At 39.9% G+C, this 121,896-nt stretch overlaps 1 protein-coding gene across 5 annotated transcripts; it reads left to right on the forward strand.

Annotated features, from left to right (window-relative positions):
- Window positions 1-40,887: 40,887 nt before the first annotated feature.
- On the forward strand, window positions 40,888-121,333 carry cdin1 (CDAN1 interacting nuclease 1). 5 transcript variants are annotated; one of them, XM_058091413.1, is made up of 13 exons: window positions 40,888-41,046; window positions 41,255-41,373; window positions 56,016-56,061; window positions 58,006-58,070; window positions 59,805-59,865; window positions 63,552-63,624; window positions 77,144-77,223; window positions 77,432-77,481; window positions 78,623-78,690; window positions 80,921-80,986; window positions 81,865-81,970; window positions 106,655-106,736; window positions 119,656-121,333. In XM_058091413.1, exons 2-13 carry the CDS (start codon window positions 41,273-41,275, stop codon window positions 119,800-119,802), a joined length of 945 nt encoding a protein of 314 aa, XP_057947396.1. In that variant the 5' UTR covers window positions 40,888-41,046; window positions 41,255-41,272; the 3' UTR covers window positions 119,803-121,333. The 5 variants fall into 5 exon arrangements, with proteins under 5 accessions (XP_057947396.1, XP_057947395.1, XP_057947397.1 ...); XM_058091412.1 differs by having other exon boundaries at window positions 40,908-41,067; XM_058091414.1 differs by lacking the exon at window positions 106,655-106,736 and having other exon boundaries at window positions 40,908-41,067; window positions 119,656-121,323.
- Window positions 121,334-121,896: the final 563 nt, after the last annotated feature.

The following is a 121,896-nucleotide window of genomic DNA, read 5'->3' on the forward strand; positions in this document are numbered from 1 at the left end:
TACCACCCCCCCCATTCTGTATTTTCTATATGATGTCTCTACATAAATAAAGGACAGCGGGTCATACAGTAAGTCGGGACAATAATAGCCCAAAGCCTGCTGAGTGACTTACAATGGCGCACTGTTCCCCTCACAGCTACAAGTCTCAACAGTCTCCTCTCTGTGGGTCAAAGTGTTACATGGCACAAGCCCAAACACGGGCCTCCAGTAAATAAAGAGTGCTTAGAGACCAACTGTGGGGGGACACTGTTTGGATAGGCCCGAGTCTAAGAAATGTTGAATGCATGTGCAGCAATAATTCTCTGACATGTTGGCTCTTTATCATGCTGTGTGTCTGCTGGGGTCCGCTGGGGGGAGGGCACAAGCAATGCTAACATTTGAATGACCTGTAGCATCATGCCAGCTTATTTGCTGAAGAAAAGAAATAAGATTATTTTGAGATGTGTAGCAAAGCCTTTTAATTATTATTATTTATATATATAATATATATAAATAATATATATATATAAATTATATATATATATATATATATTATATAATATATATATATATATATATTATATAATATATATATATATATATATTATATATAAATAATATAAATAAATATAAATATAAATAATATATATATATATATAATATATATATATATAATATATATATATATATATATATATATATATATATATATATATATATATATATATTATATAAATAATAATAATTAAAAGGCTTTGCTACACATCTCAAAATAATCTTATTTCTTTTCTTCAGCAAATAAGCTGGCATGATGCTACAGGTCATTCAAATGTTAGTAAAATATAAATAATTATATTTATATAAGTATATAAGCATATACTTTATAAGGGTGGGCTTGTCTAGTGCTAGAGGCTGATTAGAGGTGGTATCACATTCATGTTTTTTTTCGTCATGAGTGCCTCTTCTCTCAAGAGTGGAGCAAACCACTGAGGTAGATGAATGGATCATATTAGTATCATATGATATCAGTGTGTTAGTGAGACTTCAAATCATACCATACTCCACAGAGCAGCAAGCTCAAGTATGTCTACAGTTTGGAATTATTTACAGGTTTCACCTTCGAATTATAAATATACAATTTGCTCTTTGTTCATAATATGGCTGCACCTAAATTGTAGCACTGACTACTACCAATCACAGGGCATGTTTTTGGAATGTGGGAGGAAACCGGAGTACCCGGAGAAAACCCACAGATGCACGGGGAGAACATGCAAACTCCACACAGAGATGACCGATGGTGGAATCGAACCCTGGTCTCCTAGCTGTGAGGTCTGCGCGCTAACCACTCGACCACCGTGCCACCCTTACCAACCACAAACAACCTATAATGTTTCTTCAACTTTTACTGACAATACCTATAAAACACAGCAAGCATTTCCTGTTCCTGTTTCCTGTGCGTACATCTGGTGTTGGTTCATTTTAATTTATTTTATCACTTTTTTTAACCAGTGCTTAACTTCCTTTTATGTGTAATCATGGAACTGAATTGAATTGAACCATGGAATTTACTGACTGACCTGTTTTTTTTATATTTGTATGAAAAAAGTCATTTTCATTATTCTATATGGGTAAAAGCCTGCAAGCAATGAAAATACCTTCATAATTCATCAAAATGGGCCATTTTGTTCTGAAAGTTGACCAGCATCAGAGAACTTTATTTGGAGGTTCAGCAATGATTCAATGGTATGGAGAATGTCTCCAGTATCGTTAACTGCGTAGGGAGGTGTTCTTAGGGCCTTGGGGGCTGATCTATTCCTGGCATGAGCCCCAGGCATCGAGAGTGCAGATACATCTCCCCTTCCTTCAAAATATGAGTTTGCTGAATAGACACAAGTCTATCACTCATTGTTGAAAGACTCATTAGGGCTGCAAGGACAAGAGGAAAAAGATGGAGGAGTCTGCGGATGGAGTTTGTCTTTGGCTTTGTGTGGGTTTGAGACGGGAGACAACCATCAAAGGCAAAGCAAGAGGAGGTAGGAAATGATGTAAAAGCTGTAAAAGAAAAAAAAAACGCTGCTACTGATGCTTATTTTCATTACGCTCGCCACTAAAAATGGATCCAAGTCTGAGAGCCCCCCTCTCCCTGAAAGGTTGAAAGGCTGATGCTTTGGAAGTGACCCCGGTCCTGCAAATAGGCCCCCCCTTGTCTGTCTTTCCTAAATGTCATTGTTTGAGTTCCACCTGGAATATAGATAGCTCCTACGGGGTCAGCATCCCTGGAGACGGATATAGCCCCTCGTGTCCATATCTACAGAGGAAAGGAAATACTAAACAACTCTACACATGCATCGATATTTCTGCCTGCCGATGTTTGGAGTGTTTCCTGGCTGACTGAGATCCTGCAGACCCAGGAAGTGCAGGCCAAAAAGCCGCACGGCCAGCTAGATCTCTCTTTTCTCTCAAGTGTCCCTTGACATATAAAAATATCAAGAAAGGGAGGATGAGCAGAGACAAACAAATGGAGATGGAGGAGATAGGCTCTGAAGCAGCAGTTTGCATGGATCAAACTGTCACTTTATGTGCTGTGTCTCCATAAACAGCTGGAAGCAGACAGGCCCAGTGAGGGAGGGGGTAGGGGCAGAGTTGCTGGTCCTCCCTCGTGAGACCAGGGGCTAGGTAAAGTACTATCCCAGAACCCTGAACCTGCAGCGACACTAAAGGAGGAGACGCAGCACTTCCACTTCTCATTAACAAGCCTCACTCAAAATGATTTAAGCCTCGTGATAAATGTGTGGAAAGACACTTGTGTCGAGTGTAACATTCATTCTCTTGTGGTCCGGCAATTCTGTTAGAATATTTCGAACAGAGATCTGGAAAAATAGCAAAGCTGTAGCAGTATGTAACAGCATTCATTCAAGTGGGCCTTTCATACAGAATACAGAGAAAGATGGCTATTACCAGAACTGTAACAACGTGTATTAGGACCAGATAAACTGGAAAAACAATCTGGCAACTTTTACTTCTAATGCAATTATACAACTGTAAAACAGGTACCTGGGGAGACAGAGTCTTCTCCATCGCTGCCCCCACCGTCGGGAACTCTTTGCCCCATTCACTTTGTGCTTGCCCTGACCTTCCCAGTTTCAAAAAACAACTAAAAACCCACCTCTTTAAATCTGTTTTTAATAGTATCTAACTCTTTTCATTTTTTAACTGTGTATTAACCAATCAATGTTGTATTTTCATGTATCTTTTACACTGTTTACTTGCTTTTATTCAACTCCATTCTTCTGTAAAGTGTCTTTGAGTATTTTGAAAAGCGCTATACAAATAAAATGTATTATTATTATTAAGTGAATATCTTTGCTTTTATTGGTCCACCACTTGCCCCATGGAATGGGGGTAAATGCACGGAACACTAACTAAAGCCATGGTGTCAAATGAAAAGAAGACGTAACAGATGCATAGTCCTCCACTTCTGGTCTTGCCGGTTTCAGACGCTGTTCTATCACCCCGAGTTACTGGACTGCACATTAGCAAGGAAATTGGTCAGTAAGGAGAGTAAGTGTGACATTAACGTAAGTTTATCTTATGTTCTTCCGCGCCATCCTCCCCGTTGTTTGCATTCTCTACCATGCTTGCTAGCACTGTGTGTGTAGACTCCAGTGTAGACTCCTGTGTAGACTCTGGTACTCTGGATAGCTCAGGGACGAGTCGAAGAGCAGTGATAAAAACATTGGTGCTGCAAAATACAATATCCAAAAGCTATTGTCTGGTTTAAACCCAAATTCACATCAAGCATGAATTGTATCTGGTTTGAATTCAATGTAGATGTTAAACCAGACTATGAGAGTATGAATATGAGCAAAACAATAACCACAACATTTCTAATTTGGATGAAATGCTGGACTGCTCTGTGTTAGAGCCACAATATTCTTGCATGAGTATAGGTCTTCTGTTAAACACACATAGAAGTTTCAATCATTAACACAAAGGAGGCTTAAGGGGGACCTATTATGCTTTTTCCACTTTTCTGAACTATAAATGTAGTTAGAATGTTGTATTCTCGTGTTAAACGATGCCAAATTTCGAGATAATGAGGTTTGCCCATTTAGAAGTGAGCCCTGAAAGAAGTTTGGGATGGCTCAAAACTCCGGGTTTGAAAAGGCGTAGTAAAACCCTTCCTTTGTGATGTCACAGAGGGGTGGACTTACTTATATGGTTTACAGTTAGGAAGCACTTTGGGGCATGTGACCAATCACAGTGGAGTGGGCATGCCACAGGAAATACAGCTGGAATAGGCGCAGATTCTGGAAAATCTAAAAAGTTTTCTGTGTGCGTTATTGTGTGTAGCTGCTCTATAGGAGACCACAACTAAATACAAAGGGTAGGAAAATGAGGTGCCCTTTATTGTGCGTCAAAATGGGCAATTTACAACAAAAACAGATGTGAAAATGAATGCTTAGCAGTGGGTTACCCCCGTGTAAGCAATGTGGTACAATCTTGAGCACGTGACATTTTCATATGATTCAACTGCGAGATTGATAGTCCAATCACACTCCACAGAATTGAATCATGGAATATTCTAAGACATCCCTAACAGATTCCACTTTGTCTTTTTTTTTAATAAATACATAGAGACATACATTGAAACATTTTCAGTGTGCAACAACACACAAACACAAAGTGCTGTGTTACAGTGTATAGCATGTAATCTAAAACAGCTCCAAGGCTTGGATTGCTCCATGCCCTGAGGCCTTGCTAAACGCTTCTCCCACAGCTATAAAAGCCCCTGAGAAGGCGGTATGATGGAGACATCCATCCTGGAGCATACCTATACCTGCAGCAAATGGCTTGCATGCCGCACAAAGACCTCACCTGTCCATTAGGAGCCCTACATATCCGGGTATGCGAGTGTGTATGTGTGTGTGTGTGTGCGCAGTGTAGGGGAAGATGAGATGTGTTTGTGGTCCTTCTGATGCATGCTTCCATTCCATCTGATCCATCTATCCAGAAAATGAACAACCCACTTCCTGTTGTGGTGTCTTTTCGCAACACACCCCCTCTTTCAATTCTCTTTCTGTTTTTTTTTCCCCATTACCCACACTCTTTATTTCATAATTTCTTCCAGTCCTAATGTCTGACAGTTCCCTGCAGCCTCACACTGTGCCAGGGACACAACCTGGAGGCCCCCATCGTCCCTTCGGAATGTCATTAATCCCGACATTCCTGTCTCTGTCTAATGTGAGAGCACAAGACAGAGCATGATGTTTCTGTCATTAAAGAAAGTGTTACATTTTAACTACTTTTACACTGTCTGCCATGGATAGGACTTGGAATGGGATCACTCGTTTTCAAACGTATTCAATCCCGCCCTCTTCCTGTATCACCAATACGCACAAACTGCTTAACTGACTCTGTACTCTTGCTGCTGTGCAATACAAATTTCCCCACTGAGGGACGAATAAAGGCATATCTTAATCTTAATCTTAATCTTAAAAAGGTGACATGAGCTTCTTTGAGACTGACAAATCTCATTCAGTTCAATCAGTAATCGTGAGATGTTAGATTTGTGTTGGATTACTGTTAGAGGCATAGCACATAATTATTTTGAAACTGTTTTCAAAAGTATATATTTTCCGTTCAATATTTCATGCCACTTTTTGAGCTTTGGTGAAGTTTAAAAGTATTCAAAGGTGACCTACTATGCTCATTTGCGGCGCTTTGTATTGAAATGTGGACTCCTATAGAGCAGCTACACTTCATAACCTGCACAGAAAGCTTTCTAGATCTTCCAGAATTTGTACCTCTTCCTGCAGTGCTTCCTGCTTCCGAACCAAACTCTTTCTCTTTCTGCTTTACCTTTCAGGGATCGCCACAGCAAATCAATCTCCTTCATCCAACCCTGTCTCTCTCACACCAACTACCCTCATGTCCTCCTTCACTACATCCATAAACCTCATCTTTGGTCTTCCTCTACGCCTCTAAACGCATCCTTCTACCAATATATTCACTATCTCTCCTATGGACATGTCCCAACCATCTCAGTCTGGCCTCTTTGACTTTATCTCCAAGGCCTGTAACATGTAATGTCCCTCTGATATACTCCTTCCTGATCCTATCCATCCTGGTCACTCCCAATGATCATTTCAGCATCCTCATCTCTGCTACCTGACTCCTGTCTTTTCCTCATTGGCACTGTCTCTACACCAAACATGGCTGGTATCACCACAGAATTGTATTCCGACCCAAACGATCTGTTTAATTTACTGTTTCCCATGTGATTGGTCATACTCCCGAGAGGTTGTGAGGAATTCTGGATACATAGATCCATGTTTACTGAGTGCAGGCATGGAAGGCATATATCTGCAGCCCATATAAGGAAGTGCTGATGGCATTGTTAGAGAAAAAAATCAAAAAAACTGAGCATGCAGAGCCATCCAAAACCTCTTTTAGGGCTCACTTCCAAATGCACAAACTTCCTTATCTGACGCCTTGGCATCATTTAAGGAGAATACAACATTGTAACAACATTTATACATCAGAAAAGTGGAAAAAGCAGAATAGGTCCCATTTAATATTATTTTATTTGTAGTAATGATGTTTTAATTTATTTAATTACATTCAAGTTATTTAATTGACATAGTTAATTTACATAGTTATTTAAAGATATTTTAAATTATATATTGGCTGATTTATTTATTATGCTGGAACACATTGAACATCAACAAAAAATCAATGTGTTATGTTTGACAAACGTATAAATTGTAAATATCATCGTCATCGCCCTCCTTTAAGTTTAAATGCCTCATCACTATCGTTCTGTGATCCAAACCAAATTAGGAAATAAAAGCCTTTATGCACACCACAAAACTGCAACTCAATTAGACCTTTTAACCGAACCGCGGCAAATAAATCACTTTTGCTGATCAATGTCTTCAATAATTAAAAGCCGGGCAATAGCTTTATTTTTTTCCTGTTTGGCTGCTGTCAATACGGCTGAAATTTATTTATCTGTGCTTGTGTAGGAAGTCAATTTTTACAGCCGTTTTCGATTTCCAACTGCCAAAGCAAATAATTTGAATGCGGCAGGCAGCAAGGGGAGGGAATGGACCTCTCTGCTATGGATGGGGGTGTCTTTACAGATTTGTTTTGTTTTGTAAGCAGACTTAATCAATATCTGAATTTATTCTGTAGCCTGATTCCCGGTATACCAAGAAATGTTGCTTTTCAGAGAAAAAAAAAATCCCGCTTTCACACAGAGATCTGCTAAACTAACGACAGTGGAACTTTGGTTAGAGTCATTCATTTGTTCCAGAAGGTCTGACTCTAACCAAAACCAATGTTAAATAAATCCACTAAAAATCTAAATCCAATTAAATCCAAAAATGTTTTGATGGTTTTACGATTGTAGTTTGACACTCCAAATTAGTTTCACTGAAAACAGGATTCTTGACGTGACTTTTCCAAAAGACTTGATGTGGCAGCAAGTTGAACACAGACACCTCCTTCCTGTTTTGCCATGAATTATTTATCGAATTCAATCGTGTCTGTCACATGAATAACCCAAACTGGAGCCAAAGAAAATTCCGAGTGCAGCATTTTGATAAAGAAAGTGAGAAATACTCTTGATGTCAACGAATAACTTGACAAAACACTATGGTGGTGTCGTCATCATAGGAACAGTCATATCTTCAATCACGGTAAAAGTAACCTTAAACCAGTACTTTATCCTTTTATTAATACTTATTTTATGCTTTTAAAAGTATAAAAACATGTTTTGTGATATCATTTTTGAGAGTCACCCTTTGATGACATCATGGAAGGTCAACAGAGCTGATTTCCAGTTCCTGTTTCCATTGAAAGTGAAAAATGTGCAAATTTTGAAGTGCGATTGTCATGTTGTTGAAGTTTATACAAAACAGCAAAATGTGGAGGAAAGGCAACGGCGAAAAAAGTCATCCCTCGCAAGCACATATTTTTTCATTATTAATTCATTCCAAAAGGTCAGACAAAAAAAAAAAAAAAAGTTTTAATCTGTTCCAGACACCCCCCAAAAAAAACATTGTCACAAAGGACTATAGATGGAACTGGCTATAATATTGCATATTTATATGAAAATGGTGTTTAATATACACCATCCCTGTCCTTCTTAAAAAAATACATCTAAATCATCTAAAAACATTTTAGGAAAGTTTCGTGAAGACAAAAGGATGTCTCATGCATCCTCTAGACAAGATCGTATATCATTAGTTGCTCCTAACCTCAGGCTATTTACTATAGTTTGCGCTGATGAAATATCTTGCTTTCCATCGGCAACCCTTGGCCTCTTTGTAAGGTAATTTCCCTGCCTGAGAAAGTAGCACCAAGAGGATAAATGATACTTGATGTCTTGTAGGGCAACAAAGACAAACATCTACAAAACGTGAGATCTGAAAACGAGACCCTGTCGAATCTCTCTGCTTTATGCAAAGTCCTCGGAACGTATCGTACCTGAAACAGTGGCGAACAAACAATCACAGCTAGCCGAAATAAATAATGAAGCTGTCATCCAATGGGAGTGCACGAAGGAGAACATAAATCAGACACAATGCGGCAACTCTCCCAGCACGGGTTCCTCCTGGGAACTACGAGACTTAGATCCTGGACTCTCTCACACTGCTATGTAAATCATACCTGCCCTACGAAGACCCCTACAGCAGACCCCGGTAATACCCCTCCAGACACAAGTCGCAGCCCGCCCCCCCGCCCCCCGCTCAACTGTTAATTCAACCCAGAAATGGTTATAGCCACAGCGCCCGTGGCACCGAGGGAAGTCTCAGAGGAAGCGCTCTAAAGCTCCAGACCTCTAACCTCCCAGCTCCTATGCTGCAGAACAACAAAGTTACGTACTGGGTCTGGAGTCATGGTTGATGCAGGGGTCTATGGCCTTGTTTCCACAACAGTACCTTTTTAAACACCCTTCCCTTGGGGTATCAAACATAGTTATACAATATGATATGGTGCTATCCATTGATTGGCTGATAGAAAACTGAATAGAAGTCCTTATCACCTTTGTCACTGCCAATGAAAACTAGCATTTTCCCTGCTTTTTTCCTGTGTCCTTATGTATGAACGATACCAACAATTAGTGGGGAGGACATTGGTCATTTGTAGAACTCCACCAATATGGATTTTTTTTGGTGCCGATGCCAATTATTATAGTATTAGGAAATAAAACACTGATCTAAAATGTATATAATCACTATAATCAAATGCATTTTTACATTAAAAATCCTGCTTTTCATGGCTTAAATATAGCTTAAAAGGAGCATTTTACTATTTTCAAATACTTATGTTTCATCATTATCAGAAATAAACTAAAATAAAATAAATCATAAATATAATTGGCTGGCCACCAGTCCAGGGTGTACCAGGCTCCAGCACCCCCCGCGACCCTCGTAAGGAAAAGCAGTAGAAAATGAAATGAAAATAACAACTCATCCAATGAATTGGTTGCAATTTCAAAATTTCAAAAAAATAATTGTAAAATATAATAAAACAAAGCTAAAAGTGTATAAAGCATAAAGAAAAAAGTGCAAATAATTAATACAAAATTATTATCAAGGAAAGCTATTATCAAGGAAGTCCCCAATTAAAATGAAAAAAATGAGATGATCACATAAGAAATCCAAAAATGTCGACCAGTCCAGGGTGTACCCCGCCTCTCCCCCGAAGACAGCTGGGATAGGCTCCAGCACCCCAGCGACCCTCGTGAGGAAAAAGCGGTAAAAAATGAATGAATGAATGAAAACAATGGCGCTTCAGGTTGTGCAGGGGTGTCAAGTGCTCGCAGGCTATGTGGAGATGTTGCAGGGGGAATCCTTCATGACCGAAGGCACTTGTCTGTGTGATAACGACAATGCTGCAGTTCACAATGCCTGCCGAACAAAGGACTTCTTCCAGAGGACTAGCCACACTCTTCTGGACCATCCTGTGTGTACGTCTGATCTAAATCCAGTTGAGAACATTTGGAGATGGATGGTACGGGAATTTTATTAAAAAATGGACATTAGATGCCCTGTGGAGCAACATTTCCACTAACCTCTTGAAGACACTAGCATCAACTCGATGTCCACCACAACTTGGCGGGTAGTGAGTTACAGATGGACCAATATTCTTGTGGAAAGTGTCTGACACCCCAAACCTTCATTATTGCCAAGTAGAAACGCCCCCTTGATGATATTACATTTTTGGTTTTGAATTTATCGGTTTATCCTGTGAGGTCATATTTGATCCTTGCAGGAAAATCATTGGACGTTAAGAAGAGGGGTGGGGGGGGGGGGCTTGATGGAACGCAGCCATCGACTTGACCCCGTGGCCGTGTGAGGGAGGAAGGCCGGAGACAGGTAGATATATGGCTGGTTTGTTATTGTTGAATTCCAGATCCTGTGATTATCTCTCCACTCTCAAGCATTCTAGAGTTCTTTAATCCGGGGATTCTTGAGACCGAGTTCACTTGCAGGAGCTGACGTCGCATCCCGCTCACCTCTGAGTGACCCCCCCCCCCCCCCCCCCCCACCCGTGGACCCCATGTGCATACACACAGGCAACAGGATTCCCGTGTTTGAGAAAAAAAAAAAAGCGCTGCACAGATTCCAGAGCTAGCGTCAGGTTTCATTTTAATGTCCGTTTGCATGCAGATGAGGGACTCGGGGGTTAATGTGGAGGGGTGTGGGGTTCAAGGGAGTGCCGGTGGTCGCCTCTGCTGGTGGTTTGTCACTCATTGCTAGCCATGAGCTGGTTGATGAGAAGCAGCGTCTTTTACTGCCACCAAATCCAAAACACTTTTAGCAATGGCGACAGACCACACCAACAAAAAAAAAAAATTAGATCCTCTTGATAGCAAAGAGTTCTGGACAAAAGGAATCAAGTTTCTGCGCCTTGCGCCAAACGAGAGGCGGCTGATTGAAACCAGATAAGGTTCAAATGGAACCGTTAGGTCCAGTAATGAGATTCCCTGAGTGTATGTTTGGATTAGGTGATTACAGACCTTCCCTTCCTCCTCACCGTCACTCACACATGCACGCCGACACGCATACACACACGGTAAGCGTTGAGGATATCATGAGGATGAAAGTTCAAGGAAATTATAAAACGCATAACTCTGTCTCTGTCTCGCTTCCTGTGCTGGTGCACAGAACAAAAGGAAAATGGGTTATGACAACACGCAGCTGGCAGAGCCTAAACAATGGTCCAGCTGGCTCTTTTTGGGATACCATGCACCTTCTTGCAGCCCGTCCACTCGCTAGGAAAAGCACGGCCGAGATGAATTGAAGAGAACAAGTCGGTAACAGATGATTTCAAACAGAAACGGCTGCCATTCAGCAAGTTTCAGGAGGCAAAACGTGTGATTTATTCAGTCATAATAAGGTATTTAACCAATCACGTACACAAAGCTGCAAAAGCTATATTCTCAACTTTTTTTGGTGTCCCTGCCTGACAAGTACTTTTTATCTCACTATAGATGCAGATGTCATCGTTTTGTGTCGTTGTGTGAAATCGCATAAAGTAGCGGTAATTTCCCCTTGTGGGAATTTCTCTTATGAATGGTATAATCAGACAAATGCAGGCTCTTCTGTCGCCTCTTTGGGAAATAAGTCCCGATATTTATGAAGCTGTTTGCCTTTAAAGGTTGTACCAGAGTAGTAACAGAGGCGGGATATGTAATTTATTCTGCAATAGGGGTTGTTGTCGTTATATTGAAGGCAACTGTGTCTCTCTAACAAGTATTTAATTAGTTCTTACACTATCAAATAGTGGGATGTTATGTTTCTGTGTGAAAATGCACACAATTGCGACAAGACCATGATATGCCACCATTTGTGGGATATGTGTGTGAAAGAGGCTGACGAAAGCGCAGCTACGATCATGAAGCTTAATGGATGTGTGTGCATTTCATACAGAAAACAGAACTGGGATATGTAATTTATTCTGCAATAGGGTTTGTTGTCGTTATATTGAAGGCAACTGTGTCTCCCTAACAAGTATTTAATTAGTTCTTACACCATCAGATAGTGGGATATTATGTTTCTGTGTGAAAATGCACACAGTTGTGACAAGACCACGATATGCCACCATTTGTGGGATATGTGTGTGACAGAGGCTGACGAAAGCGCAGCTACGATCATGAAGCTTAATGGATGTGTGTGCATTTCATACAGAAAACAGAAAACTGGAACTGTGTGTGCTTTCACACAGTGACACGAAATACTGAATCAGATAATAAGATGCATGATGACGTCAGCACCAGTAGGAAAATTTAGGAAAATTGAGTCTAATGGACACACTGTATCCCCTATCCTACCTCCAAAATTGGAAAACAGCCGGGTCAACTTCCTCATCCCCCTTTTTCCATGATAGAACAACACAGGAAAAAAAAGACATATTTTTAAGGCAATGTGAAAGGGTTCGAGGCTACACCAAGCAGGAAGTCGTAGATAAACAAAGCCTTGCTAGTATACTTCTGAGTGCTCCTCTGCAAATGTGTTGACATACGCTAAAGGTCTGTAGGCTTAAGTGTGACAAAAAAGAGGCAAAAAAAAATGGCGCATAATTAGGTGATCCTTTTCCATTTTGTTCAACGGCTGGGACGACGCTGTCAGACAGGCTTGCAGCAGCTCACTTCAATAACGGCGTGTTGTTTCTTTTGAGAAGTTTGTCACAGTGACAGCGTCACCAGAGGTTTTTGACATCACCTGTCACCGCCCGAGATCTGGGCCGCCTCTGTCGCTGTCACTCCTTATCTGCACTCATTTCTTAAGTTTTGCGCTCGCAAAATACTCAAAAAACCTATATTATCATACCCAAGCTCTGCGGGAGGAAGGGGGGGAATATGAAAGGCGGAAATAATCTCTCCGTCTTTATCTGGGAGCTATCCTTCAGCAATGTATTCAGTGCTCGATTTTTTTTTTAGAGGATATTAATGTTTTGATTGTCATCTTTTTTTTTCAGTAAAAGTTCTTCTTTCAATGCTACTCTAAATTATTCAGTTTTACCTCGGGTTAAATGGCAATGTCACAAAAGAGCGTGTATAAAATTATTAAATACAACACACAATAGTTGGAGGTGTGCGGGGGCGGCTTACACGCACGTTTAATTGCATTACAAGACAAACACTTAGCGGCATAATATGGAATCACAGCAGTACGATTTCACAGTGCTTCCACAAAAACACACACAGAGAGTTCCTGGCATGCGTTTTGGCATATCCATCACAACAATGCTCCTATCTGCAAGGTGCAGGGTAACCTGATTTAAGGGCAGCTCATTGGATTTGTGGGTGGGACTAAGAAGGAGTGCAAAGGGAAAACAAAAGGCGAGGATTAATCAGGACGCCGTGGCGTGACAGCGCCTACAAAGGTGGCCATGAAAACGCTTGCTTGACGAGAGAATGATTGCAGGATGCGCAAGTAACCGCCTGCCACCGGCGATGTTCTTCCTCCAAGTCAACTTGTCAGGTGTAATCATTTTGTTAAGCTTAATGTTTTATGCAAATGCACTTGGGGAGAGTTTTGTCAAGGGGGGTGGTGATGGCGGTTGTGTTTTTTTTCTTCCAATTCCTCTGTTGTGTGATGCCTGTGCAGGGATATATTGTGGTTTAATATGTGTGGTATTGTTTTTTTTTATGGAAAATATTTGCATTCTTCTGAACCCCGGCCTGTGTTGCCCTGATTATTTCCTGTGTGCATCCGCGTGTTTTCTGGTGAAGATCACACAGCTCTTGTCACATGACCCACAAAGGGGAAAGGATGAAAGGATCAGGAGCAGAACTTCAATAAGTTGCTGCTGCGTCTTGGGTCTAAGATGCCATATATTGACACAAAAATCTACGTATTGGCATGCTATTATGACATTATTATGACACATATTGTGCGCTTTACAATGCAGACTGTGTCTTTGTTTGTGCAAGCTAAGTCTACTACTCATTCATTCATTTTCTATACCGCTTATCCTCACGAGGGTCATGGGCATGCTGGAGCATCTCTGTGTGGAGTTTGCATGTTCTCCCCGTGTGTGTGTGTGGATTTTCTCCTGGTACTCCGGTTTCCTCCCACATTCCAAAAACATGCTAGGTTAATTGGCGACTCCAAATTGTCCATAGGTATGAATGTGAGTGTGAATGGTTGTTTGTCTATATGTGCCCTGTGATTTTCTGGCGACCAGTCCAGATTGTACCCCGCTTCTCACTCGAAGACAGCTAGGATAGGCTCCAGCATGCACGTAACCTCATGAGGATAAGCGGTACAAAAAATGGATGGATGGAAATACAATTGTTGGAGTTAATTGGGTGCAGCCATGTTACAATCAGCAAATTTCCGCAAAGTAGAAATCAATAGTAATAAACAAAATACTTTAGCATTAAAAAAGGTGCAGTATTTTTAGTAGTATTGTATTTTCATACGGTGGTCTAGGGGTTAGCGCGCAGACCTCACAGCTAGGAGACCAGGGTTCAATCCCACCCTCAGGCATCTCTGTGTGGAGTTTGCATGTTCTCCCCGTGCATGTGTGGGTTTTCTCCGGGTACTCCGGTTTCCTCCCACATTCCAAAAACATGCTAGGTTAATTGGCGATTCCAAATTGTCCATAGGTATGAATGTGAGTGTGAATGGTTGTTTGTCTATATGTGCCCTGTGATTGGCTGGTGACCAGTCCAGGGTGTACCCCGCCTCACGCCCGAAGACAGCTGGGATAGGCTCCAGCACCCCCCGCGACCCTCGTGAGGAAAAGCGGTAGAAAATGAATGAATGAATGAATGTATTTTCATAATTCGATCATACCCTGTCTAAGTCTGTGTTAGTGTGCACTATTCTTTAGCCGAGATAGTTATCCATCCACGTCACAGGTGTGGTATATTTGATGCTGCAGCAATGGGTTTGCATAACCAATAAATTTCTGCACAAACTCTTAGGTTAGGGGCGGCACGGCGGTTCAATTCCACCCTCAGCCATCTCTGTGTAGAATTTGCATGTTCTCCCCGTGCATGCGTGGGTTTTCTCCCGGTACTCCAGTTTCCTCCCACATTCCAAAAACATGCTAGGTTAATTGGCGACTCCAAATCGTCCATAGGTATGAATGTGAGTGTGAATGGTTGTTTGTCTATATGTGCCCTGTGATTGGCTGGCCACCAGTCCAGGGTGTACCCCGCCTCTGGCCCAAAGACAGCTGGGATAGGCTCCAGCACCCCCTCGTGAGGAAACAGTGGTAGAAAATGAATGAATGAATGAACTCTTAGGTTGTTATGGACAATGATCACGGGTGCATTTTATTGGTGGCATCTTGAATGCACAGATACCATGGTGAGATCCTGAGGCCTTTTCATCCACAACCATCACCTCATGTTGCAGCATAATAATGCACGGCCCCATGTTGCACATTTATTGGCCGGTTGAACCAGCCTGGTCCTGGATCAGTGTCACTCAATGATCATGTTAGGGATGGCCTGGATTGGCATATACCAGTGTTACCCAGCCTTTTTGGACATATGGAGCAGCGAGTACATTATAGACATCCACAACATCAACTTCAATCCGTTTTCTATGCTGCTTATCACTCACTCGGGCCGAAGTTTAATTTAAACAGTTATTACGATTGCTACAGGCTTGTAATCTTTGGGACAAATAAATAAGAAGCAGCCAGTTTGTCAAATTCCAATCAAAGCACAAAGGTGCGTAAAGCACTTTTCAATCAGCGTGCACTGGAAGAATGAACCCGCTCCACATGCAGCTGTGTAAAAAAAAAAAAAACAGTGCGGGAAGCTTTAAAGGTGATAAAAGAAAAAAAAAAGCAAGGCAGCAAATATCATCTTGAAGATAAGACGCCACCCTGCTTTCCACAGGCCACATCCGTTTTTATTGCATCTGGCAGCGAATTAAGGCCCGTGTGGAATATAAAGGACTATTGAAAATGAAACCCCGGGCAAAGACTGCATTCAGCCTGACTGCTTTCTTCCCTCAGCGTCGACATTAGACTTTGATTCTCACACGTGGTCCTCTGATGACGATGATAAAAAATGATATAGCTCAATAAAAGTACAAAAAGGCGCCGGTTCATAAAGAGGACCTGAGGGCCATGTTAGGTTCGGTCCGTGCCGATGCATTTCTCTTCCCTCTGCTGGCTTTTAGACATGATTACCTTGGATATTTATGGTTGAAACTGTATATATGGATATATGGATATATATTAGAAATGAAAATTCCATCAAAACTGATAATGATATTTACGCTTATAATGAGGAAACACGCAAAACTGCCAATAATATGATCTGGAAAAAATGTGAGGGTGACCATAGACCAAGAAACAGAGAATGTATCCTGCTTTTTGTCCCAAAAGTCAGCTAGCAACCCTAGTGAGGATCAGAAAATGAATGAATGTGTTGACTTGACGGTGAGTTACCACATTTATTCAAGGAACCGTTGAGTCCTTGTAGTCTAATTGGTGTCAGGTCAAAACCTACTAGGCAACTTCCTGATATTGTTTGGGGTTTTTTTGTTTGCTTTTTTTATAGCAACTTTAAAATAAAGTATCATCCGTATCTTTAATGAGCTTTAAAATGTTGGTTGTGCTACTAAAGCTTGTGCTGTGAAACTCATTCTTGCTAGGCTTGCCGTAATGTTGTTTACAATGAAGTCATAGGTGGTATAAATGGTGGGTGAGCAGTTTATTATGGCTTACCGCTATTAAAAGATTGGATCTTTTGTGCATTATACTTGTTAATGGTCATAGAGACATGCTTTTCTTTACACTTTTCATTCATTCATTTTCTACCGCTTTTTCCACACGAGGGTCGCGGGGGGTGCTGGAGCCTATCCCAGCTGTCTTGGGCGCCAGTCGCCAATCACAGGGTACATATAGACAAACAACCATTCACACTCACATTCATACCTATGGACGATTTGGAGTCGCTAATTAACCTAGAATGTTTTTTGGAATGTGGGAGGAAACTGGAGTACCCGGAGAAAACCCACGCATGCACGGGGAGAACATGCAAACTCCACACAGAGATAGCCAAGGGTGGAATTGAACCCTGGTCTCCTAGCTGTGAGGTCTGCACACCAACCACTCGATCGCCGTGCCGCCCCTTTACACTTTTCATGCACGCCAAATCATTATTCATCTTTCCACCTAACCTGTGTTAGAATATCCCTGTTGTGAATTCAACCAATAACTTACCAATATATTAGTCTTCTGGGTAAAAAAAAATCCTATTTTCCCCTTTTTTCCTCTGGCAAACTCCCAATAAACAACACGCACGGACAAACACACCACAAGTTCCTTTCACTGTCACGCTGCGGCGTACTCAGGGTTAATGTTCATTCTTTTTGCCGGCTGGTTCTAATGTTCGTGCAACCATAAGTAAACAATGAATCAACTGTAGTTTCTCATAAATGCTGCAAAGTATGTGGAGTCGATTTGAAATGTGGCCAAATAAGAGTTTATGTTCGCTTGTGTTAAGTATAAAGCAAAGCAAATGAGAACGAATGCACCAGGCTTCGATATGATTGCGACAATAAACAGCATCCATGCAGATTTGTTAAATTGGCATAGAGGATTTTTCTCATTAGAATATTACCTCTGGCCCCCCAACAGCAAATCTGGCCCCATTACGATGACCTTCAGTGCTTCAGTGCTCATTACACACGGCTGCAATGCTCCATGGCCGTGATGAGGGGATTGGTGTGCGCTACAATATGAAATTTTATCAAGAAGGGTCCAGGCTTCAATTATGAGGACCTTTTTTGAAAAGTTCACTTCTATTATCCCCTGCTGCTATCACTGGTAATGACATTGCGGACCATAATGGCTCCCCCTGTAAGTTAATATCGTATATGAAACTGGATATCAGCAGCCACAGAGCGCACAGTGTGTGTGTGTGTGTGTGTGTGTGTGTGATTGTGTGTTGTGTCTACATGTACGGCGACATAAGCAGGCTCGTCCCTTCGCTGCATTGTGTTGATATTACAAGTCATTCATCATTTCATCCTGACACCTGCATGAAATAAAACACACAGTAATTAATTTCGTTAGACGTGGCGAGCGTGATGGAGGAGAGAGTGATGATGATGAAGAGGCGGGAAAGGGGGATTACACGGGCAAGACGATGGAGCTTCAAAATTAAGAGAGAATTTATGATTGTTTGTCGTGTCATCTGGAGATTTGTCCTTGCCGATTTTATCGTAGGAGGAGGGACTTTAGCATTAATGTACTCGCCACTTCACTGTATCAGGGTTAAAAAATATATTAATCAATAAACCATGCATGGTTGAACCTGGTCTAGTTTTAGTAAGCCAATTTAAGCAAATGTTATGTATTGTATGCCTAAATTAAGCATTTTCAAAGCATAAAAAGGCTAATTTAACTAAAATGCAGATATAAGACATGACGATATAAGACACTGTGATGATATGTGGAGTTCTACGCTGGTCACTGGATGCCAGTAATGTTACTCTAATGTTGGCTGAGACACACAAGCACCAGACTTGTTTGCCGGGGCTACTATTGCAAGTTTAATTATTTGATCATGTGGAATGATAAAGTATGATATTTATGATATAGAATTATATGGTATGATATATTATGCTGTACGGAATGATAAGGTATCTTAAGTATGCATATATGTATGGTATTGTACTGTATAGTATGTTATTTTACTGTATGACATGGTAGGCTATACATTTAATTCAAAAATCAAAAGTCACAAACACAGCATATAATGGATTGCACCACATAATAGAAGGCTGCACAGGTACACAGTTTTTTTGTGTGCGAGAGATCATTACTCCACTGCAAACCTGCCTCAACACCTGTCAGTTGCGGGCTTCACATCAGTCAGCTGCACGGCGCCACGCTCTGGATGCTCTAACGGCGCCGCCGACAGCGAAGACAGATGCTCACGCTGTGGAAAGTACGGAATTAAAAGGCAGGGAGCTGATAAATTGACAGCAGGCGCCTCGGGACAGACGATGCAGACGATGGAATGATCAACCTGGCTTGGAAGGTGAAGCGCCGGGCCGCAGAGAAGAGGCTTGTGGGTGAGATGTTTGGCTATGGAACAGGAGGACGCGTGATTGCAATCTTCTCGGCATTTTATTTTTTTTTAACTGTATGAATGTGTTTTTTTCTGGTATGATGGAAGATGTTGTACAACCCAATGCTTATGTTGCTCTTTTTGATGTACAAAAATAAAACAATAACATAATTCCAAATCAAGCTGGTTCAAATAGTACATTTCTACAAATCAACACAATTACAGATTTTGTGTATTTTAAATTATTATTTAAAATTTTATTTTTAATTAAAATTGCCACTGTGTTTTCTCTGAAATGGGTTCTGGCATAAAACAGTAAGAAATAATTTGCAGGAAATCCTTGTTGATAAATGTTAATGTATGTTATTTGTGTTTGGTTTTGGGTTTTTTGTCATGAAAATTATTTTTTTAACTTCAAAAAATGTCAAAAATCATACATATTTTTTTATTTTTTATTTTAAATTGTGACACTTTTGTAATGGGTTCCCTAAAAGGAAATTATTCTCAAATTTTATTGGAATGATACTACATGTACAGTAAATCCTACATTAAGGTGGACTATGTTCCAGTATTTCTGTGAGTGCGATTCCATCATAACCGTGGACATGTTTTGCTGAAAAAAATATTGCCATTATGACACATATTTTTTTCTTAAAAAGTTATTCTGTTAATGATCAGAAAATGGAAGACTGGAAGACACAACTTAAACATTTTGAATGTTGTTTTTTTACTATAACAGCGAGTGCATTACTGCAATATTCTCAGCTTTAGCACCTTTGTATGACTTACACATACCATCTATCAGGTTGCGCCTGTGGTTAGCGCTCCACATAACACCAGCACATATGTGATGAATTTTAAGTGGCTGCTACCAGCACATTACTGTAACTAATTTCCTAAAAGACCTACAATTTCTCAGCAGCATAAGCAAGGATGTTGTGGTCTTTCTGCAGGGGCCTTTGGACCTCCCCGTTCCCTTTGCTTCCCCTTTTAAACAGTGTTAAAACGCTGCCCTCCAACCCACTGCCCTGCTGCTCACCCCGGCACAGGTGTTTCCCATTGCCAGTCACCGCCCCCCCCCCCCCTCCCTCATCCCAACACCAACATTGGTTTATTGGGGAGCAAGTTTGGGCTCCGTTTGAGGGACTGACGGGGACCATCATGGGCTGTGTTTGTCTGCACGCATAAAAACGGCATGCATCACTCGCCGGGTCTCTAGGGACGACACATGCTTTTAACGTTAGTTTGTCCCCGTGGAGTTAAAAAGAATCCGGGAGACGGTTGCTGGAAAGAGCAGAGATCTGGACAAATGGGGGAACGCCATAAAAAAAAAAAAAATCACCAACATGTAATTGTGTTTTGCTTTTTCTTGATGTCAATACAGAAAGGTACCAACAATAGCAGAGCTGCATAGTATGGACTGGAGATGCTCATATGACATTTTTACCAATATCCAATATACTGATATTGGCCAGCACTTCATCACCAATACTTGAACCGATATATATGAACCGATACCAATACTGGCAGCCTGTCAGGTGACATCTTGTTTAAGGAATTAACACATTATGCTTGTTTCACTGTGATGCCAAATTAAAAACAAATACTACCACAATATGCAGTGTAAGTTATGCAAGCAGTGCCATATTTACCTTCAACAAAATACCAGTGGTGGGAGCAAGTCAGTGTTTTGTAAGTCTCAAGTCTTTAATCCCAAGTCTGAAATCAAGTTTCAAGTCAGAGTCCTTACAAGTCATAAGTACTATTAAGTGTTAACCAGATAAAATACCGTGACCTCAGAATTTTGCGAATGGAAATTAAATTATCCTCGGTACCATGTTGGCATATCACTGCCACGCTCACAGAAATGTAATCCACACCCTCGTTGTTTCTTCTTACACCTGATTGGACGTTAATAGATGCATTCAATGAGGCAGATTCTTTGGGAAAAAATTTGGGGAAAAAAATCAGATTAACGTCCGAGTTATTGATGTCAAAGTCCAACTGGAGTTACAAGTGTTTGATGATATCGTCAATTTGTCATCAACATAGTCATCAAAATTGTAACTCAAGTCTGACTCGAGTCCAAGTCACGTGAATCGAGTCAACCCTTATTTTATTACATGCCATCTGCTGATATCATTATTGGATATAATCGATATACTGTATCGGTAAATGGTCACAGCTCCATGTACAAAGCATAATGCATGAAGTTGATCTGCCTCTCTGTTGACTTCCTCAAAAGCTGCACTGACGTCTCATCAGTAAATTTCGAGTAGTTTAGCTTTATGATACAGTGGTTAACACTTGTGTAAAAATGATGAACACCTTGACCCTCCTTTCTCATATGTCATCAAATGTTCATTATCTTACTATTATTTTAGCATTGTTGCAGCGGGTAACCTATTTTTACAGTTGTATGACATTAGTTGAATGATACACATTGTTACCGCAGTGACAGTTTGACTGTGGAACAGATTATTGAAATTCCCACAGGTTTGAAATATGAACAAAGAGGAGCTTGACCAGCGTCCCGGAACAGATTGAGTCCAGCCTTCAAGGTTCCGCTGAGCTCGTATCCAAATTCAGTGATCACGCTGTTACCATACCTGAGTTAATGAGGCCGCCACGCATGTAGTCATCTTTGATAATTCAATTTGAGTGCACCCCCGAGGTGGAGCAATCTTTATTTCATCAGCTCAAAGCAGTTGATTTCATTAAAATGTCGACTTGTCCATCAGTAAGAACCTGTTCCTTTTGAGATAAGCGGGCGGGAATTCATCATAATTGCAAATGTTTGCCCGTAATGTAAAGAGCTTGTGGGGTCTAGTATTCTTTTGACATGAAAAGGCTTGTCACGCATACAAATCAGAACAACTGACAGTAATTCCCATGCGTGGATGAGGAGACATTGGAGAGTTGCTCGGACCTCAACTTAGCATAGGGAGATTCAATATAATTTGTCCTGTTTCCTTAAAAAAAAAACAAAAAAAAAACATGTCAAGACTTTTGACGAATGTATGGCTTTAAAATGACTTGGGTCCTCCTCCAGTAGTGACTCCTAATTCTCCCCCTGTGCACGTTCGCATCCACATGACACATCATGAACACGTGTGCACACCCACACACATGTCGTGTCGTCGGGGGATGGAGGGGACAGACTGACAACGTCTGTCGGGTAATTCGAGCCATCATGATTGACTTTATGATCACTTTAAAAGTGCCAACTGGTCTTTATGCTTTCAAGAGATGCCAAAAGTTTCCCAGCACAAAAGTGGAAGATGTGGAGATATCCTACGACTTTGGAAACCCGCCTCCCCCCTCTCAACCTTCCTCCCTCTTTGACGCTTTTAATGGTATTAAATTATGGGCCTGCACCGACGACTGTCTAGGTTTAAAACATTATAAGTTGACATGAGTGACATGGGCCATTTTCCTCCTCCGACATTAGAGCTTGGATGTGGCCTCAGCGGCAGACACAAGTTGTCACTTCCTCTTGTCATGTTCTGATATATACATTGACAAAGTCTGGGGCTGATACTTATACCGCATAGTTATAAATCACAAACATGCTTGCTGAAAACAACAACATGAACATTTCAAACCGAGCGGTTGAATAGTGGGCTTGTACTGATATGACTTTAAGACTCAGTGTCATAAAAAAAAAAACAAAAAAAAACATTGAGTTTAAAATTTGGATGGCTCGAGTGCTGAATAGAGTTGCACCGATTTGACGATTGACGTCAACGTCCTCATATATCATGGGGTCAGATAATGAGGTTTGTGCATTTGGAAGTCAGTCAGTTTTGGATGGGCCTTTGTGGGCTGCAGATTGCCTGCATTCAGTAAATGTAGACCTCCATATTTGTGCACTTGGTAGTGTGACCAGTGGAGTGGCCATACCTAGAGGAGGGCCTAAAATGAATGTTTGGGTCGGAAGAAGGCAGTCCATGGAAACACTGCAGAAAGAGGTGCAGAATATGGATGATCTAGAAAGCTTTTTGTGCCGTGATCGTGTGTAGCTGTTCTATAGGAGTCCACAACTCAATACAAAGCACCGAAAACCAGCACAATAAGTCCCCTTTAAGTATCAATTTTGATATTTTGAGTTGAGAATCGATTTTACAGCATAACGATCTGGAAACGAACCCTTCAAAATGTTTCAAGTTAACAAAATTATCCGGGGGTCAAGACTCAAAATTTGATACATGTAAACTGTTTTATGTTTATCATTCTAACAGCACACCTGGAATTATTTATCCGTAAAAGTGTCATACATTCTGTCCCTTTTTTTCAGGAGCACTTTAAACATCAGACTCCATCAAATAACTAAATAGAATTTTTTTTTTTTTTTTTTACGATAAAATACAATTCAACTATTAAAGAACATCCCTGACTACGACATGACTCTGACTACTTGAGTCATGTTGCCAGCTTGTATGTTACAGGTTTAAATACTTTGGTAGCAACTGGCGGGCCGGATTTGTGGGCTGCATGTGGCCCCTGGGCCGTAGTTTGCCCACCCGTGGTAAAGAGGAATGGCTTTGATCTGAAATTGTGAACATAAAAAAAGAAGAAATTGGACTGGTGAACGGAAAATGACTGGAAAAAACTGAATTCAAAAAGATTGAGTGACTGGTTGAGTGCTGGAAATGATTTGTGCAGATTTGACCTTTAGTCACAGCTCCTTCAAACGTCTTGGGTCAATAGAAACATCTAAAATCAATAGAGATGTGGTTTGACAAAGATAAATAATCCCTCAAGGTTTGAAAAAGAGCGACTGTTATAGTAGCTGAGAGCATAATTCTACCTTTTTTAACCTTCCTGAAACACATTTGCTCAAATCATGTTATATTCAAAATCAGGTTTTAAAGTCACCATTAAAAGTTAAAAATAACATCAAGTTTATAAATGCAACTGGTCGAGGTCCAAATGGAAAATGTAGTAGAGCTCTGATAATAACCCTGGTCATGGCGCACTGAGGCCAAATTCAGCGTAGTAAGACAAATACGCGGTGTCTTGGCTGAAAGCCTCGCTATCTTCCTATGACGAGGTTGCTGCGGGACAGGATGTAAAGTGGCCTGTCAACCGACCGCCAGAGCGCAGTTCAATCCCCCTAATTGCATCCTTGAACGAGACACCTTATGGTCCTCACACACACACACACACACAAACCAGATCGTAAATGGAAGCAGAAGAGTGAATGGTACCTCTCATTCATACTGCCAGCATCTACAGATGATCTATTTACTGTAGTACGTCCTGTCCTGAGAGGACAATATGTGTATTCTTTGAATAGGCTACTTCTGTCATAGATCCACATGTAACGCGCTATCGTTTGTGTATTGTGTTACTGTTGTAGCAGGCATGAAAAATAAGAGTGGACAACCCAGGAAACCTCTGCTGTCTACACTGAACCTCATTAGGGACATTGACGGATGAGCCATCGCCGCCGCCGCCACCACCTCAGTCAAGGAAGGCTCTGGGTGTTGTTAACGTTTGTGTGTTTATAAACTGACATTTAATTACAGGTGGAGCATGCTTCCCTAAACATTACAGCATGCAGTTATGATCTAGTCTTGATGTGGAAGAAATATGACATGCATACATTTACAATACGGTGAGAAAAATATTAGTGAATATTCATGTTAAATATTTCTGACAAAAATTGAATTCAAGAGTCTTATACTTCCAAAGCCTATTCTGAATAAAATGATAGTAATAATAGAGAGAGGTGAAGCTATCTACATTTTTTAAAATTAAATGACATTAACAAAAATGTTGCATAGCTTTTTCAGTTTAATCAGTCAACAGTTTGTCTTTGCTTTAATGCAAACTTTCACCTTCTCATACAGGTTAAAACTATTGCTAGTTATTCATAGTGTGTTGAGTAAATCAATAATATTTTAATGTGTTGAGAAATGGGGTAAAATTGAATGCACTACTACTAGGCGCTGTTGAAGATTCCGTTTCAGGACATTAGCTATTGAAAGGACAACAGGACTATGGGAAGTTGATCTACATTCACGAAAGTCGGTTCAGAACATTCAATTTAAATGTATTCATTGATTGATTTTTTCCCATAGTCTGTCAAATTGGTGGAAGCAGTCCATTAAGAACATATGCAGGAACAGGAACAGCTGATTTTTTTTTTCCTCTTGTGATCTTTATAGAGGGACCACTCACTTCCTTTCCCTTTAACACACCCCTCTGTAGTTGTGTATGGGATTTACGGCTGATAGTTTACTTTTATACCAGAGGAGGTCATACGATATGATATTTTCTGCTTCCCAAAATGGCTGCGGCCAAACGCCCAGACGTATAAAACACACTCTTGACAGCGATACATCTCGAGTGATGACACCGCTCTGAAACAATCTCGATATTGCCTTTCCTGGCCATAAACAAAAACCTGACCACAGTTCTCTGTCCTGATGGCAGATATATGTGTGTGTGTGTGTGTGTGTGTGTGTATGTTGGAGGATGGAGGGAAGGAAAAAGAAGAAGGAGAGAAATATGCAGATTGAAACTGGTTTATCCTCGGTGGCAAACCGAGTGGGTAAATGGGTTTGCTCGTGGGAGAAAAAAGGCTGTTAGCTACACAACTGTGAAGAGGTGAAAAGGCAGAGAGGAAGGGATGTGAACGGACAGACAAAACGGGATGCAGCAGACTTTGGGGATCTCTGGCAGGTGCTTCATCATCTGCTAAGGCATTGTGGATCCGCATGTAAACAGTCATTGGACTCTCCGGGGAGTAACCTTCTCCATAACTAGCACAGGTATAAATCTGCCTCTTAGCCACTAAATTAGACACATTCTTGAGAGAGACACACTCTGCAAGTGCAGTTTCAACCTTAGGGGAACAAAAACAGGAGAAACAAAAATGACGCCAATCCACCGGTTGGCGCAGGAATAAGTTTGAGGCCTCTGTGAATTTGACCCCAAAGTGTTTTTACAAGCAAAGCTATGTTGTGAATAGGGATTTATTTTCTCACCACCCGCCTCAACAGGCTGTCATTGCATCATGCCCGAGCACCTGACAAGGCGCAAAGACGAAGGCTAAAAGTCCAAGGTCTGCGCACCGTCACCTCTCCGCAATGTTTATCCTTAATTACGACTCTGAAAACAGTAACCTACCCAAGTGCTTTTTTCTGTTTCCAACTGTAATTTTTCTAACCTACGGTGTGGAGAAACAGTGTGACAACACATAACACTCGTATTGTTTTAACCCTTAGACCAGGGGTCTCAAACTCAATTTACCTGGGGGCCACTGGAGCTAGGGTCTGGGCAAGGCTGGGCCGCATCAGGTTTTCCAAAAAAAAAAAAAAACGCATATATTTTCTACAATAAAAGCTCTGATAAAACATTCCACTGTTCTCAAATATCTTAATTTTTATTTTTTTAATAAAGAAAAACAATCAATCAGTAATAAATGAATATAATAATAATAATAAAACGGCAAATAATAAAAACTCAAGAAACCACATATAGTTGGTGGGTAGACTAATTATTTTTTTTCAGATTAAAATGAACAAAGCATTATTAGAGCCCTGTAGACATGACAAAACACGACTATAGTCACATTTATACTCTTTTTATTTACAACATATTGCGCAACTGCAGGTGTCTTGAGACACATGCTAACTCGCGAACTAGAGAGCTAGCGACCTAAACGGTAGTCAAGTTATTTCCTTTAAACTTAAATAGCCAAAAACTTACCACTTCCACACGGATAGGGAGGATATTAACAGTTATTTAACCTTTAACATGAACATTAATCAAACGTAATAATTTTTTCTGGGTACATGATACCATACAGCATCCCTATCAAACTTGCGCGGGCCGCACTAACATTAAACTTTCATATCAAGGCGGGGGCCTCAAACTAGTTTGGCCCGTGGGCCACGTGTTTGGGATCCCTGCCTTAGACCATTTGGAAGGATGACTGCTGCGTTGTAGCCAAAAGCAGGAATCAAGTCCAGGACTCAGGCATGTATCGCCCAGGTCTAGACCAAATCAAGACTAAAAGTAAGGCAATTTGAGACTGAGCCATGACTGAGATTAACGTTGATGAGGAAAAAGTCAAGACTAAAGTTGCTGTGTCATGAACAAGAACTGGGGGGTTGATACCAAGCAAGACTAAGGCAATTTGAGAGAGTTAAGACCAAGAATCAAGTATGTAGAGACCAAGTCAAGACCAAGAACCAGGCCGGTACACACAATACCAAGAACCGGTTTGGGCGAGACCTAGCCACACCAAGACCAAGCCTTGTATGATAACATAAAACGGGACAGATCTCAAGTATTACAATACAACTTAAGCTGATTGTTTTAAGACAAAGTGTTTTTAATGCTGCATATTTACACGGCCTATCTTCAAGCTCTTCAATGTTATCAGCTGCTCACAATCGTTCACAGGTTCCGAGGTCAAATTTGTCACCCAAAGGCCTGCAAACATTGCTCATGTGGTAAGAAGACGCTAATCTGTGAAACATTCATTCTGTATTTGCTAAAAAGTTGCAACACACAAAACCTGACACTGCTTTAAACACGTTTTCACAAAAGCAGGTTAATGTCCGGTTCTTTGATAATGGAACAATGCCACAGAAGTAGCCCAAAAATTATTAATCATAATAATTTTTCCATTTTTATCTTTCTGTAAAACATTCTCCTAAAATCCCCACAATAACATAATTTCTAATGCAGGGCAAAATAAAGCTCCATATTGTTTGCAAAGTCAAACAATGGATTTGTATCATTTCTAATCACTCGATAATGATAATGACAGTACATACTAAATCACTCAAACCATAATAATCAAAACTTGATGTAATAAATATGACAAACAATCCAGTGGCTACCTTCTTAATGGATAATTGATCTCCACCCAAAGAGACTAATGAATGTGTGTGGTTTGGCTTTGCTCCCTTTGAGTGATAGCCCTCCTTTCCTCCAGAAGCCGTCCCAATGGTGGCGGGACACTGGAAGCGGAGGTGCCATCCTCTATAAGCTGTCTAATTGCTCCTCTGACATGACTGACTTGACGGTGTGTGTCCGTGCACTGCCACTGGAGGGTGACCCTTTTAGCCTGCTGTTTATTAGCGTGGTTCCAGGTTATCGCACCAATTAGGGCTTGGGATAACTGTGATCAGGAGATGAGCGAAGCTGGACGGATAAAAATGCATACTATTAGCAATGTTGGGGGGAACCAGAAGTCCATTGCAAATGTTTGAAAAAATTCACATCTTGCTAAAAAAAAAAAAAAAAAAAAAAAGAATGATTTACAAGGGAAAGGGAAACTACAGACAATTCTAGAAAATTAACATTCTGTAACAAGGTTGGTATGTTTTTAACAATGTTTCTTCACTACAAGGAAATATGAAGTCCTTTGCCAATGCTCAAGAAGTTCAGGTGTGGCTCCTAAATATTCTGGAAAATTCAACATTGCGAAATGAGCTGTGAGTACTTTAAACAATGTTTTTATCCACAAGGAAATGTTTAAAAAAATGTTATAGAAAATTAAAGCTTTAGAAATGAGGAGTGCAATGTTTTGTAGCAAATGGGAGATACTTTGCAAACACTATAAAAACACCCCCCAAAAATGTATACATCTCGAAAATTTGAGATTTTGAAATTAGGTATGTTTGCTGTTAAATTAAAATGTTGCTTTTTTTCTACTGAAAAAAAATGCAAAAAATACTTTAAAACAATTCAATGAGGAATGTGCATTTTTAATGTCTAATGTCTTTTTACATAAAGAAAAGGATGTCCTTTGAAAGTGTTCAAGAAATTTCAAGAAAAAGTCAAAATGAAATGTGTAATTTTAACAGTAGGTTATAGCAATGGGGAAATGTTCTGCAAAATTCAAGCTTTAGGAGAAATAAGGTTTGTATTTGTACAATGTCTTCCTGCATTGCAAATTTTTCAGAAATTTTGAGTGTTTTTACTCAAGAAAGTTCAAGATTGCCTAAAAAGCTTGAAAAAAACTTCAAGATTAAGACTTGAGGATAGTGTACTTTTAATATTGGGTTATTTAGCTATGAGAAAATGTTCTAGAAAACTCTGAGAGGTGAGTGTATACTTTTTCTAATGTCTTCTGAACTACGGAGAAACAAGACATGAAAACAGGAGGTCCTTTGCAAGCGTGCTACTATAATGATATTCTAGAAAAATTCAAGATTCAAAATGAGGTTTGTGTGTGTGTGTGTGTGTGTACTTCAAGCAACGTGTTTTTTAGCTTCATGGAAAATCTTCTGGACAATTCAAGATCCAGTGGACTTTTTAAAAAATGTGTTTTATAGCTAAAGGAAAGACGCGAGTCCTGCTGGCAATATTCTTGAACATTCAAGACCGAAAAAATTAGCTGAATTATGATTTAGTTTTTAAAGTGTCATTTTACATTTAAGAGGAACCAATTTTTTTTTACCCTACATTGTACATGTGACAAATAAAGTACATAAAAATGGTGTGTAAGTTTAACAATGTTATTTAGCGATGGGTTTTTTTTTAGGTTTTTTAGTAATATACGAATCAAATGTTATATATTTTACACTGTTTGCTGTGCATTTTATACACGTCTGCATGATACCAAGTTAGCTGTGACTCTGCTTCTTCCTACTCATTTTCAGTCATGTTGAATTGTTAAGCATATTTGAAACAAAATAAATTTGTATATATAAATCCCCTATTATGAGTTAAACTAAAAAAGTGTGACAAAGTGTCAAGGGTATTTACACACTTGTGTTGGGTTTGTCCAAACAATCATACTTGCATTTTAGCACCATTATGCACACCCTCCGTTTCCACAGGCGCTGATAACATTCTCACAGCAGTTTCGGTGCAGCACTCCGGCCAAACAATACCTTATTGACACGGGCCCTTTTGGACTCACAATAGCCACAAAACATCAGGGTTCCTGTTTTTGTTGACTCTGTTTGAGGCCACCATTGAGGCAAAGCCACTGTGGACACAGGCCATGCATAATGGGAGCTCTGTGTCATACAATACAACAAATCAAGCCTTTAAATGTTTGAGCATGATAAGGCAAAGGGAGGAGGTAGTTGCAAGGGGGGGGGGGGGGGGTGTCAACGGCAGGTGAAGTTGAAGAAAATGCGGGGCTTGGGGTGGAATAGTGCTGTCAAGCACCACTAGGGGCCAGTAGTAAGTCACGGAAGGAAGCAGCAGTGATTGTGTCTGTGCATATACGCGTGTGTGCTGCAAAGCATGAACAAAAGACTCGCTTTGTTGCAGATAATAAAAGAATTCCAAAATAGCTCCTTGACTGCTTTGGAGAGGATCTTGATGATGCCACATAATGTATAGGAACAACTCCAGATTTACATAATCACATGTAATGTACGCCAGCCAACAAACAAAATGATGGGGATGAAGGTTCTCCGCTTTCCTCTCCCCTATGGACTTTATATGCACACTAAAAGTACATTTAGTCTCACAAAAAGACAACATTTGCACATTGTGCGAGAAAATGTACTTCTCAGGTAAATGAGAAGCATAAATTGTAGGTAGAAGCTCCGATTGTGATGATTTACTGCTTTAATTAGGGTGTTTTTGCAGGTGATTCTACACTGACAGCAGTTAAAAATAATTTCTATCATCGTCTTTGAGCATACAAAATACGCTGTGTTCCTTTAAGCACAGCTCAGCCTGCTTCTTAAGCATCACTACTTATGGGTGCAGTCGTCCCTTTTGTGTGCTAAAAAGGGGAACCATTTGTTTGTTAACTGGTTAAACCAGTAAGTTAAATTCTTCGGAATGGAGCAAAGTGGTTCCCCGTTGCCATGGTAACCCAATATGTACATTCAAAACAAGGCACCGGCCGCCTCTTCTTCCTCCAGCAATTAAAAGCAGAACAATAACAGTATTCGCCAATGACAGCGGCGTTTGTACAGTAGTTATGCCCTTCGTTAGTTCCACAATGTTTCCTCATGAATTAGTTAAGTCTGTTAATTGCACATTTATTACGCTCAAGGCCATGGAGAGTTGCACTAAATGGCTCAGGAATAAAACACAAATAGGGAACCATGAAAAATAAATTAAGCTTTTTAAGATTAAAGCTTAACCTAGTGTGGCAAAGGTGGTTTTTTTTAAACATTATTTTACATATAGTCAGAGTCCAATAAAAAGCACCCACATCCAATTTTGTAGTGATTATCCAAAATCATTTTCTGATTTTTTTTTTCAAATCAAATCACAAGATCAAATTCCAGGGAAGGGATATTATTATTATTTTTTTGATATTATATAGGGAATTATTTTCTTTAGTTTTTTTTTTTTTGAAGAAAGATAAAAAAAATAATAATCTCTGACCTCCTGTCAACAATTGAATACAATAAATTGTAGATGATATAAAAAGCTAAAAATGTATTCCTGAAAAATTGTGGATACATTTTTCCAAATTTGTAAAATATTTTGTATTTTTTCACCATATTTCACATACTATTATTTGAATGAATCCATAAAAAAATAGGGGTTTTGTTTTTGTCTCCAAAATGGTTTCATCCAAAATTGGAGACTAGTTTTTTCCCTGGTCCCACAAAAATAGAATGCAAGTAAATTGCAGATGACAAGGAAGAATCAAAATCTGTTTTCCAAAAGCCCCAAAGAACATTTTTAGGATACGGTAGAAAAGAAAAGCAGTGTTTTTCCCCGGGATAACATATTTTGTTCTATAAATTTATATATATATATATATATATATATATATATATATATATATATATATATATATATATATATATATATATATATATATATATATATATATATATATATATATATATATATATATATATATATATATATATATAAAATAATTGTGTTTTACACCCAAAATAAAGTATACAGATTTACAAATGCAATTTGACCAAACTTACAGCAATCAATCTTCCAACATTTGCTTCAGTGCCTACTGTGATCCACTTAGTAATGATCATATTATTCTGGGAAAAGAAATTGGGCAAAACTAAAAAGTGATCCGGCAGCGTAATCCCTTTGTGTTTACACTTTATCATCGTCTATTGTGATCTGTGGAGTGTTTCATTATGGAGTGACTTTTGAGTGACACAGGCCCCGGCTGTCACAGCCATGTGCGGAGGGCTCTCATTTTCCAGCAGCCACCACAATAATGAGTGTCGTGGCGCATGTAGACCTGTGCTATTTGTGTTATTGTTGCAGGGGAAGAGGGGTGTCACACGCACACGGGGCACTCTGACGTTTGCTTTGCTATCAGCAGGAGTGCACAAATACAAACACATTTGCCTGAGTTATTGACCTTTATCTCCCCACTTTCCTGACAGCCATCTCCACATATTGACAATACAAACACGTGGAATGACAATAACCTTTCATTCACGGAGCTCTCTCTTCTTGTCTGGCTCCTCGCTCTTTTGCAGTTTGTTTAAATAAAACCAAACACCAGCATCTTTCTTTCCCTCCAAAATCCGGGGGTAATATCATTAGCCTGCTATTCAGACGAGTTAAGCATTCCCACTAGTTTTGACACACTAATATTATAAAAGCGTGGGTGTTGGTGTCCTATTTGTGTTGATTTTGTCATACATCTTGCATGAAGTCAATAAGTGTGTCTTTATGATATTCTGACAGATGTGGTCACTGCAGTAAAACACACACACATAATAGGGGAGAGATGGAGTGTTCATTTTGTAAATTGTTACTGTTGCAATTAAATATTAACCATGTATACACACAGCATTTGCATTTCTGGTTAAAAGTCAAGCAGGATAAGGAATAATTTTAGTGAATGCAAGCCTGAATCCATAAAGGGAATAATTTACTGCATCTCAATACAGCGTTGAATAACAATGGTCATAAAAACCACTAGTATTCCACTAATGATTCTCCTCCAAGGATTTATTGTGTTTTCTAGCGTCATAAAATACGCCGCATCTGTGCGTCCTCCCCGTCTGCAGGTACACTTCCGAGGCCCGAAATTCAATTCTTAAACATTCTGGACCGGTGTTTGGTGACCATGGTTAATCATGGAGAAACAAAGACATCAAACAATATTTGATAATGAGAAAAATGCCTCCAGGATATTGGGCGGGGGGATGGAAGTGGGTGGGTGGAAGTGGTGATGGAGAAAGAGGGGGGGTCACAGCGTGAGTAGCTACACTCTAAAAAATAATTCAGAGTATCTTTTGACACCACTTGATTTAATACATAAATGCAATGTAAAAAATGTAATTCATTGATTTAGATAAACTTTCTAAGTTGCTAACTTTATTTTTTAAGTTATGTTCAAATAATAATGTTGGCTATTACATGAACTTAATTTAGCATGTCATATACACTCAAATTTTATTGTTGGTAAGCTTAAAACAAAATTCAAGTTGCCATGACTTAATAAAATTAGCTTGGTAACATAATTTTTCTCAACATTAACCTTTCCATTTTAAGTTCCATCTCCTACAAGGAGCAGGAGACTGAAGCAACATTTCATGGTGAGTAAAATGTATTTCTATTTGTTCTACTGAAGTGATGGCTTTAAATTAGTCACAGTAGACTTTCATTGAGATAAGTAAAACTTAGCTTGTTTAAAGATGTGACTGCTAGCTTGTATAGCACTGTTACCACATGTTAGTTGTATTCTTCCCCTGAGCTAGTTTAGCCGTGTAACTGCTACCTACAGCAACTGTTACCCAAGTGCCACAGCCACATTTACAGACAGATTTAAGGTCAAATGTAAACCATCAAAGACAATACATCCATTTTCTTTTCCTTTTAAAGGACAACCAAGAGTTCGAGACAGCCTTGAAAGTCACATGATGAAAATCGCCATTGTTGGAGACAGGTCTACCTCTGGATCAGAACACTGGGGAACAGCAATTGTTGTGGAAGGAACCAAATGTTTGGTTAGTATTGGTTAGCTAGTTAGTATTATGCTGTAAAGTATGTTCAACCTTCATGACAGTTGTGACAGTGGACAAAAACGGTATTAGTTAAAAAATCTGTTCATATTTTAGCCCAAAGTTAATTTATTGAACTGAAGATGCAACAAAAAAGGAGACTGTTTCTCATATATTTACATATATATATATCACACTCACATATTTTAGCCCAAAGAGAATGTTTTTTAGTTTGTTTTCAAATGGCTGATGCGGGCTTAGTTAGGATTATACTTATGTTACTATGCAGCTTTCAGTCTTTTGCAGTTTGTCTCTTGCCATAACATTGGACGAGTTGTCTTTTGCTGTTATATATCTATGAAGACTTTGTATGTGGTTATTTTGAGCTGCTCACACAAACATACATAAGAATTACAAACTTTTGTCACAGAGGAGCAGTTGAAATGTAAGATTGTTTTCTTACTTTCTTTTTGCAACGCTCGCGTTCAAAATAAAAATATGCAGCTAATTGCACAAAAGCAGTGGTTGAACTGTCTTTCTTGAAAGTACAAAAAATACCAAAAAGAAAAAATGAAGTATATATATATATATATATATATATATATATATATATATATATATATATATATATATATATATATATATATATATATATATATATATATATATATATATATATATATATATATATATTAAGTTACTGCTACTTAAAAAGCTGTGTGCATTGTTATTATAATTAAGTAGACAACAAATTAAACTACTTTGAATAAAATTATTAAGTCAGTTAACTCAACATATTTTTTTGAGTTACGAACTTAAAAACTTGTCCCTATGACAACAATTATTCAGTAAGCATTACTTAAAATAAGCTTTGAGTGAAGAGGAAAAGCTATTTCATGCAATGCAATATTGTTTGTTGGTTCAAAGCAATTTCAAATTAAGTTGTCATAACTAAGAAAGACTAATGGAAACTGTTGCGTTGATTTTTTTTGTTGAGGCTAAACATTTTTTTTTTGAGTGTAGGTAGTCTAGACCACTGTGTCTGTGTGTGCGCGTGTGTGGCACACACATTAACTATCTATGGCACACTCAGTCACCTCTTATGGAGTTAAAAAGCCATTAAAGCATTGCCTCTTTCTTAAAGTTCATGATGAGATAATTACAATTCAAGATTGGAGAGCCAGCGGTGAGATTAGCTGCTGCACAGCACTGCAACTCAATTATGTTTTGGGGTAAAATGGATTTTTGTGGAAGGGCAAAAAAAAAAAATTATCCCAGTGATTCCAAATTTCCAGAAATAAATTAGTAATATTATATATTACCTTTCGTACACGTGCATTACATTTATTATATTTAAAACAATACATTTACAACAGTAATTCAGCTTCTTCCTACTCCTTTTCAGACATGCTGAATTTTACAAAGGGTAATCATATTACGATATATGATTCTATACCGTATGATGCACATTATATAGTCGAAACACTGTGGCATGGTAAATATAACAGTAATTTTTGTTGGTAAAATTGATATTTGTGGAAAAATCACCAAAAAAAAATCCCATAATTACTAACATAATTTATTATATGTCATATAAACTCAGCTTCTCTGTCCTCCTTTTTGAACACACCGGATTGTGAAAAGTGACCCATTTGTAGATAACATGATGCACATTAAACAGTGTATATTCAAAGTATTCCGGTATTCAATTTAACAATGTAATAATAGAGTAGTAATACTGTAATAAAACAAAATTGCTATGAGCACAATACAGAACAGTGAGGGGCGTGAGCTTCTGCCTGAGGGACAGAAATCCGTTCTCCGCTCTCCTTTTGTGGCAGCGTTATTGTGTTATCTTGATTGACATGGCGCTAACAGTCCGGGCCGAATGGAGGCAGATCCAAAGACACGGGCCAAACGGCAGCATGTGAAGCCGCCTCGGTCATGCAAATCGGGCCCGGCCAGCCCCATTGACTATGATTAATGAGCTGGGGCTGAAGCCTTTGTTTCCGCACGCTGCCATTTAAGGGTGAAATACAATCCCCCAAAATATTATCAATCCCTTATTAATCCGGTGAATTCGCTCGTGCCGACGTTTTATTTTTTTGCACGTGCCTCAGGAGCATTGGGCACAATTGCATTTAATTACTTGTCTGCTAATTAGATTCATTAAAAGGATAATAAAATAAATGAAGGATGCTCGGTGGAAAGCTCGAGTGAAACACGTGTCTTGTCTTGCTGTGATGTTAAAATATGGATGTGGGATTTTCGGAGGCAGTCATGCTGTTCGGATGCACGAATCCGATACCATGCTAATACTACAGGCATTTCCTGACTCTGACTTCCCTCGTGTTTAAACTGTGATTTTTTTTTTTTGGAGCTGAGATTCCAGACTCCCTGAAGATTCGAGAGCAATTTTGTGGTGCGGTGCAGTGAAGTCATCTCTGGGGGTGAAAAAAAAAATTAAACATTATGACAGTAATGCTGACAATAGAGTGAAACCAAATCCGCTCTATGCATGGTAAGCAACGCCACTGGATGTGGAAAGGAGAGACTAATGGGCAAGGCGTGGAAGATCTTACAATATCCTTCAGATGTGTGTGATGAGTAGAGGAAATTACACCGGCAAGCAAATCATCAATCATTATATTCGGCGGGAGATGCTGTCAATTTCTGGAGCGTTTATTCTTCGGCACAGACACTTCCGCGAGGGGAAAATGTAAATATTGTGCAGCTATATAAGCACCATTAGCGGCACCTTGCTTAGCACTACAATGGCAGTGGAAAAGGGATCAGTGTAGCCCCTCTCAGATATCACAGGGAGACATCCTTTGTAAATTCACCTCCCACTGTGAGCAAGCTTCACAGCTGGTTAACAGCACTGTGTGCACCGCTGTGCTGTTTGCAATGCAGCCTCCAAACTCCAGTCCATTTCACACAGCCACATTTTCGTCCTGTCACTGTTCTGCATAAAGGGCCCAGATACAGAATGGAAGGCAAAGGAGAGCAATAACAGAGACAGAACCCTGTCTGTGTGCAATGGTATTCAGTAATGTCCTGTTGTGTTGGAAGCAATTTCCGCTTTCCGACAAGCATCCCGATGAACCGGGTTCTGTAGTACAGTCAAAAGTATGATGTGGTTTTCTGGAATCTGTGTTAGCCCATCTTGTTTGCATGGATACAGGCCATCAATTAAATGCTGCGCTGACTGGTAATGAGTGTTACAGACATCAAACAATCAGAGGACGTAGAAACTGAATTCTCGTTGGACAAAAAAAATGTATATACACGTACAACAAGCAGTGCAGCCAACGGATATACAGATGTCTGTTGGTACATTGTGGTTTGACCTAACATCGCTCACTCTTTTGCAGTTTTTCAAAAATTAATGAATTAATAAATGATGGCTACTGACGACTACGGCCTATTATTCCATTCCATTCTCCTGCGCTTATCTGGGTCCAGCTCACAGGGCATTCCACCCATTTCCGACTGAGAACCATGGCCTCTGATTTGGAGGTGTTGAGTCTCATCCGAGAAGATTTAGTGCATTGAACCCCTTCTCTCCAGCACCCTGGAATAGACTTTCCCAAAGTGGCTGAAAAGTGTGATTCCCCCTATAGCTGCAACACATCCTCTAAAAAATCCTTCTTAAAAAGGGGGACCACACTCCGGGCCGCCAATCCAAAAGGTACTGTTCCAGTGCTTTGAGGAATTCAGGGCGAAACTTTGCCACTGAGGACCACTTTGACAACCCCAATACCCCAGCCACTGTGATGGAACTGTCCAAGTACATATCCTCTGCTTGCTCTATGGAAGGTATGTATGTCAGCGGGATTGAGAAGGACTTCAAAGTATTCCTAACACCGTCTGACTACATCCTCAGTCGAGGTCAGCAGGCCACACGTTTTACAGTGCGGACTAGGCACTGCTTCCCCTTTCTCAGGCGCCGGATGGATTACCAGAACCTCTTCGAGGTCGACCAAAAGTTGTGCTCAATGGCCACACCAAACTCCTCCCACACCCGAGTTTTTGCCTCGACCGCTGCCAAAGCCACGTGCCGCTTGGCCTGACGGTACCGGTCAGGAGTCCCACAAGCCATATGACCATATGATATTATTAGTGAATAGGCCGTGAAATACCACCTTATCCTGGTGGAGTGATCCTAAGAGCTATGTTGTCTGAGGCTAACATGCAAAGGCAAACAGGTCCTAGGTGACGGGTCAGACCTAGAGTGATTCAGAAGACCCATAAGAGGAGATACCACACCTCGCCCGGATGTGAAATACCGGGGCCTCACCCTGAAACCAGGCCCGGGGGAGGGGCTTACACGTCGGACCAAGCCCGAAGAAGCCATACAGGATCTCTCTCTCTAGACACACCATTTGCGGTGGAGGGCATACGGGTCCTGTGCAATGCGTTTTAGGAAGTGGTCATATCTGGTACGGCCTATTATTAGTCAAAAAATACTTCAAGACAAGACATGTACCTTTTTGGTCACTAGGCATCAGTAATGTCACATTACTATATTACTATTACTATACTATATTACCATATTAATATTACATTAGATGTCATTACCTTCACAGTGCATGGTGTCTTCTTTTTCTTAATTTATTTCAGACATGCATACTATGCTACATTAATGTATCTCACATATACACTTACAATACAATACACTTACAATATCTATTTATATACTTACTTATATATACACACATATACACACACACACATATACATATATATTACATACATATATATGTATATATACATACATACACAACACCTCATTACTACACGTCGCCCATGTTATCTCCATTTGAAACCCTTTATTAACTTCAGAATGAAAAACTGAAGTGACATCTTCCCAACAAAATGCTACCCCTTTGAGAGCCATCATAGTTCACTGACTCCCCAACCCCGTCTGTGATTTTTATCTTTTTATGCCATCACATTACACTGATCCTTTTATACCTATTACACACACGGATCCCCAGCAAAGCCACCCCCCACCCCCTTGATCCTCTGATACCTATAGCTGAGGCGCTCCTCCTGCCCCTGACCTCGGCCCCTTTGTAGCAATCAGACCAGACTTCCTCAGAGGCCCTGATCTTATCAGGGCTATATACCAATCCTACTACATAGCTTCCTTTTGTCACCGAGCCCTTTCAGACTCACGGACTGTGCCGATGAACACACGCGGCCCGAGACCTCAGCTCATCTCAAGTCATCATACTACACTGGCCAACAACAATGGGCTTTATTTCCAACACAGCACGGGTCAGATTGAGGCTTTCTGCTCATCAATACATTGTTGAATCACAATGAGAGGAACCTGGGATGGAGTTGTCAAATGCACATTTGGACTCCGTCATCAACATTTCAGTTATGGGAAAATGTATGGGTTCATGCAAGTGGGAAAAAAACCTACATGATATTCATTATCTCTGCAAAATAAACACACATGTCAGATGCATTCGGAATCTCCCTGCGTTAATGTGTTAAGGGATGATAGTCTCCTTCACATACAGATTAGGGGTGTGAATCTGTACTGCACTGAGGACGATTCGGTACACTGCCAGCGATACGATACTTTAACGATACATGGAATTTTCTGGCGATACGATGCGATACAATTCATCCTCTTCACGATATATAAGCAAATAAGCAAAGGGAAAAATTGAATTCCTTTTTAATGGGGTCTGTATGTCGAGCTGCCGTTGGACGGCTTCTTAATGCGTCATTCTTTTCAAATGACGGACATTTTTTTCGTGCTTTCCGTCGTTCTTTCAGAATCCATATTGTTTCCAAACATACCATTTAAACATTGCGGGTGGGTTAAATATAGAAACTTCCTCGCTGCTGCTGCTTGCGTGCGAACGTCCACGCTGTTTTACTAGTAGTTGTATGTGCCTTATGGCTTCTGTCCGTATTCAATAAAAAATGCGAAATAATGATGGTGCATTCTTTGCACCCGGGGAACAGCATATGGGGTGAAGTCGAACATTAATAAAACGGCACTTGCATCGCATTTTACCAATACCCCATGAAGATGTCAGCTGATTTCCAGGATGTCCCCCAGTTCCACGTCAGTGCCTTTTTATACAGAACAGTGATATATGAAAACAAACCTGCTTGCACAGCCTGTATGTAAAGGTGCCTATGAGCTGCAGCGGCAAGAGTTTAGGAGTGCTAAGAGACTAATTGTCATTAAAATTTAAATGATGCCATTATAACATACTGATCCATTGGGGGACATTTGTCAAATTACATCTTAACTTATAAGTGTTAGGGGACACTATAGCTGCATTAGTCAAAAGTTTTACTGTGCTTGTTTTATCCATGTAAAGGCTTTTCTTTAACAGAACTGCTTGAAAACACATCACTGCATTTACATATTAACATCAAGAGCATCGATGTACTTACCTTTCTTTTTTCCCATGTGAAGGTAAAGTTGATGGAGATCATGGTTTAAAAAAGAGACCACTGCAAGGTGAAAGGACACAGCATAATCATGAATTATGATTTAAATGCACCATACATTTCATTCACAATACCTTGAATGGTGATGCTGATACAAAACATTGTCATGCACTTCAAATGTGACATTGTTCACCATTGAAGAGACAAAACAAACAAGAGACAATGGACTAACCCACATTTGTAGCGATTATTTTAGTTTAAACATTTAAACAAACACACACACACACGATGGGCGGCTTCAGAGTGGAGTGGTGTGCCTTTACTCAGCCCGAACGCCTTCGTCTCCACCTCCTCACTTTTAGTCGACTAGCAGCTGACGGAGGCGTTTACTGTCTTTTTTATCTTTTTTATCTTTGGTCTTATGGTAGCTGACCTGTGTTACATTGCAGTCCACATTAACTAATGTTATCATTTCGACTGGATGTATCGCTTACATTTTATGAGGCGTGACTGTGAGCCTCGTTGCCGGGTTCTGCCCCCTTATGTCAATAAGAGCCAATCATACGACCGTATACTCAATTCACTGCGGATTCGACCAATCAAGGCGCACGTCACGAACGGGTCATCACTTCAACTTCCTAGCGGGAAGCGGAAGAACAAGGAGCTGCATGGAATAACGCCGACTCAATGGTAAACAACCACCTTAACAAGGTATTTAATGTTCTGTAATCGTATGCAATTGCCTTAAACATGCATTAGAGAGCAATCGATTATTTGAACTAGGTGTTTTACTGCACAATGGGAATATAATGTGTCGCGTTTGCCACATTGCAGTACTCAACATAACGACGACAGTCAGCTGTTTTGGCAGGCACCATAACTTCCTTTTTGTATGCAGTATATGCAGTAAAAGAAGATGAGACTCTCCCGAGCTGAATACAAGGAGATAGTGAGATGGACAGAGCAACTGAGACCAACACGCCAGTGTATGAAGATGCTCAAGGAAAGATTTTCAAAGTAAGACACAAGAGCTTTATCGTCTTTTATTGTGACAGGACATCTATACAGTATGCATTGCTTGTTAATGCGAATTGCATTGTATTATACTGTTATTGCCTTTTTTAGCTATGAACTCCTTTTGGTGTTATACAAAGCAGCTCTTCACTATCAATATACGTATGTTTATGGAATAGAATTGCGTCGCCATCATCATTGTTAAATACAGTATGTATGATTCTTGGTTTTGTGGCCATTAATTCCTCCTTTCAGTAATCATCCTCTCCAAAATGAGGCAGTGTATTTTGCCATGCAGCGCTTGCACATCCAGAAATCGAAGAGAGAGGTTAATGGTTGTGTTTGCCTTTCTCCTTGACACTGAGGGCCCTTACTTTATTGAACGGAACACGTGTAATCCCCCAAAGGCTACCAGGACACTGCCGCTGATCCCATGGAGGTCACTTACAAAGTCGCATGTATTCAGAGCTTCCCACCTCCATTGTTCCCTAATCACCAATCGAGAGGAAAGTATAGCAAGTCCCCAAAGGGGATGCAGGGAATCTAAACTGAGGCTGGGTTGTCACTGTCAGCATTCTACTACAGAGCATTGGGGCCATACTGTAAAGAATAAAAATTGAGAAATTATGTGCACAAAGTCATAATGTTGCCAAAATAACATCATAATAATTCATATAATACTATACTGACTTTATTCTCATAATAGTGTGACATTTTATGACATTTATTCTGAAAATTTTCCAGATTTATTCATGTAAAATGACTATGCTATAAAATTTTTACTTAATTCATGTAAACTTACCAGTTTATTTGTCATAATATTGCAATATTCTAATATTAACTGTATGACTGTTGGAAAAATTATTATGGCAGTAAATCACTTTCCCGTAATGTGACTTTTACATAACGTTTTTGTTCTTGTAATAATTGAACTTCTTTTAATTAATGACTTTCTTTCTTTCTTTCCTTCTTTTACTAGTCTGACTTTCATTCATTTATCCTCACGAGGGTTGCAGGGGTGCTGGAGCCTATCCCAGCTGTCTTCGGGTGAGAGGCGGGGCACACCCTGGACTGGTGGCCAGCCAATCACAGGGCACATATAGACAAACAACCATTCACACTCACATTCATACCTATGGACAATTTGGAGTCACCAATTAACCTAGCATGTTTTTGGAATGTGGTAGGAAACCGGAGTACCCGGAGAAAACAGAGGGTGGAATTGAACTTGGGTCTCCTAGCTGTGAGGCCTGTGCGCTAACCACTAGGTCGCCGTGCAGTCCACTATTCTGACTTAATTTTTTATGGTTTTCTAACTTTTTTCTTGTTAACTGACATGATTTTCCTGATTTTATTATTGTACAATTTGGACATTATTCTTGTAATATTTTGATTTTTGTTTTTTTTTTAATTGTCCAAATATTCAAACTTCATTCTTGTAATAATCAGACAATATTTTAACATATATTTCTTTACTTTGTTCTCATAAACCCAGTAAGATTTTTTGTACTGATTTTATTCACGGAAAATTATTACTACGGTAATTCATAAAATAAAATCAGCATCCTGCAAGCTTTGTTTTGGTACGTCATATGTATTTTGAACCCCCTGCATGTTTTTGGTTCTCTTGACCAAATGTACTTTGATGCCATTTTCCCCTAAAAAAAAAAAAAAAAAAAGAAAATGGTACTGGTGAGTGTAATAATTAAAGCAAAACACGGGGAACATTTTCCTTCCAATAATTCTGCACAATCTCAGCCTCCCTCCCTGAGGTGCTGGCTCTTCTGTTTAGTCTTGCCGGCTATTGTTATTATTGCGTTCAGCATAACCAATCTTGGTGAGGCCGGTGCTCTTTACAATCCCCGAGTCTCCTCACTGGGCCTGACAGGCAGGCGCGGCAGCAGTGTTTTCACAGCCTGCGAAATTATTCTGCTTGTCCAATCAGCTGAGCTGGACTCTGGAGGGTTAGTGATTGGACTGGCAGGAAATCAGGCTCTTAAGACATAACATATCGACTAGGCCATCCATCATCTCTTAGCATGCGCTCGGGCACGCCAGTCAGCCACCCTCCCTCATTCTCCATACCCCCTCAAGTCCCTCCGGACTGTGTGGGAGCCCTGCCACTGCGTAAATATTGGCCGGGGTGGCCATGGCTGGAGCATTGGTTTGCTTTGGACCTTTACTGACAGAGCGAAGAGCGTATTTTTGTCAGAATTTCATTATTAATACTTTAAAATTGCAGTACGTGAGATTTGCATGAACCACAATGTGGTATAAATATAACAAGGTTACTGTATTGTAACAGTGCAGCATCTGTTAAAATAATAGGACAGATGATGTGAAATAAACTTTTATAATCCTAAATTTGTTTTATTGGCAATGTTTTTATTTGAGTATTGGTATTGACCCAAAATTTGGCTGCATCCCAAAGATATAAAGACATTTTATTGTGCAGTATGTTATACTGTAATTCAGACATCTTGGTGAATGAAGGCCAAGTCACTCCTGGTAAAACTTTTATTGACTTGCTGACAGCAAATCATATTGGGGTATTATCATTTTATTACAGTGAAACCTCCAATGTTCATTTGTTCTCCGCTTTGTATGCTTGTGGAAACAGTGTTTCTCAATAGGAAGCTGTAATATCTACACCAGGGGTGTCCAAACGTTTTCCACAGAGGGCCACATAGTGACGAATGAAAGGATGCAAGGGCTTCTTTGATATTTTGTAAACCAATACATGTAGATATTCTAAGAAGTTATATATATTTAAATACACACACTCTTAAGCAAAATCGTAAGATCAGTTGAACAATTTTATATATTGTATTTACATTTTGCACTGTTGGATCTTAATGGGGAGCTAATATGGTTGTTCCACTTCTGATCTAGATGTAGTTAGAATGTTGTATTCTCATATTAAATGATGGCAGCATTTCAGATAATGAGATTTGAGCCCAGAAAGAAGTTTGGGATGGCTCAAAACTGATGGGATGGCTCTGTTTCTCCTTATTTGGGTGTGGCTGTAAGCCAGATAAACCCTCATGCCCTCCCCCGAGCTCTGCTTCCACCAACCTTTGCTACCCCGTTTATGAAACAAGCTCAGGCAGAAGTTATTGTATTTGGTGATTCTCAGCAAGAGAAGAATATTTTCATCCGTCAACTGCATTTCACACGGGAGTGTTTTTGTGTGTGAAATATATGCAAAACTGCTACTGTATCCAGAAACAGAGCGCTCTTGCCGGGAAATGTGTGCGTCCGCACGGTGCCCTCACATCCGATTTCTGAGCTCCATCGCAGCAATGGTGTCTCTGACAAAGTGTGTCCGACAATGAGCGCTATCCTTCGGGCAGGCGGGGTTTCCACACATACGGCTTCTCCGGTGCTACGTTACCACTCTAAATTCATACAAGGTAAGTCAAGGGTCTCCAGCCAGTAGATCATGAGATGCCAGTAGCGCCCAAACACTTTTCAATTAACTCTCTTCATTTAGTATTATCAACTCTCGCTATTATAGAAAGTGGGGTTTGTTGAAATGATGAGTCCTATGCTAAAAGTATTTTGTTTACTTTTTTTTTTTTTTTACCTTTACTGAATGAGGGACCTGAATCACAGACGTTTGTTACAAAAGCCAAACAATATTGTTGTTGTCATAAAAAAAGTACATCACAGGCTGGAACTCGTTTGTGGGCCAAATGTGCTGGACAGTTGTGTTCCACAATAGCAAGCAATGAATAATACATTGGGCCATTTTATAATCATTGCCTTTCGATTTGGGACACAAAATGGGGACGATTCAAACTTGGGACAAAGTGCAAGTAAGAGACAATTTCAAGGTAATTTCCACGGAGGGTCTGTCATTCTCTCTGGTGGACTATAAGTGGAGGTGGGTGGAGAGTGGGAGGATCCCCCAGACGGACTGTGCAGACCCCTTCATCTGTAACGGCTGCATAACACAGATGTTGGGAGTCATCTGTCAGCCTGGCTCTTCTCTTTTTCCGGGTCTGGGCTGCTGCTTGGCGAGGGGTGGGAGTTGAAGCATTGGACACGGTGCTGTCACAATGGAGACACATGCAAATACCATGCCCCCTCTGTGGTGTCCTGCCCAAGTATCTAGCAGACCAGAGCAAGGGAGGCATGTGACATCAGTCCTATTAGGTCCTTCTCTCGCCGTGCATTAGAATTGGAAATGATGGGCTGCTCTCTGAGGTCTTGCTTGGCTTCCCCAGGGTCCAGAGGGGGACCTCAGTTCTCCATCCTTTTGTATAAAAAGGGAGGGGAGGTGAGGTCTCTCTGTCCTTCTGTGGTCTGTTATGAATAGATGTGGATGTAATGATCACCCCCCTGCCCCCAAATTTAAAATATCATTCAGCCCACTCGTCATATGTCGTTCATTGGGTGGTGTGCAGATGCTACTGTTTTGGGAAGTGCTTATAAAGTTTAGTGTGACACATCTCCTCCTGTCTCCTTCCTTCCCTCCATTACTTTCACACACAGCTCCCTTGTGATGAAGGCTTTTTTTTTTTTTCGACTCGGGGCCCTTAATGTGTCGTTTTCATTGGCACCAAGGCGGGTTGCAATATGGTGCCGCGGCTCGCTCGGGGAATATGAATGTTGATTAAGCATGCGTTCAGCCTTTTGAAATTCAGAGGCAAGTGTCAGAATAATGGATGTTGAGCAAATGTCAAGCATTTGTTAATTTCTCAGTTATTGGGGGTTTATCTAGCATGATCTTTTGGAGGCAACGCAAAGGGCAGGCTTGTTGTGGCATGTGCCATTGATATGGTGATTTCTCGGGCTCCAGACACTTTGTTTTTGACGGCTCAAGACGAAGCAGAGGGACTTGCTCATTGATTATTTATTGTACCTCTTGTGTGTGTGTTTTCTTTACTCAGTGCTTAACCAGCATGTAATGCCTTTTTACACATTCATCTAACTTCTTGACTGTATATAGCCTAAATATGTTTTCTTGCATTTTTTTACCATTCATGCTCTATAGTGTACTGAAAGTACAGATTTCAATAACATACAGTGGATATTTTTTTGGAAATTAATAAAATTAATTGATTTCTCAAAGTTTTATTATGATTTTGTTATACATCCCTTATTTCTGTATTTTTGTTTATTAGTATATTGTATTATTAGTATATTATAATTATTACTGCATCATTATATAAAGCTCAGAATATTAGACATCACTATTAATTAGTTAATTTTGAAAACAAAAAATATGTTTGAATGTTTATTTGAAGGTATTTCCCAACTTTTTTAATAAATTCTTGAGAAAACAATTTGACCCTTTTGAAACTATTCAAGACTAGGTATTTTGTGAATTGCAGTGTTTCCTGCAATCTATTTGTGGCAATGACGGTGGACGGAATTGTCAAATTTGCATAATTGGCCATAACATGCTTAAAAAAAGTTGGGGGAAAAAACGTGAAGCAAAAAAAATGTTGAGAACAACGGCCATGGTCAAACCTTAGTTTTTATGATGGCAATTTGCATATACACCAGAATGTTATGAAAAGAGACGAGATCAATGATAATTAATTCCAAAGCAAACAAAAAAAAACATTTCCACTGCATTTCAGCCCTGCAACAAAAGGACCACCTGCCATCATGTTAGTGATTCTGTGGTTAACATACAGTTGGTTACAAGCACAAAGGCTGGAGATGACTCTGTCATCCTGATTGAGAGAGAATTACAAAGGGGGGTGGCGCTTGAAATATTTGTCTTTCCTCTGTTAATCTATGGTTACCTGTAAGTACACTTGTGCAGTTATCATAGCTTAGCACAAAAAGGGCTTAAGGGCTTCGGGAAAAGGATATTGCAAGGATGCAACCTAAACCACCCAATTTTTCAGATCATTCAAGTGGACCTATTATGCAAATTTTTTGTGCTTAGTATTAATTTGTGGACTCCTTTAGAGCAGATGCACATGATAACTTGCACAGAAAGGTTTCTAGATCTTGTAGATTCTGTACCTCTTTCTGGAGTGTTTTCATGGACTTCCTGCTTCTGACCCAAACGGTATTTTAATTTACCATCCTTGGTCTTCCTTGAGCTACGCCCACTCTGCTGTGATTGGTCACGATCCCAAGTGCTGCCAAGGATACGTAGGTCCACGCTTACTGACTGCAGGCAATCTGCAGTCCATATAAGGAAGTCCGGATTGCATTGATGTCAGTAAACTTGATGTTAGAAAAAAAACTTGTGCAGAGCCATCTTTCAGGGCCACTTCCAAATGCATAAACCTTCTGCGTGTTGATATAATTTATCATGAGAATGCAACAGTTATAGTGCATAAAGTGGAAAAAGCATACTGTAAAAGGTCATCTTTAAAACTTCAATGAGAGGGGTTTAATTGTTGTGAAAAAAGGTTTCACGCCGCCCAAGAAAGTCCAGCAAACATCTGGACTGTCTCAGAAAGTCGATTTACTGTAGCTTCGGGACTGGGGATTCATCATTGTAGCGCTCGCTCGGGAATGGTCATCGGCAGGCGTGAGTGCACTTGTTTGCACAGTGAAGCAAAGACTTTTTGGAAGATGGCCTTGTGTCAAGAAGGGCGTGTAGAAACCACTCCTCTCCAGGAAAAATATCAGGGACAGACCGTTATTCTGCAAAAGATACAGATATTGGACTCCTGGAGATTGGGATGAAACAATTTTCTCTTATGAATCCCCTCTGTCATCCAAACAGCAATGCCATCTAAAATCATTTGCATGAAGGTATGCCTGCTATGATGATCAATCAATAAATACTTACAATAAATAAAAACATGCTCAATAATTGTGCCGGCCTCGATATATCGACAAGTGCATGTGTGTGTTTTTTCCTCCTCTTTCTACCAAACAGGATGGATGAAAAGAGGGTTCACTCTCATCTGTTTCAACACCTGGGTGTGTTGGTTCTACAGTGGAATGAACAGAGTCAGTGAACCCTCTTTTTGGTCATTCAGTCTCTGTGTCTGAGTGGGGAGAGGCGGGGCGGTTTGTGAATGTACACAGAGTGGTGCATAGAGTGCTACACAATTTTCTTGTGTTGCTTCTTTTTTTTTCTCGAGTGCTTTCAGATGAGGGCGGGCCGACAGCGGCACTTGCTGCTGGTTGAGAAGAGCAACTGGTGCATTCATTTCTGTCTCTAAAACACTCTTCACTCACAAGTCATCTAACTGATAATGGATCGTTATGGCAGTTAACATAGTTGTTAGTGTTGGTTTAGCCATATTGTACTGAGCTGCTAAAGATGTGCATACGGTCTTCCTTGCCACAGTAGTGCCATATCGTTATAAAGTAATTTTTTTTGTTCTATGGTTAGCATCACACTTTCCCCTGTTTGCCATTTGTGGTACAAATTCTAAATAGTAAACCTTAAACATGTTAACAAATAAATTACAAAAAAACATGGAAATTACTGTATTTTGAAGTCAGGAAGTGATCTCTACATCTCTTGTGAGAGATCCCGAGTACCCTCCGGTGTGTTATGACACATTTATCATATAATTCATGCGTAAATGAATGAAAGGATGAATGAAGCACAGGCCGAGAGGAGCAATATCAAAATAAGTGAAAGCTGTGCTGAGTTTACAGCTTCACGTCAGGCCGAGGGATTCATGAATAATAGATTCAATCAATTACTTGATTAGGAAGCAGAGGAATGACGACTTCCTTTTCATATTATGCAATGTTGTCCAAGTACATTCGATAGATTGCATTGCCTTTTCAGCTCATCAAGCTAAAAACACTGAGCTAAGCAGCCCTCTTAAGTAAAGTATTGGTTGTAAACCATTTTATAAGGACACTTTTTAGGGTAGAAACTGTCTTTGTGAGGTTATTGGATAGAATTTGATGTACAGTAAGTGCGTGTTGATAGAAAATAAGCTTTCAGACAGTATGAGCTGATTGTAAAAGTGTTGCATTAGCATTGTCCTTCATCTCGGTTCAGTGCTTGTTTTTACCGTACAATGCACTGTACAATGAGTTTGAATTCTTTTTTGTTTTGTTTGAACACTGATTAGTGTGTAGTGTTTGTAGTGTTTCATGTATATTACATCACTTTAAGTAGTTTTTGCAGGTCAATATTGCCAGTGAGTTGAATATTTTATTTTATGTATTACTCAATCAAAGGAGTTTTCAGTAGAATATTTCATTTGTTAAAATATTTGATAGTTGGAGCCCTAAAAAAAAATCAGCATCAAAATAATGGGTCGTAATCCAGCTAAAACTCAACTGTGAACCCCCGGCGTCATGACCAGTCAGCACATCCGGAACACATTTATTGCAACATATACATGAGCAAAAGTTTTATTTACTTGTATGTCTTAACTACTATACTATCAATACTAGACTATACCTAGTATATGGAATAATACTAGAGTAAAGGTGACTATAGGGGTGTTATTTTATGTCTAGAGGGCTCTAATAATGGTAATAACCTTATTTAGAAGGTCATAAACCGATTTTCTATGTTCTCACAAAAGTATTCTGTTGATAAAGAGGGAATCTTACTTGTCAGGTGTGGAACTAATTAGCTGCACTAAACAATGGATCACTGTATATATGTGTTTTACCTCCTCTACTCACATGATATCACTTAACGCACAATGAAAAAAACTATATAACTCCACGGTTGTTTTCAAAGTATGTGCTGAGAAACAGATGTTAGCATTTTGGCTATCAGCGTGGGTAATTAGTGGCATTTGCATATCTAGCTGTGCGCCTTTTGATAGAATATGGACATGTGGCAGTGTTTTGCATACTGTTGTTGTTCATGAGTGAAGTTCTTATATATGAATTTTAGCTGTTGTCCTTATTGTTTAGCTTCATCGTCAGTGATGGAGAAAAGTCAAAGATGTTGTTCTGTCTAAATTATCATGCCCTGAAGTGTCGCATCAAGCATGCAGATCCACCAAATGGTACCACGGCACCATATGATCCTCATGTCATTAGCCAGGTGGCTTTCATTACCTAAATTACCGCTATTGTTTATAATTAATTATTTGTCGATTGGAAGATTGTGAATTTAACTGATCTTCTCAAATCCTCCCCCATCCCATATTAATTGGGTTGAAGGGCTGTATTCAGCCTCTCTTGCTTTTGTATTCCACATTCTTTGATGCTCATTTAACAACAAAAAAAGACAGTTCTATACTTAGTTTAATTTGTCACATTCCTAAGCAGTGGATTGCCAAACTTAACTGAGCTTGAAGCAGCGACCAGACAGGCAAACCAGCCGAATGACAAAGTGGAAGGCACTAATTATTTTTAATCTCATCGGTTGCTTGACTATTTTGGGGTGCATATTATTGCCCTCCCCCGTCTTGCATTGTAGGAGGAAGATAATTAGGTTGAAAGTGAAGGATTCCTTAGCCACTCTACTGTTTCCCAGCCTTCTGTTTTCTCATGTTCTAAATGATGAGTGCATCAGAAGAGTGAATGTAATTTTAATTCCAGCCAAGGTCAAATAAAAGATGTGTTTTCATGCAGAAATGCATGTTGTTTGATTGAGTGACTCAGCAAATCTGAACCAAGACATAGACCTCATTCATTCATTTTCTATGCCGCGTAATCCTCACTAGGGTGATGGGGGGTATGCTCGTATTCCAGTTGACTTTGGGCGAGAGGCGGGGTACACCCTGGACTGGTCACCAGCCAATCACAGGGCACATATAGACAAACAACCATTCACATAGACATAGTAGCTATCGACAATTTATAGTTTTTTTTAATAATATTTTTTTAGGAAACCGGAATGTATTTTGAAGCTTCCACTGATTGATCAGCTCCAATTTTCTTTTTTCGTTTTTTCTCGTTAATACGAGGTAAATCATTAAGTAGACGTCCAGCCATTTTTGGTGAATGTACACTTTTTGGTCATAGGCTCAAACCAGATCTGCAGTGTAACCAATAGTGCTAGTTTTTAAAATTTGAAAAATAAAAGCATCAAGGATCTGATATTTAGTAGTTTGGACATAAATTTTCTAAATTTTTTCGTTTCTTTATGAGAGAAAAATCCTCATGTGTGGTTAAAACAACAACTTTGTGTTCTTTCACAGGTATTGTTCAGCGTGTTTCAACAAAGTAAGATTGGAACATTCAAAGTGTATACTATCAGTCATTTTTTAAAAAAATGCCAAAATTGGAATCTGCAAGTTGGGATTTGTAAAGATTGGTAATTTTTGGTCATTTGTAGGGTGTAAAAATAAGACACTGTTGCAGTAATGACACATTTTTGGTTTGTAAATACACATGGCTTAATGTGTCAAATGTCCTTTGTGCCAATAGATGGTAGCAACATGAGGAATGGATGTTGACAGTAGCTTAAAAAAGGCAGAAGTGCCAATGGTTGGTGTTCCTTTTCACTTCTGATGTCCTGGTGTTAACATTGACAAATTAACATGTTAACATTGTAAGTGCCACAAAAAGCCAAAGGAAAAAAAAAAAAGCTCCTTAGTCCAAAAGTTTTGTGATTTTTCGATGCATGTTTTCTGGAATATGCTGGTGGAATTGCTCAACCTCAGGGGTTTTGCTGTATAATAAAGCAAAATTTACAAGCAGTTGATTTTTGCTAAATACAAGGATGAAGAGTCTTGAACCAGTCATGATGTGCTATATATATCACTATATTGAAAAAAAAAAACAACCTTAAACTGTATTATGGAAAGCAGGAAGTGAACAAATGTAACAGTTACTGATTGTAAAAGTACCAGATGGAGGGGTAGGATTTAATAAGCTTTGCTTCTTCCTACTCCTTTTGAACATGTGGAACTGTGAACTGATTATGGAATGCACTCAATTGTATTCTGATGCATGTTCAAATGAAATTAAACCATTACCATTACCAACATTTTTTATTTTGGAATTGCAGCTGCTACCATGTAAGGTTGCTTTGGCTCCATATTTTAATACCTAGCAAGCTTACTGTGCCCAGGGGAGTTAGTGATACATTAATTTTCAAAGAATTCACTTCTAAAGCACTACGAATGTAAAAGGGGGTATTGTGGCGTAAAGCTGAAAAGACACCATTAAACCCAAACTGTTCTTGGTTTGCGTCCAGATCTGGCCACTAATCTCATCATATTGCTGCTTTTTGTATTCAGTACAGTACATCTTTCAGAGCACACCTTTTGTTGCTCACTAGTACACGACGGTGCTGCTTTTGTCTCGTTTTGATCACATTACAAAATGCACTGACTCAAAAAGTAAAAACAAAGCTCCAGAAGAGCTTAGTGCTTTTGAAGCAGATATATTTTCTTAGATATTAAGGGCAGTTTATGTCCCTTTAAAGTTAACAGGGTAAAGATTTAGCAATTAGGCCGTAATCATGCTCATTATGGAGTAATCCATTTAAAACCTAACAGATGTCTGTTCCAGCGGGGGGATCCCGATGGTCCCATGCCAACAATAAGGCTGTAATGTTGTTGAAATGCTCAGGTGCAAGGTTGAAGTGTGGAAGACATTTTTCCACCCCTTCCCCTCCCTTAAGTGTCCACATGTTGACAGTTGACCATTTAATGCCCACCTCCCCCCCGTTAATTGTGGTAGCCCCCTTCGTCCCCAAGCATCATTGTAAATTAATGCTGAAGCAGCAATGCTTTTTTTTCTCTGTGTCCTCAATGTTTCTCTCCTTTTGTCTTTGACTCTAAACTTTTTAGCCTTTCTTTGAATGATTCCTCTCGCATGGGCTTGAAGTGATCTGAATGGGAATGTGCAGTTTTTCCTGACGGGACATTTCAAAGAGCTAACTACATCTGCAGTCCGTCCAAATCATGACATGAGATGAAAGGCATGTATTAATGTAATGGTCAGTTTTAAGAATAAAACAATCTACTGTGTTCCCTTGCTACATTGCGCTTCATCTTTCACGGATTCACTACCTCGTTATTTTAACAGTGCATGAACTTTGATTTTGACTTTGCATTGTATTCTGTGTCCTTGTCGTGTATTTAGAGCAATCTATCTGCGTTTTCTTGTATGACCCATGTTAGTGTATTTACTACTGCAACAAGTAGAGGGGAATTGAAGTTGAAGACATGTCCAGTTCTTGTCTATGTGTAACCAGCTATAACAGTCTTGATTGGGTTAGGGAGAACCCACCCATTGTGTTTTTGTTCTGATTAGCTGCGGATCAAGTCTCCTTCGTGTCATTATTGAATACTGTAAATGAATCTTCAGTTCATGGAAGACAAGGAGGAGTAAAACACTACAACAGGAAAAAAAATATGTTTTATCAAGGTTACAAAAACGCTACAGCTGAATGGTGCAGGGACGATTTACTGTGTCCAAGAGATTGATCATTAAAATTACAACAAAATTTGTATTTTGAGAGTGGTGAAACAAGAGAGGACTGTGAGAAAAGCGTATAAAGTGGTGGGTGTTTTTACAGTCTTTAAACATACTATATAATAACATATATAATAATTGTAAACAAATAAGGTTGTCTACTTCACGGTTTCTACTTATTGCGGGCTATTTTGGGAACCTATCCCCTGCGGTAGAAGGAACAATGGATGTAATATTGTCAGATCTGTCCTGTAGCTCAGGGCTTCTCAACTGGCGTCAGCCTGGGACCCGGACTTTCCTATAGGTTGCGACAAATTTAAGCCAAATGCAGAAAAAACACATTTTGTACATGGACTAAGCAAAAGAGTGTAATTTCAGAATAATTGAAATCAGAATAATGACAACAAACAGTACATTCCATAATTTATGTACGAGATACACATCTATTTTCTGAGTCTGGAAAAAGTATGGAATTATGAAATGTCAGATTTGTAGGAACCGTGATATCAATTTACCATCCCTGGTAATAAATCAACCACACAAAGTCCATTTTGGAGTTCAGCTTCACCCACTCAGCAGGTAAAAGGTAAAAGGAGGCCACAATGGCTATAAATAAACATTAATATAAATGGAGGCACAAAAGCAGAGGATCCAGTTTCTTTTCCTCCTATTGCATATGTTTCCTGCAATATGCAAAGAGGATACATTTATCCCTTATTTCACTGCACTGCATTTTTCCTAGGTTGGTTGTGTTTGACATTGACTGGAGCCTGGGATGAATGTAGCTTATGGTTGGCAACCTTAAGGAATGGACGGACTCCTGGGAGCGACTGCCTCCTGCAGTGAATGTTTCCATTTTCAAAGCCTATCAGTTGCTGTGGGGGCGCTTCACATGTGCCCGTCTTAAAAGTGAGGCCCTCCTGTGACTACTGTTCAAACGTGCAGAACAGGGGTTTTACACGTCTACGCAAAATGACAGTCCACAAAGCAGTACATTTTTGGAGCTTAACCATGTTGGACATCCTCTGTGATTCACGACATGCGTTGAGTGTTGCACGAGTGGTCAAAACACTGCTATGGTGACCATAGAGGTAATGTACAAAAAAATAAATAAATGAAAATATGGAATTAGCCACAACCGCAGGAGAATGTGCTGAAGGAAATACACTTCTTTCTCTTTCACCTTTCCTCTTCAGGGGTCACCACAGCAAATCAACCGCTTCCATCCAACCCTGTCTTCTGCATATTCATTCATTCATTTTCTACCGCTTTTCCTCACGAGGGTCGCGGGGGTGCTGGAGCCTATCCCAGCTGTCTTCGGGCGAGAGGCGGGGTACACCCTGGACTGGTCGCCAGCCAATCACAGGGCACATATAGACAAACAACCATTCAAGCAAAACCCACGCAAGCACGGGGAGAACATGCAATTGAACCCTCGTCTCCTAGCTGTGAGGCCTGCACGCCAACCACTCGACCATCGTGCCGCCCGTCTTTTGCATATGTCTCTCTCAAACCAACTATCCTCATGTCCTCCTTCACTACATCCATAAACCTCCTCTTTGGTCGTCCTCTACGCCTCCTACCTGGCAGCTCTAAACGCAGCATCCTTCTACCAATATATTCACTATCTCTCCTCTGGACATGTCCCAACCATCTCAGTCTAGCCTCTCTGACTTTATCTCCAATGCCTCTCACATGTAATGTCCCTCTGATGTACTCGTTCCTGATCCTATCCATCCTGGTCACTCCCAATGAGGACCTCAGCATCCTCATTTCTGCTACCTCCAGTTCTTCTTCCTGTGTTTTCCTCAATGGCACTGTCTCTCCACCAAACAACATGGCTGCTCTCACCACAGTTTTGTGTACCTTTTGTATACACGTCTAATTTAGTAAAAAGCAGCAATATTCAATATCCCGCTGTAAATGATGATAATGAGAGTTTGCATGAGAGACGAGGAAGACTATGACAAGTGGATCAGACATTTTGATGAGCTTGTAAGGGAAAACTACAGTTGCCCCCCCCCCCACAGTTTGAAAACCACTGATGTAGAAGTACACAGGTATTACATAGAACCTTTTTCTCCACAGTTCCACTACATGTATCAAAGAAAAATAGAATGCATGAGCAAGTAGTATTAAACCTTCTCATATCTCACTCAACCCCCCCCCCCCCCCCCCCCATCTCCATTGTCAGAGGTGATCATCTGGAACAACTTTGCCACACTTGTTTTCATGTTCTTTTAGATTACAGGGCATCTGGCCCCGCCGCTTTGAAGCCTCCCCCCACCCCCATCCCCTCTGTTCCTTTGTCTATGTGCAATGCTCTTTGGTAATTAACTTTGTCCTTCTTTTATTTGTTCCAGTCACTCGCAGTCCACTCTTCTGAGCATCTTCTCCCTGGAGTACCAGGTTAGAACTTTTCTTCCTTTGTGAGCCTTGACAGGTGCCTAATTGAATGATGAATGTCCCTTTATTTCTTTGTAATTGAACTGCCAGCTCTCTGATTGGTTTGGAGGATGCCCCTCAAACGCCCACCCGCTCTTCCTCACGTTGAAGGCACTTGCCTGCCCGAGTCTCGGTGGATGGCTGCCAAGCCTCCCCATCCATCTGTCTAATAACATCTAGCCCCTGCTTATTTGGTGGACCTGTAATAAATTATGCTAAACCATTATTATTCTGACAATAATAATTTCCTCGTCTAGTGCGGCTGCGTGTGCTAAATGTTTGCTGACTCGCACTGTCACTGCCGCTTTCCACGCTTGACAGCCGATGATGATAAATGGCCGCCGCCGCCAGTGGCAGAAGGCAGCACAGGCAGAAAATGGAGTCATTTATCATCCGCCTGACAGGTGTCAGTCACCCTGGCTGTCCCTGTGGAATTGCATTTTTTTTTTTAATGTGTGTAGCAGTTTTTAAATAAGTTGATTTTTATAAACACTGCTCTTCCTCTCTTAACCCTTGTCATCCTCATCACTGAGGAGATTGCATGGAAATGTCAGCTTGTGGAATAGAGTCATTGTTGTGATATTAAGAGATGGGAGAGGAAAGTGCGTGTGTGTGGGGGGGGGGGGGGGTACAGAGCAGTCTTGGCACACTTTGATCCTCCCACCCCTCCTCCAGGAAACTTATTGAAAATAAATCACTGTGACCTAAGATCTCCCGTGCTCCTTCAGAATTCGCAGCATGTAAGCGACGCCAAGACTCAACATGTCGGCCTGTTCTTTATTTACAGGGACGTAAAACACTGCAATCCTTAACTCATTCAATCCCTGTCATTTTTCAATAGACATCAGTTTCGGTACCGGCCATTTTTGACGATTTTGACTGATTTTTCAAGGTACACGGAATATTGTTCTTAGGCTATATAAACATGGTATATACCAAAAGAATGACTAGACTGGCATCTTTCATTAGAAAATAAGTTTCTACCTTTTTCTGTTCTTTAGTAATCAACATAGCTAAGTTTCATCAAAATATCTCAACAAAAAAGGGAGAAAAACAGTTTTTTGCGAAAAGATACATTCTAAGCATAATGGAAGCAATGAGGAGTTGTATTGTTTTCCTTTGTATTTATTTATTTAAACCACAAACACACTCATAATGCACGGCGGTCTAGTGGTTAGCGCTCAGACCTCACAGCTAGGAGACCAGGGTTCAATTCCACCCTCGGCCATCTCTGTGTGGAGTTTGCATGTTCTCCCCGTGCATGCGTGGATTTTCTCTGGGTACTCCGGTTTCCTCCCACATTCCAAAAACATGCTAGGTTAATTGGCGACTCCAAATTGTCCATAGGTATGAATGTGAGTGTGAATGGTTGTTTGTCTATATGTGCCTTGTGATTGGCTGGTGACCAGTCCAGGGTGTACCCCGCCTCTTGCCCAAAGACAGCTGGGATAGGCTCCAGCACCCCGCGACCCTCGTGAGGAAAAAGCGGTAGAAAATGAATGAATGAATGAATGAACACACTCATAATAAAGTGGTCGACAAATCGCGGTTCCTACATTTTCACCTTCCTCACCCAAAGGCTGACACGTACAACTTTCTTTGGCTCCATTTTTGGTTAACTTGCAGCCGTGATAAATAAGAAAAGCAGAGACTTGTTGCGTAACTGTAACTACAGCCAGCCGCAGACGGAATTGACTTTGGTTTCATGTCTCCATATATTAGCAAGCTAATAGACAAGAACGTTTTATGATTTAAAAAGTCCAACTTCAGCAAGTTGGACTCATGCAGTGTATTAATAACACCACAAGACGCACACCATATTGCATGCAAACATTAGTAACGTTAATTGTACCAGTAATAGTAATTTTTTTTTCCTTTTAAAGACAATACTGTTTTTTCTCATGACAGAAACGGACCAAGAGGACAATCTCAAGGCACCATGCACCTGATGTCATTGAAAGCCACTACGAAAGGTACTGCACTCTGCTTTATGTTATTACTCTGCTTTCTGTACTGTAAGATGCAATGCAGTTGGCTGCTCGATTACTAATTACATTCAAAGTAATACTGTGTTGTTATAATCTTTTAGACACTGGCAAACCATTAAAGGGGACCTATGATGCTTTTTCTTTTTTTTTTAGCCTTTCAGTGAGCCCTGAAACGAGTTGGGTATGGCTCGAAACCCCCGGATTCAGAGGGCGTTGTAAAACCGGATAAAGGCGAGCTTCTGTATATGGTTGTGCGCTGTAGGAGAGATACGCTCTCTGCCCTCTCCCAAGCTCTGCTTCTGTGTTTACAGTGTTAGCAGTGGCTCCCAGGAAGTGTTTCTTCCGGTGTAAGGGAACGCTACATTTGTTTACAATTCTGAACGACGCAAATATCAGGCACAAGTGATTGGAGTTCCTGATTCCCTACCAGCAAAATACAACGATTTTAATTTGTCAACGGCATTTTACACTGGTCTGTCTTGTGAACATGGGCCAATTTGCAGCTGGACTAGCCACCAAACTTCTCACTCTTAGGAGAGTCAGAACAGCAAGCAGTTAGTAGCAATTTATTAATGTCCTAACTGTGTTTATTTTGTGTAAATAGTGGACCAAAAGCGGTTGTCTGTGTGGCATTGTAGAGTGTGGATACAGGGAGTAGGGTTGCTAAAAGCCATTTCTCATCATAAACAGTGTCATTTTTAAACACTGGTAGTCCTGCAAAAAACATGTCATGACCACATTACGCTAAAACTACTCTTTTGCTTTGACACTGTTAGCACATTTACCTGCTAATGACGCAGCATCAGGAGCAACGGACAGCGTTCAGTATCTTGCCCAAGTAAACTTTGACATGATCGCAGCAGGACAGAGAATCAAACCCACAACCTTCAGGTTGGGAGACAACTCCTCAACTGAGCCACGCCACCCCACATCTTACCACAGAGTTACCATTGACTTACCATTGGGAGACATCTTGAAGTAAGCTCTTTTCGTGAGAAACTTCGGAATGTCTAGTGTCTATTTCCCAAATGAATTCAAGATCCAAAATATATGTCTGTCTGTTAAAAGCGGATATTTTATTTTATTTTTATTTATTTGTATTTTTTAAAGTGGATATTTTAAAGAGATAATTATCCACTCCCGTAACGTTAATCAACTCCTATGAAGTTTAGCAGGTAGCGGCACAACACCGGAAGTCATCCTAAGCACTTAAGTGTGACCAACTACAGCGGCGTGGGCGTGCCTGGAGGCGGGCCTTGGGTGGAATAGATGAAAACAGACCATTTTCGCTGGAAGCACAAAATCCAAAGAAATACAGCTGGAATAGGTGCAGATTGTGGAAGTTCTAGAAAGCTTTGTGTGTTGGTTATTGTGTGTAGCTGCTCTATAGGAGTCCACGACTCGATATAAAGGGCCAACAAATTAGCGTAATAGGTCCCCTTTAGAAGTTCAGTTTCAGCCGTGGAGGGAAAACAGCCTTTTTTGGGCGGCAGGGGTTACCTAACTAATGAACCATCCTATTCATGCGTGACTCTGAAGGAAATTTGAAGCCCTCCAAGCAGCGTTGCTCTAACCACACAGAGCTTGCCATATGCCACCCAGGCCAAAGTCATCAGGGACATTAGCATGTCTCGGCTAGCCCTCTAAAGCCGTCTTGTGTCTGCCTTTGTGGCCCATTTGTTGTCACAGCTTTTGTTCTTCTTTTTTGTCGTAATGAAGGTATCTGAGCGAGGCCAAGGCACATCCCTCTGCTCCCGTCTTGCTGGAGCTGGCCAATGAGGTAATGGTTTAACCCCAACCACCACCCACCCCCCACCCCATCATCCCCTTTCATTGATGTCCTTTTGTATCAATGCCTATATAGAAGTTGGCAGCAGTTTTTGATTTTCTCTCTTGTCTGTTAGTCATTATCAAAATTGGTGAAATGGTCCGCTCCATTATCAATTATTTAATGTAATTAACTCTCACCTCCATCAAGCAGATGTGAAAATACTTTGTGTGTGTTTTTATCGAGCAATTTGCCCCAAATTGCAGCCCGGGCAAAGTTGCCGCAAACTGCAGACAGGTGAGGGAGGGAAGGGTTCAACTGTTAATTCCTTCTTCTATCACTTCATTACTTCTTTAATTTGACATGATGTCGTAAAGGTTGCGTGTTAAGGTAACTCAAGGGTACCAATTATGACAATTATGTGAGCAAGCTTTGTACAAAAATATAATGTAGGATTTGAGTTTTTGCTCCCATTTTTCATGGGCTGAACTCAAAGATGTAAAACTTATTGTATGTACACAAAAGTCCGATCTCGCTCAATTGTTGTCACCAATCTGTCTAAAACAGACATTCATTATGCAGATGCAAAAAGAAGGAGACAGATGTCAACTGGGTGGTTCTTAATGTCTTTTTTTTTTTAAATAAAAAGATACTACGCAATACGAGAGCTGCAATTATTAATTCATTCATTCATTTTCTTTCGCTTATCCTCACTATCGTTGCGGGGGGTGCTGGAGCCTATCCCAGCTGTCTTCAGGCGAGAGGCGGGGTACACCCTGGACTAGTGGCCAGCCAATCACAGGGCACATATAGACAAACAACCATTCACACTCACATTCATACCTATGGACAATTTGGAGTCACCAATTAACCTAGCATGTTTTTGGAATGTGGGAGGAAACCGGAGTACCCGGAGAAAACCCACACATGCACGGGGAGAACATGCAAACTGGGTTTGGGTGGAGAGGGTGGAGAGCTGCAATTAATCCAATTAATCCAAACAACTATTTTTTAAATGATAATGATTTTTTCTTTAGTTATTCGTGAAAGCATAGTGTTTGTGTTTGGTTCATATTGATTTGGTCTATCTATGGCCGTACAGATTACTCGATTAATTAAAACAACAAGCTTCAGATTAGGGGCGAGAAGTGGTTCGCATGTTGACCACACAGTCAGGTGATCGGAAAGACCTAGGTTTGAATCTTCACTTGAGCATGTGGAGTTTGCATGTAATCCCCGGGGTACTCCGGCTTCCTCCCACATTCCAAAAACATGTTAGGTTAATTGCTCCAGCATACCCCTGCAACCCTAATGAATGAAAAATGAAGGAAAGCTTCACATTAATGAAGTAAAAACATAATGTTAGTTGCAGCCCTACATGATACTGTTACATCTCATGACTTATCTGTCTTCTGAAATGTGTAAATGTTGTTTTGCAATCCATCCCGGAAATGTTCTTGGTTCTGTGCACATCACATCACATCACAGTTTTTTTTTATGAGAAAAAAAAAGTTTACATGAAAAAGCACTATATCTACTTGCACCATGGATATGATAGGAGAAAACATTTTTTACTTCCTCAACTCGTGGAACTGTTAGCTTCTGCTCCAGAAAATATAACTTCCTGCTTCTAAACCTGAAGGATCATGGGAAATGACCAGGCATTATTCCCATCTCTGAATTAATCAAACATCCAATTGAAATCAGCTTTTAACAGACAACCGTTCACAAGAGAAATGACGACACGACACAACCGTGTTCTCTTGTCTCTGTTTGGGAACACTTGGCCTTCCCAGTGAAGGACAAGTGGATAAGGTCAAAAGCGGTAGAATTCAAGAACAGGACTATTCAATATTATTTATCGAGTTTGAAAAGCCAGATGCTCCTGTATTTATCGGTCATTTCTCTGCCTTGCCATCCTGTCATTTCCGTCTTATTTTGCCCATTTAAACGCATGCATTAGAATTTTTATGGCGGGGCTTATGCCAGTCAAGTGTTTCTTAATCTAAAATCAGAGGAGTTCACATGCATCGGTGGCGCCTCAAAGCTAACTGTCATTATTCATTCGCTATTTAATTGACACAAGATTTTTTTTCGCCCCTCTTTTAAAAGACTGAATCCAGCTCAGAGATAACCGTCTATGAACCATTTAACTGTCATTTTAATATGCTACTTAACATTTAAACCAAGCACTCATGGTCTCTCAGACCACTAATTGATGTAGTTCCATCCCTTTATGAGACAATATATCTCCAATGGAAAGAAATGATTAACAATGATGAAAACTGCTACCAGAGCCTTTTCGCCCCGAGATGTCTCCCATGAATATTGCCGTTTTATGCCTAATATAGACTTTTTATGTAAAGGTCATTTAAACATACAGGCTTTAGAACGGATGCCAATACTTTAACGTATAAGCCCCACTCTCCAGATGTGAGGAACAATGAAATCGGATCAGAAAGCTGATGAAGAGTAATTATATTCAGCAGAACAAAGGACGTCCTGTGACTCCTCAGTGGTGTGATCTTTATCCACCGTCGGACTCGGGACCGGTAATGGACTGGTGATTAATATGAAAATTATGGAGGTGCGAGTACCTGAACTAATCAGGTGGTCCTTTTATTCAGGCGGGGGGGAATCTTAGTGATTTTTGCCATTTTTCATGTGTCAGCTCTGGGATGCTAGTTACCAGAAACCTGCCAACCTCGTGGCTATGTAAAGGTGTTAATGGAGGGGAGTCTAATCAGCACAGAGAGGAAAAAGACCTGGAAGAGACAAAAGAGAGTGGAAATGCAATGCTAAGTCTCATTTATTGAAGGTGATGACAATTACACCTGATTTTAAAAGGACAAAATAGTAAGACAGGCTGAGAAGTGGGTTTGTTTTTAGATCATTTTTATTCAGTTTACAAATTAATCGTGATTAATCATCATTTGCTATGTCTGATATCCATTTCACTGTATTTTATAAACAGAAAGACATGTAAAAATGAGAGAATTATAAACATATAACCTACTGCATGATGCACATGAGTTAATTACTCGGAAGATGTTAACATAATTAATTTAAAAAATTGGTTACTGCCGTTGATGCATTATTTTGACAGCGCTAATATTTTTTCATTGCAAGAGAATAGTTCATAAAGGGTGACAAAAGTCTTTAAAGTCGGGGTTTTCCGATCATGCCACCAATCATTTTCATCAATTTCATCATCATCAATTTTTGCTTCCACACTGCAGAATTAACACGCATTCACAAGCAATGCCAGCTGACATTGCATCATCTAGTTATTATTTATGATTGTATATCAGAACATTAATGGTATTTGGTCTGGTCATAAATGTTGACAATAATATCGTTTAGCGTCAATTTGTGGGACAATAAACATTTCGATTCTTTGCTCTGTGACGCAATTAAATAAAAAAAGATCGCTTGTCTCATCCTATTATTTATTGTCCGTCCGTCCATCCATTTTCTGTACCGCTTAGTACATTTCTTACTCAGTACTTTTAAAATCCTGTCTCATCTCGCTCTCGAATTTGTGAGTTGGTTGTATCCTGACTCCCCTAGTAATGACCTTTGGCTCTGATCGATAAAGCAGTTTTCTTTACATTGATTTAAGCTAGTGGTTAGCGAGATGTAATGGATAATTTTAAATGGATAATTTTGATTTAATCACGTTTTTTGTCCTGTTACAGGTGGATTTGTCTCCTGCGCTGATGGCTCGCATCATCCTAGACAGGTTCCTTCAGCATCTGGAGGGTGGAATGCGTGAGTAACACATTTGTATTTGCCTCATTCTCTTCTCCATCAGTCTTAATTGCAGTCGTTTGTCTTTGGAATCCTCCCCTGTTCCTGTCTCCACTTTTCCAGTTTACTTCTATTTTCCCTTTCCTGTTCAATCCAAATGAGCAACAGACTACTTCTAGTAGGTTTGACAATTGAGCGGTAGGAGGACCGCCGCCCCTCAACTGCTATTTGGATCAATGTAAGCTCACCTCATCAGTGTTATTTATAACATTTCGGTCCTTCCCCCTTCATCCCTGCTTGCATCCGTCTACCATACCTTCTCCTCCTGCATCCTCTCTATAACCTTCCACTGAGGAAATTGAGTTGGCCAAAAGTGACAAAAAAATCTAACTGTTCCGAGGTACTACTGATGGATGAGCTGCTGGGGAAGTCAACTCCAGATTCTAATATTTTTGTTGAAATTGTCAAAGATATTGTCCAGATATATTTAGAAATTCACTCTGCAAAACATAATGTCAACATGATATTTAATTAATTAGATTTAGAAAGAGAATGCGTACTAATACATACATTAAGTATGCATCACCGTGATTCCAATAGACCTCCAGTATGCAGAAGCCTGTGTGTCTGCACTCTTGCTTTGAGATGACCAGAGAAGATGTGCTTGCGATTTAATCATGAAAGAGATGAAAGCGGATGTGTGTTATTTTCAAATTCACCACAGCACGGCCATTTGTCAATGTCAAAATGTGATTGCTTTGGACCTACAGCAGCGTTATCCAGTGCTTGTCAAAATACAAGTCGGTGCAGCTTGTAGAGCTGGTCATTCATTCAGGAAGATGCACACACGGTCACAGATAATATTACATTGCTTCCCTCTATCTCTATACAGTATAAACACCATTTGACATTGTTCATCATACTTACAGTAAGTGTCATATTTGCATCTGCAATGTAGGAAATAACTTCAAATAACTGCCAAATACAGTGGTGTGAATGGTAATATGGTAATGGTAATGGTTTTATTTCATTTGAACATGCATCAGATTACAATTGAGTGCATCCCATAATCAGTTCACAGTTCCACATGTCCAAAAGGAGTAGGAAGAAGCAAAGCTTATCAAATCCTTTCGTTGGCAATTTCACTACTGTGTTTTTGTGCAATGACAATAAAGGAAGTCTATCTATCTATCTATCCATCTGGTACTTTTACAATCAGTAACTGTTACATTTGTTCACTTCCTGCTTTCCATAATACAGTTTAAGGTTTTTTTTTGTTTTTTTTAATAATGCACCTCGTACCGAAGTACAAGGTGATATGAGCATCCAATGCCATAATGGGTACCATAGTAAGTGTCAATATAGTGATATATATAGCACATCATGACTGGTTCAAGACTCTTCATCCTTGTATTTAGCAAACATCAACTGCTTGTATTGTTTCTTGAATTGGCTCATCGTTGTGCATTGTTTGATTTCCTTACTCAATCTATTCCATAGTTTGATTCCACATACTGAAATGCTATCACTTTTTAACGTAGTCCTAGCATATAAGTGTTTCAAATTTAGTTCTTCCCTGAGATAGCCCCTTCCTTGATTCATTATTCTTTGACATGTTTGTCACACTTAAATGTTTCAGACCAAACAACTGAACCCAAAATCCATTATTAAGATCCAAAGCTACATGGACCTGTATGAAAAAGTGATTGCCCCCTAAAGCTAATAACTGGTTGGGCCACCCTTAGCAGCAACAACTGCAATCAGGTGTTTGCGATAACTTGCAATGAGTCTCTTACAGCGCTGTGGAGGAATTTTGGCCCACTCTTCTCCAGAATGAAGCATCGTTGTAAGGTCATGCCACATCATCTCAACATCTCTTGAATGAGTTGTCACTGCGCTCAAAGGTTCACCACGTTCTGTGTTTTGGCATGTAATGATCTTACTGTGGTTTGCCGGAATCCCATAGCTTTAGAAATGACTTTATAACCTGTTCCAGACTGGTGTAGCTTAATTAACAGTTACTTTTCCCACACAGGTCCATGTTGTTTTGGATTTTTTTACTCTCTTAATCATACAAAGTTTCATTTAATAACATTCATTCATTCATTCATTCATTTTCTACCGCTTTTCCTCACAAGGGTCGCGGGGGTGCTGGAGCCTATCCCAGCTGTCTTCGGGCGAGAGGCGGGGCACACCCTGGACTGGTCACCAGCCAATCACAGGGCACATATAGACAAACAACCATTCACACTCACATTCATACCTATGGACAATTTGGAGTCGCCAATTAACCTAGCATGTTTTTGGAATGTGGGAGGAAACCGGAGTACCCGGAGAAAACCCACGCATGCACGGGGAGAACATGCAAACTCCACACAGAGATGGCCGAGGGTGGAATTGAACCCTGGTCTCCTAGCTGTGAGGTCTGCGCGCTAACCACTCATCCGCCGTGCCACCCATTTAATAACATAATTTAATGTTTTATGATTTGAAACATTTAAGTGTGTCAAACATGCCAAAATAATTTAAATCAGGAAGGGGGCGAAGATTTGTGTCTGAATCAGTACTATTCTTCTTCTTCAGTCATAATTGTGGATTTTGATGCATTGGCAGGACAGAAACGTGTTTTGTCGGCACACTTTGTCTTTACTATAGACTTGACAGGACAGTGAGATGAGTATCTGTTTTGCTTCTTTAGTTATTATGGTTGACTTAGATTAATTGACAGGACAGAGAACTTTGCGTCTGTTTTGTAGCTACACTTCTTTCATTATTATTGTTCACTTAGCTCGGTTTTGTCGCTCTTCATTACAATCACGTATTACACCTATTTCATCCCTACACTTCTTCTTTTGTTATCATAGCTGACTGAGACAGGGCAAGGGGAAAGCTCTGTTTTGCTGGAGCATCTCTGCAGCCTCCTCATGACCTCATGGACTCTTGCAAATGAATTGTTCCCCATGCCGGCCACCTCAGCTACCTCCCCGTGTGTATATTAGACACTGGTGATGTTTTTCCATTATGAAACAATGCCAAGATAATTTTCTTTGCTGGCAATTAGCTAACAGGCTGCTTTAGAGCCATCGGCAGACATATTTTTCATGCTCGTCCTTCAGTCCCAGACTGGTTCTTTGGGCTTGCAAAAGGAGGCCAGCAAAGATCAATCGACTTGAGTATAAGGGACATTACCCCGCAACTGGGTTAGTGGCTCGGCTTTGCGTTTCACTGTCGTTTTTTTTAATTCCCTCTCTTCACCTTTGCATTTAAGAGACACGGAAATGGTGCCTTTGGGAGTGTGGAATATGTGTACAATCACCAGCGCTGGATCGATACAGGCTTTCAAATTGTTTTCTGCGCCTACCTTGTTTTGTTTTGCTCTCTCCCTCCCTCCTTCCTTCCTCTAACCTCACCATGGCTACAGCTGCGACTCGATCCCTCCACCCCGATCCCACTCCCCTGCTTTTTTCAGTAAGTATTGCCAAGAGCATTAGCCATGCAGAATAGAATATTATTTATTTGTGGTGCTTGTAAATAAATCAACGCATTCAAATATATGATATTATAGTATATTGAATATCATATCAACAAGCATAATGCTCCTCGCCTCGTGAAAACTGTGTTGCCAGTTGGGATCGAAAGGTTGTAAGAGAACTTTAAAGCTGTTTTATATGTACTATTTGACAATTCCAAGGTAAGAAATGTCCAATGCTGGAGTATTAGGAAACCAGCATGTATAGCAAGACTGCTAAATAAAGACAATAGACTGGTTTACTGGCGTTAATCATATCTAAAGTCAATGTTTTTTATATTGAATGGTTGAGTCTGCAATTAGCAGCTAGTAGGTGGCTGTAAGTAACTACTTTTACTATGACGTACTGTATACCACCCTGAGTATAGCGCTAGATGTCTATACCACAACATTAACCGCATATAAAAGAGATGACACCTGTAAAGCTGAAGTTTAGGCTGAGGAAGCATCACTATTTTACGGTGGTTGAGAAGTGCAAACTCATTAACAAAAAGGAAAACAAAGTTAAACCACCCAAATATGGAATTTACCAAATCAAACCTTTAAGTGGTAACGTTTGGACCAGTCGATTGATTGGTTGGTACAATCGTCTCCAATTCAACTCCCAAACAAAAGTCGGCTTGAGTTTTGGCCCCAAGTGTGATTGAGTTTGAGACCCTGTTATGCAGTATTTATATTTATTTACATTTTATATTGTAGTGGTTAGGCCACACAGCTAGGAGACTGGATTCTATTCCCCTCTCCGGCATGTTGCATGTTCTCCCCGTGCGTGCATGGGTTTTCTCCGGGTACTCTGGTTTCCTCCCACATTCCAAAAACATGCTAGGTTAATTGGTGACTCCAAATTGTCCATAGGTATGAATGTGAGTGTGAATGGTTGTTTGTCTATATGTGCCCTGTGATTGGCTCGCCTAATGAGGATAAGCGGTATAGAAAATGGATGGATGGATTATTGAAATTAAATATTATATAATGCATTTAAAAAACTAATTTAATGTATCTATTCATATAAAAATGCAGTAATTAATATTATGGTAAAATTGCAAACTATTGAGTACAATAAAAGCCCAAATAGATTTAATATAAAAAATATAATGAATAAAATCATATAAAACTATACTGTATGTCATTATCACTGTGGCATCGTCATATACATGCACACGGGGGAGCTACGACACACCCACCCACCATTTTGCTATGCTTCAATCTCTCCTCCTTGACAGCAGCCAATGTGCATCCAGATTTAGACATACTTTTTTTTTGAGGAGGAGGAGGCAATTTTGCTAGCTATTTGACCTTTTCCATTTTCCCAAGGCCCAGCTCCGGATTAGATTGCCGCTCCGTGTTTTGTAACCGTGTGATTCGAGCGCCCTCAAGATTTATTGTCGCATTCCTTTACAGAAGCCCAGGTTATAAATGTCCCATGTTTGATGTTAACACTGCGAGAATGTTAGAAGGCTCCTTTTGATCTATTCATAATATGCTTCAGCTTTTTGCAGATCGCACATGTTGATGGCTAGCTATGGCATTTTGTTCTATTTGGTGAAACTTGGAGTCCACTGTCATTGCGGAGCTTCTTGCTCACCTCGCATAAAGGCAGAAGTGTGTGTGTGTGTGTACACAAATAATGAGAGCAGCAGCAGCAGCATTTCATTAGCAGGAAGGCAGGGAATAAGGAGGCAAGATGAGTGATTCTTTGCAAGTGTGCATGCAAGCGAGGGAGGGGGCAAATGGGAGGCGAGCAGCACCGTGGCACTTCACTTGACAAGTATACTAATTACTCCTTTTCAGGAGAGAAGCTCCAGCCAGCCTCTGCCGCAGTCTAATGGCCTGACCTACGTAGCCTCTCGCTATGGCACAGCTCTGCCAGATCTACAACTGCAATTCTTTTACACACACACACACACACACACACACACACGGACATTGGAATGTAAAGTCTCATCTCAGCGCTTTCAGGGAGAGTCAGGTGGAAGCAGATCAGTTCTGCCCCAGTAACCTCTACAGGGACCGAGCTCCTCCTGCACCTCGTATCATCAGCTTGCACCTTCACATGGGTCTAAAAGTATTTGGACAAGGACAATTTGTCATTCTTTACAGTATACACCAGCACTATAGATTTATACTCAAGCTACCAAGGTGTAATGGAAGTGGAGATTTAATTAACATTAGCTTTTAATTTATTACAATTATTTAATTAGTTAAATAATAAATCATTCATTTTCTATCGCTTATCCTCACAAGGCTCGCGGGGGATGCTGGAGCCTATCCCAGCTGTTTTCGGGCGTGAGGCGGGGTACACCCTGGACTGGTCGCCAGCCAATCACAGGGCACATATAGACAAACAACCATTCACACTCACATTCATACCTATGGACAATTTGGAGTGGCCAATTAACCTAGCATGTTTTTGGAATGTGGGAGGAAACCGGAGTACCCGGAGAAACACAGCTCCAGATTAACTGAAAATGTCAATCAAGCTATAAGATGCATACATGTCTGAAAATGTATTTACCCAACATTAGTTAGTTAGATGATTAATTAGTTAGACCCTGTACATACTGAGCTTGTTACTGTGTGGACCACATGTGCTCTGATTTTGTACTGTATATTATTTTAAAATAAAATAACTGCCTTACAACAGATTACAACATTTACATTAAATTCAAGAAACCGTGAATGTTTTTTTTTTTTTTAATTTTTTCTGCTTCCACTGGATTGAGAGTGACTGACTTGGCCATGACTTCAAAAAGACTACCTGTTTGTATAGACCAGGGGTCTCAAACTCAATTTACTTCGGGGCCACTGGAGCTCGGGTCTGGGTGAGACTGGGCCGCATCAGGTTTTCCAAAAAAAAAAAACATTTATTAAAAACAAAAAAAATTAAAAAACTTTGCTTTAGTTCCAATTTTCTACAAGAAAAGCTCTGATAAAACATTCCACTGTTCTCAAATATCTTACTTTTTATTTTTCTACACAAAATAAGATGAAAAATAAATAAAGAAATCAAGAATAAAGAAAATCAATCAGTAATAATTAAATAAAATAATAATAATAATAATAATAATAATAATAATAATAATAATAATAATAATAATAAAAAAACGGCAAATAATAAAAACTTAAGAAACCACATATAGTTGGTGGGTAGACAAATAATTTTTTTCAGATTAAAGTGAACAAAGCATTATTAGAGCCCTGTAGACATGACAAAACACGACTATAGTCACATTTATACTCTTTTTATTTACAACATATTGCGCAACTGCAGGGTCTTGAGACACATGCTAACTCGCAAACTAGAGAGCTAGCGACCTAAACGGTAGCCTTCAAGTTATTTCCTTTAAACTTAAATAGCCAAAAACTTACCACTTCCACACGGATAGGGAGGATAACTATTAACAGATATTTAACCTTTAACATGAACATTAATCAAAGGTAATAATTTTTTCTGGGTACATGATACCATACAGCATCCATATCAAACTTGCGCGGGCCGCACTAACATTAAACTTTCATATCAAGGCGGGGGCCTCAAACTAGTGTCCTGCGGGCCACATTTGGCCCGTGGGCCGCGTGTTTAAGACCCCTGGTATAGACCGACACCGGAAGTTAAAAGTAAGGAAGTTAAAAACTATTTTAAATGTCCCACGGTTTCAGCCTTTTTCCATCCTTTTCACCCCTCCCTCCATTTTTGGGGAGTAGACATTTAAAAGGAGTAAATTGGAAAATCAAATGAGGGTTCTCTGCAGCCGCAGAGATTTGCGGAGCTGTCGTCCAGCGTTGGGGAGCCTCATCCATCACGTCCCACAAGTAGTCAATTCCTCTAGTATCTGTAAATGTTTTCAGATATTAGCCAATTTATATGCTCCGAGATTCATCATGGAAAATCAGCTTTAGCGGCGCACATTATCAGGACCTGTCTCTGCTTTCGCTCCATGAAGTTTGATGAACGAGTGTACCCCCCCACTTGCACAGTTCAGTGGCTCGGGTTGCGTGGGGAGTGTGTAGTGTAGTGTAGCATAAAGGGGGGTGGTGGGTTATGTTGAGGAAATGGCTAAATGCCCCCACCCCGCGCCCTCCCCAAACACAGACACACAAATGTGTTTGTGGATGAAGTGGGTTTTTTAATTAATAAACAAACTTGCAGAGGAGCTCATCAGTGTCAGGGGCAATAACAATCATCATCCGTTATTGTTTATTACGGACCTCCCTCAACAAATGTTGCTATCTAATGAGCTTTTTCCGCATTTTTGATAATGACTTTTCCATCTTATAGTAGAGAAACAGGAAAAAGTGACACAAGTAAGCAATAATAAATCAGTTGAGCTCATCTTCTTTTGAATATACGAACACAGGCTCGTGATTTGTTTACCCCGACTGTTTTCTTTAGCAAATCCCAGTGGAGGCGTAGCGTCGTGTTTGTTATTTTCCACCCTCTCTGTTCAGATGCTGACGCTGTGATACAGCGCCTTAGTCACAATTTATACCAACGCGGGACAATTACAGTAAATTTGGTGAATGTTTACAAGCGGCGAGGACGCGCTTGCGGGGCTTTGTTCTCTGTGTCTGCTCTTCTTCAGATTGTGCTTTTTATATTCTTGTATTTTATGTATGTCGTTTTTGTGTGTATGCAAGACGCTGGTATGTGCGTGGAGATGAGCTCAGCGTGTCATAGAGGAGCCACGCAAGGTGGGGGCGTCTTTAATGTATGCTGATGTCGGGATGCTCTGGGACGATGCAAGAGATGCTGTTTGTTATTTACTGCTGTGTTTGTGCACAGCAGCGAAACCTAGCCGGGCCTGCAAAAAGGTATTACAACGTGTGATGAATGAGCATTAGGGTAAATTCATTTTAAAAGCATGGTGATTTATTAGCGGTCCCGGCCTTCGATTTTCAACACGTCAATGCTTGGCTGAAATTCCACAATGTCAGCGCCAAGGTCATGTCTTTATGGCTATTTTTAACCCCGCTGCTGCAGAAAATAGCAGGGGAAGTGGACCCTTGGTGTGATTAGTCACCACAAGTACAATAAAAAAAACACAAGAGACAAAAGGGAGAGGGAAAGTAGTCTAATCAGAAGGTCAGAATATTATACGAATCGGCTATGAGTTTGATGCAATGCAGCCCTGCACCACTGCAAAGCACAATAACAAACATATTGTTACAATGAGACAGATTTGGATGCAACTATATGTTGTATCCATTTTTAATGTCATGGCCGGCTGGTTGGTATATGTTTTGAAATGCTGCTGAACAATAAGGGTGTCAAAAGATTTAAACGTCACAAGAATTATCATTCAGAAAAACTCTCTTCTTATAATAAATTAATAAGTCATTAATTTAACCATCAATGAAAATAAACTCGTATATATTGCCATGCACATGGGTGTCTGTTTTTCTCATCTCTGTGCATTCATTCAGCAAATAGATCATATACGTCAAACTTGGGCTCGGGGCATGCACTGCTATTTCATCCAGCCTGCAGAACTGTTTGGAAAATAGCCTCGGGTTGGCCCACCTCACCGGCCTTATCAAACAAAGTGCTTACAGCAATTTGCGCAATTAAACAATTTGTCCGGAATAAACTACTCCTCTGGCATTTTAAAAGTGGAAACAATATTGTATATAGCACAGACGTCACAAACATCCTTAATAAGGGTGCCAGATCAATTTAACTGTACATGTCTAAAAACGGCAGCATATTTAAGTTTTGCAGAATCTGCCACAGCTGCAAACACTTCCGGGTTACACTTCTCACGGATTGTGGTGTTTTGTGTTGATATAAAACGTTGTAGCAAGAGGTGCCTGACCAACAATAACATCATTATGCTGGTTTGGTTAAAAAAAACAAGAAGGTGTTAAGGTGTTTACTACATTCAATTTGCAGAAATATACAAGTGTTAAATATTCCCGGATAAATAATAAGAAAGATACATAGTTAGGGACTGAGTGAGTGAGTAATGTCCAGATAGGCCCACGACCTGAAGTAGGCTTTGAGTTTGGCACCCCCGATCTACATGCTTGATAGAGCTTTGGCAAACAGAGTGAGACCTCTTCTTTGTCATACATTGACTTTGTTTCTGTGGGGACCACAGCCAAGCTTGTTCTGAGTGGAAGCTGCTCTGGTAAAGACCTGTATGGTATTGGCCACCGTGTTGCAGCTCACTTTCAGGGTGTTGGCAATCTTCTATAGCCTATACAACGTCTTTATGTAGAGCAATAATTTTTTGTTTCACAACTTCAGAGAATTATTTGCCATGTGATGCCGTGTTGAACTTTCTGTCATGAGTATGAAAAAGTTTGAGGGTGATAACACCAAATTTAACAAACCTACTCTCCAGTCATACCTTAGACCAGGGGTCTCAAACTCAATTTACCTGGGGGCCACTGGAGCTAGGGTCTGGGCAAGGCTGGGCCGCATCAGCCCCCCCCCGCCCCCCAAAAAAAAACGCATTTATTAAAAACAGAAAAATATACAAACTTTTTCAGTGATTTGGTTCCGATTTTCTACAATAAAAGCTCTGATAAAACATTCCACTGTTTTCAAATATCTTAATTTTTATTTTATTTTTAAAATAAGATGAAAAATAAACAAACAAATCAAGAATAAAGAAAATCAATCAATCAGTAATAAATAAATATAGTAATAATAATAAAACGGCAAATAATAAAAACTTAAGAAACCACATATAGTTGGTGGGTAGACAAATTATTTTTTTCAGATTAAAATGAACAAAGCATTATTAGAGCCCTGTAGACATGACAAAACACAACTATAGTCACATTTATACTCTTATTGTTTACAACATATTGCGCAACTGCAGGGTCTTGAGACACATGCTAACTCGCAAACTAGAGAGCTAGCGACCTAAACGGTAGCCTCCAAGTTATTTCCTTTAAAATTAAATAGCCAAAAACTTACCACTTCCACACGGATAGGGAGGATAACTATACTCACACTAGTCATGTGAGTATTACAGTATGTTGACCAGTGTTGGGCACGTTACTTTAAAAAAGTAATTAGTTATAGTTATTAGTTACTTCTCCAAATAAGTAACTGAGTTACTCCACTACAAAAGTAACTAGTTACCCGTAAAAGTAACTATTTCATTACTCGCCCCTGCTATCCGCCCACCCTAGTCATGTGAGTATTACAGTATGTTGACCAGTGTTGGGCACGTTATTTAAAAAAGTAATTAGTTATAGTTATTAGTTACTTCTCCAAAAATGTAACTGAGTTACTGAGTTACTCCACTACAAAAGTAACTAGTTACCAGTAAAAGGAACTATTTCATTACTCGCCCCTGCTATCCGCCCACCCAAGTTCTCTGATTGGCTGAAGACGTAATCTTAGCCAATCCTCATCGCTTATGTGCTCTAAACACCCGCCCACCAAAGTTCTGTGATTGGCTGAAGACGCAATCTTACTAAACCTTAGCCAATCCTCATTGCTTATGTAGTTATCCCCCCCCCCCCCCCCCCCCCCGTCACTCTGCAGCACTCTCACTGCGCTGCAGTTATGAAGTCGGTGATATATTTTTAGGTGGCTTCAGTAACATGCAGTAACAGGGTGCAGAAAATGGTAACGCCGTTATGCTGACAGTAAGAGTAATTAGTTAGATTACGCGTTACTGAAAAAAGTATTCCCATCACTGATGCTGACCAACAACAGCATGGCCGCTCAGTCCTAACGCCAGCGGAATCTATGCCAGACTTTTGGCAATATAGTACATGCTGACACACATCGAAGCCCATTTCCGACTGCGAGGAGTAACGCAGGATGTGATAAAAAAATTTCCATGTGGTGGCCACGCTCCAATTTTACCTTGAAACTGGTAAACACTCATTTTAGTCTGACAGAATTCTGGTCTGGGATGGACATACGAGCCAAAGAGCATGTGTGGCTCGGGAGCAGCATCTTGACTACCCCTGGTTTAGTGCAAGAACAGTGTTTTTGTGTTGTTACGTGAGAGCAAATTGTGGTGGTGGTCAACCTCCAATTATGAGTGCTAGTGAGACAAGAGGTTTAATGGCTGCCGTTTGCCTTCAGGGAGGTTTAATACACATGACTGTTTTGCAGGAGCAGCGTCAAATCTATAAAAGGACCATTACGAAGAAGGTGGGGTAAAAAAAAATCAATCAAAATGCCATTAAAGTGGAATAAGTTGCCAATATTGCTGATGTGTTTGTGGCTCCTTTGATTTTCCTTCAGATTATTAGGCACAGTCGAGTGGTGACTTTGTTAAGGAAAACCAGTGTTGTCCGGGAGTAATGTGTCTCCCGGCTTCATAAAGTTTGCTGCCTCATATTTCCTGGCTTTATTGATTATCCATTATCATTTGTCATGAGGTGTCCTAACTCAAGGGGAAATTACAACCTTCTTTTCCTGCTCAGGAGTGTGGTATGGATCTGCTGAGGGGGGGAAAAACCTGGGAGAGAAATGAGCAAAGAAATAAAGCCTGTGCTTGGCAGTTGTGAGAGGGAGTGTGGGGTTATAGGCTGGAGGGAGAATGTGGCTAAAACAGAGAAGGTAGCACAAATAAAAGAGGTGTCAGCGAGGATGGAAGCGCTTTAGGCTGCGTCCCTCTTCCACCGTTCTTCTTTGGTGTAAGCTCAGGTGGACGGGAGATCAACACGTCCTCTTTGTGACAGCAAAGCCTGTAAAAGAGCAACACCTAGGCTTTAAAATGCTCCTTTTTAAACGTCTCTTTGAATTTCAGAACCTTTATGAGCCACATCATATATACATATATTGTGTTCATAGTTTTGGGATGAGCCGGGGATTCTCGACAGTATTGTTACAGGCGCCACCCATGCTTGAAATGTGAATTGAAACATTCCTTGTATTGTCTGTAATGTCTGTCAAGAGCATGCGTGTATATCACTAAAACGGTTGGCCGCTACCATTCCCTGACACAATGTTACAATCCATTTAATCCAAATCTTTTTAAGAAATGATTTAAGTATTTTTTTCCCCACAGCGCCATTGTACCTCCATCCAGCAGGCTTTTCTTTCTGATTTATCATGTTAGTAGAACAAGAATGGGGATGAGGGATGCAGAGCAGCCAGCGTTTGGAGCATAGATAAACTACATACAGCTCCTGTGCTCTGGACTGAAACATTTATCTACAGAAAATCCGTATAGACGCCAAGCGGACATTTTTAATGGAGTCAGTCGAGCAACCATGCAGTCTTATTCAGTATTCTGTCTGTTTTTCTTTATTTTATTGATATAAATTACAGCATGGATAGAACTGGTAGGGTGAAGGCCATATTTGTTGATGATGAGATGGCCTTTATTCTTGTCACTTAAACGGTACAAGCGAAATTGTGTAATCATCCGTCCATACATATGCAACATACTATGCAGTGAGACAAGGGGTGACAGGACAGGATGATTTGGCGATTAAGAAGGGGAACAACACTAGCCTCACTAGACTAACCTCCTAAAATAAAGGAGCACCTCGGCATTTCATTCATGCACATAGACAGACACAAGACAAGACACAAGACCAGCGCCACAAAGGGGAACGGGTTCCCAGCGCGGCCAGCAGCCAGCCACGGCTACCTGCAGCCAATTACGGCGCAAGCCATGGTCCTTTCATGCCCGCACCGGGGATATTTGGCATTTATACAAATTATTTTTTTTGCATTTTCACACAAATATATAATTATTACAATAAAAATTATACAATAATAAAATTAATGTAATTAAATCTATTTTTATATTACATTTTACACTAATATTACAATGAAATATTGAAGCATTAGCATATATTTTGTTTTTTCTGGGTTCATAAATTGTAATGTATTTTCGTGGGGTCAGTTTTCATATATTAGCCTGGAATATTTTTTTTTTATGTATACAGCAGCAGCCAAGTATTTTTTTTATTTGTAAGGAGACAATGTACCAATAATTTGAGGTTGCAGCATGTTGATTTTTTTGAAACGTCGTACACAAACTTTAATATTTGTTTAATATAGGTTGTTGTTATTTTTGTTTTCAGCATCAAAAACAGTCCTCAACAGCATGCTCAAGGAGCCATCACTAATCCCGGACCAAACTTTGGCCAAGAATGTGTACCAGGTACATTTCATGTTTTATCATTACTACGAGTTAGTTTCCATGTTGAAATCTACTACGTCTATACTATACTTTTGAATGTTGCTTAGCATCTAGCTGACTGTTTACGAGCATAGCCCATGTTTTCTGCTTATCCTTCACTGTGTTGAATCCCTGTACCTTTTCCCCCCCCCCACACACCATAACATTTCTTCCCCCACCCTTTCCTCAGTGCACAGTAAATGACTGCTGTTATGGACCACTGGTAGACTGCATCAAACAGTATCCTATCCCATAAAATTTTAAGCTCGAAATTGACGAGGAGCTATTGAAGGGGATGAGATGTGTCTGCCTTCCACCCCACATAAAAGTTTCTGCTTCACAGAGGAGGCGTTTCATCCTGGCTGGCCATCCTTCTATTGCAGATGATGATACAGGATATGGAGGGGGGTTGGGGTTGTAGGGAGGCTTGATGGCGGCTGAATGTTCGCGTACGCCATGTGGATCAGACCCAATGTTGTGTGATACAAAGGAAAAATGGAATAACTTTGGGATCTGTCATTTGGCATTAGCTAAAGTGGCCTGTGTAAATCGCTAATCTACTTTGTTATCAATTGGAAGCAGTTCAGCACCACGGAGAGCTCATGACACATTTATCCAGTTAGTGTTTAGCTCATACCTCATGGGGTATTCTCACAAGAAAGTAGTATAAAAAATAAACAAAATACACAAGCTGAGGTAACCTAAAAACTACCACTAACCCATTTTTCTTAATACGAAGATATGTTTTGACTCTCTCCTGGAGGAGGTGTCATTATGTCTAGCCATTATTTAACGCAATGACTCCAGTCAACCCATATTTGAACATTTAGCAGTAAATAATTAACAGCGATTATTAATCTTGGTAGGATACTATTCCACTATAATATGACTTACAGATACTTGGAGAACTTTCTAAACCTATCCACTTATTAAGGCACTTTAGAGAATTGTTGTGAGAGCCAATTAAGCTGAAACCTGATTTTGCTGTCGTGCTTTTGGAAGACAAATGGCTCTGACTTTGCATAAAACACCAATGGGCTCCCCATATGTCAAAGCAGGACATTCATCGGATCTACATATTAATATAATTACAACTGGATGCTCTTTAGTTTTGCTCATGGGACATAATACAATTGAGTCAAAATGGAGTGCAGCCAACAGAGGCACTGTTGATTCAGTGTCAACAAATCTGTTTGTGTAATATTAGTCTCATCAATAGAAAACTGTCAGAACATTCCGACAGTCAAATGCCCATCACTAGTATATTACAGTATGTCAAAATCCGTGAAACCTAACATTATCATGTTATAGTTGTTGATGGTGCTTCAGCAGACACACAGAAACAAACTGCTTTCAGAATCCTTGACTCTTAAATCTTCAGTGCTATCGGCCATGAGCACGAAGTCCTGCTTCGTGACAAACTGAAGGAGAAGAATCTGTCTTTTCTCGGTAAGTCATCTCTTGACCTTTTTATATTGGATTCTTTGAAGTTGCTGTGGTCAAGTAAAGCCTTTTGTTGCAGGCTCAGTAACGGGACCCGCTATGATTGATTGGTGCTGAATGTATTACTTTTTATGGCTAATAGCCTAATGTTAGTAAAAGTGTTAGGCAATAGTCCATGACCAACAAAGCTAGCATTGATCTAATGCAGTTCTACACCCATAGTACTGTATTAAAGGGCACCTATTATGCAAATCAGACATTTTAATGGTGTTGTAACAGTAATATGTGTCCCTAGAGACTGTTTACGAGCAGCGTAGATGAGAAAAGGCTTTCATCACCGTCACCTGTTTGATACACTTTTGAGAAAAGTAAACAGTCACTTTTGAAGTTGCGGGTTTTCATGACATAAGAGGAAAACCTCCTTCGTCATGGATATAATACCGCCTATGGCCCACCTCTCTCTAAATGAGCGTGCATTTCCCATCAACCTTGCACTTCACTTTGCAGAAATGAAAACTTCTCTTCACATCCTAAAATAAAGTCAGCCAGCTGTAAGTTTGATCTTTCTTAAACCAATAGGCAAACCTAACAGATTGTTGCTCTAAAAAATGACTGTGATGTTAGTTGCTCATAGCCTTTTCACCACAACCTGTGTCTTTTTAAACATGGGTAGTCCCATGTAAAAAAAAAAAAAAAAAAAACATATTTCCACTACGGATGTTGTGCCAAGATTGTCTGCACTTATTAAATGCGGACCTACGTTACCAGTTCATACATGGTAAGTCAGGGGTCTCCAACCAGTAAGCTCATGAGCTAACCACTTTTCAAGTAGCTCTCCACATGGTTTATTAATTCATTATCAACTGCTATACCGGCAATACTGTGAGGTTTGGCAGTAGTCCGGAAGTCTTCTGGAACACTCGGGAGTGTGACCAATCACAGCAGTCGGCAGACCATTTTGGAAATCCAAGGAGATACAGCTGGAATAGGTACAGTTTCTGGAAGATCAAGAAAAAAATTATGTGCGGGTTATTGTGTGTAGCTGCTCTATAGGAGACCACAACTCAATACAAAGGGCTGAAAAATGAGCATAATAGCCAATAACACAAACACAAACAATCTTGGCAATCTACCAGTAACACATGATCAATGCAATGTAACGTAATGTGGAAATTCCGGTATATTTTAAATTGTTGAAAAATATTCTTTATTATAATTGTATTGTATGGTGTGATAGTAAGATTGTGTTTTGGGGATTATAAGTTTCTTGTTCCAACCCAATTCATTCAAGATATTGCCCATGTGTGAAATTGTGGAAGTTAATATTTAACCCCCTGCTTCCCTCTCCCGCTCCCATCCTATCATCATCATCATCATCCCATAGGTCAGGTGAGTGAAGGATGAAAGTCATTCCTTGTGTCATTAAGACCACATCATTTATTTGGACCCGCGGTGTTGACCTTTCTTCACGGCTATACAGAGGACTGTTCTAAAACTGTCAGAGGGCACGAGGGCCAGTGAGGCAGCCTCACCCCGCTTGATAAATGGATTGGAAATAAGCTACCCAACAGCAGGGACGGCCCATTAATTTTAATCAAAGGTGATGTAAAAAGGCGATCAGAGCCACATGACAATGTCAACAGCCCAGCCGGCGCGAATGGAGGTCTGTCTCTTATAGCGCATTAGCACAGCACAGGATGCCCCCCGTGCACCGCAAGCCACTGGCAGCTTCTCTGACCTCAGGCCTGCCTCCCCTTTTTTCTCCATCCTTAGTTGATGCTGCCTCTTTACTGACACCAGCACCCTCCATCTCTTCTCAATTCTCCTCCATGCCCCATTAGTTGAGCTTGACTGGAGACAAAGAGGCAGGCCCTTGGAACCGAATGACCTGGTCAGCCTGAGATTTAATGGAGAAATCAGGTGTTGTGGGGATAATGGCTGAAGTGCGCAAAAAGTCAAGGACAATGGCTGCAGTCTGGGAGGACCTGGGTTACGCTTACTCAGGCTATAATGCCAACCTTGTCCCCTTTGCTATATATTTTATCAAGCTTCGCCAAACTACAAACTGGCGAGCAGCTTTTGTGCCAACACAGCATGTGCACATCAGATATTGATGATGTTGGCCTCACAACAGGAATCTTTGCAAAACAACACATTGGTGAATATTGTTGGTTTAAAATAAATGTTGTTCAATCGAATAGCAATACGAATACTATACATCTGTCCTCTCTTGTAGATGAAAACCAACTGAGAGCTAGAGGCTATGACAAAACACCAGACATCATCCTGGAGGTTCCAGTTGGTTAGTATTTACTTCACAATTGTCAGTATGCTAACCTTTAGATTAAGGATCGACCGATACATCGGCCGGCCGATATATCGGGCCAATATTTGCGTTTTTTTCCCCTTGTATCGGTATCGGCCGATACGCGCGTGGGTTCGCCGATGTATTTTTCCACCGCATGATTTAAAGTCAGGCATCCACCGGGGTTGTGTTATGTGTGTGCACTCTCTCCGAGCACGCACACACGCACAGAAGGAATTGGAACAGCCGTGTCCGCTTATGAGAGGTCTTTAGCGTGTACAACACGAACTTTAATGATGAGAGAAAAGTTTTATATATCGTACTAAATTGTGTCAGTGTTTATGTGTGTGGGGGCGGGGGGAGGGGGGTGTGCGCGTCACACTGCGGAGGAGCAGTCATCGCATCGATGCTAGATAAATTTAAACTACGACAGAAATGTTTTGCACATGGTTGAATATTTATTCATTTTAAAGTTGATAATGCCGTTTAAATGTGTGTTTAAGAAAGCTGAATCCTACTGTGTTCAGTGTTTACATTTCAATAAATATTTGTTTAAACATGAGACCTGTAATATTTATCATGGTCATTTTTTCATGTAAATTGAGGGATCAAAAGCAGTATTGGCCACAGATATCGGCCCAAGCAAAATCATGGGAAAAAATTGGTATCGGCATCGGCCCCAAAAAAAAACATATCGGTCGATCCCTACTTTAGATACCTTGGCAATGGTTGAGTCTGCATACTTAGTAAAGTTTTCATGCTTAACAAAGTTACGTTCACCGACAATCTTTCCATACCTTGGCAACACAGTCAAAGAGTAGCTGATGAAAACATGAACATCTGTATGACTGTTATATGTGTCTCCGAATTGAAAGCTGTGGAGGGACACATCATCCACTGGATTGAGAGCAAAGCCTCATTCGGAGACGACCACAGTCACCGCACTTACCTCAACGAACAGTTCTGGAGCTACTGGAACAGGTTAGTCTTCTTTTCTTATCTTTTCTCTATTATTCATTAGCATACGCAGAGCCTTAAAAGTAGATTCAGAACCCAGCAAAGTTGGATATTGTTTCACACAAAATCACAACATCTGACTATTAGATCACTTTGATGGTGCTGATTTATGTAATATTTGTTGGCAACAATTGCCTCCAACAAAAATGGTCATTTTGTCCCTCCATCAATGTCGGTGCTGTTAAAGAATGGCAACGTAAAAAAAACAGTGGGAAAATGGCAGCTTTAAATATTGTTGGGTTGTGTTTCATGTGTATTGAAAAAAAAAATGCATCCACACAGTGTCAAATCAGTGTCAAGACAGTCACATGCAGACAAAAATGGATCACTGGGCAAAAACTACATGGGGACACCTACATGGGGCGCTGTAAGCAGACACACAGAGAGAACTATGTAACACACCAAAACAACAGAAGTAGAAGGAACATATAACATGTTTTCAGCTTGTCTGGACTGACGATGAAGTATAATTACTTAATAAGACAATATATATCAGGCTAATGTCAACTGGGAGTCATGCTCGTCAAAATATTCATTTGGCTTTTCAGCAGCAGTGCACTTTCGTTCATGTGACGGCAACATCATCATTTGAAGTAGCGTTTTGCTTGTTCATATGGAAACCACAAGGTGTCATTGTCAAAATTGCCCACACTATAAGTCCTTTTCAAAAAATACCGTTTCAGGGCCCCCAGAACTCTGTTGCCATCTGGATGAAAGGCTGAAACGATATGACGCATCTTCATTCATTCATTCATTTTCTACTTCGTTTAGCCTATCCCAGCTGTCTTTGGGTACATCCTGGACTGGTCGCCAGCCAATCACAGGGCACATATAGACAAACAACCATTCACACTCACATTCATACCTATGGACAATTTGGAGTCGCCAATTAACCTAGCATGTTTTTGGAATGTGGGAGGAAACCGGAGTACCCGGAGAAAACCCACGCATGCACGGGGAGAACATGCAAACTCCACACAGAGATGGCCAAGGGTGGAATTGAACCCTGGTCTCCTAGCTGTGAGACGCTAACCACCAGACCACCGTGCCGCCCACTGAGCATCTTATGATGTCTAATTTGAATTTTACCTGCTGCCACTATCCGAGTCTGTCTCTCTGCCTTGGGAGTCATAATAAAGATTAAACTGAATTTTAAAAAAAAAAATGATTAAAAAGAAGAAAAGTGACGTCAGCGACATCTGCATTTGACATGTGCTTTTCATCCATGTATTATTTTCTTTTTGTACAATATTAACAATATTACTGAAGTCACTATTTCAAATTTAAACAATGGATGCTTTTGATGGTTAGTGGCCCCATTAAAGACACACATGACTCTGTTTGTTAAATCCAAAATAATAGTAACTGTGACCAGATTTTGAAAGAGTGGCTCTACAGGCAGACAGAAAGGCAGATGACATTTTCAAATCCTTGCTGTGTACTACAGAAAGTCGCTTTTAGTTTCCGTCTTTTATCTCAGCGCTGCCAGTCACCAGCAGATAAACTATCATGGTAGTTACATGCTGATTGGGAGGATAGCCACAGTCTGAGAGCCTTACATATTTGCCCTGAGGTGTCTTTCATTGATATTCAGTGGCACGGCCTTGTCCAAATGTATTAGACAAGTGACAATGTAGATCCCGTCATGTCAGCCACAAGCCCGGTCAGATAAACATCCCGGTGTCAGAACAGGAATGTTAAACTGTCAGTCCTATCAGATCCGTACCTTTTTCAGCAGCTGCTAATTTTTAATTGACATTTAATGCTGACATTTCCACATGTGACGTGACTTTTCATTCGTTGTTAGCCCTTTAACGTCATTGTCTCAGATATTTATGTCATTGTAGGTCAATGCTTTATGGTATAAACAGCAAAGTGAACCCTGAGGGGGCTGATGTTTGGGGTGTTTTGTCCATTCCTGTATGCTTCAAACTGGGATATGCATCCCAAACTATAAACCCCAAAGCCATTATTTATAAATCTACAGCAGAGTTTGTGATTACTTCATTGCTCTTGATTGACACATCCACTGATTTGCTTATTTTTCCTGAATTCCCTATTTGGTTTAACTGAGCTGCTTCACCCTTTGTGTTAATTGTTCTTGGTTTGCAGGAAAACAAAAGGGGGGAGCTGTGGGAACATGGGTTTGTCGACGGAAAGTGAAAAAATATAAGTAATTTTCTCTCCAAAGCTCTAACCAACTGCATTTATCATCCAAACAATAGTCTTGCCAACACACTAACCCCATAATGAACCCCCTCTTCAGTAGAGTGAGGGGTAATGATGCTGCACGTACAATGCGCCGAAAAAATAAGGGGAAAAGCAAGAAAGAGAGAAAAAAAAAGAGTGAAAAAATGGTCTTCTGTGGAATCAGACAGTGTGTTCAAGCCCAGTGCCTGGATGAGATGGCCTAACAGCGGCTATCGTTGTTGTTCAGCCATGAATCATAGCTGGTGGCATTCCAGAGCCGGCAAGCCCTTGTGCTCTGACGGATGTTGGGATAATTGAGTTATCCATCTCGCCCAACTCTCTGCATTATTGCGTAAGAATTACTCACCTGCTGGTGAATATTAATTTAAACATGTAACAAGTCTCTTGTGTGTTTTGAGAAATGTGGGTAAGCACACTTTAAGACTGTTTGAACAAGATATGCTGTTTTCGGTAGTTAGCGTCATTGCTAACATAGTGATATAGTGGATTTAAAAAAAAATGACCACAGTCGAAGAATCTGATAAATTTACATTTAATTAAACAGATGTAACACACTCACCTTCTGCAGATACATGATGTAACACTGTAGTTCCCCAAATTGTACTGTTTACAAAAATCACACCATATTTCTTATTTTGAGTATGTTTCACTTTTGTTAATGTCTGTTTTTTAACCAAAAAACTGACAAAGAATCCAGAAATACTCTGAAGCTCACATTGTGTATTGTGTATACATATACATACACACTCGACACACACACATTATATACATAGTGGTATGAAAAAGTTTGGACACCCCTGGTAACCTTCAGCCAGAATCCAGACCCTCATCGGAAGCTATTGGAAGTGTTTATTCTGTAAAGGAGAATCTACTAAATATTAATTTCATTTTCTTGTTGGGGTGCCCAAATTTATACACCTGCCTACTTTTGTTTAAATAATTATCGCACCTTTTTTGTTAATCCTATAAACTTCATTTCACTTCTCATCTATCACTGTTTTTGTCTGCTATATGATATATTTAACTGAGGTTTCTGATCCCAACAACCAGTGACTTATAAAGGGAAATCTTGAAAATGATCAGGGCCAAACTAAATCACAGCAGCTGAAATGTAACTTACTCCGTTTAGTTTTATTTAATTCATTGTTTTTTGGGGACAAACTTTTTCATGTCACAGATGGTGTTTTATACATAACAGACATGGAGTAGTAAAGTATTCAACACTCTTGCCCCTTGTTTATGGCAATATATTTGCAGTATATTTTCTTATGGCTGCAGCTTTAGAATCACCCATATAGTAACTATAAATAGTCGTCTGCTGCTGATAAATATTATGTCTCATTGACTTAAATCCATGCCTCACCTCTAAGAAAATAATAACATGTAGCGGTAATTGTCCTTACTTTATCAAATATGCTTTTTGGGGGCGGGTGTGCAAGAAAGACCTCTCAAATAGATGACTGGTGCTCTTTGCAGTTGAGCTAATATTATATGATTCTGAGTTGTAGATGTTTCTTCAAAAAGACCAATTTGATGATGCCAAAGAACTAACCACATGACCACTGTGCCACCATACGAAATCAATCAAAACAATGGACATTGATATCAGACCTTAGTACCGGCCCCTTAAATTGATCTGCTTCTATTTTCTCAGCTTCATTGTCGTGTTTTGCCTTTTATTAAGTCTAATGATATGCCCCTCATCTCATAAAGTCCACCCATTAATATGAAGGATCTCTGCACAATTTAATTGCCCAGAGCAACGGTGTACCATGAAAAAAAATAAATCAATACTACTCATCAGAATATTGTCTTTTTGTTCATGTTGTTCTCTGCATAAACCTCATCCTGGCCAGTCCTCTTGGCCTATGAGGAAATGAACATGGGCATCAATGGTCTCATCTCTCCTCCCAAAGTAAATCATCTGTGAGATTTTTAAACTGCAAAAACTCTTTTAACGGAGGCATGAAAAGGTTAGCTCTGATAAGGAGCTGTCAGGCATCCACACACAAAATGATTGATAACAATATAATGGCACAGTATGGCTCATTTAGCCCTCATATGAAGCAAGGGTTAAGACATTTTGCTTTGCCTTAATACATCATCTCTGTCTTGACCATCTGGAATTGTGTCTTGAAGGCACAAATATGGATATATTTTTTTTGTGTTTGAAAGTCCGTTTTGTTCTGATTTCAGAATCTTCCAAAACAGGCGACATATGAATTTAATCATGTAACAATAATTGTCACCGCCGTAAAACTTGTTTTTTTTTTTTTTTTTTTTTTTTTTTTTTACAAGAGTGTAATAAGATGCACCACTGTAACCACCGTAGACAAAACAGTGGAAGCTGACTTTTCACTTTTCTTACCAAAAGTACTGAAACATATGAAAACCCAGGCAATTTTTCCCATTGCAAAGAATGTAAATTCAACTAATCCAGACACCCGAAAATAATTAGAAATGACAAAAGAGATGGAACTTACTGTTGATGCAGACTTTGGGTACATCCTGGTGAGATCGAATTCAGTTGTGTCACAACTTCCTGGCACTTGCAACTCTCATTGGCCCAATGTCAGCGGAGCGTAGTGTTCCTTGTTTGATCATGTGACCCTCATACGACCGCTCCACAATGTTGTGTGCATCTATAGCCACGTTTACATGAGGAGATTTTCCTTTTTCCGAATGGAATCTTTCCGAATGACGTACCAGAAAACAGTGTATACGTGGAAAGGAATATTCCAATCTCCTGTCTACATGCACCGCTATAATCAAACGGAATAGTCAATGGGGCATGCCCAGTAAAACGTTAACAACATCATGTGATTCATCGAAGATGGCGGACGAGAGTGTGATTACCACGGTTGTTGGGACAGTTGCTACGCTTTTTTTAAAGCAGCAACTTGAACGTTCAGTTCTTTTAAAGTTTGTATCAAAAAACGAACTTTCCGCTGTAGTCCAGTCCGCCATTTTCAAAACCTGAGAGACGTCTGTGCGTTACGTCACAGCTTAGCATGCGCTGAAAGAACGCATTCTGACAACTTTCCGATTGAGCGGGTACAAGATACCTCAATCGGGTTGTGGAAAGGAATATTCCACCCCTTGTGAATCCGATTATATATTCATTTGGACTTTTCTTTCGGAATGAGGTGTATACAAAGGTTAGATTCTTTCCGTTTGAGCAAATAACCCGAATGGAATTGGAATATTTGGGTCCATGTAAACGTGACTTATGTTAATGTTCCGGGAAGCTAGGTTTTAGTATGCCCATGTAATTTCCGGTGGTTGGGTTGGTAGTTGACTTGTTTCTAGTAGACTATCATGTGGTTTCTCCGCAATGACGTGTGCATTAATGTTTATATTCCTGCTTCGATTTTATGTTAACCTACACTGTAACAGATATTATTATACATATTATAGCAAAAAAAAATCTTATCGGTATCTAAGCCATGTTCAGGAGATGATATGAGAGTAACTGTGAAAGCAGCAATATTTCCTTCCCTTATAAAGCAAGAGCACCTGTGACATTGCCTTCCTTGTATTTATAGTTATGGGCACCCCATGCAGTGCAGGAACGTGGCCTCTTTTATTGTTTCCTTTGTTATGACATCCTCTCATAGAATAGTCCATAGCCAAAAAAAAGAAAACTCCCCACAATGGTAGTTCCTTTTGGGCTTTGCAAGTGTTTGTTTTGGGGCGCCTCAGCACACACAAGTGCATCATGTCAAACCCCCACCCCTCACCCCCTCCCGTGCAGGCATGCTGGAGTATTAATGCTAAATGACAAGTAAGCTCTGATGCTTCAAGGATTTCATGCTTTTAAGGATGCACATTTGGGAGCATTGTTTAAGGCGTCCGGGGTGTAATCCGCAGTCTCAGGTCTCTCAAGCAGCCTCAGGATTTAGCTTTACTTAAGCCGCCCTTCCCTGTGTCTCCAATTTATCAGTTAGTGTAGATATATGCATTATCTAAATTTGTCATTTACCACTGAGGCTGAGAACCAGTTTTGACATGGCCGCCATTCCCAAGTGGGGAGCGAGAGAGAGAAGTGGCACCTCAGCGATACATATCCCTCCTCCTGCTTCGCTGTGACATTGTGAGATGGAGAGGGAAGCCTCAAGTGAAATGAGGTGCGAGGGTGTCAGCTCTGTGAATTTCCTTTTTTCTGCACTGGAACTTTTTTTGGAAAAGATGAATGTCCATGTTTTTTGTCAGCTTTCACATTGTATAACATCAGATTCCCCGAGACATACTTTTGTGTCTCCGTCTTTTTCTGTTTTTTTTTTTTTCTTCCATGCCCCTCTGGGCTCAGACAGGGCACACTTCATCTATACTGAAAATGGAACTACAACATAGTTTTCATCGGCACAGCTTTGTTTGTTAGACAGGTCTTGTGTACGGTTTCTTTATATAGTAACACTTTATAGGTTAGGACAGAAATTATTGTATTATTTCAAGCTATATACTGTTTTTATTCAATTTGTAATAACAATGAGTCAGTACAATACAGTTTATACTGTGTATATTTTTAAAGAATATCATGTTGTTAGTTACCATACATGGTAACGATACATTGTCCTGTGGGCAAACTTTGATTTTGTATATATTATATTTGTATTTGTTTTGTATATATTTATGTATTATTATTTGCTTATATTTTTCAATGAAAGGGGAACTAAGCAACTTTGGCTTTATTTATATGAGTGGCAACATTAGATGGATTTTATTCACAAATTACATTCCCTCTAACGGTCATTTTGTGATATTTTATGGCAATTTTTAATTTTTTCAAGGATGCACAATGTCTGCATTGAATGGTTAATTATGTGCTTATTCTTTGACCAGCTGGTGAGCTACTCAAAATCCAGTGGCGAGTTACTGGTAGCTCACACACAATCTTTTGTATACCTTTGTTTTAAATGGCAGGTATTATTCTAAAGATTTCTAAAGAATATAATCTTTGAATCTAACTAAATTTAATTTAATTGCAATATGCAGGTCATTTTGGGATCTTGTTTTTTATTTCCTCTCAATATCCCCGACATTAATTTACAATCTATTAAATCTATGAAATGTTGGCACTGGCATGATTTTGAAATGTGAAGTTTGTACTAGATATCTGTGATGCAGTAAGGCGTACTGTTGTCTGTCACCTGTCTAGTAGGGTTGTGGGATAATGATACACTAGTTGCCTTTTTTTTTTTTTTTTTGTCTTAACTGTGTTTTAACCCAGTGTGAAAAGTCGACATAAACATTGCAAATTATGGTCATGACTTTAGTGTTCGATCATTGGAAGTTTACCAAAAAAATAAATGCTTTATATAGACCCAGTTTGGTTTAGTCACGAAAAGTTCCACAGAAAGGCTTTTTTTTTCAGTCCCTAACTGTTGAATACATATGCTGTAATCCGGACTATAAGGTGCTACTAAAATAACTATAGTTCCCATAATGCTTAGAGTACTGATTCAGTAAGTAATGCATGGATTGTGTTTTGATCTGAAAATCTTCAGTAAGTTTGATCAAGTGTTGAATTACTACAGCTTCGGCTTTGACTGTGCGGACCGCGGCAGTTGTTGAACTCCCAATGGAAAAAAGAATCACTCATCGGAGCTAACAAGTGATGATGGGAGGATTGCAGGGTTTATAGTGTGTCAGTCTGTGTAAATATCCCATGTTACAAGGTGACAGACAAGTTTGCCGTATATATGTTTTTTTCTTTTTCTTTAAATAAAGGTGGGTGCGACTTATATTCGCGTGTGCTCAATAGTCCAGAATGTATGGCAATTCTTTTTGAAGCTGAGGTTTGAAAAACAAATTTGCATCAAGAAAGGTCTAACGTGAATGTCTTTTAAATCAGGGCTGCTCACCTTCCTTATCGTCATTTAAATTTCCATGTCCTGCCACCAAATGTTTGTCTCTTTCTATTTCAGACAGTGCAGCAAATACAATGTTTTGTAGCAAATGACACCCCAGGAAACAATGCTTCATATTTCTGCCTTTTGTGTTTAAAGAGCCGCTCTGTGTGTACCTGATAATGCAGCAGTACTCATGCTCTGCAGAGGCCCATCAGTCACCGTGCAGGGCTGCTCGCTTGTGATAAGTGGTTTCTTATAGATAACCTAGACAGCGGGCTCCTTTTTATAGGCCCACTGTCCCACACGTAACCTTGTTTTTATCCCATCCCTGGTTATTTTTGCTCTTTTTTTTCAAGCAGTTGTCGTTTTGCTTCCACTAGCTCGTACAAATGACGCCTTTTCTTGGGTTTTAAGGCATCGGATGTATTTCAAGATGTAGTTGGAGGAAATGCAATTGCCTTTTAAAGATATGCACATTTATCGTATGCATATGTAGTGAGATTTTTAAGTCATTTTGCTGTGTCCTCACTCTGTGACCTCTCCTTTTAACACAAAACTGGCGACAAAAAAGATCCTGATGAAACTGTCTCTGTGATTTATCACAAGCTTTTCATTTTCTGATTTTCTCCTTTCTTTTTCCGTTTTTTCCGTCTTTCTTACTGGCATGACTCCCAAGCACCCATTAACTGAGATGATCCTATACAATAACAATAATTCTAAGCAGAGCTGTAAAAACCACACAACCATAAAACACCTTCAAATCAATCTGTGCTCCTCAATAAGTATCATCACGGATGCTGTTTTGAATTTCCATCCATCATTCTTAATTTTTGCTTGGATGAGATTCTTTTTTTTTCCAAACTTTTATTCTTCATATGACCTCATCACTCACGAGAAGTAACTTTGAGATACAGTTGAAATTGTTTGGCCTTTATCTGATTGTAGTTCAAGGCACATCATTTTGATTGACATACTTTAAGTAAAGTAAGATTTTAAAAGCCAGTTGAAGAGGTATTTGTTTTTGTATGATATTTCACAATTAATTATTTTCAGGACCTTGTTGCTAGACACCGAAAGAAATACAAGCACATCTGAGGCTTTCCTCACTGGCCTGGCATTTGTTAAAGAGCTTCGTCAGGACCCATTTCCAGCCATCCTTTTTTTTTTCTTTTTTTTTTTTCCCAGGCAGCCCTCTTCTCTCAAACCGGCTCTGGTTTGAGTTTCACGTCTGTCCGCCATCTGATTGCCTGATAGCTTAAACCTCGCTGCTTCCCTCTCCCTTAGCGGGAGTATGTAATCAAAGACACATGAGCAGGCTGTGTCCAAGTGCTGACCTTCTGATTATACTCATCAATTGTGAGGGTTAAGATAAAACCTCTATTAGGTCCACAGATTTGTGTCCAAAAACGCCATTATGCTAGCATAATAATACAAATCCATGACCACTGTATTCTATTAAACACCTAAAAATAAATGAACTCACTTTTTTTTATTGGACATTAGCAGCTTGGTTCGTACTTGCCTTGACTGTCCACTTAAAAATATTGACAGTGGAGTTGAACAAGACCTGTTCACAAATAATAAACAAGACCAAACGCAGGAAGACCATTTAACGAAGAGTCGACTGAGGGCAGCATCGGGAGACCCGAGTCACTATACCAGAGTTCATCCCAAGGGGAACTAAACCTGACCGCTTCAGCAGATTGGAGACTGTAGAGTAGAGGTTGCCAACCTATTGTTCGCGATCCACCAGTCGATCGTTGGGACTTTGCTGGTTAATCCCCAAAATATTAGGAAACAAATCCTTGATTCCCAGAGTTTACAGCGCATACCCTACCGGAAAGCAACAAGCGTTGGGTGACAAAAATCCTGGATAGGGTTGTGGTGTACTCACAGAGCTAACAGCATTCGCTGAACCCTGAGGAAGAATCACAAAGGGTGCCCAAAGTGCAGGTTCACTTGTTACTGGTCTGAAGTGCACTGCAGAAACAAAGTTAAAGGAAAAAAAGAGTAAAAAATCGTTAAAAATAAATAACACTAGGCATCGTCAAAAAGCACTTGGAATTCTGACTAACTAGTATCTGGTAGCCAGTGGCCACTACTTCTGTTACTGCTACCACTACCAGTATGTTGTTTCTCTAATGTCTAAAATAGAATCATAAAAAAGCTCTCTGAAGGAGTTAACATGGTAATAAAATTTCAACTCTGTACCAGGTCAATCCAACGTTTCATCAGTCTGGAATTTGAAATAGGCTGTTATTTTTCATGGACTTTTTAAGTGAAACAAAAGGTCTATGCAGAGGAAAGGGCTTTGGGGTTGCCTCCCTACAAATGTCCATCTTTTGATATGCACATTTTGAGGGATATCCTATATTATCCACACTGAGAATCTTCCTCCATGTCACACCCGATAATGACTGAGCGCTTGAAATGACAACTTGAGTTGCGTTCTTTCTTGTGTCGTGATGGTTGCAACCAAAAGGAGGGTAGAATATAGCTGTCTGGCGAAAGGCCTCTGATGGAAAGTGCCACCGCTGCATCAAGCCCAGCTGCCAGAAAGCCCAGACTCACTGTCCCAACCGACACTTTGCATTCTCTTCTCTTGCAACCAGAGTGGAAGTGAAAACCATTAACTTCAAACGGCCTGTTTTTGAGCCTGTCCCATGATTCATTGCTGAACGCATGCCGACAAAAAGTCTTCTTAAATGTTGGTTCAATGTGAGTTCTCAATTGTTGGAGATGTCACTGTATAATACTCGTGAAAGGCATCATTAAATCGCATCATATCGCGTTTGGTCTTTTTTGGGGGGGAATGACCACTGGACTGCGGTCTACACCAGTCCTAATTTGGTGATGAGGGGGTTTACCGATTGGAGAAACTTTATCCTCTGAGTTGCTGACAGTCAAGTGCAAAGATGGAGCTTGTGGTTTAAAAAAAATGACTTAATATAGGTCGGGTTAAATTGTCTGAATAATAATCCTGTAACATTTAGCATTAACTGTCTGGGTGAAACAAAATATGCCTTAGTGAAACATTGAGGAATCGGTTCTTTTTTTCCTTTTTCTTCCTCTCCCAGTGGTTTTTTTTTTTTTTTAATTGTAGCAATGAGTTCATGGGAAACTCACTCAGAGGTTACCTGCGCCCCTTCGCCTCAATGGAAAAAAAAGTTAAAGATTATGGCCGCAAGAATGTTTTTGCAGTTAGTTGAAATATTGCTAACCTTGTCAAATGTCATTTTGAATAAGAAAGCAAACATATTTTAATCACCGTTTTAAAGGCAGAGCATTTCAAACGGCGACTCCGGGGAAAGGGGGTCAGCTAATTGCGACGCTTGATGTCATGTTTGGTCTCCCTCCCCGTTTTGATGCGACTGCCTGGAAGCGTGCTAGCTCTCCTTACTATGTGCGACTATTTCTCTTTCTCACACACACACACACACACACACACACAACTTCTCAACATTTCATCACATACAGCAGGGGTGTCCAAAGTGCAGCCTGAGGGCCCTTTGTGGCAAAACAACAACAGCAGAAATGGAAAAATCATTACAAATTTTACAGGAATTCTACATATTAAGAAAAAAAAATATTTTAAAATTATTAAAGGACATGTATTTTATTTTTAAATAATATTGACAGTTGTTTTTTCCAAATTAGGTTGCAGAAAAAGTTCTAAGAATAAACTAAAAACATTATAGGAATAAAGTCATGATCTTTGGAAAAATGTAAAAAAAAAAAACAGCATAAAGGGAAAAAAAATATGAGAATAAAGTCAAAATATTAACTAAAAAGTCACAATTTCAGGAACATAAACTCATAATATTATTGAGGAAAATTTTAATTTTAAAATGGCTGTGAGTATTCTCTTTCATCCAAGTCAGTGTATTAACAGGGCATCCAATCGGTCAATTGACTGTTCAGGTTGTCTTAGGCCTTGTCCACACGTAGGTATTTTTAAAACCACATATTTTCCCGTCTCCGTTCATGAAGAAAATGGTGTCCACACAAACTCATATTTTATTATATTTATGTTTTTTTTTATGCATCCACATGTAATCGTATAAATGCATTTGTCATAAGCATGCCAAACCTGTAGGTGGCAGTAGTTCCTAAAATTCTATCCAGTCAGAATCATCCTCTGTCATCCCATGACTTCTACAAACATAAAGCACATCTCACTCGTGTGGACTGAATAGAATACAAAGTCAACAAAACGCAAGAAAATGTTGATTGGGAATCTTTCCAAAGCAAGTCGGCGTCTGAGCCTGCTACGAGTAGGACTCATCGGACGTGAAATTGTTATTTGAGCAAAGTTGGCCGACCTCTTCACCTCTGCTCTTTGAAGTGATGCAATATTTGGGCTTGCAAATACAAGCAAGTAAAAAGTGCTTGTAAAATAGCTACAACCAACATAGTTCTGAGGGCATCCATGTTGTTTCTGATGGAAATACAAGTTGCACATGTGACATCACAGCAGGTAGTGATGCTGGGAAATGTAAAACACAATCATATTTTTCTCTAGATCCACACTTTGGCCGGAGGTTTTGAAAACCTTTCGTTTTTAGTACCAAATATCTGCAGGCTTGTGGAAAAATAACTTCATTTGATGAGATATGTGCCATGTCGAATGACGATCATTAGGATACAATGCCAACGATGTTCGTTAGTGTGGTATCACCTTCGTTAGCATCCCATTCACATGTAACGATGATCATGGAGCCATCTGTAACCAAGGTGGCTATGCTGTGTTTATTCCCTTAGAGGCTAAATGACTGTGTCTTTGAGAAAGGGATGAAAGGACAGCATTGTATGTATGTGAGAGAAAGGTGGTGTTGTAGCCCCACGTTTCAAACCATCCTTCTTCTCTGTCCAGAATGTGTACATTTTTGTTCTGGAAATAGTCATGGAAAAAATTATTAAATCACCCTTGTTTCTTCTGTTTCTTGTTAAGTTTACTGCTCGGTACAACTAAAATAGTTTTGTTTGGACAAATATAACAGTGGCAACAAAAATGGCTCCCAAAAGTTTTTTTTTGGCAGTACAATGCTATAGTTATTAATGTAAGAACTTAATTGATTTTGGTTATTTGCTCTTAAATTAAACTCTTATGAGCTATTTTTGCGCTGTACAGCATACACCAGATTGTTCTTCTGGGTATGGGGTGTCCTGTCTTCGGGGGTTTATGCCAGTTGGAGGTGCCCTGAACACCTCCCCAGAGAGGCATCCGGGAGGCATCCTGACCAGATGCCCAAGCCAACTCATCCAACTCCTCTCAGTGCAGAGAAGCAGCAGTTCTACTCCCTGTTTCTCCCACATAATAGTGCTTCTCACCTTATGTCTAAGGACAAGCCCAGCCACCCTATGAAATAAACTAATTTTGTCAGCTCCAAAATATGTTTAAAATTAAAGTAACTACCTGTGCCTTTTTAAAAATATGAACGATACATTTAGACCAGGGGTCTCAAACTCAATTTACTTGGGGGCCACTGGAGCTAAGGTCTGGGTGAGACTGGGCTGCATCAGGTTTTCAAAAAAAAAAAAAAAAAACGCATTTATTAAAAACAGAAAAAAATACAAACTTTTTCTGTGCTTTGGTTCCGATTTTCTACAATAAAAGGTCTGATAAAACATTCCACTGTTCTCAAATATCTTATTTTTATTTTTCTGCACAAAATAAGATAAAAAATAAACACATCAAGAATAAAGAAAATCAATCAATCAGTAATAAATTAATATAATAATAATAATAATAATAATAATAATAATAATAAAACGGCAAATAATAAAAACTTAAGAAACCACATATAGTTGGTGGGTAGACAAATTATTTTTTCAGATTAAAATGAACAAAGCATTATTAGAGCCCTGTAGACATGACAAAACACGACTATAGTCACATTTATACTTTTTTTATTTACAACATATTGCGCAACTGCAGGGTCTTGAGACACATGCTAACTCGCAAACTAGAGAGCTAGCGACCTAAACGGTAGCCTTCAAATTATTTCCTTTAAACTTAAATAGCCAAAAACTTACCACTTCCACACAGATAGGGAGGATAACTATTAACAGTTATTTAACCTTTAACATGAACATTGATCAAACTTAATAATTTTTTTTTGGGGTACATGATACCATACAGCATCCATATCAAACTTGCGCGGGCCGCATCTAACATTAAACTTTCATATCAAGGCGGGGGCCTCAAACTAGTGTCCTGCGGGCCACATTTGGCCCGCGGGCCGCATGTTTGAGACCCCTGATTTAGACAGAATGGAAGTGTTGTCAAGGAGACATTTAAATTATTCTTTAAACATTAATATTTGGGAAGAATTCCAAATGTTTTTATCTTATATTTTATCACCATTTTTTAATGCTATGTGGCCTAACTATGTTGCTAGTTTTGTACAGGTTTTTTTTTTTTCAGAAATCCGTGAATAAAATAAAATGTAAGTGATTTTTGTTACATTGCTCTATAAAACTGCAACAACTCACCTAGATTTGCATTCATCCTAAAATCTCTGTGGTTCTCATATAATAGTTGTCTCAGCAACAGCAACGCTGGAAATAGAGGAGTATACATTGTAAATTATGTTTGACAAGGTGGGGTTTGGTTTTGTTGTGGCTTGTCTTTAGTTATTACTCAAACTTCCTCAAGTCACAGATAAGGTCTTGCTGGTGAAACATACCAAGCCGAGCGTTAGCACAGGGCCCCTTATTGCTAGCACTGATTTAGGTCAAGAGCCCAGTAAGAGGTCATTGTGCAGTAAAGCTGTCCATTATTCACATTTGATTCCTGCTCAGACCTGACTGGGGCAACTGGGGCAGTAGTATTGGTGGTATGCCTTTTAGATGATCCTTTCTTTATTATGTATACCTGCTTCTATTAAGCCTTCCCTCATGTATCACAGTTAATTGCAGACCCAACCAAAAGTGAAAGTGAAATTCCATACATTAATAAACTGAATTTTTTGTAGTGAGAGCGTAGAAAACCTGTTTATGACTTCGGAAATACAGATTTAAATTATTACTGCCCTGTTGATATGGAGTAACACCTTAGAGCAGGGGTCTCAAACTCAATTTACTTGGGGGCCACTGGAGCTCGGGTCTGGGTGAGACAGCCCTCGACCTTTGGTCTCCGGGCTGATACTGACACTTGGGGGCATGATACTGGGCCTGATACCAGACAAACCATGTGTAGATCTTATTATCACATACTATTTAATCATGAGCTTATTATCACGTACTATTTAATATTCACTATTGTACTAATATTTACTATACTATTTACTATTTAACTGCTGACATGTTGACAGAGCACAGACGGCAGCAAAACAAACGCTGTGTGTTCACGCTTGTGCGCTGTTCTCTGATTGGTTGTTTTACCAGAGCAGCGCGCTCTGAGTGGACAGCTACGGGGGCTGATACTGGACATGGTTAAACTCTATATTTTATCAGTATTTATCAGTATTTGACACAGTATCATTTCGTCCTTTTCCCCATATCATTCATGGGCGCTTTCTAGGGTACAGGGCCAATTAATACTGTAGTATGTGATAATGTTTATTATCAACTCTCATACTGTTTATCAACTCCTTTATAAAGTTGGGTTCGGCAGCTATTCGGAAGTCCTCTTCAGCACTTGTGAGTGTGACCAAAACAGTATTTAGAGGATCATAAAGAGGTTTTTTGTGCCTTAACTATTACATTAGATTAGATTCAACTTTATTGTTATTGCTCATGTCACTTGTACAGGGCAACAAAATGCAGTTAGCATCCAACCAGAAATGCAATTTTTATAAGTACATTAGTATGGACAGATCTATGTAAATAAAACTATACAGGCTATGACTATAATACAGTGATGATATGTACAGGGATATAAATGACTATAATATGGCTATTGTAGATTATACAGATTATAAACAGTATGGGTATGACAATATATAATAACAGTAATATATACAGTATTGCAATGGAGCGATTAGGGTATGGAAATGACTATAATATGGCTATTGTAGATTATACAGATTATACATACATATATATTATATATATTATTTATATATTTTATATATTATATATATATTATACACATTATAAACTATGAAACTATTCCACTTAATAATATTGAATCATAGTTCATGGAAATTCACTTATGGCAGTTGGGTCTGAAACCAATTTTCCACGATACACGAGCGGTGACTGTACCATCATCGTAAGGCCGGTTGGGAGTGGCCAATTGTTGTCAGTTTTGCGCACAATTCACGACTTCCAACCAGACCCACTCAGAACCAAGCTTGAAATGGGCTTATTTTGCAGCTTCAGTATTTTTGTATCTTGGTTTTGGGATGGTGATAAACAGCAAAAAAAAAAAAAAAACATTCAGGCATATTTAACATGATGAAAAACTGCTGGCTCCTCAAAGCCTGAATTCAACTTTTGCAGATGTGTCTCGTCATAAAGACAGGAGATGAGTGTCTCCCTTGTTGCAAGACTGTTTTCTTAGATGTCTGACGATGACTATTTATTGATGTTAAGGTTGTCCGTGGCCTTCATGCCTCGACTTTTACTTGTTTGGCTTAACTGTGCTATTTATTCTGGCATCAAACGGGTCTGGGCTCATACTTTCATAAAGCAATAAGCCACACTGCTGATTTATGATTACAATTATTTTTGGACATTTTCTCTTTAACTTTAGCTGGAAGCTGTGCAACATTTGTCTCTTGTGAACATACGTAGGCGGCAGTGCAAAATCTTGAGGTGTAATGTGTTTGTATAGAATCTGAGGATCACTGAACGACCTCGCTGGAGAACTTAAGCAGCTAATTACATTTCATTCTGTAATCAAACCCATGTCAGGTTGTCTGAGAACCTGGATTTGGGTGGTGGATTTCATTTATATACAAGGCAAGCTTAAACATTTTACGGTTCTCTCCTTGTATTAAAGTTCCCCCCCACCCCAATCCCCTGTAGAATGTCATATCCCATTACGCAGATTTGGATGTGGTAAATTAGCCAGGGGAGTGCTTACCCTGTGAATATGTTTTTTTTTTTTTGCTCTGTGTGCAAAAGGGGTTCGCTTCCTCGAGGTTGAGGGGTGTGTTTAGTGGGAGGAGGGGTTGTCTCCAACTCCAGAAAGTTGTCTTGAATTTGCTCCCCTCGGAAGATGATGTGTTTTTGCAATTCAAATATTTGCTGGTTCTCCGCTCGGCTGCAAAGCTGCCTTTGAAGCGCGTGAGTTCTATCAGGGCCAATGACAGTGTGAGTGTGCAGCGTGACAGCGCAAGAGGCAGCGCCGCACTATTTCTAACCGCATATTTAAATAGCCGGGAAATCAGAAATCAAAAATGTATGCAAATGACTGCATGTTTTGCACGCTGATATTTTTACGATTTACAGGAGCTTTCATATTCAAGGTGGTGTGCTCGGGACTACAGCCTCACCAGCATTAGCAACGCTAATCAAAATGACTTCATGTCTTCGGTATTTTCTTCTAAACAAACTTTTCAAGTACTTAAAGTACTACATTCCAAAAAAAAAAGAAAAAGTATGGGTTGCATTCAGTTTAAAATCCTATTTTAGTCATGAGGCTTCATAGAAAGGTTTGCACAGTGGAACCTAAACATGTGTGTATTTTTCGTATTCAGTACTCATTTTGATCCTTAATTAAACTTGTGCACTTCGGGTACGCATTTTGTTGCGTTCACTTTGTGTCAGAACACTCAATTACACTGAATTATTTAGTGTGCTTAAACACATCACGAGAACACAACAGTGCATGAACAGCGCAAGGACCGCAGCGCTTCAGGTGCTCCAACACGGAGAACAGGAGTTGCTCATTGTTCTTTCTGCATTATATGAATAAATACTGTAAGTGTGGTGTACTTTCAGAGTGTTTAATACTGAAAATTTCAATATATTGCACACTAAATGCGCCTGAAGTCGTACAATTTGGAGTTGAACCAAATATTCTCTAAAAGTCAAAAGTCAAACAAAACATTTGCTTTTGCTTTTTCTTTGGATGTTTTGTGGTCCACCCCACAAAAGAAGGTTACCATTGATGGCAGATGAAAATTTAAAAAACACAAATTAATTTTTCCAAGTAGACGCTAACGCAAACATATTACATTGCACAAAAGATAATACCTATAAAACCTCACTAAGTGACAGTATCGCTCTGCAAATGCAATCACATTTCCTCTCCATTACGTGTCAGTTCCATAGTTTTTATAGTTGTTAAGGTTTTTCAATAGTTGTATGTCACTCAGGAAGGTGAAAATGTTACTCAAAAAAACGTTTAGCTTGAAACAAGTTAATTCACCTTACATTCTTTTTATTTTACTTGAACAACTTGAAAGTCAACCAACCAACATTACTCTAACGAATTCCCTTTAGATTATTTGTTTTTAACTAGCACAACTTCAAAGTCAACCAAACAGCATCAACAGCATCCTTTGATATAAAAATCATAATTCATGTGAAATGTTATGCTACTGATGAAAATTTTAAGACAAGTTGAAATTTTTTAAGAATTTACATTTTGCAGTGTTGGATCTTAAGGAGGTTGTAAGTAGAGCATGAAAATGCAAAAACGAGAATTTGGAGTGAGACAAAAAAAACATTTTGAGTAAGCAACTGCAAACAAGTGTATCAGGCTTTTCATCAGCTGATCAAATGTTTCAGACATTTGACCTGGGGTGCTTTTTCCTTCAATGGAACAACAAGGTTGTGCAGGGGTGTCTAACGGCAGCTGGCTGTGTGGAGATGTTGCAGATCCCTCATGACTGTGTGGTAATGACAACACTGCAGTTCACAATGCCCACCTAACCTCACTCTTTTTTTTACTATCCTGTGTGTTCCCCTGATTTAAATCCAATTGAGAATATTTGGGTATGGCTGGCAATGGAAGTTTACAAAAATGGGAATCATCTCCATACAGTGGATGCCCTCCTTGAAGCCATCTTCACCACCTGGAGCAACATTCTCATTAGTCTCCTAGAAACACCGGCATCATGCCCAAATCTATTTTTGTGGTGATTGAACAAGCATAGTGCAAATTCTCATTCCTAAGTCCTTTTTTTTTTTTTACATTTTTTTAAATTTTAGGGTGGTTTTTTGAGTGATGGTCTTAAAATTTTGATCAGCTAGTGAGCTGTAATTTCACTTTAATGATTGTTTGCATTAATTTGTTGGCTCAAAAAACAAGTCGCATTTCTTCGTTTTGCATTTTGAAGCTCGACTTAGAACCTCCTTAAGATCCAACATTGCAAAATCTAACACTGTATAGCACATGTAGGTATTCAAGACCACAAATGTGACTTTTCTTATGGTCTACAGAGAAAATCCACTATGGAAAAATTAATTGAATTGCCATTTGTATGAGCACCCCTTGCTCTCTCTGCACCCTACAATTCCAATCTCTTTCTCTTGCCATATATTTTTTTCTTTTTTCTTCGCCGGCAATTAATCTCATTTTTAGTCCAATTTCCACCCCTCTGCTGGAGTCAAAGTGATTCCACTGTTTTGTTCCTATTTGGCTTGGTTCCTCTGCATAGTCATTAAGGGCCCAATTAATGTCACCCTTTAGCTGAAGAGTGCTCATTTTTATTGGGGAGCTGACAGTCAGCGCTATGAGTGCCGCAGTGTAATATGCATTAATTGCCCCGTAACACTGGTAATTACCACTTCTTCAAGCTTCTCAGTAAACTGTCATGCCCAGACACGACTGCTTTGGAAATAGATTACTCATTAGGGGGAACCTGCGCTGTTTTCCAATGGGGTGGGGGCTCGCCGGGTTGGCATCAAGACGAAATAAATCCGGTGCTTGAACAAATAGTTGCCAAGAACAATTTCCTATTACAACTTCCCCGTGTTCCCCGTGACGGCTTTTCTTTTTCTTGGCCCCCACCCCCCTTTTTTTTGTTCTTGGATTGCATTGCAGGTAACAATGCAAGTTAGAGGTGCCTCCTGATAGTAGTCGATTTTAACATAATTTTGTCGAGATTGCCTTGATTTTGAAAATGATTGAGTGAATTTCAATTATTAGCTGGAATCATCACCAGGGTTAAAAATAGTATTAGCATACAGCAATGATTTAAATAAATCATAATACATGAAACTAAAAAGGGGAACACATTTCTAGAATTGTTCAATGTGTACATATATAATAACTGAACATAAGAAATATATACTGGTATATATTAACATGTCTTTTCAGGAGCACCAAAAAATAAGTATTATATTAAACAGTTATTTTTACAGCCATGAAGAGTCAATAGAAGTTTCCTGTTTTTGTTTCACCCAGCTTTTAAGGATAACCTCAAAAATAAAACGACACTTTTACACCACTCTCAGGATGTTATCATGCATTCCCTTTATCCATCCATCCATTTTCTATGCTTGTTGTCGTGGATATGCTGGAGCCTATCCCAGCTGTCTTTGGGCAAGAGGCGGGGGTACACCCTGGACTGGTCGTCAGCCAATTGCAGGACACATATAGACAAACAACCATTCACATGCATGTTTTTGGAATGTGCACAGGGAGAACATGCAAACTCCACACAGAGATGCTGAAGCAAAGAATCGAACCCAGGTCTGCGTGGCCCTGACTGTGTGGCATATATCTGGCCTTTTGACAACAATACTGTAAGAGATGTCAATATGACCTTGATATTTTCTTTTTTTCTTCCTGGTCCTTGGTACTGCGTTACTCTCAAATCCCGAAGCAACTTCTAAGGACAGCATTCCAAATGTCAGTGTCCAGCCTCTGTATATGAGATCTCTATGGCGTCCCTGCAGAGGCCTTGTTCAAATATTGATGCTAACATTGCTTGCGTCTTGTGTTTGTGAAATCTCTCTTTTAAATATTAGCTTGCAGCAGAACGTGTCAGGCACTCGATGCCTTTTTTAAAGAAATGCATATAGTGAATGCGTGTAGTTGGAAAAAGGGACAAAAGGCCGTGGATGTTGAGTGGGTGTCACCTTTGCACTGCGATAAGATAATACGAAGGGTAGACCAAATCAAACAATGTCGCCGCTGTCACATATCCCCTTTTGCTGCAAAGGCGTCGGCCTGTTTGGTCACGCTTGAAACAATATTTAGATTTCACCACAGCTTTGTAAAAGTGTGCGCTGAGCCGATCCCTTTCTTTCTTTCATTCTTTTTTTCTCTCTGGCTTACCCAAAAGCACTTATATGCCATTACCCATTTACCATAGCGAGGACAAAAACACGTTGTGAAGACCAGGGAAACGCTTCTACCACCTACACACACACACACACATGCACACGGAATGAAACACACACATACAGTCACGCGCAGAGGTGGCTGCTTTTGTTTTATCTCCCTTATAGCACCTGCTTCAGGCAATCTGCTCCCGCTCGTCTCAAATGAATTTTGTCACGGCCTTTCAGATTCTCAGCCGGCAATGTACTAATGAAAGGAGATGGCGCAATTTGAAGTGACCAGGTAGAAGCCAGCAGTGCACAGCTGAGAGCAAAGCAAAGGAAGGGGAGGGTGACGCAAGCACACACACACACACACACACGGACACCCCTTCTTGAAACAAAAGCCAAGCATCGGCTGATATACCCATTACCCTTCTCATTAATACCCTGCGGACCTTGCGGTGCGTACGCTTGTGCACTTGTGCATGTGTTTATCTGTTTGTGTTGGTTGAGCACTTATCGAATTGTTTATGACAGGCCTAACTGGGCTAATTGAAGACATTCAGATTACCTGTCAACTGTGTGTGTGTCCGTCTGACAACTCCTGACAAGTGAGTGTCCCCCCGTAGCATCCGTCATGATGGAGCGCTCCGAGGTCATAATAGGGGACAATAAGGGCCACTATAATTTGACGAGCACAGCCTTGTGTGTGTGTGTGGTTTTTTTTTAAGCATAGCAGATAGTCGGAGGTGGGGGTGACTCGAATGGAGTACCTTTCGGACATCTGACAAAGCAGTGAGAGTCTAAGGGGACAACGGGGTCTTCAAGTGTTTAGGAACATAAAAGGGAAGGTGCTCAGAGGGACAGTCTCAGATTGAGTGACAGGAGCAGAACATTGACATCTGTGTGCTTGTGGACAGTCTTCTATTTGGCTTTAGCCTGTGTGTGAAAACGCTGTGGAAGAAGGCTGGGGAACAAATTTTGACAAGCAATCTTTTTTATTGTAGTTTTTAAATAGCTATATATTTTTTTGTAATTGTGATATTTGTTTATATTTCTTTCTTTTACTGTATAAGTTAGTGCAAGCATATTGGTCAAGTTACTGGTGAACTGAGGGGGGGATTCTTTTTTTATATGCATTTGTCTTTATTTTAGTTTTTTGCACTTGGTAGCCACAGTATATTTTTATTTAAATTAGCATTTTTTTAAATGCATTTGTTTAATTTGGTATTTTTCATTTATTATTTTATTTATTTTATATTTTCAATTGCTGCTATGGAAGTTTGCACGTGAAGCTTGCACAGTGGAGTAATTTAGGCCTGTTTTTTTTTTGGTACAGTTTCTTGCAAAATTCATGTGACTACTTGCTGCACATTTTGAAGAAGAAAATGCATTTTTTTTATTTTTTCAAACTGAACCAAATTAATAATGTGATTATACTATAAAGTCACTTTAGAATAGTTAGGCCACTGGACATTTTGTGGATATTTGAAACTAATACAAAATAAAATCTAGGTATAATAAAGTAAAAAAAAAAAAAAAAAAAAAAAGGAACATATGTCATGGTTCTTTTCAGAGAAATGTTTCCCACCGAGGGCAGCATACTGAAAATCATCATCATATTCAAAATTTTGTAATTTTAATTTAAGGTTGTTATCTTTAATATTTATTTATATGATTAAATCATCGACCAGTCAGATGTACTGCGCCTCTTGCCCAAAGACAGCTGGGATAGGCTCTAGCATACCTGCAACCCTATTTCCAGGATGCATGGATGATTAAATCATCCTAATTAAAATTAAAATTAGTTTATCATATTCTAAGCTTTGTGTTATTGTTAGTATCAATATAGTTAGCTTATCCTCTTTACATCGTGCTTTTTTGCTTTATTTTTCCCATTTTTGCAGGGCAGTTTTGGTTTATTTTTATTTCTACAATATGCCACAAGGCCAATAAAAAAGAATTTGCGGGCCCCAGATTTGACACCCTTGTTCTGAATCAAACTGAAAATGTATTAGTAATCAATAGCAAATCTTGTGTGATTACTTAATGAGTATTAGCATTGCAGTGCAAGTGTTACAGTCCTATTTCCCGAGGCTTAAGGAGTGTGCTTTTGCATGTTTTGACCCATGTGTGCTATTCCAACACACACACACACACACACTTCCTCTTCTGTGTGGGCATTGTGTGGGGCTTTGCAGTGTCATCGCTATGACAGATCAACACTGTCAGCCCAGGAGATCCCTTGGTTTGTTTGCTCTACTCCAAAAGGGGTTAAACTGTCAAGTTGACAACTCATAAGACCCTTAGACTCTGCCCTAGCGTCTCTCTTTGGCTCGCTCTCTCTTTTGCTACATGACTCCCCCTTTTCTGCCTCCCTCCCTCTGTCCCTCCTTACCACCATCCACCTTCATCCCCAAACGAGTGAAAATCAATACCAGATTGCCTGAGGACCACTGTTTGGTGTGGGCCTGACCCCTAGATGTCACCCCACTCGGCTGCTTTCATTACACATAGCCCGGTATTTAACTTCCATCCTGATCCCTCGCCTAATTAGTTTCGATAAGCTCTGTCTCTCTTTCGTCGTCTCCTTCTCTGCCCTCCCTTTCCTGTCTTTTGAACATTGTAAACATTTTGCGGCCTTTGAGGAGACGTTTTCAGACTGGGAGTAATAAAGAGACAAATCCCAGCAGGCATTCGAAAGCCCTCGGCGGTTCTTGAGCCCGGGATTATTGTTTTGTTTGTGTAACAAATTTTTTAAAACTACAACGTAATTAGATTTGCACCCTCAAATTCAGTGAAAACAATAGGCTGTAACCGCCTTGTCCAAAGCTAATAGGACCCTGTGGTTGGTCCGTTTCCAAGACTGCACTGAACTACTGTATATAAACTGTAAGCTGATATCACTTTGCGCACAAATAAGCATCCTATTTGTACACAGATCTTATCTGTAGCCCCTTTCACACAGAAATCACACAAAATTTCAACATTAGAGCCATGACAGAAGCGCAATATTGCCACAACTGCATTTTCGCAAAGTACCAAGTCATATTGCAATCAAATCATTAGATCTGTGTGGCATTCCCTTGCACACAGGGGACGTCCCTCCTCTGTTACTGCTCCCGTACTACTCAGGCTGTAACCGCCTTGTCCAAAGCTAATAGGACCCTGTGGTTGGTCCGTTTCCAAGACTGCACTGAACTACTGTATATAACTGTAAGCTCACTTTGCGCACAAATACACATCTTATTTGTACACAGATCTTATCTGTAGCCCCTTTCACACAGAAATCACACGAAATTTCAACGTTAGATCTGTGACAGAAGCGCAATATTGCCACAACTGCATTTTCGTAAAGTACCAAGTCATATTGCAAAGAAATCATTAGATCTGTGTGGCATTCCCTTGCACACAGGGGACGTCCCGCCTCTGTTACTGCTCCCGTACTACTCAGAAGATGGAAAATTGAAGGGACTGAGCCTGGGCCGTACACAAAAGTAAGGTGGACTCATCCTGCCTTTCACAGACTCTTGTTGTGTTGTTGTTTTATTTGTCAATAGAGTTTTTCGCACAGGCATCCTGCAAAATTGTCTACACAGAACCCAGTAAAGCGGGGTATTGTTGTACCTGTGTACATACATATTGCAATCAGATAATTAGAGGCAGAACATCTAGTGTGATGTAAAGACTACTTGTCAGACAGTGACAATTGCTTTCAACACAACAGGACGGAATTTCCTTTCACGCAGGTGTCACATGGCCGGTTATGCAGGAGTTGCACAGAAAAACGGCGACAAATGGGGCCATTTTGGCTTTTTTGTTTTGCCCTTTTTTGCCCACATCACCAGCAATGTTTGCAGGTGTATATGTTTTTATTATTGTCTTTGTAACATGCACAACTCGGGGTGCCGCCACTGCGCCAGGCTGGCCCGTCGACTACTGACAAGCCTCAACGACATGTCGGACCCCCTTCCCTTCTCCACCCCCTGGGGCTAAAATTACCCTCAGGAATGTAAACAAGAGTGCAGAGTAAGCACAGCTTTGCGCACCCACCACCCTCCACCCCACCCTCAACCGCCATGTCCATCTCCAAACTTGCCCCCTCAAACTGGGACAGTTTTGGAATAGCCAAGGTCGTCAGCCCGGGGTGTCATAACCTCACTAATAGTCATTTGTTTTTGCATCGGGCCAAATAAAAACACAAAATGTATTTCTTGACTCCGCCTCTTTTGAATTGGAGCAGACAGATGGGCATTCACACCACTTCATTAGGTGTGTGGGGTAGCTGCGAGCGGTGGAGTCTGGGTGAAGAAGTTTACTAGGCCGGGTGCTGACATGTTGATTTAGTGGCGGTAACACGACTGCACTTCCAAAGGTGCTGACTTGGACGAAAGCCAGGCCTCTTTCCCCCCCCTCCCAGGGACACGTTAGAGGCCGCGCTCTAATTTTGGGGCAGTGGTTTTTTAGTCTTGGACACTGAGGCCAGAAGGCCCTCCACAACAAACATTCACACCTGCTTTACTGTGACCTAACTTTATTTATTCGCCTCTCAGTGAAGACCAGGTAAAGTCATCTTCCCTGGGAATACAAATACCAAGTGTGCAGGATTTTTTGCATCGTAAAGACTTCTGTCTTTGCTGTCAGACATCTAACACTATGCAGTTGCACACTTGCTAATGAGTTACACTTCCTACTACCAGCCAATGAAATCATGTTTTATTTTGTTGTGATTTTAAAATAAAATTAGTTTTTCTGCCCTGACAGAACTGCTGTTTCTCACAATGTTGTCTTGACTTTTTTTTCCCCCAAATAAATCAAGTGCCGGATGAATCTAATCTTCAAACCAGAGGACTGGCAATGTATAAAATATGTATTCTGCTGAAATTGATATCAGTTGAGAAAAATATACACATAGAAAATACAGTAATAACTTTAGAAGATACATTTCTGTCTCTAAATGTGACCAAATAACTGTTGTGTTGTGTTTCCATGTAATGATTATCTGAATGTTTTTTTTTATTAAAATGAATTGTTACATTATCATACTACCGCAGTCTCATAAGTCAAAATTGTGTCATAAAAAGGGGAAAAAACATATATCAATCACAGTTAGCCAAACAGTCGTCCCTCACCCCTTTGGGGTTCAAACACCACGCCCTCAATCTGTTGCGTTTTTTTTTAAATAAATGAATAATTTGTGACTGTTTTGTGATTGACTATGGCCTTTTATTAGTCCTAAATATTGAAAGACATGCATGGTCACCCGAGTTCAATCCCACCCATCTCTGTGTGGAGTTTGCATGTTCTCCCCGTGCATGCATGGGTTTTCTCCGGGTACTCCGGTTTCCTCCACATTCCAAAAACATGCTAGGTTAATTGGCCACTCCAAATTGTCCATAGGTATGAATGTGAGTGTGAATGGTTGTTTGTCTGTATGTGCCCTGTGATGGGCTGGCGACCAGTCCAGGGTGTACCCTGCCCCTTGCCCGAAGACAGCTGGGATAGGCTCCAGCACCCCCTCGACCCTCATGAGGATAAGCGGTAGAAAGTGAATGAATGAATGCATGGTCACTACCAGTCAGTAATGTTACCTTAATGAAACATTACCTTACCGTTACATTACCTTAACTTTCACTGCATGGAGTTAGCCATGAAGTACATGGATGCATTAAAAAAAACTCTGCTTTTAATATGTGACAAGATGCCTAGAAGCATCCTGGTTTCAACACCAAATTTTCATTTTTGGATTCAAAAATGATTTCAAATACTGAACATTTTACGCATGTACTTAGTCAGTGGCTGACTCGGCAGGTACAATCTCCAAGCTAGACAAAAAAAAAGACTCTAAAAAAAAACATATCTTTCAATCAACACTAACACTTCATTATAGTTGCACATTGTTACTTACAGACACATGTAAGTAAGTCTAGACGTATACTGTAACAAAACCGATATGCTCTTTATCATTCCATTTGTGTGCCTAACTGCAGGAGCAGCCAAACTACTGTATGAAAAACGAAAGACTTTCACTAATACAGTATTTAATTTTGGACATACAGTATTATGATATAACATTACAAAACTATTTTGACTGGTTTTATTGCCTTATTCTATGATACAATATCACATTTCAAAGTAACTTTCTTTTTAAATAGAGCATCCAGTCTTGAGCATCAAATTACGTGTTTATCATGTGTGATTTGTATGTTTGGGTCCACAAAGCCTGCACGATATGAGGAAAGCAAACATTGCGAGTATCGGGCACACATCCTGTGACCTCACATATACACACAATATCGCAGACATGCATGCACACACTTAACACTCAGCTGGACACATCAGGTTTGCAGGCGCCCGGTCAGCCTGGCGCTGCCCTCACATGGCCAGATAGGGTTACAGTACAAACTGATGTTGATTAGGGCCACAGCTTCAGCGGGGGAGCATCCTAAATTGAAAACACGCTAGCCGCCAGGGTTAAGGGCAGAATTAGGACCAGGGCCTGTGCAGGCCAAAGAGGAGTCCCAAAATGGTTGTCCCGATGCCTTCCTTTGACCGCCTTTCCCCAGAGACTGGAGGCAATTATCAGCAAAGGCTGCTGGGGGTTCACAATAACAGGTTAAAGGAGCATGTATCCCCTTGGCACCACACTCCTCTCAGTCTACACGTCCAATCCCCACCATGGAGAGCTTAGAGAATACGGCACGTTCAGTGCCACAGGGAGTCTGTGAACAGATCTTCAAATTAGCACTATTACCACTATTTGGCTTTGGATAAACCTCAGTGAAGTACAAATATATGTGTATATATATTTAGTGGCCCTATTGGATATCAGAAGGGTATGTCAATCCCGTGCAATGCAGTTATTATTACCCCTATCATCATTGCAGCATGATACCACCATTGGAAGCCATTGCTTTAATAGAATTTTAATAATGTCAGCTTCAGGTGTTAATGAAATCTCACTCAGCGTGTCATAACTGAAGCGATCAAGCCATTTTCATGATGGAGATGGTTATTAGCGTGTGTGGGGGGAACTTGGTTGACCATCTGGTGAAAATTTAAGACATTTAGAAGAAGCAGCATTGCATTGTAGTATATAGGAGTACCATTGTAAGTCGCAGTAGTAGTATTAATTATGAAAATGTGAGAATTTGATAGGGTATTGCATGAATACCATGTTGATAAGTGGCTTATTTAGATTTATTTTAATAAGGCATGATTTTAGTGTTTCATTCATTCATTCATTCATTTTCTACCGCTTATACTCACGAGGGTTGCGGGGGTGCTGGAGCCTATCCCAGCTCTCTTCGGGCGAGAGGCGGGGTACACCCTGGACTGGAATCGAACTCTGGTCTCCTAGCTGTGTGTCCTGCGCATTAACCACTCGTACGCTGTGTAGCCCATTTTTTAAACGTTAGGTTTGGGACCTAGTATTCCATATTTACAAAAAAATACAGGTGGCACGGCGGTCGAGTGGTTAGCGCACAGACCTCACAGCTAGGAGACCAGGGTTCAATTCCACCCTTGGCCATCTCTGTATGGAGTTTGCATGTTCTCCCCGTGCATGCGTGGGTTTCCTCGCACATTGCAAAAACATGCTAAGTTAATTAGCGACTCCAAATTGTCCATAGGTATGAATGTGAGTGTGAATGGTTGTTTGTCTATATGTGCCCTGTGATTGGCTGGCCACCAGTCCAGGGTGTACCCCGCCTCTCGCCCCAAGACAGCTGGGATAGGCTCCAGCACCCCCGCGAACCTCGTGAGGAAAAGCAGTAGAAAATGAATGAATGACAAAAAAATACAATTTTTTAAAAAATTGTTTAAGAAATATTAAACATATAGTATATACAATTAAAATAAAGATTTACTAGATGTCATAACATTTTTGAAAAATCTTTCCAGGATCTCAAAAATACTGAACTAAAAAAAAAAGGAAACAACTTATTTTGAGGGGTTTGGGTGGGATCTTAGCATCTTATAAATATTTTAATATACAATATAATAAGAAGATACCCATTCAAAAAAAAATGTAACTAACAAATTTGACCAGGTATGAGGTCATCAGGTTGGTGAGCGTTCCAATGTTTGACTTCTTCCCTCAACACGAAGACTTTTCGGAAGGTTGCCAATTCAGCTTTAATATAGTATCCATCATTTAGCTGTATTATAAGATTCTCATCTGTTTATTCAGGTACAAATGTGTAAACCAGTTTATCAGTGAGCTGATTGATAAAGGGTCAGTCAAATTGTGTGTGTGTGTGTGTGTGTGTGTGTGTGTGTGTGTGTGTGTGTGTGTGTGTGTGTGTGTGTGTGTGTGTGTGTGTGAGATAAGATTTAAGGGAAGTGCGAGAAGGTTGACGAGGTAACGGCAGCTTTGTCAGTCACACTGGGGTGTGTGGTACGGGGGTCAGGGAAAGTGATAATTTGCAATTGGGAGATAAAGACGGGAGAGTGTGTGGAGTGTGCCTCCTATAAGCTTTGGGGTTTATAAATGTCAGAGGTTAATTTGAAGAATAAATACATTATAACTCAAAAGTCATTTCCCAATAGGCTGTGTTCCAAATGTATATGGTAATTTTTATGATCGAATTACGGAAAAGATTCCAGAGTGCATTGAATTTATTTATAAGCCGTTTCCTAGTCAGAAAGTCTCACATTTTTTGTCATAATAAATTGCGAATGCATATTTAATTTTACAAAGTTTTACAAATTTTTCAGGTGTTTTTCATGTTAGTTTTCAATATTTTTTTTTGTAAATGTTAACATTTTTATATATTTATATTATCATTACAATTAATATATAGCAATATAGTGTTATACCTTAACAATAGCATGATTTCTGAGTCATGTGCTGACCTATATGTTGTTGCTATGGCGATGAGATAACACTTGCTAATCTTCCTGTATCTGTCCTGCTGCTGATAAATTGCATGGATGAGCGTACATTAATGAAACATACAATTCACAGCCCTCAATCTGACCTCCCCCTCCCCCTCACCACACACCCAATCACACTTACACACTCACACATCAGCACAATACACAAACTTCGCATAAAACACACCCTCCACCTCCAGCCGTGACCAAGACGAACCCCATCTACCAGTCAAGTTACATTTCCATACCACAGCGACAGAAAAGCATTAAAGTGTCCCGGAGAATTACGCTGGATATTTGAATCTTTACTGCCTCCTTGTCTAGAATAATTACATTTCTTGTGTAGCGTCCTGCATCCATCGCATACAGTCGGGTTGGTGGTTTACATGTCATTTGTCAGCCATAAAAACAACAAGGAGAAGTGGTGCTTGTTATTAACTTGGTCAGGGCAAGGTTAACTCTTCCATTCTAGTGCTGTTATTTATAGGAGGTAGGACTTAAAAGTAAAGCAGCGACGGATTATTGACCTGACTGTGTGCATGGATGCTTGTGTTATCAGAGGCGACTTCATGATCAGGTTGGCCGACAAGCATCTACCGCAAGACCATTAAAACTCACACACAGGGTGTGCAGTGATCAGCTGCAGGGCCGCATCACCCGTTGCCAAGACCTTGGGTCAGTACGCCCCGCCACCCCTCACACAAACAGCAACTCCGGGTACTTTTTACACACAGGATCTTTGTTGTTCTTTGTGTTTTAAAAAATTATTTTGTAGAAATACTACGTATGAACTGAAAACTATAGTCTGTATACCAGCCTGGTTGGCAATGTCACTTCCAATGAACACGATTTTTAATTGCTTTGTTTATTTTTATTATTAATATGCTGACACTTTCCTCACATTTTTGAGGCATTCATGAAATCTCTCAAAAAATTGAAAGTACATCAGGTCAAGCGAATAAAGTTGGAAAACCAGGAGTACTCAGTAGCGGCTCCTTTAAATTTTAGCCCATGCCACCAGTTTCACAGTACGAATTTTGTCACAATTGTGACTGGAACCCATGGTCTTAAACAGGAAGTTGGCCATTTTGGTTTCTGTCAGCAACGTTGGGTGAAAAAAGGGGTTGTATTTCCGTCAATGTTATATTGCTAAGGATTTTAGGTGGTTTCATACGTTGGTTCACACTTTGATGATCAATCAGGCAATTGACCACTAAACTGTAAACGGGAATAACTCTGTTCCACAAGGTCAGATATTCATTATAATTGGTAGAAATAATGAAGACAACACCTTGAAGCTATACAAAGATCACTTCCTGAATTCGTCTCAGAACCGCCAAGTGGCAACAGGAAAAGCAAAAAAAACAAACAAAAAAAAAATCCAATTAGGGCTGTGAAAAATAACGCTTTAATGACGGCACCTAATTTTACTCTAATTATGTTACATTATTTTGCGTAATTAACACATTGGCAAAAATAATCTTGACTTTTAAGGGATACTTTTCCAGAAAAAATGGTTTAATTGTCTAACTTCTAGGGCATTTGACTTTAAAAAAAACACTGTATTTTAAATGTTCTTTTCTTGGAGTACCTCACAACCTCTAACCCAAGTCAATTCTATATTTTTAAAGAGTCTTACCTGCTTTGCTGCCAGCAAAGAAAAGACTTAAGCTCAAGTTTGGCAGCAGTTCTTCTTATCGACTGATGTATGGGTGCCGAAAACAAAGACGCCTTTATGGTGAGAACTCAGGTGGAGGTCACCTAAATTATTGCTGCCACATTTGTTTAAAATGAGCTGCAGTGGTATGCAATTGATGTATGGTGGCGTGTGTTCATTTATCTTGATTTTAGTGATAATTCATCAAGCTGTATCGTGTTTTGGATTCAAGTATTCAAGGTTAGTTCTCACTGAAAGAGGAAAATCAAATTAACCTCCCCCTGTTCACCCACTACTGAGTGCATCTACTGCTTCTAGTTAAAAAAAAAAAAAAAATTCACATTTGCTGTTTTATTGTACCAGTTCTTCACTGGTGTCATTTTGTATGCAAAAACAATGCAGCCTGTTTTCCTTTATGAGACTTTTTATTCTACAAGGTGCCTCGCTCTCATTGAGCTACCATACAGTAGTCTGCTTAGCACCTGCTTTAAATGTGACCAAGCACCCGCTCATTAACACCAACCAAAGCAAGGCTGGCAGCCACAGAGTGGACACCCCCCCCCACCTTTCCTTTTTTATTCCCCTGAAATTAGTCCACGTTTCACCAACAACAATTTCACCAACTTGTTATGTACAGCAGCGAGGTGTTTATAGGGAAGATGTGGTGTATATAATAAGCACATGCCACTTTAAAGCCAGCCCGCCCACTTTTGCGTAATAAACCACAATTAGCCGAAAAATTCAAAGTGAACTGCCGCCCACTTAGTCATTACAGCGCAGCGAGCGTCACTCACAAGAGGTGAGAAAACTCTTAAACACTGACTAAGAGATTAAGTGGTTGAATTCCTATTGCATCGTGGCTGTGTAGACCCCTACATTATCAGACTAAAAAAACCTTGAAAAAATGTATATTTAATAATGTCCTATCATTTGTCTGTCTGTTAATGAAATACAGTGAAAGCGGGCACATATCACACATATTACAAGTGGTGATTAGTCATGATCAATTAATTTGAAAACTATGATTAATCAGATTAAAATGTGGAATCATTTGACTGCCTTTCTCGTAATACTTATCAGACAAAAAAAACTACAAGTGGTGATTAGTTATGATCAAATAATTTGAAAACTATGATTAATCAGATTAAAATGTGGAATCATTTGACTGCCTTTGTCGTAATACTTATCAGACCAAAAAACCCTTACAAGTGGTGATTAGTTATGATCAATTAATTTGAAAACTATGATTAATCAGATTAAAATGTGGAATCATTTGACTGCCTTTGTCGTAATACTTATCAGACAAAAAAACATACAAGTGGTGATTAGTTATGAGCAATTAATTTGAAAACTATGATTAATCAAATTAAAATGTGGAATCATTTGACTGCCTTTGTTGTAATACTTATCAGACAAAAAAACATACAAGTGGTGATTAGTTATGAGCAATTAATTTGAAAACTATGATTAATCAAATTAAAATGTGGAATCATTTGACTGCCCTTGTCGTAATACTTATCAGACCAAAAAAAACCTTACAAGTGGTGATTAGTTATGATCAATTAATTAAAAAACTCTGATTAATCAGATTAAAATGTAAAATATGACTGCCTTTGTGGTAATACAGAATTTTTATTCCAATTATTAATTAAATTTCCTGTTCTCATAAGGCAACAACAAAGGGAAATGTCTGGTTTGTGTTGCATACATTTTTATTCATAGGTACTTTTCTCTTGATTAAACTTCAGCGCAAGGATCTACCAAACATTTTTAAAGTTACATTGTTCATAAATGTTAACACAGAACCAATTTTTATAGTTTTACATACATGAAACAATTCTAAATAGGGATGTCTGATAATTATTGATACCAATAATTATCGGCCCGATATCAGCATAAAAATGGAATCCGATTTTTTTCCTGTTAATGAAAAACAATATTTTTTTTTAAATGCTGTATACAACACATATTTGTTATTCCAACACAGGAGATATGTCATGTTACACATATTAGTATCGGCTGATATCAATATTGGAAACTGAGAGTTGGACGATATCAGCATATCAGTTTTCTGCAAGAAAGATCAAATATCCCTAATAATTCTAAATACATATAAATGATGAATGAAGGGTATACATGAACATTTTATGTTATTTTTACCTTAACTGAAGACGTGACTGTTCCTGAAGTCATGATGTGACCACCACCTTCCTGTTTTAAGTTAGGTGAAGAATCACGTAAAAGTAACCTTGAATGTTTATGTATCCCTTTCATTCATCATTATATGTATCGAAAATAGTTTCATGCATGTAAGACTCCAATTGTAAAAAAATTTTTTTGGCTTTCTGTAACGAATCAATTGGATTTACATGATTTCTTTTGGCAAAAGTTGATTCCGTTAATGTCCGTTTCGGTTAGAGTCAGACCTTCTAAAAGGAATTAATTACGCTAACCAAGGTTCCACTGTACAAAGTTTTGCTAGATAATATATAGTGTTGCTATATCATTATAAATGATTAATTAAGAGAACAGCAGACAAATGGCATCATGAATCCAAAAGACCAAGAACCAAGAAAATGTGTAGTACTGTATACCACATAATACTCATGACAGTTGGGAACTGTCCGTGACCTGAAACCCCTTTTGGAACCCACCCCCTGAGTTTGGAAAGTCAACTACGGTACAAAATCCTACTAAATATCGTGAGAGGCTCATTCTATACATTACTGTGTATTTTTACTATATACTTTGAGATAGTTTGACTTCCAGCTCGACCCTGAGCACTCAGTGTTGTTATTTCAATTCCCCAGTGTCTGCTTCTTCCTCAGTCCTTTAGGATTCATTGCGAGTACAATTCAAAGTCCATTTATTTTCTTTACCGTATGGAAAGGGCCTTGGTGACACGGCTCCTCGCTGTTGATAATTTTTGCGTGTTTCAATTTACGCTCACCCTCTCCTCTACCAAGGCGGCGACGTGATGTATCATCTGCTGCTGCCTTATCTGTTGATGTACAGTTTTAACCTTTCCTTTCGCTCGGTGTAGCCCCGTTCTTCAGGTTTTTTTTTTTTTTTTGCAGCCTCCTCCCTCCACACAAAACAAATCTGCACAAAACACAGCAGTTGAATAAAAAGAGGAGCGCAACCCCTGTTCAAAAGTCATCTAATGTAAATGTTTAGGTTTTGTTTCCATAACATTTCCATATTAAGACTTGGCTGACATGTGTTGCCGTCCACCATGAAAACGGTGGGAGTTTAGGGTAGTGAGTGGGGGGGGCTGTGTTGAGAGGCTGAGGTATGTGTGTGACATTGCGGTGAACTTGCGGCGTGCATCTGTGGGCTTTCTCCGGGCCTGCTCGCCCATAGATACAGCACCGTAAATCACACACAGTAAAAGTTAGAATGCAGGGATGGGGCACAGGACAGGACTGCTATTTGGGCCTCTCAGAGATGGGAAGGTGGGGGTGTTGTGTGCTTATACCCTGACATATTTTTAATGCGTCTGTAAGTAGAATAGCGCCTCAAGGCCTTGTCAAATGGCACCAGACTGTACACAGATATACAAGCGCCCACATATGTTGGAACAGTAGGGGCGGTTTTTAATATACGCTATTAAAATATGCTGTTGAAGTTGTAGGGGTTAAGCTTGTAGGTGTCTTTTAAGTGCGTATAAATCATAACCATGCAAAAGATTTCCCAAAGTTGATATTAAAACCACACCATGGGGGGACTTGAAGGCTGTATTTCAACCTGAATTTGGCACCAGATGAAGTTTTTATGCACTTTACCTCCAAGCTGAACTTCTGCTAGCGCCATGTGGCCTTTTTTGCCCGCTTCCTGTCAGGGTCCCCGGAGGGTCCGCAACGGTGTCAAGAGTGTCTGGGACGGCCGCACTGTCAGCGCCCTGAATCTTTGCTTTTGCATGTATAGACACTCTGGGTTCAGAGTTCAACTGTGACATGTTTTTATGTGTGGCAGCTTGCGTTCAAAGAAAACTCCACGAGTCAGAGAGAGGCCATTGGTGAAGCTTTGGAGTACAATAAAGAGAAAGATGATTTATTGTCTTTGAGGATCGCCTTAGTCTCTTCCTGGTGAAGAATTCTCCATTCGCCATCAGTGTCTAGAATCGCAGACAGCCAAATTTCAAAAAGTGATATAACATTTAGGTTATGTTTGAGAGTCAGCGACAACAACTATTGTTGACTAGCTATTTAGTTTCCTGTGTATCTGTAGTGAAAATGGCGAATGACGCGACATCCAGATTGTTGTTGGATGTGTAAGTAATCGATGGTAAAGGTAATGGTAATGGTTTTATTTCATTTGAACATGCATCAGATTACAATTGAGTGCATCTCATAATCAGTTCACAGTTCCACATGTCCGAAAGGAGTAGGAAGAAGCAAAGCTTATTAAATCCTACCCCTCCATCTGGTACTTTTACAATCAGTAACTGCTACATTTGTTCACTTCCTGCTTTCCATAATACAGTTTAAGGTTTTTTATGTTGTTTTTTTTTTTAAATAATGCACCTCGTACCGAAGTACGAGGTGATATGACCATCCAATGACATAATGTGTACCATAGTAAGTGTCAATATAATGATATATATAGCACATCATGACTGGTTCAAGACTCTTCATCCTTGTATTTAGCAAACATCAACTGCTTGTATTGTTTCTTGAATTGGCTCATCGTTGTGCATTGTTTGAGGTCCTTACTCAATCCATTCCATAGTTTGATTCCACATACTGAAATGCTATGGCTAGCATAACGTAGTCCTAGCATAGAAGTGTTTCTAATGTATATCTCCCCTGCGATCATATTTCTCCTCTCTTGTAGAGAAGTATTGGATGACATTTTTAGGTAATTGGTTGTTTTTAGCCTTATGCATTATTTTAGCTGTTTGAAGATGAACTATATCAGCAAGTTGAAGTATTTGTGATTTTAGAAATAAGGAGTTAGTATGTTCTCTGTAGGCGGCATTATGAATTATCCTTACTGACCTTTTTTTGAGGTCCTTACTCAATCCATTCCATAGTTTGATTCCACATATTGGTGTAGCCGATGCAGAATATCAGTCACGTTTATGGAAACCAAAGAAGTAACAAAAAACATTAAATATTAAGCAAAAGCTGTTGCATAAGTTGCACATCAAGCTCTGTCTGCAAAAAAAAACTTGCTTTTTGCTGGGATTTTAACACCTTTGGTGCATTTAGTGTTTCCAGGTAAACCGAACCACACCTGCAGTGGCAGTTGTAGCTTCCATCGCGTCACACGCAAGAACCCACTATGCACCAAGGTTTCAATGATTGCAGTAAACTTCATTAAATGAACCGCACTCGGAGGGCAAAGGCAACACGGCCACAGTTTGTTTTCACTGAAGCAAACGTGACAAGTGTTAACGCACATTTAAATAGTCTCAACCTGATTTCTTAGCTGCTTGGAAACTCATTACTCGTACCTCCTGGGAAATTCACAGCTCACCAACTCATTTTTCGGGGGGGTTACAAAGCAAATCTGAATGAAACAGCTGGATTTCGTCGTGCTGCCAACACATGCGGTGCTTAAGTCTGAGGATTCGCGCTGAACTCTGCGTGGTCTGCCATATACTAAAGGCTTCCGATGACAGGTTTCCGGAGTCCTTGGTGGTGCTTTGTTATTTCAAATATTATTGCTATTTCCCTGCCATTGTAATGTGATGAAGTGTGTATCACCCTGTTAGGGAGATCTTTATCTTGTCGACCGGCTGCGTTTTTTGTCTCAGTTTCCTGGATTGTGATCAAAGACTCACTGGTAGTGCATCTTTCTAGCTCGCATACTCTGCTTTTTATAACACTTTTTTTAAAATCATGCTGTCATGACTAATTTCTTCTCTGGTGCCTTAGATTCGGACCTGGCCTCGTCATCTACTGGTACGGTTTTATAGGAGAGCTGGACTGCCAGAGAGACAGAGGCATCCTTCTCAAAGACTGCTTTCCTACGGACATCGTCACCCTTGGTTATGCTGCCCAACAGGACTGAAGCCGGACTAAAAGGGTGGGTGTAGACTTCGGAAGGAATGAGAGTGGCGGATGGCGAGGCAGGAAGGGAAGGAACAGTAACACCGGACCGCCGGAATCCGGAAGTAATTTAGCTTTCCTGCGTGGAGATGACTTGCTGCCCTGAACTCCAACTGACCCTAGTCTTTTCTACCTTTCTCACCCCTTTGCTCAACTGTACAAGACCCATGGAGGGTTTCTTGGTTCTCCCGGTTTCCGGTTGGCCCCTCTGAAATGGACACCAAGGGTAACCTCGAGGACCAGTGCTGGACACAAGGTCCTTCCTTATCACACCCAGAGTCCTGGCCTTTGTCACTCCTTCCTCTTCCGTTCTGTAAGCAGATAAGTGAGGTGCGGTTCATGGGGGTGGCTGGGAGGACGCCTGGCTTTCTCTCACCTGCGTCACTCAGTGCTCTCTCAGTCACTCTCCAAACGGATAAACAACAAATGATGGCTGATTAAGACCGTGGCCTCATTGTGACCTCTTTCCTCCCAAACTATTAATTTTGTTGCAAGATTTCTATTAATTCATCTTCATATTGGCTGATTAATTGAGGGGGCATTATTTGGCCATGCACTTCTATGTTCTGCTTTTTAGTGCGTCTTCAGAAATTAGCAAGCTTATTAAAACGTCATTATTTCAATCATTGCTGATTGACTTCAAAACTGCTGAAACCATTCAATGAAACTCATATTTTAACCAGTGAGCATTTATAACTTGATATTTGCAGATGTAGATCCCAAATGATCAAATATTTTTAAATAGATAAAGTCTGGGTAGAAGTGGCACGGCGGTCGAGTGGTTAGCGCACAGACCTCACAGCTAGGAGACCTGGGTTCGGTCCCGCCCTCTGCCATCTCTGTGTGGAGTTTGCATGTTCTCCTCATGCATGCGTGGGTTTTCTCTCCGGGTTTTTTTCCTCCCACATTCCAAAAACATGCTAGGTTAATTGGCCACTCCAAATTGTCCATAGGTATGAATGTGAGTGTGAATGGTTGTTTGTCTATATGTGCCCTGTGATTGGCTGGCGACCAGTCCAGGGTGTACCCCGCCTCTCGCCCGAAGACAGCTGGGATAGGATCCAGCACCCCTGCGACCCTCGTGAGGATAAGCGGTAGAAAGTGAATGAATGAAGTCTGGGTAGATTGATAGTCATCACGTTATGGTAATCTGTAAAGGTTCAATCAAGGCAGCTCTTTGGTGAAGTTACGATATCGTTCCTAGATGATGATATTGTAGACTATGAAATCTGGTTTGTCATTTGAAACTAAATTGTACAGTCAAAAGTTTTGTGTTATCAATAAAAACTCTGAAGTGTCCAATGCATATGTGTAACGTAAAAGTTGTAAAAGTGACTGTTGGACAAAACATATCTTTACAACCCCCAAATTCTTTTAGAGTGGACTCTAATGGAAGAAACATTACTGGACTCCTGTAAAAGCAAAAGCAAAAAAAATGTGACCATAAAGTTGACTGATGCTTTTAGAGGAAGATATGCATTGCCTATAGGGTTGCAGTCCATGGAAGCGGAAGTGAATGGTAAGAACAGTAGATGTTTAATATTGTATAGTATGTGACTACTATCGAGCCTTTGACGTGTATATACAGCGTCAACAGCTACTGTAGCTAGCTGTCTTTCTATCGAGTAGCTTGCTAATTGGATATGTAAGTTTTTCTTATATGTCTAGCCAGCTATATTTCTACAAACCCGCTATGTAATAGACTATATACACTACATATTTGATTGTTTTGAGTCACTACTTTATGTTTTACGAGTCCTAACATTTTTACTATATATCTGTCTGTATGTGTGCCTAGCTAGCAAGCTGTATTTCTAGCAAACTGTTAGCTAGCAAATATGATAATGATATATATTTTTGAGTTTAGAATTTTCTTAACATGTAAAACACGTGTTTGTTTAGATAGCTATCTACCTAACAGGGTATTGAATACATGGATATATTTGTTTGTTTTTTTAGTAAAAAGTTAATGTTTTACCATTTCATTCTTAATACAGGATATAATGTAGGTATGTCTAGCTAGCAAACAGTTATTTATGTTGATATAAAGCTAATGCGACGTTTATA

The sequence above is a fragment of the Doryrhamphus excisus genome, chromosome 13 (assembly GCF_030265055.1).
Source record: "Doryrhamphus excisus isolate RoL2022-K1 chromosome 13, RoL_Dexc_1.0, whole genome shotgun sequence".
In the NCBI taxonomy this organism is placed as follows: Eukaryota; Metazoa; Chordata; class Actinopteri; order Syngnathiformes; family Syngnathidae; genus Doryrhamphus; species Doryrhamphus excisus.

Excerpts from the sequence above, each read along its gene's own strand:
- cdin1 (XM_058091413.1), top strand. The coding sequence starts at position 41,273 with ATGAGACTCTCCCGAGCTGAATACAAGGAGATAGTGAGATGGACAGAG. Across the intron at positions 63,625-77,143 it reads GCATCTGGAGGGTGGAATGC|CATCAAAAACAGTCCTCAAC; the intron begins GTGAGTAACACA and ends TTTTGTTTTCAG. Across the intron at positions 80,987-81,864 it reads CATCCTGGAGGTTCCAGTTG|CTGTGGAGGGACACATCATC; the intron begins GTTAGTATTTAC and ends CCGAATTGAAAG.